Source organism: Drosophila biarmipes, chromosome 3L (genome assembly GCF_025231255.1).
Source record: "Drosophila biarmipes strain raj3 chromosome 3L, RU_DBia_V1.1, whole genome shotgun sequence".
In the NCBI taxonomy this organism is placed as follows: domain Eukaryota; kingdom Metazoa; phylum Arthropoda; class Insecta; order Diptera; family Drosophilidae; genus Drosophila; species Drosophila biarmipes.
The window spans coordinates 10,637,080-10,770,215 of NC_066613.1; the positions used below are offsets into that span (position 1 = coordinate 10,637,080).

The 133,136-nt window shown below is 42.5% G+C and overlaps 24 protein-coding genes, 3 long non-coding RNA genes and 5 other non-coding genes across 42 annotated transcripts; 21 read left to right on the plus strand and 11 right to left on the minus strand.

The window, feature by feature from the left end:
• The first annotated feature begins 7,743 nt into the window (after positions 1 to 7,743).
• LOC108028096 (P protein) lies at positions 7,744 to 10,072 on the plus strand. The gene has a single exon (XM_017099740.3). The coding sequence runs from the start codon at positions 7,756 to 7,758 to the stop codon at positions 9,865 to 9,867; it is 2,112 nt and encodes a 703-aa protein (XP_016955229.1). The 5' UTR covers positions 7,744 to 7,755; the 3' UTR covers positions 9,868 to 10,072.
• Positions 10,073 to 21,639: 11,567 nt separating this feature from the next.
• On the plus strand, positions 21,640 to 22,956 carry LOC108028099 (protein Exd1 homolog). 3 transcript variants are annotated; one of them, XM_017099746.3, is made up of 2 exons: positions 21,640 to 21,700; positions 21,763 to 22,956. In XM_017099746.3, the coding sequence occupies exon 2, from the start codon at positions 21,769 to 21,771 to the stop codon at positions 22,636 to 22,638; it is 870 nt and encodes a 289-aa protein (XP_016955235.1). In that variant the 5' UTR covers positions 21,640 to 21,700; positions 21,763 to 21,768; the 3' UTR covers positions 22,639 to 22,956. The 3 variants fall into 3 exon arrangements, with proteins under 3 accessions (XP_016955235.1, XP_016955233.1, XP_016955234.1); XM_017099744.3 differs by having other exon boundaries at positions 21,649 to 21,700; positions 21,760 to 22,956; XM_017099745.3 differs by having other exon boundaries at positions 21,659 to 21,700; positions 21,756 to 22,956.
• A 278-nt stretch (positions 22,957 to 23,234) lies between these two features.
• On the plus strand, positions 23,235 to 24,773 carry LOC108028129 (zinc finger protein 234). 2 transcript variants are annotated; one of them, XM_044095112.2, is made up of 4 exons: positions 23,235 to 23,499; positions 23,555 to 23,930; positions 24,136 to 24,496; positions 24,553 to 24,773. In XM_044095112.2, exons 1-3 carry the CDS (start codon positions 23,331 to 23,333, stop codon positions 24,485 to 24,487), a joined length of 897 nt encoding a protein of 298 aa, XP_043951047.1. In that variant the 5' UTR covers positions 23,235 to 23,330; the 3' UTR covers positions 24,488 to 24,496; positions 24,553 to 24,773. The 2 variants fall into 2 exon arrangements, with proteins under 2 accessions (XP_043951047.1, XP_016955271.1); XM_017099782.3 differs by having other exon boundaries at positions 24,136 to 24,773.
• On the minus strand, positions 24,745 to 27,249 carry LOC108028818 (cullin homolog 1). Its single transcript, XM_050886244.1, has 3 exons — positions 27,084 to 27,249; positions 25,345 to 27,016; positions 24,745 to 25,285 (listed from the first exon to the last, which is right to left on the minus strand). The coding sequence occupies exons 2-3, from the start codon at positions 26,992 to 26,994 to the stop codon at positions 24,911 to 24,913; spliced, it is 2,025 nt and encodes a 674-aa protein (XP_050742201.1). The 5' UTR covers positions 26,995 to 27,016; positions 27,084 to 27,249; the 3' UTR covers positions 24,745 to 24,910.
• A 411-nt stretch (positions 27,250 to 27,660) lies between these two features.
• Positions 27,661 to 30,895, minus strand: LOC108028705 (MICAL-like protein 1). Its single transcript, XM_017100654.3, has one exon. It carries the CDS (start codon positions 30,798 to 30,800, stop codon positions 27,810 to 27,812), a length of 2,991 nt encoding a protein of 996 aa, XP_016956143.1. The 5' UTR covers positions 30,801 to 30,895; the 3' UTR covers positions 27,661 to 27,809.
• A 37-nt stretch (positions 30,896 to 30,932) lies between these two features.
• On the plus strand, positions 30,933 to 39,036 carry LOC122819011 (zinc finger protein 624). Of its 4 annotated transcripts, none has more exons than XM_050886782.1 (3): positions 31,359 to 31,522; positions 37,074 to 37,216; positions 37,274 to 39,036. In XM_050886782.1, exon 3 carries the CDS (start codon positions 37,278 to 37,280, stop codon positions 38,742 to 38,744), a length of 1,467 nt encoding a protein of 488 aa, XP_050742739.1. In that variant the 5' UTR covers positions 31,359 to 31,522; positions 37,074 to 37,216; positions 37,274 to 37,277; the 3' UTR covers positions 38,745 to 39,036. The 4 variants fall into 4 exon arrangements, 3 of the variants coding, with proteins under 3 accessions (XP_050742741.1, XP_050742739.1, XP_050742740.1); XM_050886783.1 differs by having other exon boundaries at positions 31,375 to 31,396; XM_050886784.1 differs by lacking the exons at positions 31,359 to 31,522; positions 37,074 to 37,216 and adding an exon at positions 30,933 to 31,059.
• A 632-nt stretch (positions 39,037 to 39,668) lies between these two features.
• On the plus strand, positions 39,669 to 41,176 carry LOC108028835 (zinc finger protein 544). Its single transcript, XM_050886253.1, has 2 exons — positions 39,669 to 39,846; positions 39,917 to 41,176. Exon 2 carries the CDS (start codon positions 39,921 to 39,923, stop codon positions 40,890 to 40,892), a length of 972 nt encoding a protein of 323 aa, XP_050742210.1. The 5' UTR covers positions 39,669 to 39,846; positions 39,917 to 39,920; the 3' UTR covers positions 40,893 to 41,176.
• A 54-nt stretch (positions 41,177 to 41,230) lies between these two features.
• Positions 41,231 to 43,360, plus strand: LOC108027989 (oocyte zinc finger protein XlCOF6.1). Its single transcript, XM_017099615.3, has one exon. It carries the CDS (start codon positions 41,247 to 41,249, stop codon positions 42,564 to 42,566), a length of 1,320 nt encoding a protein of 439 aa, XP_016955104.1. The 5' UTR covers positions 41,231 to 41,246; the 3' UTR covers positions 42,567 to 43,360.
• Positions 43,361 to 43,680: 320 nt separating this feature from the next.
• On the plus strand, positions 43,681 to 44,577 carry LOC108028826 (10 kDa heat shock protein, mitochondrial). Its single transcript, XM_017100815.3, has 3 exons — positions 43,681 to 43,843; positions 44,029 to 44,190; positions 44,257 to 44,577. Exons 1-3 carry the CDS (start codon positions 43,841 to 43,843, stop codon positions 44,401 to 44,403), a joined length of 312 nt encoding a protein of 103 aa, XP_016956304.1. The 5' UTR covers positions 43,681 to 43,840; the 3' UTR covers positions 44,404 to 44,577.
• A 264-nt stretch (positions 44,578 to 44,841) lies between these two features.
• LOC108028825 (39S ribosomal protein L20, mitochondrial) lies at positions 44,842 to 45,615 on the minus strand. Of its 2 annotated transcripts, XM_017100814.3 has the most exons (4): positions 45,527 to 45,615; positions 45,376 to 45,464; positions 45,105 to 45,313; positions 44,842 to 45,051 (listed from the first exon to the last, which is right to left on the minus strand). In XM_017100814.3, exons 2-4 carry the CDS (start codon positions 45,460 to 45,462, stop codon positions 44,895 to 44,897), a joined length of 453 nt encoding a protein of 150 aa, XP_016956303.1. In that variant the 5' UTR covers positions 45,463 to 45,464; positions 45,527 to 45,615; the 3' UTR covers positions 44,842 to 44,894. The 2 variants fall into 2 exon arrangements, with proteins under 2 accessions (XP_016956303.1, XP_016956300.1); XM_017100811.3 differs by having other exon boundaries at positions 45,376 to 45,566.
• Positions 45,616 to 45,920: 305 nt separating this feature from the next.
• On the plus strand, positions 45,921 to 47,536 carry LOC108028638 (protein-S-isoprenylcysteine O-methyltransferase). The gene is made up of 3 exons (XM_017100563.3): positions 45,921 to 46,310; positions 46,378 to 46,749; positions 47,033 to 47,536. Exons 1-3 carry the CDS (start codon positions 46,056 to 46,058, stop codon positions 47,318 to 47,320), a joined length of 915 nt encoding a protein of 304 aa, XP_016956052.1. The 5' UTR covers positions 45,921 to 46,055; the 3' UTR covers positions 47,321 to 47,536.
• Positions 47,537 to 48,015: 479 nt separating this feature from the next.
• On the minus strand, positions 48,016 to 51,098 carry LOC108028637 (uncharacterized). Of its 2 annotated transcripts, none has more exons than XM_017100562.3 (3): positions 50,862 to 51,098; positions 49,379 to 49,862; positions 48,016 to 48,849 (listed from the first exon to the last, which is right to left on the minus strand). In XM_017100562.3, exons 1-3 carry the CDS (start codon positions 50,876 to 50,878, stop codon positions 48,313 to 48,315), a joined length of 1,038 nt encoding a protein of 345 aa, XP_016956051.1. In that variant the 5' UTR covers positions 50,879 to 51,098; the 3' UTR covers positions 48,016 to 48,312. The 2 variants fall into 2 exon arrangements, with proteins under 2 accessions (XP_016956051.1, XP_016956050.1); XM_017100561.3 differs by lacking the exon at positions 50,862 to 51,098 and adding an exon at positions 49,939 to 50,095.
• A 560-nt stretch (positions 51,099 to 51,658) lies between these two features.
• Positions 51,659 to 53,081, plus strand: LOC108028656 (40S ribosomal protein S12). Its single transcript, XM_050885948.1, has 3 exons — positions 51,659 to 51,773; positions 51,982 to 52,116; positions 52,690 to 53,081. The coding sequence occupies exons 1-3, from the start codon at positions 51,757 to 51,759 to the stop codon at positions 52,955 to 52,957; spliced, it is 420 nt and encodes a 139-aa protein (XP_050741905.1). The 5' UTR covers positions 51,659 to 51,756; the 3' UTR covers positions 52,958 to 53,081.
• LOC122819092 (small nucleolar RNA U18) lies at positions 51,830 to 51,900 on the plus strand. The gene has a single exon (XR_006368543.1). It is a non-coding gene; the product is annotated as a small nucleolar RNA U18 (small nucleolar RNA).
• Positions 52,537 to 52,607, plus strand: LOC122819090 (small nucleolar RNA U18). Its single transcript, XR_006368541.1, has one exon. It is a non-coding gene; the product is annotated as a small nucleolar RNA U18 (small nucleolar RNA).
• Positions 53,076 to 54,779, minus strand: LOC108028654 (zinc finger MYND domain-containing protein 10 homolog). The gene is made up of 4 exons (XM_017100580.3): positions 54,007 to 54,779; positions 53,755 to 53,944; positions 53,263 to 53,702; positions 53,076 to 53,197 (listed from the first exon to the last, which is right to left on the minus strand). Exons 1-4 carry the CDS (start codon positions 54,675 to 54,677, stop codon positions 53,143 to 53,145), a joined length of 1,356 nt encoding a protein of 451 aa, XP_016956069.1. The 5' UTR covers positions 54,678 to 54,779; the 3' UTR covers positions 53,076 to 53,142.
• A 1,435-nt stretch (positions 54,780 to 56,214) lies between these two features.
• On the minus strand, positions 56,215 to 57,559 carry LOC127010819 (uncharacterized). The gene is made up of 3 exons (XR_007763625.1): positions 57,279 to 57,559; positions 56,364 to 56,467; positions 56,215 to 56,307 (listed from the first exon to the last, which is right to left on the minus strand). It is a non-coding gene; the product is annotated as an uncharacterized LOC127010819 (long non-coding RNA).
• Positions 57,560 to 59,090: 1,531 nt separating this feature from the next.
• LOC127010818 (uncharacterized) lies at positions 59,091 to 60,484 on the minus strand. The gene is made up of 3 exons (XR_007763624.1): positions 60,204 to 60,484; positions 59,289 to 59,392; positions 59,091 to 59,232 (listed from the first exon to the last, which is right to left on the minus strand). It is a non-coding gene; the product is annotated as an uncharacterized LOC127010818 (long non-coding RNA).
• A 1,582-nt stretch (positions 60,485 to 62,066) lies between these two features.
• LOC108028655 (uncharacterized) lies at positions 62,067 to 69,949 on the plus strand. The gene is made up of 5 exons (XM_017100581.3): positions 62,067 to 62,413; positions 68,252 to 68,439; positions 68,510 to 68,667; positions 68,765 to 68,942; positions 69,369 to 69,949. Exons 1-5 carry the CDS (start codon positions 62,378 to 62,380, stop codon positions 69,550 to 69,552), a joined length of 744 nt encoding a protein of 247 aa, XP_016956070.1. The 5' UTR covers positions 62,067 to 62,377; the 3' UTR covers positions 69,553 to 69,949.
• A 429-nt stretch (positions 69,950 to 70,378) lies between these two features.
• On the plus strand, positions 70,379 to 74,573 carry LOC108028623 (serine/arginine repetitive matrix protein 1). Its single transcript, XM_017100543.3, has 4 exons — positions 70,379 to 70,827; positions 70,986 to 72,211; positions 72,281 to 72,882; positions 72,944 to 74,573. The coding sequence occupies exons 1-4, from the start codon at positions 70,816 to 70,818 to the stop codon at positions 74,032 to 74,034; spliced, it is 2,931 nt and encodes a 976-aa protein (XP_016956032.1). The 5' UTR covers positions 70,379 to 70,815; the 3' UTR covers positions 74,035 to 74,573.
• An 845-nt stretch (positions 74,574 to 75,418) lies between these two features.
• LOC108028598 (40S ribosomal protein S4) lies at positions 75,419 to 78,054 on the plus strand. The gene is made up of 6 exons (XM_017100515.3): positions 75,419 to 75,505; positions 75,915 to 75,947; positions 76,065 to 76,323; positions 76,388 to 76,485; positions 77,321 to 77,492; positions 77,720 to 78,054. Exons 2-6 carry the CDS (start codon positions 75,945 to 75,947, stop codon positions 77,971 to 77,973), a joined length of 786 nt encoding a protein of 261 aa, XP_016956004.1. The 5' UTR covers positions 75,419 to 75,505; positions 75,915 to 75,944; the 3' UTR covers positions 77,974 to 78,054.
• LOC122819087 (small nucleolar RNA psi28S-3327) lies at positions 76,885 to 77,027 on the plus strand. The gene has a single exon (XR_006368538.1). It is a non-coding gene; the product is annotated as a small nucleolar RNA psi28S-3327 (small nucleolar RNA).
• On the plus strand, positions 77,076 to 77,218 carry LOC122819086 (small nucleolar RNA psi28S-3327). The gene has a single exon (XR_006368537.1). It is a non-coding gene; the product is annotated as a small nucleolar RNA psi28S-3327 (small nucleolar RNA).
• Positions 77,521 to 77,661, plus strand: LOC122819088 (small nucleolar RNA psi28S-3327). The gene has a single exon (XR_006368539.1). It is a non-coding gene; the product is annotated as a small nucleolar RNA psi28S-3327 (small nucleolar RNA).
• A 562-nt stretch (positions 78,055 to 78,616) lies between the features above and the next one.
• Positions 78,617 to 80,861, plus strand: LOC108028596 (syntaxin-12). 3 transcript variants are annotated; one of them, XM_017100513.3, is made up of 3 exons: positions 78,617 to 78,762; positions 79,107 to 79,784; positions 80,420 to 80,861. In XM_017100513.3, the coding sequence occupies exons 2-3, from the start codon at positions 79,109 to 79,111 to the stop codon at positions 80,596 to 80,598; spliced, it is 855 nt and encodes a 284-aa protein (XP_016956002.1). In that variant the 5' UTR covers positions 78,617 to 78,762; positions 79,107 to 79,108; the 3' UTR covers positions 80,599 to 80,861. The 3 variants fall into 3 exon arrangements, with proteins under 3 accessions (XP_016956002.1, XP_016956000.1, XP_016956001.1); XM_017100511.3 differs by having other exon boundaries at positions 78,638 to 78,751; XM_017100512.3 differs by having other exon boundaries at positions 78,653 to 79,043.
• A 294-nt stretch (positions 80,862 to 81,155) lies between these two features.
• On the plus strand, positions 81,156 to 81,710 carry LOC108028599 (uncharacterized). The gene is made up of 2 exons (XM_017100517.3): positions 81,156 to 81,355; positions 81,419 to 81,710. Exons 1-2 carry the CDS (start codon positions 81,265 to 81,267, stop codon positions 81,634 to 81,636), a joined length of 309 nt encoding a protein of 102 aa, XP_016956006.1. The 5' UTR covers positions 81,156 to 81,264; the 3' UTR covers positions 81,637 to 81,710.
• Positions 81,711 to 89,923: 8,213 nt separating this feature from the next.
• On the minus strand, positions 89,924 to 91,432 carry LOC127010910 (uncharacterized). The gene is made up of 3 exons (XR_007763804.1): positions 91,317 to 91,432; positions 91,179 to 91,239; positions 89,924 to 91,126 (listed from the first exon to the last, which is right to left on the minus strand). It is a non-coding gene; the product is annotated as an uncharacterized LOC127010910 (long non-coding RNA).
• A 3,915-nt stretch (positions 91,433 to 95,347) lies between these two features.
• LOC108028195 (uncharacterized) lies at positions 95,348 to 96,534 on the minus strand. Its single transcript, XM_017099855.3, has 4 exons — positions 96,433 to 96,534; positions 96,256 to 96,375; positions 95,917 to 96,206; positions 95,348 to 95,843 (listed from the first exon to the last, which is right to left on the minus strand). Exons 1-4 carry the CDS (start codon positions 96,532 to 96,534, stop codon positions 95,696 to 95,698), a joined length of 660 nt encoding a protein of 219 aa, XP_016955344.1. The 3' UTR covers positions 95,348 to 95,695.
• A 425-nt stretch (positions 96,535 to 96,959) lies between these two features.
• Positions 96,960 to 97,828, plus strand: LOC108027990 (uncharacterized). Its single transcript, XM_017099616.3, has 3 exons — positions 96,960 to 97,106; positions 97,169 to 97,593; positions 97,657 to 97,828. Exons 1-3 carry the CDS (start codon positions 96,960 to 96,962, stop codon positions 97,826 to 97,828), a joined length of 744 nt encoding a protein of 247 aa, XP_016955105.1.
• A 366-nt stretch (positions 97,829 to 98,194) lies between these two features.
• LOC108028235 (uncharacterized) lies at positions 98,195 to 99,056 on the plus strand. The gene is made up of 3 exons (XM_017099900.1): positions 98,195 to 98,359; positions 98,416 to 98,819; positions 98,876 to 99,056. The coding sequence occupies exons 1-3, from the start codon at positions 98,195 to 98,197 to the stop codon at positions 99,054 to 99,056; spliced, it is 750 nt and encodes a 249-aa protein (XP_016955389.1).
• A 24,254-nt stretch (positions 99,057 to 123,310) lies between these two features.
• On the minus strand, positions 123,311 to 124,129 carry LOC108027991 (ATP synthase subunit b, mitochondrial). The gene is made up of 3 exons (XM_017099617.3): positions 123,984 to 124,129; positions 123,555 to 123,877; positions 123,311 to 123,476 (listed from the first exon to the last, which is right to left on the minus strand). Exons 1-3 carry the CDS (start codon positions 123,997 to 123,999, stop codon positions 123,381 to 123,383), a joined length of 435 nt encoding a protein of 144 aa, XP_016955106.1. The 5' UTR covers positions 124,000 to 124,129; the 3' UTR covers positions 123,311 to 123,380.
• Positions 124,130 to 125,981: 1,852 nt separating this feature from the next.
• Positions 125,982 to 127,214, minus strand: LOC108028155 (fumarylacetoacetate hydrolase domain-containing protein 2). Its single transcript, XM_050886660.1, has 2 exons — positions 127,133 to 127,214; positions 125,982 to 127,076 (listed from the first exon to the last, which is right to left on the minus strand). Exon 2 carries the CDS (start codon positions 127,054 to 127,056, stop codon positions 126,028 to 126,030), a length of 1,029 nt encoding a protein of 342 aa, XP_050742617.1. The 5' UTR covers positions 127,057 to 127,076; positions 127,133 to 127,214; the 3' UTR covers positions 125,982 to 126,027.
• Between the last annotated feature and the right edge of the window lie 5,922 nt (positions 127,215 to 133,136).

The window sequence follows — 133,136 nt, forward strand, 5'->3', positions numbered from 1 at the left end:
CAGTTTTAATTACAAACTTACCTTTTAACATGAAGATTAATTTTTAGAACCTATTCAGCAACATACTCGGACTTATAGTTGTGCATACAAAGACCTGCTTAAGAAAACTGAGATCAAAATCTGGAATTACTTTTAAGTAGCTTCCAAATGAGCCGAAAAATAGGAGAGAAAGTTCTGCTTTGTGCATTTCATTTTGCACTTTGAACTGGCACAAAGTTGTCAAGCTTTTTGTTCAGCAGCCAAATGAAAATGAAAGCAGCAGAAGCCGAATGAAAATTGGACCCAAAAATCATGGACACTCTGCGATGATTTTGTTGTAATATTTGCTGGGGGAGCACTGAGCTGGCGAGCAATTTGGGGGAAAAGTTTCGAACTGCGCCCAAGTACTTCAATTTAAACTTTTTAGCCAGCCCACAAGTTAATTTTTTGCTCTCCTCTTTGGCAGCTTTTATTTGGCTTCAAGGACACCGAGGATTTAGCATTAAATGAAGAAGGAAAATCCGTAAGGTTTTCGGATTAAGGGACGTTAGAAAAGGGTTGCAGCTAAAACTAAATGAATTGCTAATTAAGTTGGGCCGAACGAGGCTAAGTCAGGCTAAGCCTGGCAAATTGTTAATAATCCCGGCAGCATTTTTACCTCAGTTCCATAGGCGAATTTGCCTTCTTTTACTTCGGCTACTTGGCCAGCAACGCGTGTCGAACTTCATTTTGATATGGGTCCAGGTCACTGACATATCAATTTGACCACAAAAGCTCTCAGACAAAAGGCCAAAACCCAAGTTAGCCAAGTTGGCCGCAAAATTCAATTTGGCCACAATGAGACGAACATGAGAAATGCTCAAAAATATCTTTCTTGCCAATAGTTTGGGGGAATGTCTGCGTCTTTTATTTGGCACTGAGATCAAAAGGTGAACATCTAGCGAGAAATTCGGAGTGCAGAAGAAAATTCAAATGGGCTGGGGAATGTCCATTTCAGTTTTCCATATGGAAAATTCCGAGCGAGTCGAACGAAAACCATTTCAGCTGATAAAATATGCTTCAAGTATTTGCTGATGAAAAAGTTGGCCACCGAAGTCGAGCAATAAATATCCGAATAAGCATGTGAATTTACACCCAGAAAAATACGGAAATTCTCAAGACCTTAAAATGGTATAGCTAATGTTGAAGCGGATTTTAAGCGCATTATCAAGTATTTTTAAGATAAAAACCACAAAAAGAAGTAATATCATGTTACAAATATAGAAAATGTTTTAAATATTCTCTTTCTTTTTATTTCAAATTATTGTGATTTAAATTCTGGATTCTGTTCATTTTTGGCTTGTTTGTATGAGTTTGTCGCAAACTAAGAAAATACTTTCAACTTCTAGCTGAAATTAGCATCCTGTTCAGTGAACGATGAGCACTCAAATCATTCGACAGCGACTGCAAATTATGTGCACTGTTTCGAGGGTGACTGCGAGTGCCTCTGGAAATGAGAACACTCATGTCACGAGTCAATAACCCAATCACAAGTTCACCAAATCCGGCAAAACTTCATCAGCTTTGTAAGACTAATTGGTCGACCATTCGGCTACACTTTGTCCTCAATGCGCTTTTCAAATTCGCACTCATCAGGCTGTCAGAGAAGTTGCTCGTATGATGTGATATGTCAATCAATCAAGTTCATCTGATCGATCTCAGTGGGCGGCAGTCGTGTAGTTTGTCAAATCGAGAAAGTTGCGCTGGCTACTTTATCGCTGGGGAGAGATAAAAATACACAAGTCCCAATTTTAATGAGTAACTTTTGGTTTCCGTCCGGAACTTAAATCGCAAAGCCTTAGAAATCGATGACCTTAATTGGAAGCAAACAGAATTATGCTCCATCATGGCGCTTCACTTCATCGTGAGCGCACATTGGCCCGGAACCACTCGAGTCCGAACACATGTTGGCAATCGATGATAAATGATTACTTATAATGCCGTTAACGCACAAAGCCCGAGATCCTTAGGCTGGCAGAAAAGCAACCAAATCAACTGGCCATAAAAGCTCGAGGAATTTATGTCTATATCGATGACGTTGTTCAAGGCATAAAAATTCCACTCGGCCCCAGGCAATTTTTTGCCATTTGCATTACATTATTTGTTATTGATTTTATGGCGAAACATATTCTATGTGCTCTTTTTATGGGCTGCTCTTTAAATCCAAGGCAATTTAACTGCCTGCGATGTTAATTTTTCGCCATAAACGCGCTTAATTGGCCAAATTATGTGAGCAAGCAAAGTATAGGGGAAAAAATACCCCACAAAAAGTAAGCCACAAAGCCCGTAAAGCGAGTTGGAAAAAACTGAACGGAAATACGAAATTCCCACTTAAAAAATACCAAAACTATGGACACTCTTTGATATGGAAGGAAACCTTTTTGTTAGCACTAAAAATTATATAAAATATAAATTAGAAGGTTATAGGTAAGGTTGTGTATTTTGAAATGTTTTCATGCTGCTCGAATGCGTAATAGGTTAAATGCGTAATTAGTAATTCAAAAACACGGAGATAAAATATCTTATATTATAGCTTGGTACCTCTTAAAGCTTGGAACTAAAGTTATTAAATCGTATATCATTTTCTTCACTTGGCTCTAGCTCATACGTGAGCTAATTGGTATTCCATCACAATTTCAAAGGACTCTTCGCAACCGAATACCGCGTATGCAAACGAAAACTTCACTGAAAGGGGAAGGGCCCGCGAAACTGCTGCCAATTGCAGTTGGCTCGTGGTCGGAATACGGTGGCTCTATGTGGGCTGGGTAGCGGTGACGTTTAATTTAAAATGAAATACATCATGCTGGCCAATTATTTGAGCAATTTGGCAAATTAGTGGTCCAAGTCATTTCGCCTAGCCCCGAAAGGGCCAATTACCAGCCGGTATTCCACTCTTCTCGCCCTCTGTTTTCCATCCAAATTATTGTAGCCCACTTTCGTGCAGTTGCCGCTGCTAATTACCGCACAAAAGACAATTGGATGTGGAGAGTGAAAGTCTAAGCCCGAAGTGCACAAGCGTCGACTCCTGTTGGCAAGGTTAACAGCTTGACTTTTGTCAACGCCGTCTCAAGTGAGCCCTCAACCATATCGCACGCACACAGGAATTCTACTGCCGAGGGCCAAGTTAAAACGCATTTCTGCCAAAACAATGGCGCCAGCAAACGAAGGGTGAAATCTGAATGGGATTTAGACACAAGGCGAACCGGCTCAAAAATACGCAACAACATGAAATAACAGAAGCAGTCAAAGCGGGCCACACAATGAAATTTTAATTAAGTCTGAGCTGGGACTCGCTTTGTGCTGATGCAGCTGAATGAAATGCCACTGATTATGTTTGTGTGCCCGCTACCCATTCGTAAAATCGGGATAGAGGGGTATGTAGTTTAGGTATTTAGGTATTTAAAACCACTTTTTTACTATAGGTGCTTAAAAGTATGCCACTAACTGAATAAAATTCAGAAGTAAAATAAATTCATACAGTAAGACAAATATAGTTTTTTACTGCATACTTTTAGACGCCTAAAAAGACAAAAATATTATATTCAAAGCATTAGTAGTTTTCTGCGCCCTCTATTTTGAAATCATATTTTTAACTACTTTTAAAAACGTTTGCATATAGTGGTAATTTTTGGCGTCTAAAAGTATGCATTGAAAAGAAGTTATTCCTCTTTCTGTATGAGTACTAAGCAACCCTTCATCATATTATTAATCAGGATTTCATTTACCCTTAAATATTGATGTTTACTTTAAAACCATCGTATAGTCATACCAAATTATATGATTAGTATTAGTATTTTTGTCTGCATACCTTCTAAAGGTTCACAAATAGATGCACTGGCCCCCTTTTGAATACACAGATGTTTTCTAAAATGATTAATATAATTATATCTTCCATTAATGTTTTTAAATGGCAAATAACACTCAAGTGAGACCGGCTTTTAACCGGTACTTGCAAGTCTACCCCCTATCAACACCACGCTTGAATGGCTCTTAAACTGCTGAAATGCTGGCACACACACATATTTGTTTGCGATTTTTCTGTGTGTATAGCATGCATTTACTTTTCTACTTTTACTTGGCCCACCCCTCCCACCGACACCCAGCCGCTTTCTACTTTCTCCGCTGCCCCCCTTCGCCATGCATTCGTTTGTTTCTGTTTTGTTTTGCGTCTGAATGGCTGCACAAATACAAAACGTCTGCACATTGTATCTTGTTTAGTATGAAACATAAATGCATTTGTGTAATTACACAACATACATAACTGTATCTGGAGAGCCTTGTTTTGGGATGTCTGCTGGTCTAGGCCCACTGGGAGGGAGGGAGCGAGAGGGCGGCAGGGCGGAGCGAGACGGAACGAGCGCGGTGCAGGCTTCTCACTAATTGAAGTAAATGTGCTAAAGGCTTGCCAAAGTTATTCGCAATGGGAGTGTTCTTTGGCTAATGATTGTTAATGGATTCATTAGGAATCTCTATTTTTACGTCAGCTAACAGGGGTGATTTAATATTAAAGAGGCTGCTGGCTTAGAATTAAAAGAATTCCTATTTAAATTTGGTTTAATTATTATTATTACAAGTCTTAAATTCATCAACTGATCGAATTCAGAAGCAACAATGAAGAATGTATCTTATGAATTACAAAGGCAAGGTAGTTAGGCATAGAATTTCAAATCGCTAATGTTATATTTCTATACTTATATTGCTATTTCTGAATTGCCCACAAATGCCCTAGCATGAGACCCTTAGTTTCAATCGGGCCGTTTATCAAGAAGTTCTAAACAAATTACAATTTTTGAAAAAGTCGCTTTGCTACTTGCATATGTCCATCTCCCTTTTACCTTCCTTCCCAAAGTAAGGGGTATCCGTTTTTGTTTAATATCGAAAGTTATTTAGCAGGCTATCATTTTTCCACGAATGATTTGCTCATTTATGTTCGTTATTATTGTAATATTTTATTCATATCGTTCCCAAATTTGTAGTCAAATTGGAATACCTCTTATTGGAATACCTTTTGTTTCTGACAGCATTTCATCCATCTTTGATCTTCATAAGGCAATCAACACGGCAACAACTAATTGCAACAATTGGCTTCTTAATCGAATAGTTAATTACGCCCAGCGTGCAACAGGCCAGGTCAAACTCTGTGGCCTCCGCTCTCATTTAGTTTTCATTACGAATTTTGGCGTGGCACGTGATGGGCATGGATAAATGAAGACAAATAACTCTTTCGTCCACCTCTCAGCCGGGCATCCTTGCAATTTGTATGCACAGACTGACCACAGAGATGTAGCACGATGGAAAAACTACTTGCTTACCTCTGGATTGCTGCGTTTGGCTTGCCGCTCCCTATTTAATTAAGCACTTAATTATTTAATGCGCTGATTGTGCAATATTTCAAAGGGCCCACCCAGTACTTAGTACTGCTTAGCTCAGCTTAGCCACAGTCCTTCGAGTGTGTGTGCTCCAGGGTGGACCCTTAATCCGGAAGTTTCATTCACAGTACCTTAAGGTGGCTTTTGGACTTACCTTTTAAACTTAAAAAACACAATTAGTGGCTTTTAGTCTTTCCTACAAAATTAAAACTACATGAAATTAAATTAATTAAAATATTTTATTTTTCTTTCTCATTATGCATACCCCTATAAAACTTAAAAATATTATATTGTCAGGGGAGGTATAAGAAATAAGCTTTGAGATATAATTTATATATATTTATTTCATACTTACAAGGTCCACCCTAGAAAGGATAATTGTGTATTGGGGCTGTGGGTGTGTTGAGGTGTCATAATTATCGCATTGGGTAGCCGAAATTTAATCAGTCCAGCGCAGCACAGGTCAAGTCAAGGTGTGGCAATTGGTTTCCATTTGATTGCGCTTCTCCGGACTGAAATTAAATGAAGCGGGTAATGGATTACACTCGGCCAAAGCCACATTTGACTAAAACTAAAGTATTCCAGCCTGGTAAATTAATTGATCATATTATTTCTGCTTTTTAATTAAAATTCCCTGCCATATTTGACAGCACTTGCCTCCAGCATTTCCTTGACAACACATGGACCTTAATACCATTGTAAAATTTAATAAACTCCAGCATTGACTGCGTCGAGGCCGTTGCATTTTATTTCATTTCATTTCCATATGCCGGCTCTGTCAAGCGCCTGTCCCTCTAATTAAACTTTATGGAGAAGCCAACATTTGTTCCTCGCCAACGCCTTATTAAGCATTTTCATTATCCTGCACTTGACCAGCTCGGTCTCTTTTAATAATGGGTAGTTTTCCCCTCCTTAGTTCCAAAGGAAAAAGGACAAAATGGGGAAATGGCACAAAGCAAGTACTCGCAATGATTTAAGTGGATTGTAAAGCAAAAAATCAATAAACGCATGCAACTGAGGTGTTTATTGTTTTTAGCGGCACTGCTTATTTACATTAGGCCGGGCCTGTCCATGCATTCATTATTCAATCAGCAGTTTCAATTAATGGCTAAGACAACACGCTCCGCCCACCGAGTCGCAATTCCATTAAAACACGAATCAATTTAATAGAGTTCCCACTCCCGCGGCCAAACACCCGTCTCTAGAGATAGAGCAAATATTGGTTCTCCTCGCGTGGCATGTGCATAAAAAGCGGGAAAAACAAAAAACAAGAGGATACAAAATCAATCGAAAATGTTTGCTGCACTCAAATTAAAAACACAAACAGACCAATACACTAGTGTAAGAGCGAGTGTAAACAAAATGGCAAATAAATTTGATTTGTGTGCAACAAACGAGAGCAAAGCGAGGCAAATGCACTGGGAGTCGGCTGCGAAATTTATGCGTTTCATGCATTTTAAATGGTGAAACAAGCGCTCCTTTGGCCCTGGCACATATTCTCAGCCTTGTTGTGCGGCGCAAAATTTGCGCTATTAATATTTGCATTCAACTGGCAACGGCCCAAGCGTCCCAAGCAGCCCAGTCAGCCCAGGACCCATTACAATCCCCCGGCGGAGCTCCATTCCCCCACCAACACTCCTTGGAACTATCAACACATCTGCCAGCGGCATTGTCAGTTGACAATGGTCCTTCGGGGAGGTGGGGGAGGGTGCGGGAGGCAGGGCGCAGGATGCAGGAAGGGACTCGGAGGAGGAAGGGGCAGCCGCCTGGCAGTGGTGCGTATTATGGCTGCAGTTATGCGCGGGTTCTTGGGCACCCATATAGAGGGGGTTCTCTATATTTAAAAAGGCTCAAGCGGCACTTAACTTCTGCTCAAAGCACGTCCCACAAAGCGCGGCGCACAGTGGAAAGTTTGTAATGAAATATACGGTAAAAATATTTCTATAACTTCTGACATTACCTAAAATAATTTGATATTATAGCACTAAAAGAGACATACATTTTCACATCCCTATTTAAAGTTTTCTATTAAAAAGACTAATTCAGAAAAATGTGAAATAAAAGATAATCCTGATCATAATATTATTAAGATAATGGATAAGCAGCTTTCTAGTTCAATTACTATTCAATTTCTTTATCTTTATTATTAAGAGGTATAAATATCAGATATCCTCACCTTTTTTCTATAATGTAAAAAAGGGAGGGGGCCAATTTCTTCATAATCTGTATTTTTAAATGCTGTATCAATATTTTTCCTATTTATAATCTAATTAAGCAATTAGAACAAGTATCTTAAAGATGAACTGAATATGAAAGGATCTCAAATAAAATTATAATTTCTTTAGATTTACTTAGACCTATCCTTCAAATGAAATTCATGAGTGATATTTTTCGTGGAGCAAATTCTAGCCTCATAGACGGAGTGTTCCAGGCATGGCCCTCCTCCCACCAGTCGAGCGTCCGCCGAAGACTACGGATGCCGGAGCAGCTAGAGCCGAACTTCTTGGATGAGCCGGAGACGTTCTCTGTTTTGCGACTTGTCTTCAAGGTCATTAAGATCGGCGTACTCCTGCTGATCTGGGGCTTCTTCACCTACGTTCTGGTGCGGATCTCCACCGTGCCGGATGCTACAACGGTGGTCACCGTGTTGCCCAACGAAACCCACCTCCGCCGGGTGAAATTGCCAAACGATGCCACCAGGATAACTCTGAAAGGTCCCATAGATTTGGATTTGCAGAAGTACAAAGGAGATGCCAAGGATACGCCCTTTGTGGCTCTGCGAGTGGAGTGGCGGGATCGGGACTTGAATAAGACATTCCGCCGCTCCAGAATGTGGGCTATCTACCTGCTGAAAGACGAGGGTCGCTTCACGGAAGTCAGCGGCACCTTCAAGATTTCGCCGACGACAGACCGCAATGCGAAGGCCGTGATCTCACTGGAAGGCCGGAACGAGGAGCCGGTGTCCCTGCTCATGGAGGTCTCCTCCCACCCCATGGTCACCGATTACGGAGTCCTCTACGCCGCCCTGCTGTTACTAGGTCTGTATATCCTGATCGTCTTCGAGCTCACGGATCGCACCTTCGCCGCTCTCCTGATGGCCACCACTGGGATAGCGATCCTCACGGCGCTGGGGAATCGACCCACCCTGGAGAATATCATCGCCTGGATCGACTTCGAGACCCTGATGCTGCTGCTGGGAATGATGATTTTGGTGGCCATAATGTCGGAGACGGGAATCTTCGACTGGATGGCCGTGCTGGCCTACAGGATCTCCAAGGGTCATCCCTGGCCGCTGCTCGTTTTACTGAGTTCCATCACCGCCATCATGTCCTGTATCCTGGACAACGTGACCATGCTGCTTCTAATGGCGCCCATTGCCATCCGCTTGTGCGAGGCCATGGAAGTGCAAACACCTCTGGTCCTCATAGTAGTGGTAATGTACTCCAATATCGGAGGCACCCTCACTCCGGTGGGCGACCCGCCCAATGTGATCATAGCCACCAACCCGGAGGTGATTGCCCAGGGCGTGGACTTCCTGGTCTTCACTCTACACATGCTGCCCGGAGTTCTGGTGGCACTGATAGCGGGCTTCGGGGTCTTCTACCTGACCATGAGGAAATCCCTGTTCAAGCTGCAGGATCGACAAGTTGAGCTGGCTGCCGAGAGGGAGGCCAATAGACGAAGGATGAGCGCGGAAATCTCAGCCCGAGCGACGGAGATGCGGGATCGCCAGTCGGCAAGACAGTGTCTGAAACCCTCGTCGAACTATTTCGAGACCCTGGCCCATCTGGAGGCACATCATCGGATTCGCAACAAGACGCTGCTGATCAAGTGCATGTTCACCCTGGTCTTTGTGGTCATATGCTTCCTGCTGCACTCGCTGCCCTTCATGGCCGGCGCCACCTTGGGCTGGGTATCCATGCTGGCCGCCTTCCTGCTCCTTATTCTGGCCAAGATGAACGACATCGAGGAAATACTCGACCAGGTCGAGTGGTCGGCCCTGCTCTTCCTGGCCGCCCTGCTAGTGCTCACCGAGGCGGTGGCCCAGTTGGGTTTCATCCACTGGCTGAGTGAACACACGGTCAGGGTGATCATGAGCGTGGAGGAGAAGCACCAGACCACGGTGGGCGTTCTGGTGATCCTCTGGCTGACCACCCTGCTGGCGGCCTTCGTCGGCAACGTCCCGGTGACCACCATGATGCTCCGGCTGACCATCGAGCTGCACCACAACGACGCCATCAGTGTGCCCCACACGCCCCTCATCTGGGCCCTGTCCTACGGCGCCTGCTTCGGCGGCAACGGCACCCTGATTGGGGCCTCGGCCAATGTGGTCGCCGCCGCGATCGCCCACCAGTACGGCTATAAGATCTCCTTCGTCCAGTTCTTCATCTACGGCTTCCCCATGGTGCTGGCCACCGTTTCCCTGGCTACCGTCTACCTCCTCCTCGCCCACTCGGTGTTCACCTGGCACAAAACGTAGGCTCCCGGGCTCCGACTCCGACGGCAGGCCCTTCTCGGAGTTGCGATAGATGGGGTGTTCAGTCTATCTAGACGCCACTCCGACAAGAGTCTCAATGTGGGTTCTTGTGGTCCCGAGATACGTGTATCGATTTGGATCGCATGTACGCATCATGTACATTTAGTAAAGTATAAAGTGGAACTCTCGATTACTGTCGCCCAATAAAGTTGATTTTTCTATAAGAATTATGAAAAAAAGGTAGATAAATTAATAAGTAGATTAGTATTCCATTATAAATCTATTAGCTTTCTGATGGCTCTAATTTATTGTCAAAGGATAACTCGGATTTAAGAACATAAAAAAGAAAGAAAAGCTCAAGGAAAAGGCTTTATTGGCCAGTTAAGTTTTTAACAATTATGGGTGGATAAATAACAAATAGATAGGTGTTTCATAAATCTGTTATCTTTTCAAGCGGTTTCTCAATGTCATATTAAGGTTTGTGATAACTCGATGTGAAGAATATGAAAAAGAAAGAAAAGTTCAACTTTTTATTGTCAAACTTAAACAACTCGCAGTTTTTAGTCAGTTAAAAGCTAAGCTAGTATTGAGAAGCTACGACAAAACTTAACAAGACATTGGGAAATTGGTCGTAAATAAGTATGTTAAAGACTATAAGTTGCTTTGAACTTGTATTTAAATTAAAAGCAATCTCCAGCAATGACAATTATTTTGGAAAACCAACGTGCCACAAATTTGCAGATAATTTGTACTCCTCCGACCACTGTATTATTTGCTGTAGCATACTTTGTGCGCAACGACCCCGACAACTCCAGCTGCAATGACAATGCGTAGCTTGGCTAAATTCTTCCGCTTAATCGCGCAATAATAGCTCAAGGGTGTTAAATATGCATAAACAGCGGCAACAAAGGCAACAACTGCGATTACAACTGACTAGATCTGTGTGCAGCACCAACCTAACCACCACATGCTCCGGCGTCCTTGCGGATAAATATATAAATCCCACCCGAGGAACCGGCGGATGGGGAGATTTTAAATGTTGCAAAATAATTGGTGGCAATTACGCTCGCTCAAAAAGTTAATTGAGGAATTTAAATAAAACGCGCCTCGCCCGCGTTCGAAAGCCGAGGAAAACACTCAATCTAGCGAATTAAGACCTCTTTAATGTCGAGTGTACACGTGTACACTTCGAGTACGAATTCACTGGTGGCAATCAACGGAATTCTTGGGAAAAATACAAATAACGATTTTGGCGCGGGGGAAAACAAGGGCAAGCCCGAGAACAGCAACACATGCGATCCGCCAATATATCAACTAATTAAATATTCCGATTCGGAGCCAAAGTATTTGGTTTTTTGCAAATTTAAACAGCTCAACAAGGATCCAATCGGGGCCAACCCTTGGGTCCTTTGCATATTGACTCTGATTTGATGTCGCGACTTGAATCAACATCGGTAAATAACAGCAGCAACAGATATATGAAAGCACGCGACAGCTTGAAAAATGAGTGAAATAATATCAACTGAAATGAAATAAAATGAACCGTTGGCGTTCTGACTTTTCGAGGTTTGCTGCTCCCCCACCGCCAAACATGAAAGCGGCTTTGCATGTGAGCAGCGCGCCAAACAAAAGCAAAAAATGGAAATTAAAGCACGGCAACAATATGTGGCAACAACACTGGCAACGTAACACTAATTACCTTAATTGTGCAGGGCGTGCAGGAGCACTTGATGAAGGCGACGCGGACAAAACTTTAACTTGGCCTCTGGCCCCAGCGTTACTTGGCGGACTCTCTCAGCTCGGGATAGAGATGATGCATGAGTGGATTCTTTTTAAAGAAATCCGAAAGTATTTATAAAACTATAACATACATTAATGTTTAAATGAAACTCACATTAAAACCTAGAAATAACCAAAAATTTCCAAAGATTAATTAATGAAATCTATATAATTACAAATTCGAACTTTAAGAGGTGTACACTTGTTTTTTTTATATGAAGAACCTTCCACACTTTATTCCCAACACAAGAACACCAGCTTGCCAATCTTCATATTTAGTATCCCTCTATATAAGATATCATTTTTAGATGTATCACGACTACATATTTCTTGTGATACATAAAGAACCTCTATTAGAATCTATATTGAAACTTTAATAATTTAAATATATTTACTTATGGAAATTATCCAAAATATTTTAATTTCTATTTGTTAGGGGTTAGCACTTAGTACTGTTACCTAATTATAATACCCCTTACTTTTACAATAAAAGGATATAGTAGATTCGTCGGAAAGTATGTAACAGGCAGAAGGATGCTTTTCCGACCCCATAAAGTATATATATTCTTGATCAGGATCACTTGCTAAAATATCTCCATTTCCCTTTTGCTCTCTTAAGCAGATTAACGGGTATCTGATAGTCGAGGCACTCGGCTACGGCGTTCCTTCTTGTTTTTATAAATAGTAAAATAATTTTAAAATCAGCAAGAAAAGAATTTAAAAATATCAGATAGTATGGGAGAAGTATTCCCTGATCACTCTGCCAGCTCCGTTGAGGGAAAATAGCTCGTTACCGGGATACGCGAAAGCGTCACGTTGGCCTCGCGTGCGGGGCAACGTGTGTGGGGCAATGTAACGTATACGCCAGGGCGGCCAAATGTGTAGAAATGAAACATTAAATTACATTGGACTCCCTTTGAACCCCTTCGCACTGCCACCCCCTCCGCAGCTGGCTAGCCGCCCATTGTCTCTGGCCTCTGACCCCCTTTTCGAGGGGCAGGTGTGGCTTGCACGTAGATCGCGCACGTAGCTGAAATTTTAAGCACTCCGCAGGACAGAGGAGGATAGTCAGACAGACCGCCGGCGGTTTTGTTCTGAAGTGCGCTTTAATAGTTGGCCGTCTGCAGCTGCCGCAGCCGCAGCCCTAGATGGAAAATCGGAAAAGTGGGAAAGTGGCAGCGGACTGCCGCATTTATGAATGTGGCGTGCCGGCAGGCCAGAGTGCTGTTTAATAAAACGGCGAGGAAAACGGAAAACAGAACTCATGGCACTGCTGCAAACACGAACTGAAAGTGTAATTATGCAGATGTTTGAGGATCAGCCACAGCAATGATTTATGTATGTCTGCCACAAACGTCGACCCTAATTACATCTGCAGCGACTGGGACACCGAAGAACGCATAGAATTAACCCAGCTCACGGCTCTCAGCCCACGGCCCACACATGAAGAGCCCGAGAAAATCGCCTTTCACCTGGACAATCATGAATTAAATCAGAAATCCCAGACTTGAGGACACGAAAGTAATTAACTCGACCTCGGTCGTATGCCCAGGGCCATCATCAATTTCCCGAATTGCCACACTCCGCCGGGAGTTGGTGTTAATTCTCGTCTAATTTGTGATTCACCTGTCCGCCCTCACCTGTCCGTCCAGGCCAGCAGTTAAAAATCCTTTAGGCCAACATAAAAATGCCATTAAATCTGCCGGTGATTATCCTCGTTCTGTGGATGTTTGCTGGCAAAGGGACAAGCTTAGTTCTATCGGACCGTGTACGAAACTAGAAACATAATCAATTTTACTTAATTATATATTACGGAAGAATAATAGAATGAAACACATTAAGGGAAAGTATTAAATTAATACAAATTTGTATAAAAGGTTTTTAAAAAATTACTTTAAAAGTCATTTAAAAGCCGACCTTTTTAATTATTTTAGAATTAATAAGTAGTGTTTCTTATATATGAAATAATGAGACATAAAAAATAAAACTGTTCAATCTTTTTGAAAATACCCTTAGAATTCGGGAAATAAATAATGAATCAGATCATAGATAAAACTGACCAATCTATTACAAAGTACCTAAGAATACTGCACATGAGTTTATTGCCTTTCCCAGAATAAATAAGACCAAGAGTAAAGTCATATATTTATATTTTACATAATATTTCTGCTCTTTGATAAGACACAATAAAACCACTTCGGCTTCCTAGCAACAACTGTAGTTTGAACTAATCTCCCGCAATTGTGATAAATATTTGTCTTGAAACTCCGCCCTGGCCGCAAACCCATCACGATGCCATCTTCAGGGCCGACCAGATATCCTTTGGTCACGCACACCAGTGTCCGGACATAGTTTTCCGCACTAATACACAGACATGGGGGATGGGTCATGGACACACCATACATATCTCAGCCGAGCTGTCCCTGGTGTTATTGTTATTTTGATAGTCCCATTGCATTTTTTACATAGCTCTCCGAGGCTGGCGTACATTGTTTACTGATGGCCATAATGATTACTTATTTCGAGGATTACCAACTCGCTCCACAGAGAGCTGCCTCGTTTTATTGGCATTGTTAATATTTGCTTTGTTGGCATCCTTGGTTTATTTGCTCAGGATTTGCAAGAATACCAGAGAGTGCTCCTTACGCCCACTCCACTCCGGAGATACACGCTCATTTAGTTTTATTGCGCATTTTGGATTGTGGCATTCGGAAAATTTAGCCGGTTGCTTTAGTATTTTAAAGATGCCTTCCCCAAGCTACCAAAATATGCCAGCTATTCCTTTCCGTTTATTTACTTGAGGATTGCCCACCAAAAGCTGCAATTAAAATGTTGGGCTTTGTGCTGGGATTCCTGAGTATTCTTCCTCGTATATTTTATGAGTCAAATGAGTTCTGCGTAATAATTACATTATTTTTAATGCCTACGAAGCTGATGTGCTGTCTGAACCACAAATGAATTTCAAAGATACCGAAACGAGTAATATTTTCGCCGTATTTCAAGAACCGCGAAATTATTTTTCACTTTGATTAATGGTACGGAGAAAATCAAAATGAATGCCAAATAGGCCAACAAGGAAAGGCCGCGCGAAGAAAGTTCCTCGATTCATAAATCACAGAGATGTTCATTAATTCGCCGCTTGACAATTGGTCAATGCTCGCGATTTAAAATGCAGAACACGGGGCCACATACAAAAAAGCCGTGAAAATTGTACGAGCAAAAACACAACAAAAACAGCACTCAACTGCCTGTCCAGGCCACAGAAATGATTAATGACAAATTATTGTATGGGGCCAGGGAAAATCATGAGAAGCAGGCCCGTTGAGTACAAGGAATTAAATGTATTTAAATGATTATTACGAAGTTAAAGTAGGATGGAGAGCGCGAAGGACCATTTGATGTGCTTCTCAAATAAGAAAAGCAAATAAATCATGAATATTAAGTTGCCCGGCGGAGAACAAAAGTCAATTGGCCAAAGTTTACTGGGTGAAAGTGGTGGGGGAAACGGCCGGAATTGCTAGGCCACTTGAGAGCTCAACGGCTTAGAAAATAACCACCCCACCGTCCCGAAAACCCACATTGCCTTTCATTTGATTAGACGTCTGTCGTCCAATGTCCCCGAACTCAAACCCCCCGAGGGGCCAAAATGTTTATGCAATTTGATTCCATTTTTCGATCCAACTCCAAGCAATTGAACGATGCCAGTCCAACGCACACACACCCGCTCTCTCCCCAAGGATAAGTCGATTAGTGCGTCTGTGTGGGCTGGAAAACCTACTCTGAGGCTATTTTTGGTTTTCATTTATTGAATTCCGACCTAACTGGAAAATGCTCCCCGTGCCTCAAAAGGATTTTACAATATTTTTCATACTTCTCTGCCGCACTTATTGAATTCAGATTCGGTTCTCTTATGTGTGAAAAGGCTTAGGCATTTGGGCACTCAATTTTTCACCGGCAGAAAGTGCACAATTCCTGGGGGAACTAGGTATTTTTCTGATTGAAGTGGGTTTGACACTTAAGTGCTAGCTTTTTACCTGCCTATTTAATATATTTTGATTACCCTGTTAGAATTACCAAATCATTGCTAAAACACTGAAGTCAAAATGATTAAAACAACATAAAAACATTAGAGAGAACTTTTAAATTAAAATTGCTAACTTTTATTTGTCTTAAAGCTTTCCTTATAATATAAACAAAGTGATAAAATACAGGGTCATTTTATTAAATATATTGATACTAAAAAATTTTATTTCAAACATTCCCTAGTATATTAAAGAACTGTATAACAAATTATATAAATAAAAGACAATACGATTTTCTTTTTACAAGCCTTAGGATAACAGAGAATTAATTACATTAAATCCGAGGGCAGACTTTATTTCACTAAGGACCGGCTTATGCGATTCTTAAAGTAAGACCTTCTTGATGCCACCTGTTTGTCAAGTAAATGCAACGAAAATCTTATGGTTAGCATAAAACACACAATCCCCAAGCCGCAAATGAAAGGCACAAAATCCGGGCAATACAGGGGCTCAGCCGAAAAGAGGAAAAGTGGGGTGAAAATAAGAAACGGGCGGAAAATGAAGGGTGGCGGAGAGGCGTCTCAAGCTACGTAATTTCGACCAAGTGGGCGAAACAAATGTGGAGATTGCAGGCCCGAAAATTCCGCCAGGGAAAACCCACCGCCCCCTTTGCCACACCCCTTGACCCACTGCGACTTTTTCATATTTCCCGCTTCAGACAAAGTCGAGTGGGGCTTCAAAAACGCAGAAGAAAAGCGAAAAAAGATGCCGGCAAATGACAAGCCATAAAAATTGAGTATACGCATTGGTTGCTTAAAGGATCAAAGGATGAGCAAAGTTCCTCGAGCGTGTGTGTGCGTGTGTGCGTGTGTCCGTGCTTGTGTTTGATGGCATTCGATTGGCATTTTCAATGTATGTAAGTGGCTGCGTGTGTGGGGTAAAAAGTTATTGCATCATAATTTCCCCCACTAAGCATTTATATTGCACATAATTACATGCCCAACGATGCCGTCTATAAAATGGATAAGGATAAAGGATATTCCCACGCACACGCAAACAATGCAAATTGAGGGCCACATAAATGTAGGGACTATCTTCCAGCAGGATTCCTTAGCATAGATACACGGGAGTCCCTTTAACATCAACCGGGTCTGTCTCAAGAGGAAACAAACTAAGCTGCCAATACTTATTTAAGCTTCTAGACCTCCTATAAAATAATACTGTATAAACTAAGGGCCATTGCTTCTGAGTCTAGTAAGTATAACAATAATATTTTTATAATAAACATAAATTAAAGAAAAACACAGACACACGTTTGCAAAATATAAAATAGAATTTAATGCTGGTTATATTTTTAGAAATAATAAATAAAGAAAAAAAAAATAAATAATATTAAGTAAAAATTTAATAAATGGGACTATAATATTATTATCAAAGTGAATAACAATTATATAAAATAAACAGTATTGATTTTTATACTTTCAAAATTGTTTTGGTACACAATAATAATAGTTTTATTATAATTTTATAGATATACAAAATTATTTACACTAAAACCAACTACATATTTAGTAATTAAAATGGTAATACATATCCTTTAAAAAATACCAATGTATATAAATACTTTTAAGCCTCCGAAAGCCAACTAACCAACCGTAGAAACAGATTGTATGACTATTGGGGCAATACGAAACGCAATCGGATTTTTAATGGCGGTGGTTCCCCTCAGTAGGGCATTCAAATATCATTGCAGACGCGATTCGCGGGGGAGGAGAATGGGAGTGTCGGCGAGGCGATAAAAATGCGTGTTAATGTTTATGCCGCCGGCAAGCCAGGACAATTGTCCTGCGGGGCGCCGAGCCGAGCTTATGGCCCAAACCATTATGGACAACTGCAATGGTGACAATAACGCGTCGCTGATACTTCGCACCTGAGACCCATTCCCCGCCCCTCGCCTTTTCTTCTTCACAGGTGGTTGGCGCCGCGCCCAGAAGTATGCTATTAAGCAGGAAAAAATGCGACCGCCACACAGGACCTCCACCGAAAAGCTGCCAAAAAGGGGGAAAAAGGAATAATGGTTGCATGTGCGAGTGGCGACGGGGTGCAAGTTCGCATAGCACGAGCACAACAATTCGCTGACACAGCGGCCTGCAAATGTAACACAAATTTTGCGGTTTTGCGGCCATCCCATTTAAGCAGCCGGCCTGCAACAGCAATAATAGTAGCTTGTAAGCTTGTTAGGTGTGAAATATGCCTTGGCACAGCCCGTTTTTGCCATTTTGTTTGGCTGCATATTAAATAAATAGCATTTCCCCCTGCCGATTGGCAAATCGATTGTGGCGAAAGGCTTGCCGAGCATAAATCGCATTTATTGCCTGTGCATTTGGGGTGAAAATTTTAAAAATAATATTTTATTTTGAACGTTTTTGTTTTAATGGGAGTGCTGCGAAAGATAAGGATTGTGTTGCAAAACAACAGCCGAAAAACTTATTTTTTATTTATGTAAAAATAAAAGCGGAAGGAGGACTTTTTAAATAAATGTATTATTTAATACTTTTGTATATTATAAAATAAAACAAGGTTAATACCATTTAAAGATAGTATTGTTTAAAAAACAATTTTGTAAAACAAATAAACAAACATTGTGGTATTAATTTGTATAAAATTTTAAAACTCGTACGCAATTTTTTTAATGTTATCTGTCTTACCAACCCTACAATCTCCTTCTCATTTTATTTTTCCTCCCAATTTCTTCTCCACCTTAACTAAATAAGGAAGAAAATTGTAGCAAATTTGAACAAACATGTATTTTCCCTTTTAAACGACATGTACCTTTACAATTACATAGAAATAATCATCAAGTGGTTCCACACCCACTGCTAATTGTTCAGTTTTTGGCCCACAAGGCATTTTCCCAATTAAATTGAGCATAAATCCAAACAAATGCTAGACTCTGATTTCCCTGCCTCGGGCAGTGTTTAATTAAACGCGCGAAAAACGTTGGAATTTTAATCGTTTAATTGAAAAACTTTAACCGTTAAGCGCGTGGAGGGGGAATTGAATGGGCATGGCCTACAAAAGCATAGTTTTAATTGTATTATCCGACTGTTGGTCACCTCGTAATAAAGTTTGCTAGCTTTTCATTCTGGCAAGGACACTTTATTTTAACCCGAATATTTAATTGAAGTTAAGCAAAAATAAAAATATTTAAATCATACACGAAGCTAAATTTGATTTCTGATCATAAATAATAAAATTATATTATTATTATTACTGATCATATGGTAAGAACATAAATATATAATTCTAACATTCCTAAACTGTGTTTTTTCTCATAATAAAAGCTATTTATTTACCCAGATCGTTTTTAACTCATTAACAAACATTAGATTTAAAACTACAAAAATGATTACAAATATTTTTAAGGAAGCAATGCTTTCAGTAAAGTTTTGTTGATATACAACAGTATCACCGTAGAAAATCCACCGAATCCAGCCGTTGAAATCGAACTTGTGTCCCCATCCAAAAACTGGTTATAAAAACTATGAAAACTTTGACGCGAAATCGTCAAACGGATTTCAGAGCGACACTTTTTATCGCCTGGGGTTTTGTTGCTTTGTGGCGACTGCGAAAAGCGGGGAACGTTGGCCTATGAGAAATTGCGACAGCTGATGGTTGACAGGCGTCGCTCATACGCACCATGTGCCGAACCCGAGCCCGAAGCCGGAGCCTGTGCCTCTGATGAACGTCAAAGTGAATGGTTTTTCCGGCTGCGTTTCGCTGGGCCGGGCAACATTAATTGACACGTGATAATTTAATTAACGTGGCAACCCACGAGCCTGGCAACTAGAAAGATCCAACGGCGGGCACATCGAAGATTCGGAGCCACGGAGGAAGGATGGAGACCTGCTCGACTAATTGGGTCAGCATTTGGGCACGGAAAGGGGAGCGTGTGCTCATCCATTGTTTTCCCATCGGCCCAGGGCCACCGTCCCCGGTGCCCGGAATGGAGTAGAGTGTCTCTTAATTACGGTGTGCGCGTGTTGGCATAGAGGGCTTTTCTTGTTAGCCCCAACACCAGCGGAGACCCCTGGAAGCCCTGGCACCGCGAGAACCCCTAGAATCTGCGCCTTCGCCCTCATTAACCACTCGGCATTGTTCGCCACAAAGTATGCAACAATAATTGACAAGGCGCAAAGCGGAAGCAAAACGCAAACTAAACGAAAAGGGAGCTTGCCACCGGAAGCCTCCTCATTCGCTTCATTATTCAATGGAAAAATACTGTTTATGATTATTAATTATTATTAATTATGATAGGAAACGCTTTTTCTTCATTTTTTGTCGTAGTATTTTTATTAGTATTTTAATGATTATATATTAATATTAAAAAAAAAAATAAAATGCAACGAAAAATTAAAATAAAATTGTTCTTAAATAAATGAATAAATAAGTCAGAAAACATTCACAAATTTCCAGAAAATGTATTCCAAACAGAGTTCTTCTGGCTTTCCAAAATAACACTTAAAGAATAGAAGGGCAGCCCGATACCCTGCTTTGTTTGTACTCCAAGGTACAAGGCAGCAATATACCCATTCTGGCCGTGTCAAAGCCTGCGATTCCAATTTATTTTCAATTCCAGCAGCCAAAATAAGATGAGCCAATGCGATGTATTTGGCACACTCAATTTACTTAGCAAGCGCATTAAAATTAAACCTGATTTGCCCCTTGAACGGCTCGATTTCGTGATGTTGCAGTTGGCTGCCTTGGCCGGGATTGGGATTTAATTACAAGGGCCAGAGGGGCTCCTGCAGTGCCAGTGGCAATATAAATGGCAATGGTGATGGTGATGGCGATGGCGCTGGTGAAAGCGGTGCGCTTGGCCCGCATCTAAGCGCATTAAGTATGCGCCGCGTGCGCCAATTAGGTTGAGTCAGCTGGCCGGACTTACGGCCAGTATTGTGTGCACACTTCTTCGCGCTCGCCTTGGCTGTTTTTCGTCGCCTCCCAGCCAATGCGCTTACAAACCAATTAACCTTTTGCAGTGTAATCGCCTCGGGTTCCATTATTAGCCGGGCGAAAGGTGCGGATTTGCGAGCCACTTATTTGTCTCATTTTGCGGTGCGGACAGCCCCAGGCTGGCACTCGCCTTGGGCTGCCCATTAGCAAATCGATCGGAGCCTGCAAATCTTAGGGCCGCGTCGCCGATTAACTTGTGGTCAAATCAAATGCGATTCAATATCCCAGCAACGCGCACAGCTCCACTCGCAATCTGCTCAAAGTAAAGCTCCATTCAATTCGGCTAAATAATGGGTGCGGGGGCTGGGCCTCCTAAGACCCTAAACTGTTGCTAATTATGGCAATTTGGAAATTTCATCGACTTTTAACACTACTTTCCTGACGCAAAGGAAGACATAATTAGAGCAAATATAATTAGATTCTAGTAAGACAGACTAATACCTAGACTAGACCTACATAGACTATTCGTATTTTTTATAAAGCCTATTTTTGTCTCTTGTTTTACCTTTTTGTCATTTTCATTTTTACATAACTCATGCTCTAGAACAGCTTGTGAATTACCCTAAAATTTTATATAATTTTTGCAAACATTTAACTTACATTTTTTGGTTTTAGAATTTTTTAGACTTCAGCTGCCTTTGTTATTTTTCTGAATGTAATCTCCTTTTTCCCTATATTATTTTTTCAGTTCGCAAAAGTTCGCTTATGTCACAAAAGCACTTACCAGTGCATTAACCCGTAAATCTACGAACATCATTCTAAACTGTAACCTTTTGCGGCATTCCAATTTATTTCGCTCAGTGTGGTGGCTAACTCTGCTCAACGAAACTCAAGCGAGTGCACACTCCACACCTAGCTAGTGCACCCACCGCTGCCAGCGGGTACACACTTGTTGCTCACGAGGAGGAGGGTGTATCGGCTAGCAGATTATCAGTGATCTTGAACGTATTTTTTTAATGTACTCACACTGGTCACACTGTTATTGTCCTTTTTTCGAAGCTTTGCGTTTCTCATAAGAGGTTTGTTTTGTTTACTTTGTGAATTAAAATGCGATTTAAAGTACCTCAATACAAGCCAGCAGGCCAACATGAGCGACAGTGAGGGAAACGAGAGTTTCCGCTCGGCATTGGAAGCCCCTGCAGTGGATACTCGGTATCCACTCGGAAAAGGAGAGGTGGAAAGCCTGCGAAGGAAGTTGGATCGCATTGTTTTGATCCAGCAGACGGACTCGAAGTACTACAAAGCCGTGGAGGACATGAAGGATCAGACCAGCATATCCTTGCTGGTGGAGCCCAGTTTTTACGGGCGCCACCAGGCCACATCCGTTTTGGCGGTGGCCACGGCCAACGAAACGTACATTTTCGACATAAAGGCACTCGGCTGCATATTTCCGGAGCTGGCCAGGATCCTGGAGGCGGAACATCCGCGCAAGGTGATGCACTACAGCCATCGCATCGCCGATCATATGCACCACAAGCACCGGCTCACCTTGGGCGGAATCTGCGACACCTTTGTGGCCCTATGCTTGGCCCGGCAGGAAAGATCGCCCTGCTCCCTGCCGGAGGCTATATCCCTGGTCTTTGGCCTACCGATGGAGGACCTCGTCTGCGAGGAGGTGATCGGCGCCAGCGAATCGCGGCGAAACTTCACTGCTCGCCCCCTGAGCCGCAGTCAACTGAGGTACATTGCCAGGATGGTCCAGCTGCAACACTTAATGCACGACCGCTTGATCTACGGCAGCATTTGCGCCGAGGTGCAGCGCATGTCCTTGGCGTTCAGCCACAACTACTCGGGCTTCCGATCGTGCGATGTGGCCATCAACATGGGACCCAGCAGTCGCTTCGGATTCCACCTCATAGATCCCAGCTACAAGACGACCGCCGACCCAAGAATAACGCTGCCCACGCCCGACGAAATCGATCGGCAAGAGTTGGAGCACAAAAAAAGTCGCAACTAACTCCGGTCGATACAAAAGAGGCCAAGACTCTATAAGTCACCTCCAGAATATTGGTTTAAAATCACCTTATATAAATAAGTCCATCCCTTCGCATGCTGGCAAGCTCGCGGCTTTGCATGAACTGCTTTTTTATTTAGTTAAGTTATTTTTTATGTACAAGTAGTTCGGCATAGACAAGTTAAATGAAAAATGCATAGGGATCATAAAAAATGTATCATTTAAAAATATTAATGAACTAAAAGTTGCTACACGTTTACTTATTAACGTTTAAATATTGCAATAAGAAACGATAAGGATTATAACATTTTTTATAACAAATTTACCCTCTTTTATTATTTTGGGAACATCAAGCCTATGAAATATATTTGATTTTTATTTTAAAAGACCTTTGGTACGCTATACTGAGTACTTTTATTTGTTATATATATAAGCATTTGATGGATAATCCAATGAATTTAACAAGCTATTTTAGGAATATCTTACAAGGGATTCTATTAAGAAATGCACCCAGTTTATTTTCAAGTGTACGAGCAAAAAGCATCGATATCGATAGATTGACAGATGTGTATTATGTTGGTCACCCTAAAGAGAATTGCGAATCAGCTGGAAGTCAAGATAAAAGGTGGGAAAGAAGGCAATAACTTCAAAATCTTCGCGATCAATAAATAAAGTGGGTCTGGGTGAGCAAAAAGATGGGCAGGAAATCCAAGAAGGCAATCCCAAGAGATCCACAAACCCAGAAGGCCATCAAAAGCGAACCTTGTGAGTTCAATAAAAAACATAGCGACGGACAGTGCGCTGTTTTCATTAAATCAGAAGATCCCGCTGAAGACCCTTATCCGCAAACTGAGTTCTATGAAGGTAAGCTCGAAGACGGATGCAAACTATGCAATGCCTAACGATCACTCCCTTTTAGTGGTCATGCTGGATGCAGATTCGGTTAAGGAGGAGTATGCCCCGGAAGATCAGGATGAAAAGGACCACGAACCAGAGGAGCAGGAGATAAGCTATCATTTGGCAGGGCCCCCAAAACTCTGCTCAAAATGCTTGCAGGGATTTCCCATCGAAGAGTTCGCCAGCCATGACTGCCTAGCAGTGAATGATCCCCAATCGGAGGATGAGATCAGCTACCATTTGGTCGGCCCACCAAAAATGTGCTCTACATGCTTGGAGGCCTTCCCCATCGAAGAGTTTCCCAACCACAGCTGCAGGGACATCAACGCAGACAAATATCCCTGCAAAATATGCCCGAGGAAGTTTCGATACAAATCTCTGCTAGTTGTGCACCTAAAGTGAGTTGAATACACTAATATTTTCCTAATTTTTTGTAGCTCAGAACCTTACTTAAATCAGTAAAATTAATCAGTTTAAGTCTTGGCAATCTTATAGAAATTCTAATCATAGTTGAGCGTCCTAGGACCCTTCTAGTCAAGCATAATTTTTCTGTGAAACCTAGTTCTCAAAAACCAATCAACTAACTTTCGTTATTTTCCACAGAAGCCACCTTAGACTGCAAAAGGGAGAGAGAATCCCGGAACTGGAGGCAACTGAACCAGAGAAAACGAAAACTGAAAAGGCCAAACATAACTTGGAGTTCAACTACTCACCAACACCGCGGTGGAAGTTGTCTCGGCGGAGAGCAGAGATGATGAAGCGCAGCGAATTGCGCGTAAAGCAGAAACTATGCCACTATTGCCCCATAGCCTTCTCCAACGAATCCCACCTGGAGAAGCACCTGAGGGATCACCATGGTGATCTCAATAGCTCCACCGAGCTAATCATACCAGATGCGAATTTTGACAGCACAGATCTTACCTGCGTCAAGTTAGAGAATGAGGAAACGGCATAAAACAGAAAGGTATCTCTAATAGTCAATTATAAATGACTACATAAGCTATTAATTAACATTTATAGTTATCTATATCCTACTCTCCACTAGCTTTCATAGCTTTATATAAAAAACGGCTAGCCTTAAACTTTAGTTTTTATAGTAGTTCAAGATTTTTCACTTTTTTTATGTATTTCTAATTCATAAAAAGAAATAAAATAATGTCAGGTAAATTATATTTATAAGGTTTTAAGTTCCATAATAAGTTAAAACGTAAATTAAGCGGAAGGCAATTGAAGAAATGTATTTATTTACATCCTTACATTTAATTGTATTATTATTGCGATTACATTTATACCCGAAATAAATTTGGTAGATAAGGCAAGTTTTTCATCCAATAAATTTGTTTTTAATGGCATTAAAATAAATACTGACTATATGCTTTCATTGAATGTATCTGTATGTGGAACGACCACAACGCATCACATATTCCTTATTGATCAAATCAGCAATTCTTTCTTTAATAAATGCTACGTTTGGGATAAACAAATACCTCAGCTCCTCTACAACGTTTGAAATTAATTGCGGATGTTCCAGTTCCTTGTGCTTTTTCATTATGCGCACTATTGCAGCATCCGTTTGTTTTTTTCGCTTTAATTGTAAGACGGAATCTTCTTTCTCATCAATCCTTCTAGTTTTAGTCCCATTCGCAACCTTGTTAAAGTTAAGACGGCGCTTTTTGCTTGTGAAATTCGTGTTGACCGCCACAGAAGTCCCGGAACAAATCAGGAAGCTGGTACTTTTCCAAAACTCCAGTGCCTAAATGAAACAAAACTCATTAGAATTGGCCTCAACAGTGATATAAGATATGAACACACCGGTTGCAGAATGTCCATTGGTGTGCCCAACCTATCCTTCAACTCTTCCTCCGTGAAACTTTCCTTTTCGTTGAACAGCAGCAGAATCGACATTTGCAAAGTGCTTACCTCCAGGATTTTGGTCGACTGACCCAAATTACAAATTATCTCGCCGGAGGATAAGCCGTGGTGAAAGACAACCTTTCTTTTCGATTTCTCATACTCGGTGTGGAACATTTTAAACTGCTCCACCGCTATCCGTAGTTCCTCCGGCAATATGAGATTGAAATTCGCATCAAGACCTCTGTTTTTGAAGTACTTAAGGCGAAAATCAAAGCACAGCCGAACACCCATACTATCCATATAATTTTGAAACTGACCAACTTTTGTCCTCGACTTTTCTAAATCGTCCAACTGATTTTTTAAAGTATAAGTCAAATCAACACCAAACTTTTTGGTCAGCAGCGAAATCATTGTCGACTCATTTCCATCCCAGACTGATATCTCTTTGATTTGTCGAGCTCTAAGAGCTCTCCAATATTTTTGAATAAACTTATCCTTTTCGTTTATGAACTCCACAACTTCAACAATCTGTTTAAGCTCTTCAAGGATATCTCCCACGGACTTGTTCGTCATCAGTTCGTTTGAGTATATGACCAGCAGCCTGATAGGCTCAACTTTCTGATCCATTTTGTTTAAAGTATCTGAACACACCTCATCGATTACGGCCACCAGATTTTTGTGGTCCCGCATTGCCCGTGCCAACGGACTACGACGAAATTTCAAAATGGCTTCGACGTACTCTTTGCCTCCCAAGGATTTCGCAATAGCATTCTTCAGCTGCAAAGCAAGGTGTCTCTTCACGAACCCCCTAAACTGGACGCCGTCATTTATTTCTGGCATGGCTAAGCACCAGTATTTGAGGAAGTGTTTAAAATGGGTGTAGGTATTGGATAGGATGATCCTTTGGAACTCGGCCAGGGTCTCCGACTTGTAGAAACCCACTACCTCCTCAGTGAACACGTTGTTGAGCTTGGAAGGCACTGACACTTCCTGCCTTTCATCATTAGCATACAGCTCTACAATTGATTGAAGCACCTGGTACACCAGTAATTTGGATTGTTCCGTAGCCTTGTGCCTCAAGATCAGGGTAATGGCGGTGACCAGTGCCCTATCAATGGGACTAAACACGACCTCCTTCCATCGTATCATGGCCATGCGGTATATCTCATGGATATAGTCATGGCCCTCAAACCGCTCCCGCTTCACCCAATTTTGGTTGAGGTAACGACATCCTCGGTCCAATTCCTCGCAGGCTTTCCAGTACTTCTTCCAATGTCCCACGTACTCAACGACCAAGTCTTTGTCATCCGCAATGTTTTCCATTCCTTTAGATATTTCCTGTAGCCGTGAGTTAAGGTACAGGGTCAGGCCACCGTACAGATCTTTCCCGGGATCCTGGGAACGGACACTTGGATTGTGAACAAAGCTCGAGCAGTGGAGGTACACGTAGTCGTGAAACTTGATAAGATCCATGGGGGCAAGTGGAATGTTTTTATCGAAGAGCTGCTTCAGAAATACTAACTCCTTCTGCCAGAGGTGCTCTAAAGATTCGCGGTGACGATTCCGTCTTGCCGCTGAAGATTCTACGTAGTTGATTTCATCATTCATTTTTAGCGACTTGATTCACTTTCTATTACAGATAAGGCCGGAAAGGACTTTATTATTGAGGGGAATCACTAGAATTGATACCGGCTCACCTGCTTCCGGAGTTTTAAATATTCGAGGAAATCCGAGGAAAAATTTCTGCAGATTCTAGCCAGCTTTATATTTGTAATATTTTTATATTTTTAATAATTAAAAAATACAACAAAGACATCCAATTCTTCTATTCTTTATGCCAATGATTATAAATGTTAATTTGTGTAGTGATCGCAGCTATTATCAGTATAGAGATGTTCTAATTTCGATAGTTAAGCTATCGATAGGAAAAGCACACAAAAACAAAAACTTTTCCAAAATCTGTCTGCCAGCCACATAAAAGCCGGCAGGTGGCGCTTTAGAATATTGTTTTGCTGAATTTGTATAAATTCATTTTCATTTTGCTCCTCCTAGCTCAGTAAGGCGTATCTAAAGTCGAGGCACTCGAAAATGTCTGCTGGCTTAAGACTGCATTTACAAGAAAATATTGTTTTTATAGGTTCAGAACTCTGATACGATCTTTATATACGAAATATAAATTAATAAGTAAAAACTTGAACTTTTCTTGTGAAGCCGAGCTTTTTACCATCCTTAAAAGCAACCCTCTTTTCCATTTTAAGTTAAAAACCCGAAGTGTTGTTTTGTTTACCACTCTGGAAAATACATAAGGTGATTTTGTATTTATTGAAATGCTCATCTATGGCAATAGAAAAACTTAATAGGTTACAAATTTACAAAAAATAAAATTTAATTGTTCGACGCGTAGAATCTTGACTCCGACTTTTTTACATCTTCAAGAAAAACAAGTTTCGTTTCTTCTTAACCTTTTCCAAAGCTGGGGCTGCTTCAGACTCATCGACGTCCTTATCGAGGTCCGATTTTTTGCCCTTACCCAGTTTATTTTCTTCTTTAAGTTTCTTACGTTCCTTTTTCGACAGTTTTTTGGATGACTTGTCCGCGCTTTTTGGGTCTGCTGGTTCTTCGCGCTCAGAATTGTAAATATGTAGTCGGTTCTTAATGCTCATATCCTCTCGAGCCTCGCGAACTCTATCAGTCTCTAGGCTATCAATTACTTCGTTTCGCATCTCAACGACCTTCACAAGGCGATTGATTAATACTTCCTCATGGGCTTTATCTGAGTCAGTTTTGTTTTGCTCCGGCTGACCCATTAATACTCGAATTTCATGCTCAATGTCAGCTTGCTCCTGTTCCAAACGATGTTGTCGTCGAAGGTACATTAGCTCTGCTTGCCTCCGGAACAATTCGTTTTTTTCGTTGACCAGCTCGAATAGTTGCAATATAAGATCTTCTACTTCCTTGGAGTTGGTTATTTCAGATTCGACACCATCGGCTTCTGTTGCATCCAAAGACCGCTCACAACGATCCCTTATCATTTTCTCGAGAATAACGCCTTGCTTCTCGAGGCCCAGCTGTTGTACGGCAATAATTTCGAATTCATGGCGAATTTCTTGCAGCGGGAGTCGCTGTAAAACTTTTCGTGGTGGTATAGGAACCGCAGGAGCAGGTCCTTTCCGCCTCTTCCATTTGCCGTGGGTTGATTTATTGTATCCGAGGGGGCTTACGTTTCTATCAAAATCGTTATAAACGATTGGGTTCTTTTGATCCTCCTTGCTCCGTTCAACTACGTTTTCGGGCTGAGTTGGTGGAACCAAAATGCGTCGATATACTACGTTTACCTCTTCGTCTGCATTCGAAGTGTTTAGGCTATCGTCGTAGTTACTTGACTCTGTCGCTCCGTCGGACAGCAAGCTCTGGTCAAGAGGTATTAATCTTCTGACCTTTTGTTCGTCTGATAATTTGGAATACCCTGGGTCACTTTCCAAGTTGGCCTGCTTCGGAGGCAAAGGTGCTTGGCGCTTCTTCCGCATTGGAGATGTAATGGAGCTGAGACTGGTAGTGGGACTTAGGTCTTCGTCTTTTAACGGAGTCGCTCCTGAGGCCCGAAGGGGTTTTCGCGGCGCATTAGCAGACGGCAAAGAGACACTTGATCCACGGTCATCTGCCCCGCGGTCAAACGATCTCATGCTGTCCAAGTTTTCCGAGGACGAAGCGGAAATATTACAATTATTTTTCTGGTCTTGAGTTGTCCACTTTGCAGGAGTCTGGGGTTTCGATATAGTTATTCTAGGTGTAGGCATCGGCATTTTTTTTCCTTGCGAAGGAGTGGGACTGGAATGTTGATCCTCCGATGGTTTTTTAATGGCTAGGCCTATTTTAGGTGGAGGTGGACGGGGTGGCACGACCTTATCCCTTTTTGAAGCAATGTTATTGCTTTTTTGGGCTGGAATGTATTTAAGAAGCTCCACTTCGTCGTCGGAGCTGTCAAAGGGATTAGCACCTTTGCACGAGTCATCATCTTTAAAGGGATTCAGGTCCTCTGGATACTCAGTTTCAGCTACTTTTACCTCACTTGAATTCTCCTTCGGAAACTCGAGATTATTTGCTTGCGAGATATTGACATCACCTTCCTGCTTTGAGCTGCTTTCTGTTTTTGAGAAAATTACATTTTCTGTATTACAGCTTATATTGTCTTCAGGTTCAATGGCTTCTTGAGTGTTATTTTCTGGAGTAGGTGCTTTCGGTGGCACTGGAATGGGTATATCTGCAGTATTGATCGAGCTTATCACTTCTTGTTCATCAAGTTTCTTCAAGGGTGTTTCTACGAGAGGACGGCTATCTTCAGTGTCTAGTGAAAGGGTAGAGATCTTAGGTTCTTCTGGTAAAACAGGCTTTACAGGATCAACTGTTGGTTTAATATTTTCGTCAGGGATACCACCATCTTCCTCGCTTAAAGGAGCCGCAGAGATTTTAGGCACGACTGGTATAACAGGCTTTTCAGGATCAACTTCTAGTTGATCATTTTGCTCAACAGCTTTTTGTTTATCATCTTCATTTTGTTCATCTATGTTGGACGGCGTTTTAGAGATTGAATTCAATTCACTTGTACTTAAAGAGGCACTATTATTGTCTTCCTCATCTGCTTGATGATCGCTAAAGGTATCAGAACTTTCTGCAACCAATTTTTGATCGCCAGTAGTATCCATATTGGCTGTTTTCAGTTCAACATCGTCAGATTCATGTTCGCTTTCGTTTTGGGCTGTCTTCAGTTTAACAATGTCGGATTCAGGTTCGCTTTCCTCATCGGGGCACGTCTCACAACAGTATATATTATTGACCTCCGTCTCATAAAAACTCCCGGGAGTGAGTAACGAGGAACATCTGGCGCATTTCAGACAAGTGCGGTGATAAGCCCTTTTCCCGACGAGCACTCTCTCCGCCAGAAAAACGGGCAGCTCGCACTTTTGACACTTATCACGCCTGGGCATCCCCACAATATGCATCATCTTTTGCGGCGGCTCGCTTTCCTCACAAAATTTCTCCTCTGTCTTCGGCGGCTTGAGGCTCTTGCCGAGCACCTTGTAAAACTGGGATAGATACGTTAGAATGGATAGCCTGTCGGGCACTTCATACGAAACCATGTCAGCTGCATCGAGGAGCGCAGGAATGCCCAGGTACTTCTCGGCCGTAGTAAAGGCCAAGTCGTTGTTCTCATAAATATCGGTGGCCTTCAAACGGTCGAAATCTATAAGGTCTGGTCGAAAGTGATGGATGATGGCGCAGAAGGCGAGACCGTCCCGCCACGAAGTCGTCATATTCTCCACCTTAACTCCATTGTATCCCTGGGTTATAACTCGGCACCAGTACTCCAAAGCCTTTGTACCAGTTCCAACTTTTGTGCCACGACGATCCGACATCTTGGTGTGTCAATGGTTGTCTTATCGAATTACTAATCTTAAGGAAAACAACTTAGGCAAATTATAGGCTAAGTAGGCAACGGAATAACATTATGCCACTTGAGTTTAAAATGAAATCAATTCAGATTTTCTGGCAAAATTACATTACATGTAAACAAGGCAAAACGGTGACTCAAAAAATCTCAAGACAATCAGCCTTGGTGGTGGCAGTCTCAGGAGTGTATCGGTATATCGATGTGTTATCGATATAGTTTATATGGTATATGTAAATAGCGTTATTTTTGCAGCTACAAGTTATGATCCCCACATCATTTAATCTTAAATCCTAATGCTGACTTGAGTAAAACAACATGTATATTGAAAATAACTTTTAATTGTTTTAAATAAAATTTATTATTAAGATTAAATCGATTTATCTGATTTGACTTAAACTTGACTCAAGTGAACAATATTTCCCCTGCGCTGAATCGATAGTGGTTTCAGCTAGGTATCGATAATAACGCAAAATCGGTACATCTCTTTTACAATTTCGTTGAAGTAAACAAACCATAGCAGTCCGCGTGCTGACTGTTGCATGCAACGGAGGTGTTTGAGCAGTGTGTGATACCGATTTTTACTTATTCTGTTTTTTTTCAAAACAAAAATATAACGTAATATATACGTTTAATACCTTTTATAAATATTTGTCTGTTGTTATTGGTTAAATAAACAATCAATTACGGGTAAAGTTACTCCAAGAAAAATGGCCTCCTCCGAGGCCAAGGGTAAAAACCCTTATTCGGAGCTGAGCAACGTTAAAAGGCCGAAATTATCGCCCTTAAATAAAAAGAAAAAACCTACGGATAACAATTTAGTAGAATCGGAAAGCGAAGAAGTTGTGATGAAAGAAGTCATTGACCCTGTAAGTCATCCGAGTCCAACCAGCCAAGTAAGTGGTAAAGCTATAACGGATCCTGCTAGCAAAGAAGAGAAGAGAGAAAGTGGAAATTTGGAAAACAACGGATACTCGTACAGCAGCGCTCACAAGGGACCCTTTGTGGTCTACATAGACAAAATTGGTGAAACCAATGGCGAAAACCGACCTAGAAGAGTTCCTATAAATCCTCTTGAACTAAATGCTGTCCTGCTAAAATTAAATATTAAAGATATAATTTCAGTAAATAAGATTGGTTATGGGCGCTGCAAGGCTGAGTGCAAGTCAGCAACGGCAGCTAATAGCATCCTGTCCTCAAATCTTAAAAGTAATGGTTACGAACCTAAAATTCTTAAGCATTTCATTTTTAAAATGGGTATTATTTTTAATATTCCGACAAAATTTTCCGACTCTGAACTTAAGGAGTACATTTCTTCTCCAGTACCTATTCAAGAAATAATTCGTGTGAAGACTAAGGACCGAGACAATAAAGATATTTTTATTAACACTCCTAGGGTTAAGATTCTTTTTAAAGGTACTCAAATTCCCAACGAGATTGTCTTCCTGTACACCAAAATTAATGTTAGTCCATATGTTCCTTTTAGTCAATGTTTTCGTTGTTTTAGATTTAATCACTTTGCTCAGCATTGTAAACAAACTGAACAAAAATGCAGTAAATGTTCTCTTTCGCATTCAAGAGAACAACAATGTAATCAACTCGTTTGTGCCAACTGCAAACAAAATCACCCAGCCACCTCTCTTGAGTGCCCTGCTCGTAAGAGAGCGTACGCTATCCAGAAATGTATGACTATTGAGAATTTATCACGAAATGAAACGAAGATTAGGTACCCCTCTCTCTTCCAAATTTTAGATGAAGTCGACACCAACGACTTAACCCACTTCCCCCAGCCAACATGGCAAAGAAAATCTGCCAATCCAGTGTTACAAAATAATACCAAAATAGCTACCCAACAAATATTTGCACAAAACCCTTTTAATAAGGTTGTTAAGAACTCTCTTAACAAGAAAAACGAAGATAAAAATTCACGCGACACTATGATCAGCTGGAAAGCTGCTCTTTATGAACATGAGTACACTCCAAACGAAAAGTTTTCTCTCATTCATTCTAATCCACCTAGTTCCTCACCCTCTAGTCAACCTTTTTTAGACAATCCAGCTCTTGAAGCTGCGGAGAATAGCTTAAATCAATTAGCTTCTGAAATATCCTCATTTCTAGTCAACGAAACAACCAATTTAGTACCTGAATCAAGAAACTTTTTAGAGAATTTAAGAAACAGAATAGCACTTACAAACTCAAAAATTGATTTGTTCAAAATTAATCAACTTGTTTAATTTTGAATAATAACTTTTTTATTTATTTATTTATCTATTTACTTATTTTTCTGATTTTTTTTTTTTTTTTTTTTTTTTTTCTGTTAAATTAATTGTTTTTTATTTATTCGTTTTTCTTTTCTCTTTCATTTGTCTATCTGTTTTCATTTGAAAATAAAACATAAAGTTATATTATTTAAATGACAATAAAAATCCTACAGTATAATATTCAGAGCTTAACTGCTAATAATAACAAACAATTACTAGAATTATTCTTAGTAAACAATAACATAGACATAGCAATTTTATCAGAGATATGGATTTCCAATAATTCCATGTGTAGCTTGGCAAATTATAATTTTGTATGTAAGCCGCGTAACGATGGTTATGGAGGCGTTGGAATTTACTTAAAAAAACACATACGCTTTAAACAAATCAACTGTGATATTAGCTTAGAAGTCATTGGTATCCGTACAATTAACCTAAGAAATAATATTAATATTTTCAGTGTCTATGCTGCTCCCAGCACAGACATTAATTCTTTTCAACAAGGCTGCGATGATCTATTTACTATTGCTGCTCAATCGAGTGGTCTAACTGTCATAGGTGGTGACTTCAATGCCAAATCCAGCATTTGGGGTAATAATACTCAAGATGTCAGAGGCGGTATTTTAGAAAATTCCCTCTTACACTCCGGTTTCTTTTGCCTTAACAACGGCTCTCCAACTTACTCCCATAACCCATCCTATACTTCAACACTCGATCTCACTTTCATTAATAGTAGCAATCTTTGTTCTAACTGGTCCTCAATAAATTCTAAAATATCAAATAGCAATCATTTCCCAATCTTAATTGAAATAGACCAAATTTCTGCTTCGACTAATATTATTAAATTTAACCATAATAAAATAATCAAAGACTTTTCCAAAATTCAAATTACAACGTTAGATAGCATTTCCAACTTATCCCAAACAATACACTGTAATAATTCAATTAAAATAAATACAAACAATAGATATGTTCCAAAAAAGTATTGGGACGAGGTATGTGAAAAATTGTTTAGATTAAGAAACGCGTGCAGACAAAAATATTTTAAATCCAAACTACAATCTGATGCTATTGCCTATATTAACAGTAATAAAAAACTTAACAACTATTATTATAAAATGAGAAAAGAAAACCTCAATAAGCTAGCAGAAGACATTTCTAACCCCTCTTCTCTGAAAGATATGTGGAACAAAATCAAAAATCTTAAACTTTTTAAACAAATTAAACCGTCAAACAGTGCAATATCTGACTCAGAACATAGAGATTTTCTCAATCAAATAGCCACAGCTCCCAACACTGCGATGTGTCCTGACGTATCTTTTTCTCCTGATCTGCTTTATAGATATACCAACTCTAATTTCTCAGCGCGTGAACTTCTTGACTTCCTTAACTCTCGTAACCCAGACTCGGCTAAGGGTCTTGACAACATTTCATACAGAATGCTTCTATCTCTACCCTTAAGTCAAATAGAAAAACTGGTATCCCTGCTAAACATTACTTTAGACAATGGGTTTATTCCAGATCAGTGGCGGAAAATAAGGGTTATACCTGTTCCCAAAAAAAATCTAGACTCTTCAATTATTACCAACAACAGACCTATCTGCCTTCTAAGTGTGACTTTTAAGTGCTTAGAAGGTTTGATTAAATTGCGGATGGAAGAGTACATTAATAAAAATAAAATTCTGCCACCAAGATCCTATGCGTTCAGAAAAAACCATTCTACTGCCCAATGCATCAACGATGTAATAAATAACATAGCCAACCTAAAAGCTCGTGGTTTCCACGTTACCGCAGCGGTTTTAGACTTAAGTAAAGCCTTTGATGCCGTCAATATCCCTATTCTGGGTAGCAAATTAGTTAGTTTGGGTTTCGACCACAATCATATTTATTTCATTATAAACTTCCTTAGTAAAAGAGTTCTCACTATGGGTACTGCAGAGATAACTGTAAACAAAGGAGTTAGTCAAGGTAGTTGTCTGAGTCCAATCCTCTTTAATTTATATACAGCTGAGCTTCACAGCTTAAGTAATGACCATGACAGTATTCTGTTCCAGTACGCTGACGACTTCTTTCTAGTCTGTTATGACAAAGTCTTTTCGATGGCTGAAGAGAAATTAGAACAAAAAGTAAATAGGTTTATGGAACTGTGCAATATTAATAATCTTACTTTTAATCCAGACAAATCAGCCACCATTCATTTTAATCTAAGAAAAAAACCTTTAAGTATCTTGTGCAATAATATTATTTTAAAAAATGTAAATAGTATAAATTATTTAGGTAGAGTCATAAGTTCAAACAACTCGTCTGTTCAGCATGTAAATAAAACGATCTCTAAATCGAATCAAACGAATATGTTTATTCAAATGCTCAGTGGTTGCCGCTTCGGAGTACATCCAAGCAAGTCACTACTCTTTTATAAAGCATTTATTAGAACTAGATATGAATACGCCTGCTCCTCTTTTTCAAACATATCAAAATCAGTACAAAACAATATAAATAAGCATGCTAATTTCCACCTTAGAAAGGCCTTAGGACTTATTAAATCGACTCCAATTAATATTATTTATAATCTTGCAGCTGAACTTCCTCCAGCTTATAGGATTAAATTCGCTACAGCGAAGGAGTTGGCCAAAACGTTCGCTCATGGACTACCATCTGCGTCGCTTCTGTCAAACTCCTTTGTAGCCAAAAATACTAGTTACAGTAGAATTTATGCTGAATTTAAAAATATCCTGGATAGTATTGCTCCTATTTGTCCTTACTCTCTGTCCACACGCAAGATTTCAGTTGACACAAATTTCTTTAAAGGTACTTGTACAAATAAAAAAATGGCAAACGAGACTATAATTCTCTCTTTATTTAAAGAAAAAATAAGAAGTTTAACCTCAAAAAATATGGAAATCATCTTCACGGATGGTTCTGTGTCGGAAAATTTTACAGGAGGTGCCTTTGTCCACTTAAATTCCAATTCGATAAAAAGTTTCTACACCGACAAAAAACTATCGTCGCTGACTGCTGAACTCACAGCCCTAGAAAAAGCCATTGACTTCGGTATTTCAAAAAAGTTCTCCAAAATAGCAATTTTAACTGACAGTCTTGGTGCCATCCAGACAATAAAGAACACGAACTCCAAAAACTGCATCTCTCAATGCATTCTGAAAAAAGTCATAAACAACCCAACCCTGCTATCCATAGAATTTCACCACATTCCAAGCCATTCCAATATTTGGGAAAACGATCTCGCAGATACAGCGGCTAAAAATGCTAAAATTAACGGCTCTTTCGCACCCGTCAGATGGACCCTTAAGGACGCAATCAATCATATGTTCGCGCAAATAAAACAAGACTGGGAGCGTGAATACAGTCTGTTCTCATTAGAGCGTAACAAGGGTTACTCTCTCCTCTCACCATATACCACTTCCAAGCCTTGGTTTAAAAACAAAGAACACCTATTCAACCGTATAGAAACGAAGACTCTAAACAGAATCTTAAGCGGACATGCTTTTGACAAATACACACTTTCCAAAATGAAAGTCTACGATAACGCCCTATGCGATTCGTGTAACGTTAATGAAGACATTTCGCATATTTTGTTAAATTGCTCAAAATATACACCAACAAGACAAAATTATCCAACACTACTTAAATATAACGATATCTATCGTTTACTTGGAAATGAACCAATTGAAAATTGGACATCGATTACCAGTTTCATTCGAGCTGCTAATATTAATATCTAATACAACACACTCCACACTGCTCATTTAACACACTATAACACCATCCACGCTTATACCAACTCACAAAATCTCAAAATTAAAATTTCTCACACATATTGATAACATTTTCATCGCTTATCGTTCATCGTCATCGCTCATCGTTCATTGTCATCATAACATCACCAGAAACTACTGCACGATATTTACATAGCTGTCCATTAAATTTTGTTTTTCTTGAAATTTAATTTCATACATTGGCAGTGGCGTTAACCCGTTCCAACGGGGCGGCCAAATAATTCTTCCCTCTTCACGGAAGGAAGTAACTTAATATTTAAAAAAAAAAAAAACAAACCATAGAACCCAAAAACATTTATATCGTGTCATAATATTACTCAAATATAAATGTAAATTCATCCACTTCCTCTATAGTTCAGATATAAAACATCGGTTTTCAATTTCAGACCAATGGAGTCTTCAATTTGCCGTGTTTGCCTGGAAAATGGTGACAACTTGGTCAATATATTTGAAGAGACCCATCAAACGGAAGTTTCCGTTGCGGATATGATTTCTGAGTGGGCGGGCTTCAAAATTGAAAGAGGAGATACATTTCCCGAAACCATCTGCCCTTCCTGCCTGCAGGATGCTCAAAACGCATATGAGATGAACTCAACTTACAGGAGAGGCCACAGACTCCACTGTCGCCTGAAGAAGGACCCATTGGAGGATTCACTCAAGGAAGAAGTGTACAAAGAGCCGGACATCGATTGTCACATAACAAACAACAATGACTCTCATCCGCCTGTTCCTAAAATTAAGGAAGAAGATGAAGAGGAACTACTTGGAGGCCAGTTTCAAGAAAAAAAAGAATCAAGCAAAGAAGAGGGATTTGAGGAGGAATACAATCCCAAGTCCGAGTGCAAGATCAAGAGTGTGGAAGAGGATAAGCTGCAAGATGTGGAGGACCGATTCACAAGCCCAATAAGGAAGCAACCAACCAAAAAAGACTTCCAGAGGGAATACAAGGGAGATGATAATCTGAAAGATATGGGGGAACAACTTAAAAAACGAGTCCAAAGCCAAAAAAGCCAGGAACCACTCGAAGAAGAGGTATTTGAGGAGGAATACAATCCTAGATCTGACTGCGATACCAGGACTGTGGAAGATGATGTCCAGGAAAATGAAGTTGATTGGCAAGCTGGTAGGGAGGATGGTAAAATAAATAGCCGTAATAAATGCACTTACTGTTCAAAGATTTTCATATCGAAGTCAGCTCTAGCGGAGCACTGGCGAAAACACATAGAAGAACTACCGAAGTGTATCATTTGCTCAAAGACTTTTCAAAACAGCATATATCTTCAACGACACATGAAAAGGCACAGGGACACTTTGCCTGGCAAGTGTCACCACTGCTCGATAACCTTCTCAAGTAGAGCCGCGCTTCATGGCCATCTCCGCATACATAGAGAAAAACAACAGTGTATCCATTGCTTGCGCACCTTTCAATTTGGATCATCGCTCCAAAAGCATCTTGGAACTTACGCAGAAGAAAGAAAGTTAAAGTGTACCCATTGCTCTCAAACTTTTCCTTGCAATACACATCTTCAGCAACACCTGAACGAAATGCAGCCGCTTAGGTGTCCACACTGCCCAAAAATCTTAAAATGTAGACCAGCGCTCCAAAACCATATTAGATTGCACGCAAAAGAACGAACATATAAGTGTACCCCCTGCGCAATGATTTTTTTGAACCTCGCAGACCTCAATTCACACCTACAAACCCACTCTGAACTCGGAAGACCGTATAAGTGTCCCAAGTGCCCAAGGAGGTTCACCACGAGTAAAGGTGTTCATCTACACGAACGATTACACACAGTACAACAATGGCCAGTAGGTCGGAAAAACTATGGCAAATCGATCGTACCAATACTTTAAAGATATGAGCTCTTTAAGTTGAGTTATTCTAATTATTTTCCCCAGAGCGTTTTTAACAAAACCATGCATTCCTAAACTGTTTATTTCCACTATTTTCCAACTTTTTCAAAACTTGGTGCAAATTTATATTTACCTTTTAGTTCCAATTTAGCGCTATGCGGATTGGGGGGCGTTATAATGGATGGGGCACCTCGTTAAAATAAAATTTTTGCTTCATAAGAAAATCTTGCATTTTTCAACTTTGCTGATTAATACAAAATATGTTTTTTACGTAATAAATAAACTATATAAACGTCTTTGTTTCAAATGTTGCATTATTGTTAAAAATTAAGTCTTACTTAATTATAACTAATCAAATAGTGGGAGTCTAGTAACACCATGTTCAATTTCTAATGATTGTTACTAGCTTCAGTAATATTAAAAAGTTGTATATTTTTTCATTATTTCCCTGAACGTTATTGAAAGATATATGTTAGAGACGTTTAATTTTTATTTATTTTAATTCAATATTCTTAAAATTACAAAAAATGATATTCCCAAAACACCGAAGTTACAATTGGTTTCATATTAATTTCCCACCAATTTTCGATCGTTCCTAGCAGCTATATGACATACTCGTCAGAATTTTGTAAAATTAAATTCAGAACTAATTAAAATATGCCGTTTAAAGCGTAGGAGGCTATATGTTAAAAAACACCAATATAATATTTTTAACTTTTTTCCCGCTTATATAATATAGTTTTCCAACCCGGCTGGTTCCGACTTATATACTACCCCATAGCTTAAAAACTGAGAGACTAGTTTGCGTAGAAACGGACGGACAGACGACATCGACTCGTCTGGTGATGCTGATCCAGAATATATATACTTTATGGGTCGGATACGTCTCCTACACAACTTCTCACTGAAATCATAATCAAATCAACCCTCTACAAAGGTATAAAAAGTGTATTTCGATTTTCAATGCATCGATAGCCTAACGATAGTGACCTCACGAAATGATCGATGACAACACTGAAATGTATCGTTCCTAATAGAATTTTGAGGATGTAAACAAAACATTTGGGCTGATATCTGGCGCAAATACCTGCTAAATAAACCCGTGAGAATTCCAGTTTTCGTTTTTAACATAGTCATACACTCATATTCATCGCAATATAATCGATTTTCAGAGTGATGGAGTCGCCAGCGTGCCGTGTTTGTCTGCGAACTGGCGAAGACCTGGTGAACATTTTTGAGGAGACTGTTGGATTTGGACTTTCCATCGCGGGTATGCTTTCGAAGTGCACCGGCCTAAAAATTGAGAGGGGTGATCTGTTGCCCGATAGCATTTGCCCTTCATGCCTGCAGGATGCCAAAAATGCCTTTAAGGTAAAGCAAAGTTACGACAGGCGCCGCCAACTCCACTGTCATCAAAAGAAGGCACCCCTGCCAGATATCAAGAGTCGTGAACCAGTCCCGAATGCTACGGAAATTAATGACGAACTGGTCGACGGCCTGCGGGAGAGTGACCTTCCGTTTGGAGACGAGTTCCAGGGTCAAGTATTGAACGAACCACTGGAAGAAGACGTATTCGAGCAAGAGCATGATCCTGAGTCAGAGTGCGAGATCGGTTCATGCGATGGCGAAGTGGAGAGCAAGGTGGAGAAAGACGATTTCCAGCGAAACGAAGACTACGACGAGGATGTAGGTTGTGAGCCAAGCAATAGTGATGATGAGGATAATAGCTTTCTGTATAAATGCTACTACTGTCCAAAAACGTTTACTTCAAAACCAGCACTCGAGATGCACTCGCGGATACACACTGGAGATCGACCGTTCAAGTGCACCCATTGCTGGAAGACCTTTTCCCACAACACGTACCTTCAGCGACACTTGGAAACGCATTCAAACAAGCCGTTCAAGTGCTCCATCTGTGCGAAGACCTTTGCATATAACTCAACTCTCGTTAAGCATTTTCAGAAACACTCAGAAAAAGAACCTTTCAACTGTACGCGCTGCTCAAAGCCTTGTCCAAGCCTTGGACATCTTCAGGCGCATATTCGAAAACACCATGGAGGAGAACAAGACTTCAAGTGTACTTACTGCCCAAAGTCTTATTCCACGCTTAACAATCTTCAGGTGCACCTGAAAAGGCACACAAAATAGATTTATACTGTCGCAAAGACTACTCCAAGAAAAAAATCATCGGGATTGTGCATAACAAATTTTTGTCTGCAAAGGACTTTCGGGCAAAACATCTTAATAATTAATAAAATATAGTATAGGGATTTTATTATTTGCTTGTATCGTTTTCAACGATAGTTACATCACGAATGTATCGATAAGAACACTGAAATTTTGCATCCCTAATATAATTTCGAGTATGTAAACAAACCATTTGAGCGGGTTTTCTGGCCTAAATATTTTTTAAATAAAGCCGTGAAAGTTCATACTTTTGTTTTACATTATATATACAATATATTATAAATATTTATCACAATATCATTACTTTTTAGAGTGATGGATTCGTCGGTGTGCCGCATTTGCCTGGGCACTGGCGAAGACCAAGTCAACATTTATGAACGTACTGTTGGACATGGAGTTTCCGTTGCGGCTATGATTTCGAAGTGCACCGGCCTTGAAGTTGAGAAGGGTGATCGGTTGCCAGAGAACGTTTGCCCTCCCTGCCTGCATGGACTTAAGGATGCTTTTCAGCATTTACTCGAAAAGGAAGTGCATAGGGAGTCGGGTATAGAGAGCCGTATTATAAACCTGGATGCTACCGAAATTAAGAAAGAAGTAGTCGTCGACTTGCGGCCGAAGGAGGTTCCATTTGGAGACGAGTTTCAGTGCCAGGTGAAAAACGAGCCCCTCGTAGAAGACGTGATCGAGGAAGAATCCTGTCCAGCTCCAGAGAGCGCCATCGATGCATGCGACATCCCAATGAAGATCGAGATTGAGGAAAATGATTGGCAGAAACATAAGGATTGTGACGATGATGAAGATTACGAGTCCGCCAATGATAATGATGAGAATAATAGCATGCATAAATGCTCTTCTTGTCTGAAGAATTACACATCGAAATCAGCTCTTAGAAACCATTTCAAAAAACACTCTCGAGCTCGACCGTTTAAGTGTAGCCTGTGCTCGAAGACATTTACACACAATTGTTATCTTAAGCGACACTTACTTAAGCACACAGGAGCAGGTGAAATGCCCTTTAAGTGTTTCCTCTGCCCGCAAACCTTTCCATACAAGTCAGGTCTTCAAAGCCATATTCGAAAACACTCAGAAGAACGATCATTCAATTGTACGTACTGCTCGAAGCACTTTCAAACTCTAGGAAATCTTCAGGCACACGTGCTAAGCCATACAGGAGAAAGAAAGTACCAGTGTACCCACTGCGTGAAGACTTTTGCCCGGAAAGAAATTCTTCAGCTGCACTTGCGAACGCACACAGGAGAAAGACCGTTCGAGTGCTCGCTCTGCCCAAAGACTTTTGTACAGAAGACAGCGCTTAATAACCATCTGCGGACCCACACAGGCGAAAAACCGTTTAAGTGCTCCCACTGTTCAAGGACCTTTGCCAGGAATTCAAGTCTGGAGCTACACCGCCGAACACACACTGGCGAACAACCCTACAAATGTACCCAATGCTCAAAGAGTTTTGCACAACTCACTCACCTAAATGTGCACTTGCGAACCCACACAGGAGAAAAACCGTACAAGTGTTCTATCTGCCCGAAGAGCTATTCTCACCATGTCAGGCTTAAGGGTCACTTGCTAAGCCACAATAGCTTCCTTAAGAACGGACCGTCTGCCCACTCCTTAGAAGTATAAATTATGAGAGGATTTAAACCTATTTTGTATGTAGAGTGGTCGTGAATTCCCATTCCTTGGGATGAAACATAAGAATGGCATCTAAGGAGTACAAACAGGGTCAATGTGTTTACTTCTGTTCCATCCTAGTACAATTTAACTTATAAAAAGGACACTAGTCAAGCATCACATACCTATTGAGTAATTTATTAGATAGGATCAGACTGAATATTATGATAACTATTTGGAAAAAATTTAAACGAGTGCGCTAAGATTATACAAAGATTATTATTTATTTATTATATTTGAATTAGTGGCAACGAATTTAGAATTATTTCTATAGCACCTCTCAATATTTTCCAATATTCATACAGGTACCAATCCATAAACGGCAACCACCTGAATATAAGCGACTACACAACAGCTAGATAAATAACCAAACTAAAAAGAAAAGATTCAGCCCGAATAATCTACAGACAGCCCCTGTAACAGAAAGTCAATGTCAATGCACCATATCCCTTACGAATGCACTGCATTTAATAACAACCGAATCCATATACCCAATAAAACTCTTACTCCACTCCTTTCCCGTCCTACGACCACCAAACTTCCTCAACTTCTCGATTTCGTTGAGAAATCGAACTTATTAAATTATTATCAATTATTAAGATCAATATTAACTAAGAAGCGAAAATCAAAATGAATGAATTTTACCCTTACAAATGAAGAACCGAATAGTAAACTGAAACTGTTGCTTTATTTTTTAACTTTAAGGTAGCAGTATATAAACAAATAAATATTCATTTATTATTTAATCATTGTGTTTGTAGTGTATATATGAGCGGAGTTGTTTAGCAGAGTAATTTTGAATTTCCTTTCCATGTGAAATATATGTCTAGCATTTTGGCTAAAGGAAAGAAAGTTTTATTCCAAACCTATTTTATTTTTACTCCCTTGGATGTGAAATGTAATTTGTTGGTTGCACAATGAAAAAAGCATTTTTGCCTTTTATTTCATTTATGCTGGTTTCAATTTTTATCTTACATTGCTATTTGTCCCTGCATAAAATTAATAATTAAGAGAAATAAGATTTAAAAAACATCGATGAACCGCGGCCAAAAGCATCGATAGCCCTGGCAATCATCGATGTTACCGATGTTTCGATAACATCGTTGCTCCACCTCTGCTAGCAGTCCCTCATCTATCGAAGTTACGCCGGCACGTGTGGTAAAGTAAAAAGTTCACTTGACTTTTTCCAAGCGCTCCAGTTTGCATTTAAGAACTCAAGAACAAAAATGGTGAGTTAATGTTGTGTTGCCCAGCATGCCTCAAAAAAAAGAGCCGAGGATCGCTATGACCCTCGACTTTCCAGAAGGTTCCACAGCTTGCGGGACCTGCTCTCCTTTGCCGGGCTGTTGTGTAATCAGTGAGAGAAACATGAAACATGGGTTAATGGTGTATTTGCTTCTCTGATTCCATCCAGTCCGCCGCTATCAAGAAGATCATCCCCATGCTGGACCGCATCCTGATCCAGCGGGCCGAGGCGCTGACCAAGACGAAAGGCGGCATCGTTCTGCCGGAGAAGTCGGTGGGCAAAGTTCTCGAAGGCACCGTTCTGGCCGTGGGCCCGGGTACCCGCAACGCCGTGAGTATTTCGTCACTATCCGTGGCCAGGCAGTCATCTTAATTGATCGTCCAACCAAATCCGCAGACCACCGGCAGTCACATTCCCATTGGCGTGAAGGAGGGCGACCGCGTCCTGCTGCCCGAGTTCGGAGGCACCAAGGTCAACCTGGAGGGTGACCAGAAAGAGCTGTTCCTCTTCCGCGAATCCGACATCCTGGCCAAACTTGAGTAGATCTCGCCGCCGGAAAGTGTCTCACAATTCTATGAATTCTATGTTTTCTATTAGTACGTAACACACCCACAAACCCGAAACCAGACCTACAATAAACGCTGATGCAATATTTTTGTTTGCATTGCGCATGGACCGCCATTCAATAAATTTCGAGTTACTTGTTAAAATCTAGAACTACCTAGTGTTGGTCGCATTTGGGAACAGCTTATTGTTAAATGGTATCACATTTAACTTATGTGAATTAACAAATATCAAATTGGAAATGGCAAGTTCTTACTTTCTTTCGTAGTATAAAGTTTTGAGTGCCCGTATTATGAATTATGTAAGTCAAGTACAAATTGAGTTTAAAAGGACTTCAAAGAAAAGAGATTGTCTAATATTCAAAAAGATACCACGTTATTCGGATAGAGATTGTCTAATATCCAAAAAGATACCACGTTATTCGGTAAAATATACAAAAATCTATATTTGAACTCCTACTTAAGGCTAAGTTAATCCAACTTTAAATTGCTCAGGCCGTAGACCTGGTTGAAGGCCGACCTCCGCTTGATGTCCGGCATGCCCTCGACGGCGGCCCGTTCCCGAGAGATCTTGACCAGAGCCTCGAAGGAACGCGGCTCCCAAATGGCCAGGTCCGAGAGGACTTTCCTGCAAAGCATGATGGTGATTAACAGATATATGAATCTTTGGGTGCCACCTACTTGTTGAGCAGGATATCAGAGCGCGCCAGGCCCTCCTTGAAGGTTTCCAGACCCACTCCATACTGCTGGCAGCCCGCCTCAACGCGTGTGCTCCACAGTTGCGCCATGTCCAGCTTCTTCAGCTTACGTCCCTTGGTGGCGTAGGCCAGTGCCCTGTGGACACTCCTTATAGCGAGGGAGTAGACATTGCGGGTGCGACTCCTGTAGTGCTGCGGAGTGAAATTTGTATTTGTTTTATTGTTATTTTGAGTGGCAAGATGGGAAAACGTACCGCTGCCAGTTTAAAGATGCGCCTCTTCCGCCAGAATTCATCCGGACCGCGGGCTCGCACCAAGAGTGGCAGATTCAGGAAGACCATGGCTAGATATTAACAGAGGTTTCTTTCAATTCTTTGGTTCTTTAATTGAACTCTAAAAATCTACTTTTTATTTTACATAACCTGCACGGCGCTGTTAACAGCCGCTTATCGGGCTATCGATAAGATATCGGTCGGATGTAGTTGACTGAATACATTCTATTAAACTTATTTGGGTTTATAAATATTAAAAAATGTTATTCATTCAATTTTGGAACCGTTATTTTACTTAATTTACAGAAATCAAATCTATGAAATATCGATATTTTTCAGGTGTCGTTTGTAGCTACAGTGTGAATTCGCTAAAATGTATACTTCAATAAATAACTTCATTCTGTTGAATTTTGTGAGCAAGTAGACTACTATGAATAAGAAGCTTTAAGTTTATTTTTTTAAAAATTAATTACCATAATAAGAAATTATAGACTTCCTTGCTTTCTTTTCAACGGCAGCTCACTGTGTTGCCTATCGTTATCGGAAGCTTTGCCGGTTTATTTACGTTTTGGAGCATTGAACCGAGCAAATGTTTTAAAAACTAGCATTTTCCGTGTTTTGGCGCACACTTGCAGCACAAATAGAGTCCCGATCCCTCGACCATGTGTGCAAATAGCCCCCGCGTCCCCGTCGCGGGGAATGGAGGCTCCACCCGCTGCTCCAGCCTGTGTTCCGAGGGCCGCTTGAGTTTGTATTGCTTTGTGATCACCGCAGCCCTGATCCTCATCCCCTCGGTGCCCCAGATCCACTATGGAATGGTGCCCCAGGTGTGGGGCGCCGTGCTCTGGGGTCCTGTCCTATACTACGCTCTGATCAACATGATTATCCGGTTCGTGTTGCGGAACCACGACTACCAGGTGAGTCACTCCGTAAAATACACATATGTGTATGAGCCTTATCAATATCTTTATTTTACCCCCACAGGTTGCCATTAGGGCCTCCTTCCTGGGCTTTACTATGGCCGTAAGCACGCTGGTAATCTGTTTTGCCCCCACCGAATGGCAGCAATTTGGGGTCTACGGCTGCTTCATGTCCTTTTTCCACTATTCGGAGTTCCTGGTGATCGCCTGTGCAAATCCCCGCACCCTAAGTCTCGATTCCTTCATGCTGAACCACTCGGTGCACTATGGACTGGCTGCCGCAGCCAGCTGGATCGAGTTCTCCCTGGAGGTGTACTTCCTGCCGGAGTTCAAGAGATTCGGCCACATATGGCTGGTGGGCGTGGTCCTGTGCTCCTTTGGCGAGGTGGTTCGCAAGGCGGCTATCATCACAGCAGGACGAAGCTTTACACATTTGGTTAGTTAACTTATGCTTAATTCTTGAATGATTTTAGGAGGATTTAGTATGTAGGATTTATAGGTATACCACATCGTCCTAAGTTTTACGTGGGGTAGTCTAATATAAATTTACATTTTTCATTTCGCGGTCTTGTAACTAAATTTAATTTGTTTTATGATTAATTGCATCCATATCATATCAAGTTAAATTTTGTTCAATTAGACTTACTATTATAAAAAATTCCATCCTAATACACAATTGTAATATTGAACATTACTATCTTCTTTTTACGGATCTTTAGGTCCAGGATGAGAAGCACTCGGATCACAAACTAATTACGAGTGGGATCTACTCCTACTGCCGGCACCCCTCCTACGTCGGCTGGTTCTGGTGGTCCATTGGAACGCAGATCGTGCTGCTCAATCCCATCTGCATATGCATCTATACGCTGGTCAGCTGGCTCTTCTTCCACGATCGCGTCTACGTCGAGGAGTACTCCCTGCTCAACTTCTTCCAGTCGGACTATGTGCGCTATCAGAAGCGGGTGCCAACGGGCCTGCCCTTCATCCGGGGCTATCTGATCGAGTAGTGTCACGGAGCTCGGGTTCAATGTCACAAGCCGCCGTGGAGAACAACAAGTTCTGTTTTAGATGTAGGTAAACAACGTACACGGTAGTCGTCTTTTGTATAGCAAAAAAAGAAATATTTCAAAAGCACATTGTATTTTAAAAAAATAAGTTTTTCTAATATTTAGCTTGTTGGTTTGTATTCATAAACTAGTCAAAGCATGTTGCTGATAATCTAATCTGCTGTTGGGTCAATTGATTGTGAATTTATGGGGTCTTTAATGTAACAGCTGTGCGGTTTCATCTCGCCTCTACTGATATATAACATTTGTATCTTTATGACGCAGCGAATCAGTCAGGTTGCTGATAATAATCTTATCTGCTGATGAGCCTTAGTTATCAGATACTTTCGACATTGTTAGAACGTGTTACACATGTGTACTCCTGATTCAAGCATTTTGTTGGACATACCAAATTTACAGAGTCTATAAATCTGCCTAGATTATCTACATCTGTGTACAATGTACGCAGTACATTTTTGAGACTAATAATCCTGAATAATGACTCAAAACTAATTGATAATCTAAATATAAATATGCCATGCATATCTGTTGTGAAACCCGATACACAAAGGATTGGGCAACACAAATCGGTTGTGTATTTACACCACTTATCTGAAAGACCAAAACAAAGACCTCAAGTTGTGCAAACTGTTAACTTTCGTGTTTCTGTCGCGTGTGTCACTTTCGTTTATTATCAATTTAAATTCGAATATTGCTCTATCTATAAGACACAAGCCTCACTCTCGCTATTTGTTCATGTCATTCCACATGTGTATGCTTTTGTAAGTGTCTGAGTGTGTGGGTTATATGTACAAACAATTATCAGTGTTAACAAAATGTCTTAGTCACTCTCAATTACTTAATTAACAATTGCAAATCTTGCTGCGCTTTGCCCGCCTCCTCCTCTGTCTTCGTGTGTGTGTATAAGGTTTCTGTAGCCTCCGTATCCGGATTTACTCGACAAACTCCGGCTCGCCGGAGTATGTGCATCCAGGATTCTTGATGATGTGCCCGGCCGCATAGTTGCCACACCGGATGCAGACGTCCAGCGACTTGCCCTGCACAAACTGCGACAGGAAACCTCCAACGAATGCGTCCCCAGCGCCATTGGTATCGACAATCTCATGCACCGCCAATTTCGTGACCGGGAACTCCTGCACCGAATCCTGCTGGAAGAGCAGCACGGGGTCGCAGCCCTGCGTGAGAATGGCAATGCGCGGCCGCGCCGGATTCAGTTTGTCGAACGCCACCAGCCGCTTGCCAATCTCGCGCAGATCCCCGCTGGGCCAACTCTGGGCCTCGGCGAAGGCCTGTGCCTCCGCCTCGTTGCCGAAGATGATGTCCACGTAGGGCAGGACGGCCAGCAGCGGTGCCATGTAGAATTGCGATATGAATGGTGCGCTGAGGTTCATTAGGAACGGTCGCTGCTTGGCATGGGCGGTGGCCGCCACCTGCATGATGCTCGGCGGGTTCACGGTGAGGAAGAAGCCCTGTGGAAGTGGATCACAGATTAATAACTCGTATTTCTATTGTTGTTTATTAATATTTACGCAGTAGGTAAGAAAACAAAAAAAAAATAAATTCCAAAATTGTTATTTTGGGAACCTATTAAAAGTGAACAAAATCATTTAACCTTCGTAACTAAAGGTAAATACAATCCGTAGTGAAGGTAAACTAACTTCCTTTTTCCAGGGCAAGGTAATTGTTACATAAGAATGTTAGGAACACAGCAAAAATTATTAATCTATTGACATGAAATGAAAACTAGGCTTATATTGGTTAGTTTTAAGCGTCTAGAAGGTGTCTAAATTTTATAAACGACTTAAAAAATACCTAAGAGTTAAAATTAGATACCTTTCTAATTTCTATTGTTGATAAACAAGTTAGTTTGCAATCAAAAAACACATCTAATCGAGGTGGTATGCGATCGCTTTATAACTTACTTCCCGTTGGGTCGTTTAGCTATGGCTTCCCGCATCGATTCTACGGTTTATCTCAAAAAAGAAGCTCTGCACTCACCGATATGTAGTAGTACTGGGCATTCTCCACCAGAGCCTTGTTGCTAGGCTCTTCCAGGTGATCGATGGTGAAGTTGTTCGCCGCCGCCAGATTGGCGCAGAGCGAGCGGTGAGTGCCGGTGATGAGAACCGCGCAGGTACCCGTGGGCACGTCCTTCTTCACCTGGTAGTGGACGTCCAGGCCGGCGGATTGAGCTTTCTCCTTCAGGATCTCGGCGTACCTATCCTCGCCCACGCAGCCAAAGAACACAGCCACCCTGGGCTGCCGCAGGATCCACTGGGCGATCCTCAGCGAGTTCTGCACGGATCCGCCTGCCAGGAACTCCGCCCGGTAGCCCTCGACCAGCTCCCCATAAATGGGCATGTGTCGGTCCTCGGCCAGGATCGCATCGTCCTCGTTCATCGAGTACTTTTGCAGGAAGTCCAGGGGGACGACGGCGGAGATGTCCAGCAGCGGGTTGCCGCAGCCCACCAGGATTCCTTCTCTGCGAAAGGAAAATCGTAGGAGCTATTAGTGTTATTTCCCCTATTTTAGTAGGTTTATGTGTAGAAGCCCCGAACCTAACGTTGCTGCTGATACGATCGCACATGTTGCTCGTCTGAGGGCCTGATGCTAATGCGCCCAATTAACGATTCCGTCCAACATCGAGCACAGCAAGAGCTTTCAGCGCAATCAGCAGGCGATGAACCTCAGAGATAGCCCTACCCCAGAAGACTAGCAGTTGGAGTATTAGGTATACGTCAGTACACAGAAAAAAGTGTGAATAGGGTCTCTTACAAAGTGGCTCATTCAATATACATAAAATAAATGTGACCACAAAAACCTAAACATTGATGTTAAGGGAAATGAGATATTCAAAGATTCTTTATTATATAATATCAGCAGCCAGCTAGAATTGCTTTTGAGATCATAACACCCGTTCGAATGATATGAAAATTGGGATGTGGTTGGCTCTTGATAAGAATAAGAAAGGTATAAAAAACAGAGTTAACATAAATATCATGTCCTAATGATATCATGATCATCACCCACCCTCATAATGCAATCACAGGCATGATCAATTTTTGGGACGACAGTGTGGTCTTGTTTACGATTATATTTGTATTTGTGGGCAAGAATTCGCCCTCCTTATCAGTCACATATTTCTAATTCGAGAGCTTGAGGCGCCGAAGAACACGGGCGGATATATGTATATGGTAATTCATTCATATGCCGCCGGGCGGACCTCCACACCCCCTGAGCCCGCATTCTTCCCGTATCTTACGGGTCAACATCGGGAGACCCTAGAATCTGGATCTAAATTCCAGATAGCGAAGGCAAACACGCGCACGCAGACAGGCGGAGCACACGATTTTCACATGCCGCCGTAAATTTTCGGCAATTATACGGTCGTGTGTATGTGCGCCACGAGAATCGGGAGCACATGGTGGGTTTTCTCCTTCTTTTTCGGTAATAATAAAACCCCACCACAGATGCAACTCACTGTAGCGTGCTCGTCATTCTGCTCGTCGTTGTTGCTGCTGCTGGGCTGCCTTCTTATGTAAACATAAACAAGTTGTTGCACTTCAGATCTCCAGCGTGGGCCTCAGCTCGGTGGAATCGCTCTCCGGGGGATAATCAGATGCAGTCGCGGGTATTTATGGCGAATTGGTTCACCAGCGGTTGAAGACGGAAGCGCGAGTTGCGGCCGTTGGGAATTTTGGGATTGTTTATCTCAGAGTTACCAGGTGCCGGGGTCAGGTACCTTTCCCTAACGCCTGCGCCCACTCGTACACCGCGAAAAGATTCTACCGATTCACTGGAAATGACCATGTGCCGGGGTAAAAGTTTTCTGTCCGATTTTCTGCTTGTCGGATCAAGTCATTAAAAAAAGAAAAACACAGGTTTTATAGTAAATAAACCTTTTTTTAACTTAAAAATTTAATGGAATTGATCAAAATAATCAAGGAATTAACATACAAAATGAACTCATGTTTAATTTGTAAAAATTTCTAAAGCTGACATAATTTATTTTTTGATAATTAAATTCTTTAGAATTTTTACCTACCTAGATAGATGTAAGTCTTAAATAACTAGGTGGGTTTCTAAAATGTACAATTTTAAATTAAAATAAAATAGGATGCGCGTTCCAAAACGGTCTGCAGTGCGAACGGTCGTTCAAATGTCCCCAGCTATCGATAGCCTTTAAATACCACCCTGCGCCATAATCGATAGATCGTATTAGCCGAAAACACACATCGCCATCGCCCAGCGCTTCCTTTCTCTTTCTTTCCGGTTGTCAAAAGGTACAGAAGTGATTTTTTTAGCTCCGCGTGGACCCGCTATTATTAACCATTTTTCGTTTATTTTCAGTGCAGTGCATCCCGAACCGCTAAACAATGGCCGACGTTGATGTGTGAGTGCATGTTTCATTTACGAAAAACTATATTTTCGCCTTGCTTGGCGCGCCGCTTGTTGATGAAATTAATTGGTCCGTGTTTATGAATTTCCATTGATTATAAATTCTCCAATTACTGAACAAGCAAGGCTGAATGGAGTTCATTGTTGTCTTAATTGTTGTTAAGGATGACTTAATGCTAATATACTCTGTTCTCCCGCCGTAGTGATGTTCCCTCCGCTGCCCCCGTGCTCGATGGCGCCATGGACATTAACACCGCCCTGCAGGAGGTCCTGAAGAAGTCCCTGATCGCCGATGGACTCGTCCACGGCATCCACCAGGCCTGCAAGGCCCTGGACAAGTGAGTAGTCCAACAGTCCCGAGATGAAGATGGTGATTCACTTCTTGGGCTTCTGATTTGGTTGCATCAGCCTAGAAATGCTAATGTTGTAGTTCAGATCAGTCCATCTTTCTAAGTCCTATAATTTGATATATGAAGAATAATGAAAGATGGGAATACCTGTATCCTTAAGGCGAGATCTTCTACAAACCACGTTTTCCAACTTGCCGGTGTTAGTTCTACGTAACATATTTCCATGCAATCCAACTTATTTCTAATAGAAAGCCTAATCCATATTAGATAAAAGATACAAAGAGCCTAAGTCTTAGCTTCTTGTCTTCATATTTTCGGTAAACTAGCGTTCATGTTGCCCCAAAATAAGCGTAAATCATTCAGCCCGAGAAGAGTCACCATCTTATGCAGTTTACACTTGCTGATGTGCCTATGATGAAATTAATTGGTCCGTGTTTATGAATTTATATTGATTAAAAACCCTCCAATTACTGAGCAAGAGTCAGCAAAACAAACTGCATTAAATTATATACCAATGAAAGAGCAATCCCCTACCCATTGCCATTTTATTCACCTCCCCAGGCGTCAGGCTGTCCTCTGCATCCTGGCCGAGTCCTTCGACGAGCCCAACTACAAGAAGCTGGTCACCGCCCTGTGCAACGAGCACCAGATCCCCCTGATCCGCGTGGACTCGCACAAGAAGCTGGGCGAGTGGTCCGGCCTGTGCAAGATCGACAAGGAGGGCAAGCCCCGCAAGGTGTGCGGCTGCTCCGTGGTCGTGATCAAGGATTTCGGTGAGGAGACACCCGCTTTGGACGTGGTTAAGGACCATCTCAGGCAGAACAGCTAAACTGCTGTCCCCTGTCTGCTGAATGAGAGACTACGTGAAAGTTTTTTTTAAGCTATTCGCTAATTGAAAATAAAACGTAATGCACCTGAATCCAGATGAAAATAAAAGAAAGTTGACCTTTTTACATTTTTGGAATGTTCTATTCTAATTAGGCGTTACTTTTTTTTGATTAAAGCTGGGCTATATTATTCTTTAAGGCAGACCAGCTTGTGCTGTGGCCAATCCTTGAGCTGGCAGTCTCTAAAGGGAGAAAAATGCACTGGTTATTAAGAGACTTGAATATTAAGTTCTGTGATCCAACCCACCGGGAGCAGTAGTGCACTTGCTTGCAGCTTGCGCACTTCTTTTTGGCCTTCTCCTGGCAGGTGGCACAGCTGTGCTCCACCCCGCCATCGCCACCAGCTCCGGAATCCTTAGTCTCATCCACTTTCAGGGCCTCCATGTTCTTCTCCAGCTCGCAAAGTAAATCCGTGCCGTAGGCTTTGCTCAGTCGACTAGCCATAGCGCAGATGTCGTCCTTGTTTTTGTTGAGGAAAACCGCGTCCTGTTCCTGGGCTATCTGGTAAAAGCCGCCGTTCTGCTCCACGTCCTTCATCAGCTCCTCTTGGATCTGCGGAATGTCCTCCAGCAAGAGGGACTGCGACTTGCCCGTATTGCCGCTGAGCGTCAGGCGGCTGAGGAACGCCTTGAGTTCTATGAGCGGTGGCAGTTGGTCCAGCAAAGTCTCGTGCATCAGGCCCAAAAGCTAAGTATTCATGGTAGGTATAGGGTCTGGAAGAAGTTGAGTCACAACTAACCTTGCTTAACTGCTTGCAGCGTGCCTCGTTGAGCGTATAGTTCTCCATGATTTGGGCGTTTAGGAGAAGCTGACGCACACAGAACCAGGCCTGAGCCTCCGGCTTTACAATCTTGGCCACATCATCCACATTGGTCCACTTCTCGTCGATGAATTTCTGCAGCCCCTTGCTAGTCTTCCGTAGCCAGGGACTAAAATTATAGGAAATTCAAATATTCAGTTAGAGAAAAATTCCAAAAATCCTAGAGCTCACCGAAAACAAAGAACATCAACCATGAGCCAGGGGATGTCGTGGGTCACCAACAAACGTCGTGCCGCGCTCAGATGAAACAAACCCACATTATCCGCCAGATAATTTAACACGGAGATGCAGCGCAAGCCAATCTTATAGATAAAGTCGCGTTTCTGGCGCTCCAGCTCCGTGAGCACTGCCTCATCCACATCCAGCTTGGACTCATTCTCGTGGTAGCCCATGCTGACCAAGCCAATGACCTGGGAAACCGCTTGGGCGCAGTAGTCAATCAAATCCAGCACCGACTCCTGCAGCGTCTCGCAGCCACTGGGATGGTAGAGGCATACGTCCAGGAGAGCCACCAGCGAAGCCTCGTGATACAGCACCGTGTAGATGAGGAACGTGGCCTGGGGATTGGGATCTATCTCCAGCAGGTGCGGCAGAACCCGGGTCTTCCAGAGGGTCACGCAATAGGCCTCGTGGATCAGCACCCGCAGCTTGTCGCGCGAGATGAGGAACTCCTTGACCTCCTCCTCGCGGTTCTGGGTCAGTTCCAGGGAGGCCTGCTGGCTCAGCTTGATGATCATCTCGTGCACCTCCAGCCACTTGGTGCTGCCCACCTCACGCACCTCGAACGGTCGGATGCTCTCCACAAAGAGATACATCTCCTCCGGATACACAAAGTTCAGCATTTTTGCTAGGTATTGATTTCGATTTCTTAAGAATTTTCAGAACCCGGCTGTTAGGACGTTAGGGTTTTGTTAATGACAAATTAAGAGTCGTCTAGGGGTTAAGAAAAACATTTTGGGTTGCCATGGCAAGCAGCGGTTGCTAGGATTCTGGAATGTTATATGGAGGTACGACCTGAATATACATATGTATTTTCAATTTCTAAATATATTATAAGAATACCTTTTTCCACGGCAATGATCGAATTTTAGGGATTACAAATATGAGGAATTACAAGTTAATTTAGAATTTTTATAGATAAACTTAAGCACTCCGAAATAATTCAGGGCTGTGAAATGGTAATATTTTTTTAACATATATATTTTAAAGATTACTATTTGGTAATTCATTTACAATACATAAATAATAAATCCATCTATTTTTTTACATCTACCTTTTTAAGATCCCAAAAAACGAAAGTAATATTCGTAAATAATATCCATATAAATGTTTTATTTTTTCATAGACGGAAATGTAAAAAAAATGTATATTATAAAATTAAGATAATTTACTGATTATCCAACAATCCTTTTCCATTTATCCTAAACTTCAATTAAGTCGAATTTGTGTAAATACTCGTAAAAGGTAATTTATTTTTGAAAGCATTTGAATTCCCAATTATATAGTGGGAATTATTGCCATAGGAATGTTAAGTCTAGACGCATACAGTTTGTTGCCTCTTAGAAAACAAAGGCGGTTTCTGTTGGCAGTGCGCAGGCTTTTCGTTTTCATTTATTTTGGCAACTATTACGCCAGGCCGGTTAATTGTTGGCCCCCGATAAAGGCGTTTGAGCGTCGGCCGTGCACAATCGGAACTCGTTCAGTCACTTTCGCTGAAAAGTTGCGTTGACACTGCGCATGCGTGTCGTGTCATGGGGAAAGAAATGGGGGACTGGATGGGGGGCGCACTCTCATGTTTCATTTCGGACACTGTTTCTTTCGCTCCATTGTGGCACTGCGTTTGTTTCAATTGTTACTATTAATTTTACTTTATTTATACACCGGGCGAGCGCTTTTTCTGCACGACGCGACGACAATTGACTTCAAATGTCGCCTGAGATGGCCCAGGGGAAAGAGTTACAACCACTATGAAAGTTTTTGTGGCCTTTCGGCGTTTTCTTCATTTTTCGATAATAACCAGAGCGAATTGAAACTAATATAGCTTGATAACTTTCCCAAAAGAAAATGAAAAGCGCCTTTTAATTGCCGCCGGTGAGGAAATGCAGAGAAGAGTGGAGCGTTTACAGAATACGCGGTTGCGTAATGCCATTAATCGATAACCAATTAACGCAGCCCTTCAGATAAGTCAGTTCGCAATGCTTTCTGATTCGTTCGAAGGTGAAACCCTTCCCGCCAGTTATCACATCAACCAGAGCTTTTCCCACCGTCATTATAGATTACAGCATTTTTTTAAATCCTAAAAACTTAAAATTAGTAAAATCTTTCAAAAAAAAAGTTGGCTAAAAGTTTTTTGCCAACCCAAACCAATTTATACGATTCGTTGACTTATATTAAAGATCAGAAACTACTGATTGAGTACTCTATTTAAAGCAGGTCAATTCCGACTTATCAGTCATAATCTATAGTTATTCCCTGATGAAAAATAACCAAAGTTATTTAAAACCATGACTCTCAGTGGGCAAAACAACCATTACGATCCTTTTTATCAGATTGGTCCTGTGCTAACTTTGGTCGCCTTTTTAGTGCTGTTGTTGATAGTATTCGGCTTTCTCTTTTGCATTGGATATTGCTGCTGTTTCAGATGTTACGACAAAGAGGTCTATTAAAATCAGTTTTTTGTTCTAAGTATGTTCAATAAACATTAGCAATTTTTACTTCCAAGTGCAATATCTACATTTTTTATTGTGCTAATGCATAAGGAACACAAAACTATTGTAAACACTATATTATATGGTCTATACAAACATATATTTTGTATATTTCATCAATTATAATAACATTTATCCTTCCAAAGAAAAGCGAGCACCTAATTCACATTGTACATATTAGAAAAATTCGAAAAAATGTTTCGAGGCATCGGACTTATTTTGTTTCCGATCTTGATAGTTACCGTGGTTATTTGCTGCTGCGGCCTTTATATTTGCCTCATAAAAAAAAAAAAAAAAAAAATAACCAAAGTTATATAAAACCATGATTCTCAGTGGGCAAAACAACCATTACGATCCTTTTTATCAGATTCGTCCTGTGCTAAGTTTGGTTGCCTTTTTAGTGCTGTTGTTGATAGTATTCGGCTTTCTCTTTTGCATTGGATACTGCTGCTGTTTCAGATGTTACGACAAAGAGGGCTATTAAAATCAGTTATTTGTTCTAAGTATGTTCAATAAACATTAGCAATTTTTACTTCCAATGCAATATCTACATTTTTTATTGTGCTAATGCATAAGGAACACAAAACTATTGAAAATACTATATTTTATGGTCTATAGATAACATTTATGCTTCCAAAGAAAAACGAGCACCTAATTTACATTGTACATATTAGAAAAATTCGAAAAAATGTTTCGAGGCATCGGACTTATTTTGTTTCCGATCTTGATAGTTACCGTGGTTATTTGCTGCTGCGGCCTTTGTATTTGCCTCATATGTACCGGATGCTGTGCAATTATAACGAAACTCTTCATCTTCAACCGCGAATTCCGCAAGAACCCCCTCAACAGCAGCCTCGACAACTAGTGGAGCGGACACCTTCCCCTGCTGTGGAGCACATAGATGATATGATAGTGCCGGGAGACAACTTAGAGCCAGGTGCAGTCCAACCCAAAATCAGTTATGCGTAGTACGAATATGTACAACTTTGAGTAAAATAAATTCAAAAGTGGCTGCCTCCTTGATTATCTTTTCTATATTATTTCAGTATTACAGCTACTATTATTATTCAAAGTATTATCAGTATAAGTTTTAAGGTACGCAATAGTTCCACAAAAAAATTAATAAAAAAACCCTATAGATAAATAAGGTTAGATTGCTTTAATCCATGATTGATTACAAAGTTTTTCTGAACGGAAAATGAACAAAATATAGTTTTATATTTTTATTTTCAGAAAATAATTATAATTCTCACTAAGAACTTCTTAGTTCTACACCAACGACGTTCGACCTTTATTATTTAAAACTATTTACTACCCGTCACGAGTAATATGTCAAAACTAAAAATAAAAAACAGTTTGGAATATTTATGTTGTTCCTGCTTACTTTGGAAGAAAATAGGAGCCTCTAAATTCACCTTGTGTTTAAGCTTCCGCCCTCTAAAAAACAAGGAAAATGTCCCTAGTAACGATTATAGTACTGGTAGTGATAATCCTCGTGATTATTGTGAGTGTCATTGGTTGCGCCCTGTGTTGTTGTACCGGATGCTGTAAGGGCTGCTGTGGGTGCGGCGGAATAATAATGAGGACCCTTCGACTGACACGGCTTTTCCGGGAGGAGGGTCCTCCACAGCAGCCTCCGGAACCGCGCTCCATTGACACAGCGCAGTCTGTGGTGCTGAACATAGATGATACAGTGGAGCCAAGATGTCCAGCACTAGTCCAAACCTAAATCACCGATGTGTAGCAGTTTCAAATATTTCATTTTTACATTTTGCGACAATAAATTCAACAATGGCAGCCTCCCTTAAATCTCTTTTCTTTGACAGTTGGAAATATGAAATGATCCTATTGAGGATAAATCATTGTAGACAGTAAGACAAATATTTTTAAAGCCTATAATAGGATTTTCCTAATCCTCTGTAATCAAATAATGAGATTGATTGACTTGCATTACTTAGATAAAAATTGTATTTTTCCTAACAAGATCTTCAATTTATAGGATAGTCCAGAGCATCCAGCTTCTTCAAACAGTTTACACAGAGGCAACATTTCAGGAACTAATTTTATTCACATTCTGTGTGCTTTTATTATTAAGATAGAGGGCCAATATTTATAACAAAAGATTTAAAGGGCATGGTATAAATTTTCCAATAATCTCATAATGACACTGGCTCATAAATCCAACTTTGGGAACGCGATCTTGTGGGTTCGGCCGGGCAAGATTCGTCAGCACTTGTCAAAGTGAAATTCGAAGTAATCAATATGGCTCAGAATGAGTCTGCTGCTGACTATAATCCTGTCAGTTCTGGTCGGCTTTGTGCTCTTCGTGTGCCTGTGCTACTGCCTGGTGTTCCTGGCTTGCTTTTGCAGCGACTGCTTCTTGCGGAGCATTCACATGTATCCAGATCGGCACCCACTATGCCAGCGGGCAGCCCCTTCTGCAGCAGCAGCGGCAGCAGCAGCAACATCGGCGACGGCAGCAGCAGCAACATCTGCAGCAGCAACACTTGGCACGACGGCAACAGGTTACGAGTGCGATACTGCCGAAAAAGTTGGCTAAAAGTTTTTTGCCAACCCAAACCAATTTATACGATTCGTTGACTTATATTAAAGATCAGAAACTACTGATTGAGTACTCTATTTAAAGCAGGTCAATTCCGACTTATCAGTCATAATCTATAGTTATTCCCTGATGAAAAATAACCAAAGTTATTTAAAACCATGACTCTCAGTGGGCAAAACAACCATTACGATCCTTTTTATCAGATTGGTCCTGTGCTAACTTTGGTCGCCTTTTTAGTGCTGTTGTTGATAGTATTCGGCTTTCTCTTTTGCATTGGATATTGCTGCTGTTTCAGATGTTACGACAAAGAGGTCTATTAAAATCAGTTTTTTGTTCTAAGTATGTTCAATAAACATTAGCAATTTTTACTTCCAAGTGCAATATCTACATTTTTTATTGTGCTAATGCATAAGGAACACAAAACTATTGTAAACACTATATTATATGGTCTATACAAACATATATTTTGTATATTTCATCAATTATAATAACATTTATCCTTCCAAAGAAAAGCGAGCACCTAATTCACATTGTACATATTAGAAAAATTCGAAAAAATGTTTCGAGGCATCGGACTTATTTTGTTTCCGATCTTGATAGTTACCGTGGTTATTTGCTGCTGCGGCCTTTATATTTGCCTCATAAAAAAAAAAAAAAAAAAAATAACCAAAGTTATATAAAACCATGATTCTCAGTGGGCAAAACAACCATTACGATCCTTTTTATCAGATTCGTCCTGTGCTAAGTTTGGTTGCCTTTTTAGTGCTGTTGTTGATAGTATTCGGCTTTCTCTTTTGCATTGGATACTGCTGCTGTTTCAGATGTTACGACAAAGAGGGCTATTAAAATCAGTTATTTGTTCTAAGTATGTTCAATAAACATTAGCAATTTTTACTTCCAATGCAATATCTACATTTTTTATTGTGCTAATGCATAAGGAACACAAAACTATTGAAAATACTATATTTTATGGTCTATAGATAACATTTATGCTTCCAAAGAAAAACGAGCACCTAATTTACATTGTACATATTAGAAAAATTCGAAAAAATGTTTCGAGGCATCGGACTTATTTTGTTTCCGATCTTGATAGTTACCGTGGTTATTTGCTGCTGCGGCCTTTGTATTTGCCTCATATGTACCGGATGCTGTGCAATTATAACGAAACTCTTCATCTTCAACCGCGAATTCCGCAAGAACCCCCTCAACAGCAGCCTCGACAACTAGTGGAGCGGACACCTTCCCCTGCTGTGGAGCACATAGATGATATGATAGTGCCGGGAGACAACTTAGAGCCAGGTGCAGTCCAACCCAAAATCAGTTATGCGTAGTACGAATATGTACAACTTTGAGTAAAATAAATTCAAAAGTGGCTGCCTCCTTGATTATCTTTTCTATATTATTTCAGTATTACAGCTACTATTATTATTCAAAGTATTATCAGTATAAGTTTTAAGGTACGCAATAGTTCCACAAAAAAATTAATAAAAAAACCCTATAGATAAATAAGGTTAGATTGCTTTAATCCATGATTGATTACAAAGTTTTTCTGAACGGAAAATGAACAAAATATAGTTTTATATTTTTATTTTCAGAAAATAATTATAATTCTCACTAAGAACTTCTTAGTTCTACACCAACGACGTTCGACCTTTATTATTTAAAACTATTTACTACCCGTCACGAGTAATATGTCAAAACTAAAAATAAAAAACAGTTTGGAATATTTATGTTGTTCCTGCTTACTTTGGAAGAAAATAGGAGCCTCTAAATTCACCTTGTGTTTAAGCTTCCGCCCTCTAAAAAACAAGGAAAATGTCCCTAGTAACGATTATAGTACTGGTAGTGATAATCCTCGTGATTATTGTGAGTGTCATTGGTTGCGCCCTGTGTTGTTGTACCGGATGCTGTAAGGGCTGCTGTGGGTGCGGCGGAATAATAATGAGGACCCTTCGACTGACACGGCTTTTCCGGGAGGAGGGTCCTCCACAGCAGCCTCCGGAACCGCGCTCCATTGACACAGCGCAGTCTGTGGTGCTGAACATAGATGATACAGTGGAGCCAAGATGTCCAGCACTAGTCCAAACCTAAATCACCGATGTGTAGCAGTTTCAAATATTTCATTTTTACATTTTGCGACAATAAATTCAACAATGGCAGCCTCCCTTAAATCTCTTTTCTTTGACAGTTGGAAATATGAAATGATCCTATTGAGGATAAATCATTGTAGACAGTAAGACAAATATTTTTAAAGCCTATAATAGGATTTTCCTAATCCTCTGTAATCAAATAATGAGATTGATTGACTTGCATTACTTAGATAAAAATTGTATTTTTCCTAACAAGATCTTCAATTTATAGGATAGTCCAGAGCATCCAGCTTCTTCAAACAGTTTACACAGAGGCAACATTTCAGGAACTAATTTTATTCACATTCTGTGTGCTTTTATTATTAAGATAGAGGGCCAATATTTATAACAAAAGATTTAAAGGGCATGGTATAAATTTTCCAATAATCTCATAATGACACTGGCTCATAAATCCAACTTTGGGAACGCGATCTTGTGGGTTCGGCCGGGCAAGATTCGTCAGCACTTGTCAAAGTGAAATTCGAAGTAATCAATATGGCTCAGAATGAGTCTGCTGCTGACTATAATCCTGTCAGTTCTGGTCGGCTTTGTGCTCTTCGTGTGCCTGTGCTACTGCCTGGTGTTCCTGGCTTGCTTTTGCAGCGACTGCTTCTTGCGGAGCATTCACATGTATCCAGATCGGCACCCACTATGCCAGCGGGCAGCCCCTTCTGCAGCAGCAGCGGCAGCAGCAGCAACATCGGCGACGGCAGCAGCAGCAACATCTGCAGCAGCAACACTTGGCACGACGGCAACAGGTTACGAGTGCGATACTGCCGAAGATCCCATTAGCAGCGGCGACACACCAAGTGCTTAAGGAATGGTAAACGTTACCTGGTCCGTCAGTTCAGGTTGAGCGCTCGAGCTGGTCGGTTGTCAGGCGCGCGTACCCCAAAGAGCTACAAAGAGGGCTTCCAGTGAAATCAGCGGCCCAGGCGATCCGTTCCGTGTGATACCCGTCGTTTCGTGAAGTGTAGTGAAAAGCCAATTCGAATCGGACGAGGCCAGACAGCAGACACGATACACGAGACGTTCGACAGAACACACCTCAAGTGCCCAAGTACAGCCAATAACCCAACGATCCAACGATCCAACCATCCAACGACCAAGCAGCCCCTCCAGCCAACACACGCAGCTACAAAATGGAATACCGGTGCTTAAGAAGAAGTTCTGTCAAAGTAAGTGACCCCAATAAGCACAAAAAATAAAGACACTAAAGCCGTAGCGCCCACAAGGAGAGGCAGCTGCAAGATCTCTTACACTTCTCTCCGCTTTACACGTCTTTTTATATTTTTGCCTGGCCTGAACTTGGCATTGTTCTCGTCTCCGCGTCGTCGTCGTCGTCGTCGCCGCCGTCTTCCTTTTGGAAACCAGTATGATGGTGTGGCCTGGCTCTGGCATAAAGAACACACATAACATGGCTATATGTGCGGCTATAAGTGAGCACACATGCAGCCCGGGCAGCCCGTGCAGCAGGCAACACCTTCGGTGGTGGTCCACTAAGTGCCTGGCGTGGAGCGATGGCATGGGTTGGGTTCCGATGGGCTGGGACATTCGGACTCTGGGATGTGGATGCGGGGAGTGCTCCAACTGGGCCCCGGCGTAGCGCCCACCTCGACCCATTTCCCCGGCCCGATCGGGCGATGGCATGAATTAGCACCTTTCTTGGACTTTCTTTTCGCCGGTCTTGACGAATTTTTAATGAATTTGCCTTGGCCAAATAACTTTTACTAGGCTACATATGTGTGTATACACAGGTATGCGGCTCACGTCTAGGCCCTGGCACTCGAATTGGCAAAAGCCGCGTGGAGTGTGGGCTAGAGAGCGGTCGCGGCTGTGGTGACCAGTGATATATGGCTCTGTCAGGAGGTCGAGGAATGCGGCAGGAGATGGAGGAGATCTGACCCTGCGATTGGGCACAGCGGTTGCGGAAAGCAGCTGCATTCCTCTGGGCATTACCCGACGTTTTTATGAGGTATCCGAGTCTGCAAGCCCTTAAATTCTGGGCTAAGAACCCTTGGGTACCACCGAAACCTCTGTGAACTTGACCGACTTCGGACTCACGAAAATGTTAATCGGGCTCGCTGGCGAGAAAGCAAAAACACGCCCACGATCGAATCGCTTAGTCAGCGATTTCCCTTGACTGGGGCTTGGATTTCTTTCGGCAGTTCGATTCGATCGGTTGTTTTCACTGCTTTGAAATTTGAGCATCCTACCCGCATTCCACACGGGGGAAAAAACGCTAGATCTAAATATTAGACGGGTCTACTAAAAGATCTTGTACCCATGGTGATGTTTTAATGATATGTTTGCCGATTTAATCCCTATTATGAGCTGTGATAATTAAGCTGGGTTCAGGTTCTTATAACTGATCAGTAATTCATTCTGCAAGTGAATTCTTGATTATTGGGTTCATCCTAAAGTGAACAATATTATATCGATCGCCAGAACTTTTTGTCCCATAGCGAAGATTCAAAGCTGATCACTGATCAGTTTTACATTCTGCCAGTGAATACTTGACTACCAGGTTCATTTTGAAATGAACCATATTTATATGTATATCAATGTTACAAACCTGATTTTGTTTTCACTGTAGCGATGATTCAAAGCTGATTCCCAAAGCGTCGCCTAAATGCTCGAGAGCCGACCGTGCCCAGAGCAAAAGCGAAATAAAAATTTTATAAAAAGTAGGCTAAATATATTCATACTTTGATTTTATGGGTTGCGGCCGTCTGGTTCTGGATATGCCCCACAGGCAGAAGATTCTCGTTCGAGCGTCTCGCACTCTGATATTCATGCTCCAGGTCTGACAAACAGGCCCTAGGTGCCTATACTATTTGCAAACGGAGTTATGAACTGTTAGCCACAGCGTTCTGGGTCAAATATTTCCAGTTCCGATTGTCAGAATATTGTCATACATTTGTGTTAATTGCCGGCTTTAGGGTAGCGCCAACAGGTAACAGTACTCGGATGCCCGGAAAATAATGATGCAAATTATCCAGTGAAACCTCTGCCCAGATATGTATCTAGACTAAAACCGAGAGCGTAATGAGTAAAAGTGTTGCTTGCAGGCAGTTCGCTGCCATTGTCTTTAAAATACCTCGGTTCTAGTCTTGGTCAGCCGAGCCGCACTCTCAGCCCCGTTTCCACGGATTCTTCGGATTCGATTCGAGTCCCACCATCCCAGCTGGACAATGGACGCGGTCCAAAAATGAAAGCGCCGCTGTCGACGACCGCAGCCGAGTGCGGGGGAGTGAAAGGGGCGGCGATAGCCGCGGGCGAAATAAGCCAGGTCCATTGCACCTGTCCCGCTCTAGCTCTGTGGTCTGCTCTTTTCTGGTCTGGGAAAACGTGATCTGCATAGCGGACGCTTCTTCGGGGAAAAAACCCATTGAAAGTTTTGTCGCTTCGGGGTTATCACGGCATCGGGCTTTGTTGTCTGTCGCGGAACGAAAAAAATAATGGAAAACACAGCATAAAAAAAACGGTCTAATGCGCAACGGTGCTGAGAACAGGCAAAAAATGTTTCAGAGTTGCGTTGCATACACTACAGTTCTGGGGTCGATAGCATAATCGATAAATGGAAACAGCAACTCTAGAGGTTCAAGTCAGTACACAATCGATCATAACCTCCGATCTATAGCAGTGTATAAATATTTGGGTATAGATTTTACGATCAGAGTCTCTCCCTCAATTAACACAGTTCGAAAATAACCTCATAAATGAATAACACACTCCTTTTAAAGCCCAAGTTTAGCATCTTTTTGTTACCAGTTCTTCGACGCACTCCGCGTTGACAGGTTCGCCCAAACAATTGGCCTCTGCTTTTCATCGGCTTTTCCTGACCAACTGATCCACAATCGACGAACAAAAGCCTTTGGGAAATTGTGTCAGTCAAGCGAAGCCAACGGCCAAGCACAATTCTCTCTCGATTCGTTTCAATCACAATGCATTATCACTGACATCCATTGAGAATGTGGAACTCTTGGGAGCGCGATTACCAAGGTGGGGCGGTGGGGCCTCCGATGGAATACCCGGGGCTATGGGCTACGCCACGGCTGCGCTTATCAATAAACCAGTTCCTAGCCACCAGCAGCGTCGCGTGCAGCGGGCGCAATCGAAATCGCAGAGTCAAAGTCAAAGTCACAGCCAAAGTCGCAGGCACTGGCGGCTATTTGTAAGCTGTCAATAATCTGTCGACGCAGCCGTGCTTTCCCGAAACCAATTTTCACCCGTCCAGCTGAGCTGTTAGAATCTAATTTCATTTGTTATTAAACGCCAATGTTTGTTTATGCCAGCGAGAAAGAGCGAAGGAGATGGCGATGTGGGTCGTTAACCTCGTTATAACGGCACCTGATCCACGAACGGAGCCGCTGCTCTTGACAGTTTTGCTCGTCGCTTTGTCTCTTTTTGCCGTTTGTTGCTGTTGTGCTGTATCTTTGCCTTCGGTTCTTTATAGAGATGGTCCCAAGCCGTGCTTTTCGCGGCACTATCTTTAAGAATTGCTCAGATTTTTTTACTTTATCCAATACATAATTGTATGGCATTCAAAAATCAAATGCAGATTACTCTAATACTTTAGTGAGAATGCTTTTTTACAAAATATTAGGAAGCTTAAAGAACATTTAACTAAAATGCTCAGATATGGCCTGACACACATTTTCACTTGTAGTCTGTGCTGTAATAACTATTATGTTTATGAGTCATTCAATAAATGAGGATAATTTTAAATGCCTGTTTTTTCGCTTGAACAAAAAAATCACGCTCCCATCTCCAAATTCTTCTAAGCCTGGCTTGGTTCTTCTGTCTCCTTCCCTCGCTGGCAAATACAAAGCAAGGCAGGGAAAAAGCATGTAGTGCACTTTGTTGCTTTTGTTGTTATGTAAGCCAAATGACGAGGCAGGCTGAAATTGTCAACGGATCGTCAATGGCTTTTTGATTAATGCGTGATTTGCTGATTTCCAAAGCCCAATTATGTGCTGGCGGTTCGAAATTATTTGCATTCGGTACAGTCATGCCGCAATCACTTCAATAAACCCTCGCAGACCTAAGAAAGTCGCCTCATTAGGAGACGAAGGCCCAATCAAGAGGGCAATTACCAGGTAGAAATACGTCTTGTGACAGGTTCAAATGGCAATGGCTTCTCCGGGTCCCAAGGGGTACTACCCCGTACCGTCTGCTTTAATGTCGAATTAAGAGGGGACCGCGAGCATTTATTAAACGAAATTGCTGAAGAGTCATAAAAACGGAAAGTCGGACCAACGAAATGACAATGTCGAGAAAAGCGCGTTTAATGAGCCCGAAGCCCACAGAAGAATTCGACAAAAGGCACGGTGAGAGTGCTGTGGCCGCCGTTGCACTATCCAACATTAGGGCTCTCTGCACGTGTGTAAGCGCCTTTCCCGCTCCCAAAGGCCCATTAAATACGGGTAATGAATGTGAAAAGAATTAAATAATAGAATTTCGCTTTCGTTTTTCCCACCAGCGCAGCGCACACGCAATGACCATTATGGCCTCTTCGTTTTTCCTACTTTTTTTTTGTCAAATGAGTCGTACTGAAAAGAAAGTTGGCTAACAAACTTACCAAATGTGCGAACCAAACTGCCGCCAGACAAAACAATAATAGAAAGAAAATATTTATATCAATTAAGAAATATTTGCGGTATTCCGCCATTGACAGTCGGACAAAGGCTGCAAGAAACGCTACGATTATCGCTTCGCATGTTCGTACGTGCAGCGATTTTCTCAGCAGAAAGTCAAATGCGATGAAAAAAAGGTAAAAATGGCAAATTTTGTGCTGCAATTTTAATTCAATCGAAACGGGTTTTTCGGCTCGGATCGGGCACTTGATCAGCAGCCAAATCTGCACAGAGAAAGTGAAAGAAAATACAGGCGAGCGGATAAGTAAAAACCACGAGAAGAGGCAATAAAAAGTTCAGACCATATTAGAAGTCAGCTTTGCATGCCGTGCCACTGAAAAATGTTGTACGAATGTATGCATGTAGGTATAAACATTTCTTCTCAACGTGGGCTTCGTTTCTTCTCTGTTTTTACTTTCACGTGCGATGCCCCGCAAGATGGTTATTTATGAGCTTAATTAATTTGTTTATGGATTTCGGGGCTAAGCGGGTCAAGCATGTGAAAATAGAAACTTTTCATCGGCTGGGCCCCCAAGGAAATAAAACCCTTCGTCATCGTCTGCAGTGGCGTACTTTTAAGCCCTTTCCTGGAACTGAGTGGAGTCCCCCAGACAGACGCTTGACAAGAACACACATCTCCATCTAGCCAGGGCCAGGGTCAGGGTCGTCGGTTCAACGACAGTCCATAAAACACGTTACCACTCTTACGGAACAGCAGTACAGACTAGTTGTACTTTCTGCAAAGCACAGCACTTCCCTCGACCGACTGCCCGTTAGAACTTAGCCCAAGATTCTATCAAGACTACCGCATTTAGTTTTGCGGCCGTTGCGCATCTTGTGTTTATAGCCTTTTATCAGTAGCCTTCGAAACAGACGTTTTCTTTACATTTCTTATTGAACTAATTTTATGAAAATATTGTAATTTTTCAATTGGTTATTAAGACATTTTGCCATTTTGATTATTGTAAAGTTGATTTACTGGCAATCGAAGTGATATAGAAAGCAGGAAAAAAATTTACAAAACTATTATTAAATTTGTTATGATACTGAGTCATTTCATGGGAATCTCTTTTGACTCATGCAGGAGTGTCTATATAAATTTCTGTCTTTTTGTTTCTTAATTCTTAAACTATGTTTGAACTATGTCCCATTATAAAATATTGTTAAGGTTTTAATATACTATTTAAGTATAGTTTATTTGTTATTGTAATAAAGTTATAGTAATATTATTACAATAAACATCACAGTGCATCTGATAATCTTTTTAAAACTGAAACAACTTCCCTCAACAAACTCTCCACTCTCGAGAGCCCGGTAACCCCGCAAACAATCTTTTCCGACCGTTTCGTAACCCATATCCGTATCGCTTGCTTGCAGCACCTAACGGCTCTCTGCGTCATCAGCATCGCACTCACCTGCGCAAACGCGGCGCTGTGGCCGAGCTACAGCAGCGATGATGCGCCGCCCAGCCGCTGCAGCGGTGGGCGGGGCCTGAAGTACCTGTCCGGCGACGCGCTCACGGACTCACTCGATTGCCTGGGGCCCAACAATGCGCCGTATCCAAGGTGGGTCAGTGGCATAAGTCGGTAACTTTCTTTTCTAACGCCCATAACCCCCTAATTGGGATCTCTGCAGCGCGGCCGTGGCGCGCACCTTCTCCAACTGGAACGGAAACTCGCGACGTGGCCGCCAGAGCAAATTGCCCAGCACACTGGACCCCGCCATAACCACCAGTGCTCTACTGAGGGCCTACGACGAGGTGAACAACGAGGCCGTCGGAAGCAGTCGCTATGGTAAGTCGGTCACCACCGAGCGGTCGATCGACGGATCGATCGATTGAGTGATGGATTGATTGACTAATCTCACCTCATCGCCGCTGATCTGTCGCAGGTCGATCGCTGAAGAACGCCACGCCGCAGTGCAAGAGCGACACGCCGGCGCGTCTCTGCAAGACTCGCTACAACACCACGGCGCCCATGTACGGGGTTAGCCTGACCTCCGGTCAGCCGGTGACCATCGTCCAGAAGTTCCCCGACCTCCTCCAGCAGGTGGTCTTCGAAGTGTGCGAGTAAGTAGGACCAAGAAGGCAAAGGCTAAAGGGTATCGCATCCCCAATGGAACCGTTCCTAGTGATCTATCTATTTTAAACTAAATAAATGAAGTCTAAAAGTTAAGAACAAGGTTGATTTCTCATCTCAACATTCTCATCTGAACGTTAAGTTAAAACAATGAGGAATCCAACGTAAAAAAATTTTTAAATTTCCAAAACCTGTTTAGCTTCAAAAACTTAAAAAAAGCCTTCCTTATTATATATACATATACACTTTATTATATGAACCACTAAAATTGCCATGTTTCATCCGAACTTGAAGTGAAATCATTAAAATTATACATTTTTTATAAACATAAAAAAAACTTTGATAATTCAGAAAAGAATTCATTTAAAAGTACCTTTATCAAAACAAATAGATCTAAATAACATGGTTTATTCCAGGTCCTCCGAGTGCGACGTGGTTCGGGGCGAGTGTACGCAAACCTATGTGCCCTACCTTTTCCTGGTCATCCCCCTCGGCCCGGTGACGCTGACTGGCCAGGATTACGTGCTGGTGGAGAGCGGATGCGTCTGCAAGCCCAAGTACTCGACGGGCGCCGCCCAGGAGCCCAACATGATACCCTAGGAGCGGGCAGAGGAGGCGGTAACCACCAGGAACACCAACAGCAACCAAAAGAACTGAGCGAGTTTTGGGTCGGAGCAGAGCGGAGCGGAGCTGGGCCAAGCTGGCTGGCTGGCTAAATTAATGTGTACTTAAAAAGAGGAATTATTTTTTGTAGCGAAATCAATTTTGCAATGTTATTTAATGTTTTCCCCCATCTCTCATCCTTCTTTCATTCCCCCTCAGCTGTATAAAATTGAAATGCAATTTTGCTCAAAAAATAATCAAATCCTAATGTTAAGTCTAAATTTAAACAAAATTGAATTGATGCCGCCGTGCATTTGTAGTGTGTATTTATTAGAACCCCTAACTACGGCATTCGAAAATGCTAAATAAAAACATTCGTTTCGAAATGTGACAAGGTTTGTTTTATTCTAGAAATTATAAATTTCATTCAGTTCATTTTTTTTTACAACATATTACATGTTCTTCTCAATTTTTTAAGAAATTTTATGATCCATCCATATTTAAGTTGCTATGGTCACTTAATTTTTCAAGTCACAATCAACCCAAATTTTTTAACATTTAAATAAGGAAGGAAGGAAAGGAAAGAAACAACCCAGAAATACAGCTTACAATTCCAAAACACTAGAAGATAACGGTTTTATAAGGGCAAATATCAAAAGAGATCAATTATAATTTAGAAACGCTTCCACTTATAACTAATTCTCACCAATAAGAGAAAAATAACGATCATTTTCAAATCCGATAAGAGGTTTGCCATCCGACTGGCTTTTCGCGGCGTTGCCAGACCACTGCCGATACGCGCACTCGATAGTTTTCCGCCCGTGCCGATACTCGTGTTTTGGGCCGCTGCTGCCATCACTGGCGCAGACCGTTTTCACGAATATATTTTGTGTTTTGCGAGGAAAAATTGCAGCGAGATTGCGCGCTAATTGGCAGAAAAGGTGTTTTCCGCGACACGGCAGGTGCAAGCGAGTGAAAAACGCGACAGGAGAGAGTTAGGATTGCGTTCCAAGCGAGGCAAAAGCATCGCATCCCCGGCCATCACACATACGCACGGCGAAAAGACGCTGCGCGAGTGTGTGTGTGTTTCCCGTAGACAATCGACTTGCGTGGTGCCGGGTTACATATTTTTATTGGATTTCGGATTTTTAAGTCGACTTCGTGCCCCGAGAAAACCAATGTGCCTGGCCTGAAGTGGGGCCACGAATTGGCGGCAGTGCACCGAATTTCCCGCAGCAGACTCACGAAAACGCAGCCAAGATGATGTTCACGGTAAGCCCATGCGAACGGGGGGCACCCCCCGCACAACCAATCGATAAACGGTTTTCTCACATCACATATTCGCCTCTCTCTCTCCCCCCCTGGGCACATCCATGCCCGTGTCCTACAAACGCTCGCTTTTCCCCCCAAAAATCGTAAATCGTAAATAGGGCACCAACCAGCAGCAGGACACCCGCTTTAGCGACAAGGAGAAGAAGCTGATGAAGCAGATGAAGTTCGGCGATTGCCTCAACAAGCGGGTGGACATGTCCAAGGTGAAGCTGGACGTGCTGCGTCCGTGGATCAGCAAGAAGATCACCGACATCCTGCACATCGAGGACGACGTGGTCGTCGAGTTCGTTTACAATCAGCTGGAGGAGGAGAAGTACCCGTGCCCCAAGAAGATGCAGATCAACATGACGGGCTTCTTGAACGGCAGGAATGCCCGCCAGTTCATGGGCGAGCTCTGGGCCCTGCTCCTCTCCGCCCAGGAGAGCGACTCGGGGATTCCGGCGGAGTTCATACAGCAGAAGAAGGACGAGATACTCAAACGGGAGGAGGAGCAGCGGCAGCGGGACCGCTCGAGATCCCGTTCCCGCTCCCAGCGCGCCAGTTCTAGGCGAGATCGCCCGCGTGACCGATCCAATTCAAAGTCCCGCTCAAGATCCCGCTCGTTGAAGCCGGCCAACAACAACGGTTCGGTTCCCAGTGCAGCTCGGGAGGCGGCCGCCAATGCGGCGGCCAAGATCCGCAAGCGGGGCTCCTCCTCGGCCGCTCGACCCGCCTCCAGGGAGCGGCGCCCCAGCCGGCGGCCGCGTTCGCGCTCTAACCAGCGTTCCCGCTCGCGTACATCCGGCAAAAAGGCGGGCTCGAGGGAGCCCACACCCGCCAAGACTGTTAACGGACGCCACTCGGTGGACAAGTCGCCGGTGCCGCCGGCGTCCAAGGGAAAGTCGCGCTCACGATCGCGGTCTCGATCCCGCTCGCCTCGCAGCCGATCCCGTTCGCCCAGCGCCAAGCGGTCGCGTTCCCGCAGCTCCTCGCGTCGCAGTCGTCGACGAGGACGCTCCAGCAGCATCTCCCTGTCGCCGGAGCGCAACCAGGACCATTTCGAGCATCGGCGCAACAAGAACAGTGTGCAGAACAAGCGCCAGTATCGCAACAATCGCGGGGACTCGGCCAGTTCTATGGAGCGCGGAAACGATCGAGGCAGGCAGTTTGGCGGTGGAGGGGGCAATCGCAGAGGAGGTGGCAGACGCTTCTCTCCCCGCGGACGCAGCCCTATGCGACAGGATAATGGCGGTGGCAATCGATTCCAGCGCTCCAACTCACGACGTAGGTCGAGATCGCGGCGACTGTCACGCTCGCCCATGCGGTACTCTCGCTCCCCAAGACGGTTAGTGGCTTTTGTAGTCCAATAACCTAAGTATTATCTAATGTTATATTGCTCATTTTCTCCAATTAGCTTCAACAATCGTCGCCGCTCGCCCATGATGAATTTTAGAGGCGGTGGACGTGGTGGTGGACGCGGTGGCGGCGGCCACCGCCAGATGTGGCAGCACCGCGGTGGATCTCCGAACTTCCGCGGTGGCGGACGCATCCACTGGCAGGCTAGACATAGTCCTGGAGGCGGTGGACGTGGAGGCGGTGGTGGAATGGGTCGTTTCGACAGACGTCAGTCACCGCAGCAGAATCGCTATAATCGCGACCACCGCCAGTCGCCGATGCAGCACAACCAACCGTTCCGCAAGCAATTCTCGCCGCATCAGGGACCAGGGCGTCGCTTCTCGTCGCCGCAGCAGCGTCGAAATTCGCGAGACCGTCGCCCCAACTCGAGGGAACGGCGCAGCTCGCCCGGTGGCGGTCACATGAATCGGTGGGATAATCCGCCGCCTGCTAGAAATCGGCGATCGTCATCGGGTAGCTCACCAGGTGGCCGCCAGCAGCGTCAGCGCAGCCCCAGTCCGCCAGAGAAGCGCGGTCGCAGCCGCAGTCGCAGCCTGAGTCGTCAAAGAAGCCGCAGCCGCTCAAGTTCACGGCGCAGTCGCAAACGTTATAGCCCAGTTGGTAAGTGATAAAATATCACCTTTAAGATGGGCAATATATAAGTGGTATCCACTCATTTCAGGCCGCTCTTCGGTGGAGTACACTGGCCCGGCAGTAAACACTATTGATCTCTGTCGCGAGGAGCAGCAGCGCAAAGCAGCCAAGCCGGAAACCATCATTGTGCTGTCCCGCACGCCATCTCCGTTCCTTAAGTCCCACGAGCGACAAGCTAAAGTGGCGGCGACGGCACAAAAGTCAGAAACCATCATTGTGCTGGACGAGCCTGCAGCCGTGCGCAGCAGCTACGCCAGTCTGTCCCGCACGCCCTCGCCGTTCCTTAAGCGCCACGAGCGACTAGCTGCTACTAAAGCGGCGCCAAAGAAAACCCGCGACCAGAGTCAGAGCAGCAGCTCGGACAGCAGCGCCGACAGCGATGACAGCGAGGAACCGCCGCGTCGCAAGAAGCAGCCACCGGGAGCAGTGGCGGCCAAGAGAAAGTCGAAGGAGAAGTCGCGTCGCAGCTCGGAGAGTTCATCGAGCAGCGAACAGAGTGACGACGAGGACAACTCCAGTGGGGATGAGAGGCTCAAGAAGAAGCTGCAGCAGCAGAAGGAAAAGGAGAAGGAGGCGGCGGCTCTAAAGGAAAAGGAGAAGGAGCGCGAGAAGGACAAGCGGCGCTCGGACAAGAAAGCCAAGCGGGCGGGAACGTCCAGCGGCGATGAGGAGTCGACGAGCAGCCGCAAGCGTAGCCATAAGAAGACACGTCGCGACGAGGTCGGAGAGGCAGGCAACGGAAACAGCGACTCGGAGGACGAGCATGTGCCCAAGAAGAAGCGCAAGAAGGCCAAGAAGGCGGTGGACTCGAGCGACAGCGACTCCGAGGCATCATCCAAGCGCAAGAAGCATAAGAAACACAAGAAGCACAGCAAGAAGAGCAAGAAGCATAAGAAGCACAAGCGGAAGAGCAGTGCCGGAAAATCGCGGGCGGACAGCAGCTCCCAGGGCAGCAGCGATGATGAGGAGCAGCCGTCGTCGGGGGCGGCCAAGAGGAATGGCAACACAGGCAAGCTGCCGCTACTGCTGCCGGGCGCTTCCGTACCGGGGGTCATCAACGAGGACCTCGAGAAGCAGTTGCGGGAACGAGCCCTCAAGTCGATGAAGAAACTGGACTGAACGACAGACTAAACGCGAGAATGATTGCCCACTTCACTCCCAAAATACTGACCCCCAACTCATCCCCTCATCGAGAATCCCTCGCCCCCAGACAGACGTACGTAGCCATTAAAATAGAAATATACATTTAAACCAACTATACATTCATTAACTGCATACATTGTATTTCTTAAAATGTATTTCACATAACGTTAAGTTCTTTCGCCTAAACAGAAAAGTAGCGACTAAATTAGCGAGCCAACACTAAGCGAATGAATACAGTTTGTATTATGTACAAAAAAATTAAAAACTGAATTAACCATTACAACTATTTAGCCCCGAGTGGTTTTAAATGCATAGATCCCCGTATAAAAGCATTGAAAACACAAAAAGAAAGCAAGGATGACATAAACAAGCGTAATACAGTTTGGCAAATTGTATTGTTGCTGCAGTTTAATTTATAAGTAGGTTTTACAGAATGTAATTAATAATGCCTGAAGCGCGAACTGTGTGTTTGAGGGGCATAACTAAATGAGAAAATAAACACAATTGTAAAATTACCGAAACAACTTATATTTTCAAATCCCGATAAGTTCGACATTTTTTCGTGGCTCGATTGTTCGCCCTCAATGCAGCCGTGTGAAATCTAGTATTTTTTAGTGTGACCAGAAAGCGGGACTACGATAATGTCTTTTGGCATGATTTCAGTTGGGGCATTCATTCAGTATTCAGTATTTTTAAAAATTTTGCAATGCGACGCGTTTGCAATCACCAATTGGATTGAAAGATTTAACTATTTTTTATTATCAAACCAAACTCCAACTCAGCGTAAACATATTTAGAAGCATTTCCATAAGTTTGTATTTGTTGCAGGAGCAACTCATGTACTTACATATGAAAAATAAAACAAAAAAATGTTTATCAATTTGAAAAGGACTTTTTGGAAGAGTGAGGCACAACAAATCTTTAATTTATTTTTCTTTCAATTTCGAATTTAAGAAAGAAGAGTAAAACTCTTTGCGCTTCGTAGAAAATTTATATTGTTCTTTATTCCTGTGAGTTCTTACTTGAAATACAGAACAATTGATATTTATTTGGGACATTAAACTTTAGATAATAGTCGTTTTATAATTTTGGTTCATGGCGATCAATGTTCTAAAACGGAAATTCCAAATTTACAAGGAGTCATCATGTTCCTCATGTGAGAATAAATTAAATAAATTAGTGGTGGATTGGCTCTAATGATAACTTATGTTGTTAAAAATTCATATAAATGCAATTAAAACATTTTTAACGTTATGTTTGCCAAGATGGAATACTTGAGATACAACATAACAGAGCGAAGGATGCAGTAAGAAGTGGAAACATCGATGTTCGCAATCATGCTCAACGTTTTGCTTGAGATCTAGTATTTTATGGTTTCGCCCGGCTAGGTGGCTGGCCACACTGCGCTGGAATAACTTCCTTTTCCTGTTGTATTGCTCGACGGACGGTACGTGTTATTCTTTTTTGAGTTAATTTTCGTGAATTTATTGGGTTTTTATCATGGCAAACCAACGCAGCCACAATTTTTCTGACCACCTCCGGAATCTCCTTTTCCTCCCTTACCCTTTTCGCTGAGTTTCCGCGTTGATGAAACACGTGCCCCTGTGCTAGAAAATTGGGTACCAGTGTAATTTTCACCTCAATCTTCACACTTTTCCGGCTGTATTGCTCGACGGACGGCACGTGTTGTTTCTGAAGATACATTTTTGTCCATTTTCATCATGTTTATAAACATTTGTTGTGAAAGGAAGATGAGAATGGTTATCCGGCATGCAGAAAAAATCATCGGCATTATTTGGGGGGACCGTCTCAGAAAGTTATCCGAAACTGATATTTTATTGTTTCTTTACTTGCAGTGATCGCCCGTACAATATTGTGAATCAAACATGGTGAGTATTTTGAGGAAGAGAAAAGCTGAATAAGTTGGAACCCTGGATGTTCAACTTATTTGCTGGCCATAATCTGCAGTATGGAGAACACTACTAAACCCTAAACTCCTTTTACAGGCGCGTGGCCCCAAGAAGCATTTGAAGCGTTTAGCCGCTCCCAAGGCATGGATGTTGGACAAGCTGGGAGGCGTCTTCGCCCCACGTCCCTCGACCGGTCCCCACAAGCTGCGTGAGTCGCTGCCCCTGCTCATCTTCCTGAGAAACCGCTTGAAGTACGCCCTCAACGGCGCCGAGGTGACCAAAATCGTCATGCAGCGCTTGGTCAAGGTCGACGGAAAGGTCCGCACCGACCCCACCTACCCCGCTGGCTTCATGGGTGAGTTCTGCAGAGGGTTGTCCAAGGCATGGCCTGACCTAATGCTTCTCTTAACCCGTTGTAGATGTCATCACCCTCGAGAAGACCGGTGAGTTCTTCCGTCTGGTCTACGACGTGAAGGGCCGCTTCACCATCCACCGCATCTCCGCCGAGGAGGCCAAGGTGAGTTATTGATGCCCTCTTAGGGAAACTCCTCCAAAAGTGATCTATTTGTTATCGGGAGTGCGTGGTATCCAGCTAAAACTTTGTTTTGTTATGAAAACTTATTAAGTTATCTTACTTTGGGTTATTGATAACTCAGGATTAACCAGAGTTCGTTGCTTATCTCAAAATTAGTTTTATTTCAAAACCAATTATTTGAAACAGAAAGAACTATTCCTTTTTCGTCAGAAAAACAGTGACTTGAATTTATTCATCAAGTGTTTATAGTTCGAGCACTTTAATGTTTAATATTTATAACAAATACATTTCCTGCCAATTTTTAAAATGCTGTTTTTGAAAACCTATACTTAGCTTGGTAAATACAAAGTAATTTATATTAAAGCTTTAGCGAGATGGCTTGAAAGGGCTTTGTCGAAGACTGTTTTGCGTGTAGGATAGTGCGTAAAATGGTTCAAAACGAAGCCCAAAGCAATTTTTGATACGACGGTCTCTGTCTCGGCATTCCACAGTCGTTTCAGTAACTTTTACGTGCAATTACAATAGAATCAATGTGTACAGAATAAGTAAACCAAATTAATAAGGATAGATGTGAGTGGGCTTTGTCGAAGACCGATTTTCGCCTGTTGCCATGTGTTAACTGGTTCAAATCAAAGCCCAAAGCAATTTTTGATACGACGGTCTCTGTCTCGGCATTCCACAGTCGTTTCAGTAACTTTTACGTGCAATTACAAATGGATCAATGTATAAACATATAGGGATATAGGGACATCGACTATTACACCTAAATATTCGTAACATTTTTAAGTAACCCCAACTTTCGTATTCTCCCTTGCAGTACAAGCTGTGCAAGGTCAAGAAGAACCAGCTGGGCGCCAAGGGAGTGCCATTCCTGGTGACACACGACGGTCGCACCATCCGCTACCCGGATCCCCTGATCCACGCCAACGACACCGTGCAGGTCGACATTGCCACCGGCAAGATCACCGACTACATCAAGTTCGATTCCGGTAAGGAAAAGCTATCCATGAGCGATTTTCATTGGCTGGTTCGAAGACCACAAAACGTTTGTCAAAGTTGCGTGGTTCAAAAACAAAAAGCCAAGAGCATTTTTTGTCACGACGGTCTCTGATTCGGCAATCCACAGTCGTTCCAGTAACTTTACGTGCAATGACAGTCGTTTAAAATCAATTTATTAGTTTGATGACAACTAACAAACGTTTTTTTCGCTCCACAGGCAACCTCTGCATGATCACCGGAGGCAGGAATTTGGGACGTGTCGGCACCGTTGTCAACCGCGAGCGTCACCCCGGATCCTTCGACATTGTGCACATTAAGGACTCCCAGGGCCATGTGTTCGCCACCCGTTTGACCAACGTGTTCATCATTGGCAAGGGCAACAAGCCCTACATCTCCCTGCCCAAGGGCAAGGGTGTCAAGCTGAGCATCTCGGAGGAGCGCGACAAGCGTCTGGCCGCCAAGACCCACTAAGAACCCAGGAGTTTAAGGATTTTTACCTTTTAGCATAACACTCTGTACGTTAAGCTACGGAATTACAAGCCAAGAACGTAACGCATGTGTTTTCCTTTGCAAGAGGTAGACTGAATCTGGGATTAACTGACAGTAGGTAATATTAGTGTTTGCAAATGATTGAAGAGCAAAAGAAAAACATGGTTTTGTGATATAAAAAGAACTTGATTTTTGTTTTAAGCACCTTGGAAAGGCGTGAATTAATTTAAGGTTTGAATAGATTATTTTATTTTCAGTTTAGCTAAAAGAGCTACAGGCTACACGTCGAAGTGATTTTAAAAAATTATTTTTGGAAAGCCTAAAAATGGATTTTTTAAGTTCGGCATTTAAAATGAATGGGATTTTGACGAGAAAAGGGACTTTGAATTTCTATCTAGGATGGCTAATTCAATTTTAGTAAGGTTAATTTTTCTTCACCCTATTTTTCTATAAACCTATAAAACCTTGATATGTATTATTTTAAATACTAATTTAAATTGCTAAAAAAAAGTAATCTAAATTTCCAATAAGAAAGGTTACTCCACCACAAGGTAGGGGTTAAGCTAACCCCCTTGCGGTGCATGGGGGCCAGAGTTGGCGCCCAATTAATCGATAGCCCGCCCCCAGCATCGATAGAACGCGCGCCACGAAAGCTCCGGTCACACTGCTCCCTGCTGCTGCAGAATTATCATTGTATTTTGTGTGGTGAAAGGCTTTGTGCGCTGACATTGTGCGTCCACGGAACCGAACTCGCTGCGAAGTAAGTACCAGGTAATCCCGGTTTTGCATTCCTTGGTCGGGCGGAAGCCCTAGAGGAGCCCCCGCCCCCCGGGGCAAATCATATGCGAAGAAGAAAACACGTAAATGTTGCCCACCCATACACCGATGCACCGCGCACTGACACACACGGATGGTACACACACACGCGCGAACATCATATGTTGATAAGTTGGCGACAACAACAACAACCACAGCGACGGCGACGACGGGGAAAACAAAAACAACACTGCTTGTGAATCATTTGTAGGGATTTGTCTGTTTGCTCGAGAGTGGTATTAAATGTCGGCCTATTTTCCAAGCGCCCGCTTTGAGCTCACAGAGATATGCACTTACAGATATGTCCCAGGCCTTGAACAACCCAGGAGGAGGAGGCGGCGGCGGAGGCCCCCACCGGGACTATGGAGCCATGGCGGATTCCACGCCCGAGGTGAGCTTTGCGGCAGCCGGCGGGTCGTCTGGGTTCAGCCCCACGGAGTTCATGTCCCTCAGCGAGGACATCGGGCACAACATCACTGCGATCCACAGCAGCACCAAGCAGCTGGAGAAGCAGCTGAAGCTCATCGGCACACCAAAGGACTTGCCTAATCTGCGCGAGAAGGTGCACGCCATCAACACGAAGTGCAATGCCCGGGTGCAGACCACCAGCCAGGACCTACAGCGGATGCAGGCGGTCGTGCGCCACGGAGATCGCCAGCAGAAGCTGCAGCTGGAGAAGCTCACGCGCGAGTTCCACGGCGTCGTCGAGAAGTACTCCAACCTGCAGCGCCGCATCTCTTCGGCCATGCGACAGACCCTGCAGCAGGCCCAGCACTTCGCCGACCAGGATGTGGAGGCCAACGCCCGTTCGGAGCTGCTGCAGCAACAGCGCCTGGAGCAGGCAAATCTGCAGCAGGAGCACGACATGCTCGACGAGCGCCGGCGACAGGTCGAGCAGATTGAGTCGGACATCATCGATGTCAACCAGATCATGACCAAGCTGAGTGGCCTGGTGCACGATCAGGGCCAGCAGATGGGTGAGTAACCTCTGAAAGCATGCGAAACCCTTCCTCTAAGGGGGTCTCGCAAAACCACAGGTTGAAAACCACAAACCGTAATTAAAGTTCTCAATTTACGATACTTCATGGAGCCACAGTAATGCAACAAGGTGAAAATGGAGAAATCCGTTGGCGCAACAGAATATCCAGAGCTTATCAGTTGTTTCTAACTTACTTTTATCAGGCTTTACTTGCAATCCACAATGACTTGTCGCAGATAGAAATTATGACTCATTATCTGTGATTTTATATGAATACTTTGCTACTAATGATACGAATAATTCCCTTCTTTATGAAATATTCATTAATACAATTTGTATTATAAAAATCATGCCACAACCCTTATCTTTATTGATACTCGAAAAGTTTAACTTCGTTTCCTGTTTATTGGCTTCTCTTGAACTTTTTTTCCAGCCGTCAATATGTTGTGGCTAACAATTACTTCGTTTGTTTCATAAATAAGCACAGGCTGATAAGCACTGATAAGCATTAAAGAAAGAAGACACAAATTGGGTTATTTGAAAACAAGATAGTAGACTGGCTTGGCTTTAATTAATATAAATATTGAGGAATGTTTGTTTATCATTTTCTAATCGGATCCTATTTCTCCGCAGACTTCATCGAGAACAGTATTGAGCAGACGGCCGCCAACGTGGAGGATGGCACCTCGCAGCTGGCCAAGGCGGCCAGGAGTCGCCAGAGCTACCGGCGCAAGATCTTGATACTCCTGGTGATCGCTGTGATAATAGGTTTAATCGTAACTGGCGTTATCGTTGCCAAACTGAACAGTTAATTGTTTTATTTGTACACCCACATTCTACACACGCAAACATACACACCCACACACAACACATGCTAGGTTTTTGTAAAACGATTTTTATAAGAAACAAAATATTCGATCGTTGAGAACTCTGTTTAATCACCAAGTGAGCAAAGACAACAAAATGTAGAGGAAAATCTAAACAACAAAAAATAAACAAATACCATATTTATAAATAAATATATACATACGTAAACAAGGATACTGCATCCCACTTAACTTGCATATAAACAATATTCAACGCTTTTAAATGTTAATGATTTCTTGTTAAATCGATTATCGCGAACAATTTAAGTTTTGCATTGAGATTTGTAAAATTTTTGTGTTTAGTTTAAAGCAAGCGAGGGGGGAGCGCTGAAGCAGAATATGACTTCAGAAATCCCTTAAATATATGTTGAATACTTCAAGTTACAAATAAGTGAGCCAGCAATCGAAAATAAAACTAAACCGAACCAAAGAAGTCTTTTGAAAAGCGCGCCCATTGGCGGAGCAGGTTGGCAGCCCACCACAGCCGATAGGTAAGCTATCGATGGGTATAGTCGGAAGAGGGTCACACTCAGCCAAAACCAAAACAACGTGCTGCTGCGGAATATAGAATATATTATTATTTATTTTCCTGATTAGCAAAGGACTTTAAAGATGCCGCAAGGAAAGTTCAAGAAGGCAAAGCTGCCCGCTTCCATACAGAAAAAGAAAAACCAAAAGCAAGCCGCCTTCACCCGCCGTTCCAGTGAGTCTCAACAAGTTGTTTTATTAGACCATGAACCTAGTAATTATTATGCATATCTTTTAGATGCCCCCATTCAGGCGAAGAAGGCCAAGTTCAACGAGACCCAGAAGATCAAGTCCGTCATCTCCAAGTCGGTGAACAAGAGTGTCGAAAGCGAGCTGCGATCCCGCGCCCACGAGGGCTACATCCAGCTGAGCAAGGCGCAGGAGGCGGTGGCCAAGCACCACGCCTCCCAGGCGAAGGCGGCTGCGGCGGCCAGCACCTCCAAGTCCACAGAATAGTTTACTTTACGCCTAAGCCCATTGTTGATAACCCAAGGACCTGCATATTTGATAGTAAAACCATTTTAAACCGACTACAATGTTGCAGTTCATATGGAAGTAGGAGAAAGAGAGGTTTGATATCCAAAAGACTGTTAGAAACCTTTAAAACTATATCCACCAACGTATGAGGGCTTGTTATTCTTAACTTGTAGCCTTGTCAATGGATCAGGACCTTAACACACAAGTGCCATTTTGTGTTCTTATAACTAACTACTATACATTCATAATTTGTGCTGCATCAGAACATTTTAAATTGTAGCTCTATATAAAAGGTTGATTCGGGTAATACTGAAAGATCTATACGTTTCATCGTAAAATTGTTTTAAATTAATTAGATTAGATAGCCAAAGGACTATTTTAAAGTGATAGATCTATGTGTCCATAGCAATAATACATAGAAGGTTCACAAGGAAATGTTTATTCTCTATTGAAACCAGAAGCAATTATTATGTCTTGTCAAAAATATAACAGTCAAACCCTTGACATTTAAAAAACGTTTCTTGGTGAAAAATATATATTAAATTACTACCTTCACCTTCAAGGAAAAGTTGACATTTTCATCAAGACTCTGCCTAACCAGCGAAAAATATTTAACATCATTAAGTTTTCTTGTTGGCCGCTTTGAATTTGCCCCTGTGTTGTCTCAAGGGCTCGTTGAACAAGCCCTACACTGCTAACTTTGACGTTTGCCCAATTTATGACCGGACCTTTGGCCGCGCTCTTGGCACAACTTCGACATTCAGCTTCCTACTTATCACAATCAGTTTGTTTAATTATAAAAATAGTTGGCGAACAAAGTTTGCTGCGCTGACATTTATTGGACCATTCGCTGCGGCTCCGCCCGCCCAGAATTCCGTAATTCCGCTCCTTTAACGACAGCTATTCATGACAAACTTTTTTGGCATTGGCAGCTTTGACGAAGTGAAAAGGAAAAAGTGCAACTAACAATTTCTATTTAATTTTCGCAACGTTTCGTTTCGTTTGCTATGCAAATTCTGCCCGCTTTTGATGTGCTTTTAATTAGCCAGCACATCCCGCACTCACATGCAGCCGGAAAAATCCACAGCCAATTGCTTGTTTTTGTTCTGTTTTTTTCCTTTGTGCCCCCTCACCTTTTCATATCAAGCACTTTGATTCCGCGCTTTTCAATCGCATGCAAATGAGCCGCGCCCCCGCCCTCGCCCGTCCAGGTGAAGAGCAGGTGACAGGATCCCCGGGTGCTGGCTCGTTAGTCGTTTTTTGAGCGTTTTGCGTTTTTAGTTTAGCACCAGAATTGAAGTGCTCCCAGCATGCAAATGCATTTTGGCACTCAGCCTGCAATTGGGAGGATAGACCTTTTCGGATATGCAGTTTTAGCAACGGAAGGAAGCAGTTGATAGCAGGCATTCGGAACTTTTTGACACCTATCCCGGCACACTTTCCACTTTTGGGGAGTTTAGAATGTGCTATGGAACTGGTCTGTCTTGTGTTAAAGTTTTTAATGAATCGGTAATTTATAAAACATATACATTAAGACATTATCGTTGGAATCACTTTTCAGACTGTACGTTCTAAAAATATATATTTTTGAATTTATAGGAATTCTTTATGAACAAAAATAGTACAAGAAATATACATATTTGAAAATATCAAAAAATGGTCCTAATTATTTCGGTTAGACAAATTTAATTTTTTTTAAATATTAGTTATTAAAATTATTATTCAAAGTTTTAATTATATATATGTATATCTGTACATATATCTATTTTATTTTCTAAAACCCTTTATAAATAGTGATAAAAATAAGAAATTGTTTTAAGAACATAAAGAAAATCTCGAAAAGTTTTACCATGTCTCACTCACATAAGGTTTTAATTTGAAAACATACCTTAACTTATATTTTTCTGTATCTTAGAGCATTCAAATAAATACCTAACATGCTATCTCAGAAATGCCACAAACTTTTTTGGCTCTTAGCCCGGCGTTTCACTTGATTAACAGTCAATCTTTTCGCACACCCCAATTAGAAAATGAATTGCCAATGGCAGGGACACTTGGAAATTCATACGAGCCAAAAAGCTTTTAAAAACGCAACCATTTCAACTTTAAGCCTGTCCTGTAGTCCGTGCTACCCACATCAAAGTGATTGTTTTATGCACCCTCGTTGGCATTTCATTTTATGGCTTACTTAATTGAGCATTGCATTTTGACCGCATTTGGCAGAAATTGATTGATTTGCCTCTGCACTCATCCATCCGACCATTCGACCCCCCAATCACCCGCCGTTTCCCCAGCCCACGGGGCTTAACTCAGTCCATTTAATTAAAATATTTCGAACAAAAGGATCGGACACCTTTCACACACTCCCGCACTCACAAAGGATAAAAAGCAGTGTCCAGAGCGGAAATCACACGGCCCAGCATCCTTTTTCCATTTTCCATCATTTAAATGATGCGTTGCTGTTTGCCTTTGCGTTTGCTGGCTGCCTTCAGTCGGTCGGCGACCTATTTGAATAGCGACGTGTGTCCCACTGTCGGACATTCCAGGTAGCCGCTGCAACGGCCGGCAGTTTTCTATGCACTCGGAAAAATATTTACTTCTTTTCTATGATTTTAATATAAATCAAGTACTTGTTGATGCTATTTTAAGGATTTGTATATCTTTCTTAAGCCAGATTTTCCAGAAATCGCTGCCAAATGAATGTTAATAATTAGCTAGTTTTTATTGTCTTGAATCCAAAACTGGATATATTTTTATATATTTTTAAGTTCTAGTTTAAATAAAAATCCAGTAAAATAAATTATTTAAAAATAAATGTTGGTTGGAAGATTTGTTTCGGTATCTGTCATTAAAGCTGTCATTATACTTTTTAATTTATTTTAAATTGCATTCTTCAAGAAAAAATAGATTTTGTTCAACCGTTCAATATAAAAAAGTAAAAATTAATACAAATGGAAAATTGAATTTTGAAAATATTTTTATTAGTTCTGAAAGAGATCAGCCCCTTTTTTAGAGTGCACGGAGCGTGGACCGCGGCTACCTGGTTACCTGGTCAGCCCATCCGCCGTCTCATTGTGTGCGGGGCGCGCATGTAAATTTGTCCAACTGCAATGGCAAACACTTGAAAAGCGAGCGACGGAGGCCCACTGCTGGCGGCCACCTGCGGCATTCCACACCAGACCCTGTCCATGCCAAAGACCCATTCCGCTCGAATCCGCTTTCATGATTTTTGTTTTTGCATACAATCGAACGCTTTGGTTCCTGGTTCGAGTCTATGTCCTGTCCGTCCCTCGGCGAATTCTGATTTATATGATGAATGACAATGAGCAGGGTTTTGTCTATTATTTCGTTGGGGTGTATTAAGTATTCCGCTTTTTGGTTTTTTACACCTTTCAAAGAGGGATTATTCCTATAAAGAATAGGCCAGGATTAAGGGGAAGTTTTGGCCACATTTTTGGTAGTTAATCCAGAGGACATTTTCACATTTCATATACTTTTTTTAAAAAGGGACCCTAAATAGTGGGCTTAAAGGAATATATAATCTATTTCTTATAAATACAATATAGAGTGTAAAATAGAGAAGGAAGTTCTCTAAAAATAACGATTTAAATGATGTAATATATATCCTTAAAATAATGGATTGATTAAAAATATATCTCATAAACACTATAAAATATCTTAAATGAAAAGGATTGCCTAAGGATTTGCCTAGTACCACGACTAATCTTGAGCTACAAGTAATTCGCTTCGGCACATGATTTCATTCAGATTCTTCTCCATTGCTCTATCTTCCCTATCATTTGTGCCGCTCCTACAAATTCCATTGCTCACATATACCTGTTCCTTCGATATCGCACCGCATTATTAATGAACCACTTCCAATACCTTTACCAAATTACACACCTCTGCCCTTGGGAGAGCCCGGAGGAGAAGGGCAGGCAACGAAATTCACCTGTCCACACGGATTTCTAACTTTTAATACATAAATTAAGGCTTAAGGCCGAAATGCAGGGGCAGCAGGCACAAAAACACAAAGCCATCCACGGCATTAAAAAGATAAAGACCTGCCCAGCCATTGAGATATTCCACCTGCAGTCGCGTCGCATATCCCCAGTCCCAGATCAACAACGTATAATAATCCCATCAGCATTTTTGGATACGCTTTGCAAATGAATTGTAGAGCGGTGGCCCGGCATTCCCGGCCAAACCGGACTGGGAGCGTGGATAATAATAATGTGGAACCGAAAATGAGCTCGGACCGCTGACGACTGCGAAGGTTCTGCATTTGCACCTGCATCGGATCGGAACTTTGATGGGCCTGGCGCGGCTATAATTAAATTGGACTTGTGGATACAATTTGATATCCTCGCCGATGTGCTCCATAAAGCATATGAGCTCACGAAGATTGCATAATGGTTTCGTTATTAAATGACTTTCATTTCCATTTTGAAGGGTTTTGGGCGGAGGGAGCTGTGGTGAGAATTTCCCTGTTAAGAGCAGCAATTTCGGCGGAATACCCTAAAAAGAGAGTCGCATGGGCTGACTATCTTTCAGTTTTTGGGGAAATGCTTGTTTATCTGGTTGTATTATGCCCCTAATATGCTTGGAATGACTATGTGTAAATATAATTAAATGCAAAAGTATAGAGATAAACCGTTCTTAAGGGCTGCTTAACGAACCAAATCTAACGAAGCTACTCTACTCTCCTCTTAACAATATAGAAAAATTAAATAAAAATGTTGAGTACCAATAATTCGCCCTTTTTTTATTTAAGACATACGTTAATCAAAACTTTATAAATTTCAAACTTAATATATAATTACATTCAACACCTTTTTAGTTTACTATTTTGATTATAAGAAATGCCATTAAAACAAAATCTGTATAAATCAAAAGCCTTTAGCTATATTCAAATTCATTTAAGTCTGTCCTACGTTTTTAACACGGATTTAATAAAACACGACCTGGGGCCACTTTTTTCATCAAATTCAGTTATCATTTTCCAAATCATTTCCCCCGAACATTATTCGCCAACTAAAAAATTAATGCACCGGGAAGCATTTCACTTCCGCTTAACGCAAATGAAAAAGGAATATTCCCAAAAAAAGGAACCCAAAACCTTTATCAAAAAGAAAAGACAGCAAGGAAAGCCGGAGCGAAAAAATCTGTTTTTAAAAGGCGCACCAGCAAGCGGATGTAAATGCGCCCAGCTGCATGCCAAAAACTGCAATTGTCATCAATACGGCCGGCATTCGGGCGGTGCACAAAGCCAATTCATAAAACAAAGGCGAGAGCGAAAAGTGAATTTCAATAACGGATGTAAATAAACCACATGAGATCGATTACCTCCCCAGCGTGCGGGTGAGGTGAGTCCTGCTGTCAGGATAACAGATGCAGGACGCAGGAAGGCACCGACTGCAGGTACGGCTCCCTCCTCCGCACAGCAAAAAGCTTCCTCCATATCGGCGGACTGTGAGCGGGAGGATGACACAAAGAATCATAGCGCTCGAAAAAAGCACAAGCCAGAAACATCTGTCCCTTCCTCGGAGGATAAGAAAAAACCCAGCAGTTTTAAATTTACTTACGTCGGCACGAGGAGAAGGCGACGACACATAAGATGCACAGCCAAGGAAGTAAGGCAGCAGACCTGGTTATTAAAATAAAAAATATATATATCAAAAGTATATTAATTCTACTAGAAAAATCACGTTGATGTAATTGCTTGTCCGTGTACATTGGCAACAATTTTATTTTATTCTGCCATTAGCCTTAAAAATATTTTCATACCTAAAATTATTTTTTTAAATTCTAACAGCATAGACATTAACAGACATTAACAGACATAAACAGAAACATTAACACTACCTGTGAAGAGAACTTGTAAATTATAAAAGAAGATAATATTTTATTTCGACAAAACGCATATATCCAGTAACTTACTGTTTTATTTTTTTGTCCCCAAATGGACATAAAATGTATATAAAATACTTTTGTTATTTTTAAAAAAATACCCAAAATGTATGTACACTATTTCTTCCATTCATTCCTCTTTTTAGTAAGATAATATCCATAGTAACATTTCGATGTGAGGAAAAGACATTAATATTTAACTGCGATTTACTTCATCCGAATCCAGTAAAGGGTAATACATTTTGTAGTTATGCAAAAACATCTGTCTGCCTTCCAAGGAATACGAAAAAATGCGAAGTTTAAAGTTTAAAATATGCTGCAGTCGGCAGGCGATGAAGGAGGCAGAGGAGCAGATACACTCGCGACGAGGAAGGAGCCGCAGGCCGCGGTCATCAGAAACAAAAGCCCATTAAGGTGTAGCACCTGGACCGAAGATCACCTTGGCTGGCGAGTCCCTCGAGGGGGTCGGGGATTTCGGACAGGCGTGGAGCCGGGCTGAGAGTCCCTTAAATGTGTCGATATTATTACGGTAAACAGTCTGATGCATTTTAAATTCAATTTTAAACTCATCCTGCACTCTCTAATTGGACCCTTTGCGAAAGCGGATCCCGGCGAGTAACAATAATGAGGCTTGTCATCAGGCCAAGCGATTCCCGGCTGAATGGGGCTTATTGAAAATCCATCAAAATGTTAAATCTTCCCTCGCCAGGGGTAAGTGCTTAAACGGATGCTTATTACAGGGTAGGCAGCGGTGACCCACAAAGTGTGCGATATTACTAAGCAAATATACTTTGGTGGGGGTAGGGATTAAAGATGAAAATCCATTAAGGAAATGAAAGCTGTGGGGGAAAACACTCGCGGGCTTTTATTAGGGTTAAATAAGACAGGAAAAGATATTAATTCTGTGGGAAAAAGTTAACTTATACATATAAAGATGAAAGAAGCCTTTCGTAATGCAATTTATAACAGGGCTGAATGTTGTATTGTTATCCTTCCTGTATCTTGTAATCCATCTAGTTAGGTTATATGTATGTGGTAATTGGTGTTCTAAGATAATTCATATATTCTGCACTTAAATGGTTTCCCTATTAGAATACGTATCATAAAAATGCCATGTAATGTGTGAAAAAATGCAGCCCTATAAAGGACCTTGAAAATAAGAATAGTCCAATCAAAATAGGTCCTTTGATCTCCTCTTTGGATCACTGCAAGCCAATTTCAGCTGCTGGCAAACAAACAATTCCAAAGTCATCCGAGGGTCATTGTAATGGAATTACCCGGTTCCAAAGAGTTTGCCGCCTCGGAGGTGTAAAGAAAAGGTGCTGACCCAAGGACAAAGGACCAGAAAGGAGCCCAACGCCTTCAGGATCACAATGCGTCAATAGAAACAGACGCAGACTGGCAAGGAATTTGCCAGAAATGGTTTTCCAATGGGGAGGACCAACATTAATCATCGGCCACCAATTCCAGGGCCAATCAGGCAACCAACAAAAAGCCGAAGTGCTGTACGGATCAAGGCCATAAATGTCGCTGCAGTTTTAATAGAGCAAGCTGATTTTCACAGGACCTCTCACACTTGCAGCTGGGCAAACCACAGGAGTCTGGTCAACAATGGCCAAGGCGGCGGGACAAAGGTCGCAAAGTCATTTGAGATGCGTTAAGGAAAAATTACATGAAGTTTTTGCGGAGCAATTACCAGGTGTAAGAAGTCGAAGAGTTCCAGAGTTCCACAGCTCGGGGGCGTGGACTAATTGTCCGACTCTTGGCCCGCTTGCGAAATGCTCATGACAAATGCCTCGGCCAACACCCCTCTCGGAGCTCATGGCCCTGCAATCGAAGTGCGCTGTAATTTCGACCTCCTTTTGCTGGCCAATTGTTCGGCCCGGCCTTTGTCGGCACCCATTTGGGGCCGCTTTTATTGAAAAGCATTCGACGATGGGCCTGCAGTACTGGGTATGGTGATGCGCAGGCACCGAACCAGTGTCCTAGGACCATTGTCGGCGCACTACTGAGGCGTAATTAATGTCCGCTGTCCACCGCAATCGTCGTTTGATTCGGGAGCTCTGTACCTTCGAGAAACAGCAATACTTGGGAGAGTCTATCATAAGAAAATAGGCCTTAGAAAAACCAGGCTATACTGTGGAACAATAATAAGAATCTCAATTGGTGATGCCATACACTTAAACAGGGATCTCAAGAATAATACATTTGTTTTGTAATGCTTAAACTAACTGGCCCATATGGTACTAAAAAAACAAGATATTTATCCAGAGATATAATAAATACAATTTTAGTTATAGTTAAAAATAACATTTTCTTTACAGAAAATCGACAAAACAAGTTACTCACTTACGGAGAAATGGTTAATACTTTAAATCAAAATCAAGATAGCCTTCTTTACAGTTTGTCTCGAAGATCAATCTTCACTTAACGTCCCGGCCAAACCGCTTTGTACTTCAATTTGCGTTTTGGCTTCGTCCAAATCGTATCTGCAGCTTGTAGTTATCGGCAATCCACCGCCTTCCAGGGGCACTTAACATACTTTTTATCTGTATCTTCGATCTGGCCGCATTTCCTCTCCTCCGGTTTTGGCCCGGTTCCTGTTCAGGCCGCAACTTCCTTGGCATTGTGGAGGGTTTTTTGTCTTTTTGGCAAACTTCTCGGGTGTCAGGGAGGAAGTAGGTGTACATGTTGTGGTTGATTCGAGGCATGAAGCATACCTGCTGCTTGCGAGGGGGATGCTGCTGCCTGAAACCCGAATTCGGGGTCCTGAAAGGCGATACGGGAGTGTGCGATCCCGGTTTGGCATTTGTCTAAAATGCGGTTTTCCCCGGCATTTAATTTCTATTTCAACATTGCATTCGTAATTCGAGCCCTTCCCACAGGTGTGGGCCGGGGAATTGGAATTGGAGCAGGTTGGCAATCTCCCGGCTGTGTGTTTTAGCGCTCGAGTCCATCGTTTATATATTCATGTTACCTTGGAGAGCATTTTCCCTGCTTTTTGTTTGGCTTTCCCTCAAATTGTGCGTGCTAAAAACAGTTGACATATCCATGGGCGAGGCTCTGTGTCTGGGGGCTTTTACCGTGGCAGTTTACCTGAGCTACCTGCTCGGCAACTCACTTGGCGCTCCTTAAAATGTCAAATGTTCTCGGGGACCATCCATCCGCTCCGTTCTGTTCGTCCGTGCCCACATATGATGTTCCCATACCATCCGAGCTGCTAATGGAAATTGCGCTTGGCGGAGGCGTTTGGCGACGACTTCCTGTCGTGCTCTGCCTGGAGAAATTTATGCTAAAAGGTTGCCAGTTTGACTTGGGGACGAGCTGCGCTTTCTCCCCGAGATGTCTAGCAATTTAAGGCCTCCGATTCCCCGGGTTATCTATTAGAATATGAGGTATTTCTGCGGCGTCGGTCGCAGCAAAAACGAATATTTCCCTCATTCATATTCCGCAGCAATTTGCCCGTGCGGCGATCCCGGCCCATCCCAAAGAGTTGTCCGTCCGGATTCTAGTCCCTGTCCGTTGTCCGCCGCCGGTTGTCCGTGAGTGCGTGCGGCGCCTGGAAAAGCATTTTGTATAAATGCGGCGCAAACAAGCTCGAGACTAATTACGACAGGGAGATAACAGCAAGCAGAGGCAGCCATGCCAGGATTCGGGATCCAGGATAATAATCTAAGCAAATTTATCAACACGGACATATGTGAAAAAATATGAAGGGAAAAAAGCGGCAGACAGCAAGGGATACGCACCAAACAAGCGAGTGAAAAATTATGCGATGCGGACTCCAACAAAAGACGCATGGGAAACGGAGAGGGTTACACAATTGTGGAGGTTTTCATCTAGGGGCTCCCAGTGCTGCCAGTTTGGATTTTGAAATTCATTAAAAATAAGAAGAATTTTTGCTAAAAAGAAAATGAAAAGAGTTTTTCTTGAAGCCCTCTAAGAATATAATGTAATGTTTAACAACAGCCTTACTAAGTGTTGAGCCGAAGATATGTTTTAACAGTTTTTTCTATGATATTTGTATTTTATAAAAGTCGAAATGAAGTTCATACCTTTATATATATAATGCTTTCAAATTTATTTTTTATAGTACTGTCATTGAGCTAAATAGTTCTTTAATACTTTTTAGGTAAAAGTAATATTATTTATTAAAAATGTTTTAAATAAATAACATTCATACATTAATATTGCTAAGCTCAAATATAAACATTTGTTTTAAAGCCGAAACTGTTGTAAAATGACGTAAGCAAAGCCTTAAAAAGCCAGCCGAATGCTGCCGGGCCTGTAAAAGAAAGATGGTCTTAGCCCGGCCTATTCAGACAAAAGGATATTTGGGTGAGCCGCCTACTTTCCCAGGAACTGGAAAATCTGATTTCCTTTTGGCAAAGATCATTAGGGGAACACCGCCTACAAGCAAATCCCGTGCAAATATTTGCCCAAGCATAATGGCCAAATCTGCGCTGGCGAAGATGTTGCAACATGGCCTAATCCCAGATCGTAATGTTCTAAGCCGGCTCGGGATTAAATTGGCTTAAATGCGAGCTAGAGCACAAAGGTGAAATGGATAGAGTTCATCAAGGATTGATCCCTCGCATAATTTTGCGCAGTCTGCGGCTGGCGGGAAACCTCAAGCCCGGAAAATTCGAGGCGGGAAACGGAACTTTCCTCCGGCGGAGGCGACCATCAATCATCGTCAGGCTGCGGGCCACATTAGCATTTATGAACTTTTGGCCGAGTTGATTTTTCACGACTTGCAGAGGGCTGGGACTTGGGCCAGGATGGGTTGACTTTAATAGGATTCCCCGTAATTTCATGCGCTTGTGCATACTTGGCAGTCAATTAATGTCAAACTAGTCTCAGCTCTCGCCGGCAATCGATCAAAATTTCAATGCAGCCACCTCAGGGTTGGTGCAATGAAATAATTTGACAATATTCATATGACCCGAATGCTTTTATGAGCGATGACAATGTGGTAACCTTATTAAAGGAAGGGCTAGGGGAAGGCACGTTTGAGGTGTTGATGTGGCGCGATAAAGAATTTGTGGGAACACCTACTAATGATTCCGTTTTTATTACACTCGCCATCAATTTGATATGGTGGTTAGGATACAGTGGTTCAGACAGTTGAAACTAATCAAAAATTCATGGGAGAACCTCTTAAGATACTGCCCTGAGAAGTTCTTAATTAAGATTTGGGTTTGATAAGAACGGGAAACTTAAGTCTTAATGTTCCGGAAAACTTTGATCGTTACCTCAGAATCACGAATAGATCAGTTATACTCCGACTCACCTGTTAAATTAGAAGAACAATATAAGCCTGGGAAGGCGACCCATTAGGCCCATCGTCCCCAAAATCTATCAAAGTAAAAAATATTAAAACACATCAACATTAGCAATAAACCAAATCTGGCACATAATCCCATTGTGCCACATCGATTTCACCCCAATCCCTATTTGGCAATTTATAAACCCCTCAAAAAGCATTTTATTAAGTTAATTAAAACAAACCGAAAATCCCCAACCAGTCAAATGCAATTTTGCAACTTCGTTTTCCAGATTTTTTACGCTTTGGCATTATTAAAAGCGGAATTTTAAATGCCATTTCGCATTATGAATTTAATCCAATTGTTGATGGCGGAAAAAAGAGGAGGCAACAAAAACACAGAGACAACAATCGAATGATACGGTAATTAGATAATTTATAAATATCATATAAACTGCTCATTTATGAATTCAATTAATGTTCGCAGACGCGTGACCGAAGTGGATTAAACTCTAATTTAATAACTCAGCTGGTGCGTGCAAAAAAGAGCAGGGACACAAAGTGTTTGAAAGTTATTAAATGGAAACCTCAAAATGGGTGACAGTTGCCGCACAATGATTTACACCACGAACTGTCAACGGTTACGGATACCCAGTACGATGTGAGCAGCCTGCCGACACATGGCGGGGGATCGGTTGTCCGCAATCCACGAATCCTGCCCACAGATGCGTTTACAACTCACCAGAACGCCCTCGGAAAAGCCTCATATGTCATGGCTAGATGACTACTTAAGGGAGCTGTCAATTCCCTAGGATAATGTTTGGCTCTGCCAGTAATTTATGCATATCCCGAACTCAAGTGGATCCGCTTCTCGGGACCCGTCTGGGCACATCTGTGTAACCCTAGATCGCACAACGCCCCCAGCTCCCGATGCTCCTCTTGCTCCTCCGCCTCCGATATGTATCCCTTGTGGTTAGGCCCATGCCAAATCCAGGGATAATCACATTGTTGACTGCAACTGCAACTAATTACAAATCAATTCGAACCAGCCCCCAAAGGCAAATGAATTCCGGGGAGAGTTACCCAGGGCTAACCGCAGCACAGGAAGCGGGATCGCGGGGAGAACCTCCTTAGCACCTGCCCGCACCCCATTAAAATGTTATACGGCCAGTGTCAATGCCAAGTTTAAAAACAGAACACAAAAATAAATTGACATCTCAGGCTGGCCGTAAATCAAAGGAGACAACTTAGACATCCAGCCATGTTGAAGTGACGAAATGAGCAGCAGAAGAGTCGTAAAAACACTGCAGTCTCGAGGAGACGGATCACATTCGATGGTTGTCTTTTACGATCCCACAATTGAGAATATAGGAGAAGATGGGGATGGCTCTGTGGAAGATATATTTAAGGAGGAAATGATGGATCACAAGAGATGGATGTTATTCTTAGTCATTTGAGATGGGAGCCTAGGATATGATAAGTCACTGATAAGATGAGTAACGTACAAGATCCTTTCGGTCTAATAAAAACTCTTTCAAACAAGATGTATGGATGGGAAAAGAGAGCTGTATGTAAAGTCGAGTTCTTATCATTCATGGCTAATAATGGATCATATAACTTACCATTAACCAAAAAACGAAATAAATAATGGGATTGCTAATAAAAAATGGTATTTGTACAAACAATTAGGGATCGGCTTGGCAAATATGATTTAGGGATCCTACCCCAATCACGATTCTTTTTTTACCCAAACTCTTTACTCTAAGCTTATTAGTACTCAAGTTTCTGTGTGTTTTTCGTGAACCTTTCTCAAACTGTGGCGTACATAAGCACTTCAGCCCCGATGCCCGGCCATTGTTCGCGGATCTCGAGGAGAACAGAAGAATCATTTGTCTTCTAATTATGATTTCAATGGCTTGGCAAAATCAAAGAAGGCGTAATTCGCTCTCACCATCGCCAGGACTCGTTCGGGGCTCCTTTAAGGCGGCAAATCGAATCAAAGAGAAATAGCAAACAAACAAACAAAAAACACTCAGGACAACGGAAAAGGAGACTCCTCTATGGGATTGTTGACAGGCCGCCGAAAAGAAGGAGACCCCAGAACGCACTCAGACAAAGGACGAGGAGCCGGGGCGACTCCATTCGCACAAAAGAAGCGGAAAAAGCGATCAAAGAGCTAACAAAAAGCGGGGCAGCAGCCCGGGAACATAAAGCAGGGGCATCATCACATGTCCGACGTGAGGTAAGCCCAGCTGAAAACCCCTAAGCAAGCCAAAATCCCAACCAGATCCGTGCGGCCGGCTTAGGACTCCTTTTTGGCCTCATCTGCGCCGTTGCCACCGCATTGCGTCGTCGTCTTTAAGCTCTTTAAGCGAAATTAAAACATTTCACGCCGCAGCAGGAGGCCGCTTGAATATTCCGAGGCCCTCAAAACCGTTCAAGTGGAATATCAATTTAGCCCGTAAATTAATGAAAGAATAATATAACCTCGCCTTAGGTATATAAAGTGTAGTTTTATATTCGTTAATTGGAGATTAGGTTTATAAATTATATTTAATGACCAAGTGGGGTGTTTAAAGTGTAGTAATTTTAAAATTAAGTCCTTTTTTGTCCAAATGTTCTACCAAAAGTGGGTTTCAAACTACAACTTCTGGTTTAACTTTACATTGAACGCCTTGATAAATAGTAAATATATTTGAATTTATAATGTGTAATTTTGATACTTTAATATTTTTAACGTTAAGAAAGTAAATACCAGCAGTAAATTTTAAGTTAATGCAATTCAGGATGCAGGACCAAAGACAGCTGCTCTCTATTTGTGTTTCTAATTTAAAATTTAAAAATTGTCGCCACCCCAGCTATTCAGAGCACAATGCTTATCAGGTCCAGAGCACTGTGCTCGCAGTGGTCCACGTAATCGGAGCAGCCCAGGCCACGCGTGCCCGCATCGGAGGCTTCGTAAAGTCCGTCCACGTGCTGCAGTTCCCGCTCCGCGGCACTCGTAGTTGGCCTGCGAGGAAATGGGGGAAAGGATTCCATAATTAGTGGCGACCCCTAAAAAGAACCGCGCTGGGGAGACCCACATGAATAGAATCTGAAACAGGCTGCCCACCAGGCCGTTTTGGGCGTCCAGGGGCGATTCGCTGACCTCGCAGATGGTTCGCAGCAGGCAGGCGGAGCCGTTGAATCCATAGTGGGTCAGAAAGTTGACAATGCTGCGGTAGAAGTCGTGGCGCCTGAAAGGAGGTGGAGATCCCACCGAACGACGCCTCACCTCGTTGTCCTCGTCCTCTAAGAACTCGCCTCCATCCTGGCGGGCATTGATCGGGGTGACGTTGCCCCCAACGCCCATGAAGTGATCATCCAGATCCCACTAAAAATTACAAATATAAATAATATTATCTTGTTAAGCCCGAACTTACCCTATCGATCCACTGGTTGTAGGAATCATTGGATGGCAGTGCATAGTTGGACTCAAAGTTGAAGGCCATGTATACATTTTTGGGACCCAGATCCAGAGGTATAGCCACGGCAGCCAGCAACTAAAAACAAATAGCATAGGTTATCTCTCCCTCGAGAAATGCACTAACAATACTCACGCCAAAGGATCCCTGACGTGGGAACACCAGAAAGCAGTGCACCAGGTGGAGTCCCAAGACCAAGACCACACCCAAGGAAAGCCCCCAGTAAAAGGCAACCATCTTAACCCGAGCTCTGGGCCAACTGAATGCAGTTTGCGAAGATTGCGGGTTGCACAAACGATGGGCGTCAGAATTGGCAGCTCCACTAATAGATGGGTGAGAAGTGGCTTACGGTACTGCCGCAGTTAGGTGAAAGAAACCGGAATGTGCAAGATTTACACGGTTACCACTTGACCCCGTCTCCATCCGAGCTCCGTTGTCCATGCCCAAGGTGCTAATTGCTAGAATGTGTAACATTCTCGGCCGAGAAAGTCTTCTTGGCTCGATTGATGGAGTCGTTTTTATTGAGAAATCAAAATTGAAAATTCGTGAGCCACAAAAAGAACACCCAGAACATGGATTAGTATCTTAAGGCCAGAGCTGGCATAAACACGCACTGAGATTCGCTCGGGCGTGGAGTAAAATAAAAACATAGAAAAACAGAAATGAAATTTAGTATAGTCGTCATATGGGCCAGTTGCCTGGTGTACCAGGCGACGGCCTCCCTGGGCAGTCTCTCCAAGCATCAGAGGAGCAAGAGAGCTCCCATTCCCTGGCTTATATTCCCCACCACATCTCCCACTCGTGTCATGGTAACATGAATGGATTCCTTGAGCTCGAGAACTATTGCTAATGGATTACTTACGTCTCCCAGTTCATTGGTGGTATAGGTATACCGCTGGAGGACCTTAACTACGAGGCAGTGACCACCGGATACGTCTTGAAGGTGGAGTACTGGCTGCCCATCACGCCGGATGACCTGAGAACGCCCACATCAATGCCCCTCAACCAAGTGGCCACGCCTGGTGTGACGGGAGCCAGAAAGCAGAGGAAGCCCATGTTCGAGAACTTCCTGGTGGGAGTGGACGAGCTGGGCAAGAACACCAGGAAGCTGCTGACCAGGACCAACAAGGTTCTCAGCAGCTATCGCTGGACAGTCTACAAGGGGCTGGAGGGACTGGCCGATCGACTGGGCTACCAGGGAAGGATCTGCGTGCTGAAAAGCATCTGCGAGGCCGCCGAGGAGCCCTTCCATTACACTAATGGGCTCTTTGCGGACCTCTTGCACATACTGCTCACGTAAGTGTGAAAAGGAAGGTCCCTTAAGTCGCTAAACCATATAGTAATAACCCTCATCCTCAGGCCCTCCTCCTCAGTGGACAAGTTGTCGGAGCACGCGGATAACGAGTATTATTATGCGGAGAAGGTGGGTCAGTCGGGAGCGGGATGTGACCGCGTCTTCAAGGAGTGTCGACTTAGTCTCCTCCAACACTTCAGTGAAATGCATCACAACCTGGACAAGATCTTATTTTGAGGCAATAAAGGAAGACGAAAATGATACCAAAACTTCGGCTCAGTGTTCTTTGTGGTAAATGGGACTTGGTGAGAGAAGCAAAACTCTGGTCTGCATTGTGGAGTGCTAATTAAGAGAACGTGAACTTCTTATGGAGCCCGAAAGCTCACAGTGTCGTATAAAATAATGGTCCCAATTCTGATCGTGACTCCAGTGTGCCGAATTGCCTGCAGCTAATGACACTTTCGGTTTCCTAATCGAAGAAAGTAAAGCTTGAATCCGTTGGATACTAAAGTGAAATGATTTGGCGTTTGCCAATTTAGTCATCGGTCTTCCCTTGAGCGGCGAGGTGGTTGTGCATTTGAAAATAATATTAAGGACTTAATAATGATTATTGGAATATCAGTGATTTTAGCCATCAGTTTTTTACAAGTTTTTGCTACTTATGCTTTTAATAGTACTCAGTACTTGCATAATGAGGGCGATGTTTTAGTGCGAAAGGCCCGATGGCTGCCCTTGATTTACCCTAGATCTAACCCTACTCGATTACAGGTAAGTGACTTGAAATATTATTAATTTAGGTTGCATTTATAAATACTACTTCGCAGATGATCGGTGGCTTTGGTATACCTGCAGAGGATCTCAAGTTGGAATCTGTGATCACGGGTTATGTTCTCAAAGCCCAATATTACTTGCCCTATTCCGTCAAGCAATTGAGAACCAAGAACGTGCATGAAATCTCTGAGGGAAAACTTTTGGGCAATGCCACAATTTTCGAAAGGGTCATGCAGATGTCCGAGCAAAAACTGGGCCTCGATCCCGATATCCTTCAGCAGGATCTCCAGGCCCTGGGCAGTTATCGCTGGTCGGTCTACGAGGCTTTCTGTGCCCTGGCCATCCGCATGAAGCTCAACGGCAGAGTCTGCGTCCTGAAGAGCATCTGCGAAAGTGCCGCTGCTCCCTTCGACGACCGAAATGGTTTGCTGGGCGAAGTGCTTCATATCCTGCTCACGTGAGTTTATGACCGTGGGATCGACTTTAAGTAAGGCCTCTTCTTCGCCCTTTTAGGCCCTCCAGCTCGGTGGATCCCCTGTCGGAGCAGTCGGACAACGATTACCTGCAGGCGGAGCGACTGGGAGCAGCTGGTGGCGATTGCGATCAGATGTATCCGAGGTGTCCCAAGAGCCTGCTGGAGCATTTCAGTGATGTTCATCATCTGGGCAGCGAGTTCCTCAGCATGCTGGGTTGAGATAGGATCCACCTTCAGCACATCAATTGTGATATTTATGTTATTTTTATTGAAGAAATATGTTTTTTTTTGGATTATTGAAACCAACATTCAATATTTATGACTGGATTATATTTTAATATTATTTTATTTAATATTTCTAATATTAAAATGAAATTTTTATATTTTGAGAGCTGTTGCCCCAACATGTTTTATAGGGAAATTGGATGATTGCCGTCTTCCGCATAGGCCTGCTGGACCCTGAGAACAGTCGCGGCCCTCGGCACTTCCTCTCCGGTTGATTTCACCGGCAAGGGCGTGAAATTTATGCAAATATCCACATAATAACTCTTTTTGTTCTCCTGTCCTGGCTCATCATCATCTTCGGATATCTCTCCACGCTCGGGTGGTCTTTTCTCCTCTCCGGCTATCAAAGCGTACGCATCTCCCGACCGGCTCTGGGCCTCTTTAGGGCCTATTGTCTTCTAATTCAATAATTACAGCCCGAGCTTTGGCTACCGGGGAATGTTTTGGGACTGGGACCCACCACCGTCTTGGGATCCGCGCTGCCTGGGACAAATAGGCGTTTAAATGCAAATGTCTGCGCTGTAATTAATACGCATAATACGCGTATTATGCTAATGCCAATGTCATAATGACTCGAGGAAACCCGAAAAGAAAGACCAAAATATGCATTTCACACTCGGCCCGGGGACCGGGCTCAGTCATATATTCATCACTGGCGGGCTGCATAGTTATTGCCCCTACGTACTAATTAGCTTTGACAAAATACACAACAGAAGACGAAGCTACTAAAAATTAGTAGCCACGTCGGTGGAGGGAGGGGACTTTCTCTAATGAAGCCCCAGTTCCCAGACGGAGACAGAGGCACTTGTCTGCGATGACAAGGTTCCGATAAGAGCTGGAATATATTTTGACAGGAGTCAGCAGTCGTCTGGGTCCAGGGTTACCCAGATCGAGATCAGGGGGATCCTAAGCATAAACTAGAGGCGAGATGCACCTTTCACAATTTTCATGTTGTGTTGTGATTACCTTTAACCCCTTTACGGTCTACAGATCCCCAGTATTTTTTGTCAGTTGGTCGGGGGAAGGGCAATAATTTTCATTTCATGGCCTTTCTTTGGAAACAATTTGTAGGAACATGCAACTTAACGAAGTAATCAGGGGCCAGCTCGGGGAGATGGGGGCCAGATGCTTATCCGAGGCCAGGGCAGCCAGCCATCCAGCCAGCGACAACTATTTTATGGCCTTATGTGCGAGGAGGATGCTGGGGCACTCGGTCGCTTTATATGGCTGGGATTGCTATTTTTGGTAACCCTTCTGGTGCCTCCGGGCGCAAAGTGGGTTACTGTCGGTCCCCTCGGTCTGGAATTTATGCTGCGCAATAATTCTTGGCCCACAACTAAGTTGGTAAAAACAATGTAACAAATTGTTGTGCTCGTACCTGGAGGAGCTGCGTATGCAAATTCCCCGACTGCAAATGCCAGCTATGTCAGGGTTGCCACAAATGGGGTGGTGAACACTGGTGACCCCCGCCACCGAGCTCCAGCCGCCGACCTCTAACTAACCCACTGCACCCATTAATTTCCCATCAAGGGGTTTTTACGGGGCTTTATCTCTCAATTTGAAATGACTTTCGATGGCATTTCCACTTGATCTATATCGCTACTCGAGTTTAACGGCCACGAGGTCCGCCTGAGGGGCCCATAAAATTACCCAGATCCTCTCGGAGATTTCGTATATTTCATGCTAATTAAAACGCCCAGATATTTGTTTAGCGATAAGCAATAATTAATTGTGCTTATTTCTTTTTCTGCTCTCCACCTGCTTCCTCCCATTCAGAGGTCCACTGATTGAGTTGTATCTATGTGGAATCAGTTTCAGTTGGTTTGGGGCGCAATAAACCAAATCAAATCGTGGGATGGAGCCCTTCGGCCACTCGACTCCCCCGCCGCCGCCATGACGTATGCACATTGTCATCATAACTCTGGCCATTGTCTCTGATTCCGACTCCCAGATAGATGGGTACTTCTCCTCGCCTCGCATAATGCCGTCTGGGGAGGAGTGAGTTTTTGCGAGGGCGTGTGTGTGAACTGCAGTTTATTATTTAAACAACGTGACTAAATTTACGTAGTGCCGGAGGAGCGAGACTCTGGGAGGGAGAAAAACCCGCAGGTGGCAAAACAATAATAGTAAACGTTGCACAATGGGAGCCAGCCATATGGGGGAAATAATGAGGTAAATACTGGTTGCTTAAAATTTCATTTTGGGGCAGCGAAATTAGTGGGATCAGAAATAATAATAAGGAAATCAGGGGCAGTCACATAAGTGGGATTAAAAAAATATTAAGGAAATGATGTTCGGATTTTATGGGTTGTTAAAACACATTTTTTAAAGGCTATCGAAATTAAGGATAAATGGCTTAACTCTTAAGGAATGTCTTTCAAAAAGGTACGTATCTATTTTTTTGCAATCGATCTTTTATTTTATTGCAGTTTTTATTTATTTAAAAAAGGGTATTTGAATTTTTTTCTGTAGTATAGAAAGCCCGAGTTATTGATTCTTAAACTTTTTTAATTAAATTAAATTTTCAGAGCAGGATTTAAATATTAATTTTAAGACAAGATCAAAACATTATTTCCATACATGAGAGAAAACTGTATTTCGGTCATTTTCGCTATGATTGATACGAATATTTGGAATTTGCTCCACACTTACTTGTTTTGCCCCACTGTGCATAGCTGCGGCTTGGCATATGCAAAGTGAGCGAGGCTTTGGCCCCAGACAATTTTCGCATGATAAATCGTTAAAGGAGTATGAAAAAACCCGCGAATTGTAACTGAAATAACATACAAAAAGCGAACGGGGGCTGGCGCAAAGTGCGATGAAGGAGAGAAGATAGCAAGGGGCCGCAGTGGTAGGGCCTCACCTGACCCCTGACCCCGCCCCTGTCTTTTGTTTATGCAAAAAGCTTCGCGGAATTGGCGCTACGTACGTGCCAAAGCATTTCATGGTCTGGCAACTTAATTCACCAGGATGTCCCCCGACCCCCCAACCATAAGCATATGCCAGGGGCCCCTCCTGGTCGCCACCCATGCTCCAGTTCCATGCGGGTTCCAGTTCCATTCACCTTCTGTTTGCCGGTGTCTGTGCCAGTGCTTGTTTTCCGCGGAGCCCATCCTCCAGCCTCAGCTTTTCTCCGGCGCTCACGTGTAAATTTTCTCAAATAAATCATTAAAAGCTGCGCAGCAGCCGCAGCACATTGACATTGTCAGAAGCTTTGCACCCACTCGCGGGACAAGGCCCCTTTGGAGACCCTGTCTTCCTATCTTCCGGCCTCCATCTCTCGGAGGGCCGCTCTTTTGATAGCAATCAACGGGGGAGGGCTCATTGTGAGTGCTCGAGCCGCCGACTCATCCTCACCCGAAGCTCAGGTGCATCTATTCATAGATCCTTTGGATTCCTTCATAAAGCCCGTGCCATTGCACTCAGCTTTTATCAACGGGCGGGTGTGTGTGGAGAGGTTAGTTAGTGGCACTTTAGCGCTAAAGTTTATACATAAATTTGTCATTGGCATTCAGTTGCCTCGCATCTCTTCCACCGGCCCCCACGTCAGTGTGTGCACTTCCCTGCACCGAGGAAAATGCCAACCTAGATGCGAATAAGGTCAGCAAGAGGTCAACTTAAATATAATGCGAGCTCTATTTTTATAATGAGCAAGCATTAGATTGATGTTTTTTATAGGAAATTGCCATAGAAATACCGACTCTTAGATTACCAATCAAATATTGTTAGAAATCGTACATTAAAAAGATTTGATTAAGCTCCAAACATATAAGCCCTGTTTAACTTTGGGTCCTATAAACCTTTTTTTTTATTTAAAGGAATTTCCTAAAAATGTCTCCCTTTTATAAAAAAGCCTTATACCAAATAATAATGTTATTAAATTTCTATAGCTCTTTTTCCCTGTGTACACCTTGGGCAAACATATGTCTGGGCCTTTCTTCGTGCAGCTTTTCATGGCTATGCATTCAGGTTGTGTTTTCCTTTGATATTATTTTAGACTTCCTTTTTGGGGTGGCGCCTTTTAATTAAATCGAAAGACTTCCCTGGTAAGCCCTGTGCACCCGTGCTGCCACCTTAACAACTCATTTTTCATGCGCGGTGCCACCCTTGTTCGCATGATAATTTACAAGAAATCTGTTATTGTCTTGTTAAGAGCGAAACTCAGCCCGGGCGCCATATGGCGTCAGATGCTTGGCAAATTGAGCGATCGTCGATGACTTGGCACCTTCCCAAAAATCCAGAAATCCAGAAACCGCATCGCGACACGAACATAAATAAATAATCGAAATGGAAAAGCGTGGCGAATGGCCCGCAGCTGTGGCCGGGAAAATTCAAGGGCGGGGAGGCGAGCAATTTGCAATGCCCTTGCTCATCCAGTTTTATTGCACAATCAAGTGCTGCAGTTGCGGAGAGGGCGCCGCCACGCCCCCTTCACGCATCGGGCCCACACACACCTTTGAACCTAAATGTGCCGCACTTCACACCCATCTCCTGGAATCTAGAGCTGTTTGCACTGAGGGAAAACGATGGGTGGTGTTTGAAACTATCATTTTAGGATTTTTTATGAGTACTACTTTTTTAATAAATGATGGTGCTAGTGAGGATATATTTCTGAGGACTAATCGTAATATTGGGAAACTATAAAATTTAAAAAAAAATCTTGGATGTATAGGATATCTTATCGTATATTTCTGGGCATAGCTCTAGCATACTTTTTTGGAGATGTCCTACAAATTGTTTTAATTTCTGAAAATACTTTGTAATTCCTAACCATTACACATTACCATATCTTCCCTAGAAATAAGAAGAATAATTTCCCTCTTAAGCTTTATATTTTTTAAGAATGGTAAAAGAGTGTAAAGTTCGAGTGCGATTATACTATTTTACTGGATTTTTTTCGAGTGTCGAAGGAGATTCACAAATAGATACTGTGAGCATGATTCGGGGAATGGTTTTCGACGGACTGAAGGGCAGGGCGATGAGAATGAGAATGACTGTGCCTAATGCGCGGCCTGCACTTGAGTGCCGTTTGCTCAAGTTCAGCCGCTGTTCATCTCATCATCGCGCCATCGATGCTGGCTGAAATAAATTAAGAATTTTAATGCGGAAAAAACAAAGGGCATAGACATAGAGAGAGTTCCAGGGACCGGAGACCCACGGCCGAGACACGACTTCATGCTTAATCAGAATGTGTTGTAGGGCAGCGCCTCTCTCTCGCCCGATGCACCGCGGGTCCTTTGAACTGCCGACAGCCACCGTAATATTTAAACCAGATCAGATGAGATCGGTTCCATTCGCCGACTCTAGCCCTTTCCTCGGTTCTTCTTTGCCTTTGTTCTGGGCAGAATTATCACAGCTCCGCTAATGAAAGGGCAAACGAATGAAATATTAACGAGCCCTCGAAGGAGGGCGAGAGTCCTGCGGCAGGACCTCCTGGGTTGATTGTCCCTAAAAGGTGATAACGCCGCCATCAGTCCGCCCTGCGAGCCCCTTCCCAGGGTTGCGTAACGAATGGGATCAGGAGTTTATGTGCCTTTGTCGATTATTAACGTCTTTTTAGCGTTTGGGCCTGGGAAATATATCCTAATAAATCCCTCTGCCTGGCGAAGGCTATACAAAGGAAGAGTCTTTAGAAAGCTGGTAATTTATGCATTACTTCCTGTAAAAATATGAAATTATAAAAAATATCATGGAATTGTTTATTTAATCATGTATTAGAGGATAGTAAAAAATTTTGATTAAAAATATTTACTATATTTTCACTGAATGTCTTAATAAGTCAAATTGAACACATTTTTTTTATATACGAAATATTTTGAAAGTTATCAATAGGTATTTCAATCAAAAAAATACAGGAATTACTTTTATACCATTTTATTCTCACAGTTCCTACTTAAGTTCCTCTTATTATGCACTTCAGTCAAAATAACGAGATAGATTAGAAATGATTTGAGCCTAAAAGGATAGTGTTCCTTACGCACAGCGGCTCCCGTTAATGTGTTTTGTCATTGATACCAAGCTAGACTCATAGCTGATTCAGGGCAGGTCGCAACCAGCCCCTTAGGAACCTGACTCCCACAACAAAACTTCGACTATCTAGCCGCACAATGTGAGGTAACCCACACCAGTCACCAGGCATTAGCAACTTCTCCAGCTCATTATCATAGCCCGTCCCGCAGGTTGGCTTCCCCGTCATCGCGACATCCATCAGCTTCAGCGGAATCATTACCGACATGTGTTACTGGAAACTTATCTCCCGCCTCGCACTGGAAATTATCACACTCGGGATTAGCTGGAAGAGCGTTTAGCATGTAGCACCGGCTCGAAGAGGGAAAACTTCCGCCCGGCGGCGTAAATCTTCGGCAAACATTTGCCCAACACCTACGCAACAAAGGAGCGTATGCAGATGTCGCCGTCTTGAATGCGTATTTATTTATAAGCGAGGCCCGTGATAAGGATGCTGCTCCGGAGTCCTGATCCCGACAATTTGTTTCCAGCCAGATAAGGGGATGCGCGGCGAGGTGTTAGTTCCTTCGCCCTGCGGTTGCTTTGCGGCATCGCCGGGTGTGATATTTGACAGTCCAAAATGATAAGAATTATTTACATTTTTTTCGGGGCTCTGGTATGTGCCGCTCGTTCTTCACGCGGTAATTTTTCTCATTAAAAGTTGCGGCCGCCAGTGGAAATTGTTGTCATTTAAGGCTTTTTTTTCGGGTTCCCGGGTCCCAATGTGTGTGTGTGGGGGCCGGCGGCAAATAATTACCAGGACGTTTAAGCCACTCAGCCGAGCGTTGTGAAAATTCATAATATCCAGCACTCAGCCTGAGAGAGGGATTTTTTTTGGTTGCTGAATGGCTGTTCCGGGCACTTGCGGGTGGCATTTTGCGCATAAATCCTTTCATTCCGTTGGGTTCAGACTCAGACACAAAAAAATGGTGGAATATATACGTATAATGGGCGAAAGGATGTGTTTGCTCGTGGGTTATTGTTTGGCATACTCACACTGGGATAGAGAGGAGCGTACATAATTAAGCTGTCGAGGATTATTTTGATGTGTCACAGGACGACAGCAGCGGGCGGCGGCAGCTGATGATAGCCGGAGGTCCTCTGGGGGCCCCTCCAACCTCATTTAAGCCAACTTTTGTTTGCTGAGAAGTCCAACAGCTGAACAATTCCAAACGAAATGAAGTTCTAGGGAAATGGAGACGGGGGTTGGAAATTCTCGCGATCATTTCATGGAATTTAATCTTTCTTTTCCCCGTTGAGGTGTTAGGTGCTGGGGCTGCTCTAAGGCAAGTTCCTAAGACCGTCAGCCGAAACAGTCGTAAAGATCGGGCTCAGACAAAGCTTACCAAATCAATAACAATTTTTCACAACTTCTCTGCTTCGCAGCCAAATAACAAATTTCCCCCTTTGTTACAACAAACAAAGGGTTCTCCCGATGAGCCAAAGAATGATATTTATGTTGTCGTTTATGTAAAAACCACAAATGGAGAAGACGAGCGCCCTAACATGCGTGTAAATTATAATGCGAATCAAGCGAAGTGACTGAGAAGTTGGCTGCGGAGCGTAAATTAAATAATTCCTTTGTTGGCACCCGTGCGGCATTTGCATAAGACCCATAAAAGACGAATTCTGTCAGCGGGAAGCCCAAAACCAGCCCGAAGACCCAGCCTTAGACTCTCTGACGACGACCCATTGAACCCGCCCGGGGTCGGGCGAAAGACTTGGGCTCAGCACAGCTCAGAGCTGTTTAAATTTCATTAGCTGCAGGAAAGAAAGAGCCCAGCCGAGCCCATTGGAAATGCTAATGAAGGAGTGTCTTTGGGGAGCCAACTACTACCTGGTCACCTGCCAAATGCAAAGGCACCACTTTTGTCACCTTCCGCCGACAAAGAATCTCTGTTCTTTTCCAACCGGTCAGGATCGAAGTGCACACGCATCCGTAATGAGCTTGGCCCGGGGCCAAGTCAGCAGTACTTTGATTTCGAATTAAATGTTAATAAGTTCAACTCTTTGGCACTCTTGGGATCGCACTCGACCCGATTGTTTGGCTTTCCCCGAGGGCGGAAATGTGGCCACCATTTAAATGCTAAGCAGGCGGGCGAAGGGCACCGCTCTGTCTCGGAATGTTACGAGTTTATGCTCGTAAAGTCGGATAAATTATTCCTTTGCCCGGAATGTGCACTCTATAGTTTCCGGCTTGCGAGCGGATGAAAAGCCCATATAGATAAGGGCTATGAAAAATCGAAGATCTCTCTTCTGCTGTCCAAATATTTGTGGAGCAGCTTGGATTTCATTCGAAGTTTTAATTTCTCTTCATTTTTAAGGCTGTAAAGATCGGTTTTTGATGGGTAAAAAGTCGTTAAATTGAAAGCCATCGGGAGCTTACCCGAAGAAATCTGACTTCCAAGGAAGTTTAAGGTACCACTGAACCACTGTTGTAATAAAAGCGGTTGGTCTTCATTCTGAGAAAGATACAATAAACATATATATTGAGTGTTAAAAGAATGAGTCATAGAGGCATTCGTTTATTGGAAAGTCATCTATTTTATTAAAAATAGAATTGAAAAACAGATTTTACTTTACAATATCGAGGAATCTTTAGTTAAACTTGTGACTGATTACTTTTAATAAAATGATATATGAAATAATAAACAATATAAATTTAATGTAGTAATATACAAGTTTATGTATTGTTCTTGGTTTATTAGTGCTTGTCAAAGTAATTTATATATTTTTTTAAATTTTCCTACATGTTTAACCTTTTTCAGACCCACTTCACCTTGAACTCCAGACTGGGCCAACAATCCCCCTGAGTTATGATGGATCTAAGACAGTTCCGAGAGCCCCGTCCTAACTGTTCTGCATGCCAATCTAAATGGTCTGCCATTTTTTCAGCAACAACCAACTCGGACACCAGGTCGGGCAGATAATCACCGCTCTCGGGAGGCGATTCCAACTCCAATTACATTTAAATGCCATGAAATGGTATTTGATTTGGTTTATTTCGTCTTGTTTGTGCACAACCCATAATTACCCACAATTGTCAGTTGCCTGTGTACTTCTCACCGGCGATTATATATATACAGCACATCCAGAGGATGAGCGGTGGATGCGTGCTGGGAAATTATACCTTGCCCCATTAGGGCGCCGAAATCCAAAGTTTAGACTCGATTTGGTGGCATTTGAAGGAATTCAAAGTCAAATGACATTTGTCACGCAAGCCACCAGCCTTTTCTTGCGACTCAAGTGCAGACGAGGCCGATTAACTTTGATTTGGTATTGAACTTCTTGCGAGGAGGACTTAATTATACGTCCAAGGACCGGAGGAGCCTGCTTCGTTGATTTTAATAACTTTTGGCCGCTGCGCAAAAACTCACAGGGCCAAAGCGGAAAGTTCAAAGTTTCTGAGCTGCGTTTTATGCCCGGGCTAAAGGTAGATTTTAATTTTTTTTCGGTCTTAGCTCATTAATCACAGGGCACAAAGGAGGACCAGGTCCCGATAAATGGAACTTTCTGAACCGAACCGAGGAAGGCAGGCAAATATCGGCGCACCGGAGGAAGTCGTCGCCAGCATTCAAGTCTAACAAATCAACGTGCAATTTGCTCATTGAACTATGATCGCTTCGCCGCCAGCGAGAAGTAAAAAATTTAAGTTGAAAGTATTTCCCTCCTTTCGCCACCAAATTTTTCCAGGGGGCGTGTGGGTGGGTGCGGCTTGCCAAACTTGATGACATAAAACTTCTGCCAGTGCTGCGTAAAGTTCGCTTTTCTGGGAAACTTCTGCGTGATTTATAACGCATGCAGGGCTCGAGGGGCGAGCAGTCGAAGTGAAAAGCCGGCCGGGTGTGAGCCATGGCCACGGGTACCGAAGACACGTTTTCAATAAACTTTTCGCCTAGACATATTCATATTTTATGCATAAATTCACACAAACGACATTCGAAATGGCCAAAGAAAGCTGCAATTGAAAAGGGAACTTCTCCCAGGCGCCGAGTGTCAGACAATTAGTGATCAAAGTGGCCAGAAGGCCAATTGCGGGCTGTTCTGGAGTGTGTGGCAAAGTTGCACAGTTATAGAAAGAAGTAGGGGATTATAGAGTCAACGAATTTATTTCAATTATAAACATTATAAACCAATCAGTTGCATTATTTTTAACGGAGTTTTAACTAAGCGGCTATAAAGTTTAAGATGATGCATTATGAAGGAAAATATCAAGCATTAAACAATAATACCTACTATACTATAAGAAACAATTTCATTATTTTACAATGTCATGTTTCTTAAAATTTTAATTTTTTTTTAATAATATTTTTTTTGATTATTTAATAAACTACATTTATTATAATTTCATATTATGGTTCCTAAAAGGATTGCTAATTTTGAGTGTGAGTCGGCTGCGGAAACAAAGTTCATATGAGGTCAGTGGTTCTATGGATGTTTCCACGTTGGAATCTTATCAGCCTGGCTCAATCGCGATGCGAACCATTTCTGATAGGGGCAGAACTCAAGAAGTCGATATATGGTCAGGGCTGGCGGCGCCCTTAATTCGCAGCCACACACGCCCTGGACAAACAAAAGACCCTTTTTTCATGTGCTGGCCCAGAAATCAGTTTCCACCTGCATCCTTTCGGGGGAATCGACCGGCAACAGTATCGGTATTCTGTATCTCGAACCTTTTCGGCGACGAGGCAGGTATAAAACACGTGCCCCGTCTGCCTCGATTAGCATTTGAAATCATTAGCCGGGCTCGGTGCTGTACTGGTTTTTCAGTTCTGGGTTCTGGGGTCTGGGTTCTGGGTTCTGGGATCTGAGCCTGGTTTTCGGTTCTGGTTGGCAAGGTGCATTCTGCATTATGGAACCGCAGCCGCGGTCGACCGACCAACATCATCATCGCTCACATCGTGGCATTTATCTGGCATTGTGCATCTTCTTTTCACTCGGCTCTGTTCTTCGCACTCGGTCGTTTTTGGTTTTAGCTGAAAGCCAGCGGCGTCAAATTTGTAAATGCACCTGGATTTCCTCGTTTGTTCCTGCCTTTGTCTGGGCCCTTTTCTTCTGTTGTGTTCTGCTTTCTACTGTTCCGAGGCCCAGACAGCCCGAACGGGCCGATATTTGTTTTTTTGATATATGTTTGTGGGCATTAGTCTGCCTCTCGTTGGAAATCCTTTGACATTGCAGCCGTTCGTCGGGATCATCATCCATCAAAAATGATTGCCGAAAGATGCGCTCCTTGTGATTTGAATTTCAGATGCGGGCACTCAATTAGTTTAATTGCACTCCGTGCACATTGTCCATCTCAGCAGGTGAAACTCTATTCGACATTGGTGTCCAGGGTTTTATTTTTCGCAATGGTTTTCAGTTGTGGGTGTTTTTCGGTAAATACTACGTTGTAATTAGCAGGCTTTTAGAAGTAATTTAATAAGGCAATGGTTTGTGGTGATGTTTGGTAATTTTTTGTACCTTAGAGGAATTTAAGGAAAGAATACATCAATTTTTATTGGAAAGAAAGAGTTTCTTTCTACAATTTTTTATATATTTTATCAAGTTTGTCTCATTAAATTCTGTAAGAACAAAAGCTTGATTTTTATTGACTATCTGCCAACCGTTACCAACTTTCAGAACATGTTAGACAATAGTGTATAATATCAACGACATAGTAAGCTATCTCCCACATTTACCACTTCTCTGACTTTCTATTAATACCCCTAAATAGCCTAAAAAATATAACTGCACGTGTTTTCACTCGATGGCTACCAGTCGATCTTCAAGACACAAACTTAATTTGGAAAGCTCATGTTTAGCGGCAGATAGGACAACCTGTTCGGACTATCAAGAATCACATTAATAATGTCTCCTGCCGGTGAAAATTGAACTCTTCGGATCGGACCCCTTGCTCGTATTTCAATGATAACGCTTATTAAATATTCCCCAACCGAAAAGAACGCGATAATGTCAATCGGGCACTCTGCTTCATTTGGGGGCCTATCTACGCGGCCTTATCTAAGCCAAAGTTTCTTTTAATTAAAAGCCGGGCAGCCCAAAACAAAGCCCCACGTAGGTCTGCGAGCCAATGACCCGCATGTGTCTTGGCCAGCATCCAAGCCAAGTGGAGACCAAGTCCAGGCCAAGTCCGAACCGAGCTGCCGTTGGCAGAGACAAATGCAGCAGTGCACCGACACATTATTCATGCCGTTATCAGCGGAATGGTCGCTGTCTTGGATTCGGATTGGGATTGAGAACCATTGGACCTCGAGCAACACTTGCGAGTGCAGCGAGATATGTGTGCCACGTCTCAGCCCAATTCGATACCCAAATAATTGAGTATTCCTTTTAGATTTGAGTCTATAATAAATGCCTCACTTTTAAAATAAGAAACGAAGGCGTTTATCGCAGCTATCACAGTTTGAAAACAGTTGAAATTAAGTTTTCTGGCTATAAACATTTTTAGTAGGGCTATGTGAAATTATTACTTTCCTTATTTAACCAGAATTTATCATATTTTCTAATTCTAATTTTAATTATTTTAAATTTCTTGTTTAATTTGTCATCCCAAATAGAATGGTCATGTATGCAATATATATAAACAATAAAATGTTAAATATCCATTCTAATAAAAATATTAATTATATATAGGGATGATAATATACTGCAGGACTTAAGTTAAGTTTATGCCATTTTTAAAAAGTATTTTAAAATACGACACTTTGTTAAACTCATGTTTCGGAAATCATTTTTCTAAGTGCATTTAGCTTGGCAACGGGCAAGTGGCTGTTGGCCAGGCTATCGGCGGATCAGCTCGCATGGTGGAAATATTTTCCAGCTTGCCACCGCGCTGGAATCGTGCACTATTTTGGCAATTTTAATTACCGCAGCGTGGCGGGAGCGGAGGGAAAACACTTTCCCATTCGGGGGAATGCACCTGCACACGTCAGAAACCCAGTTGATAAGGATCGGGATCGGAATCGGGAGGAAATGCCTTCACGCATTGTCCTGGCTCTGACCCCATAATTTCCGTAATCGCTTGCGTGTGCTCTGCGCCTGCACTAAAACCTGTTTTCCCTTCTAACCTTATTTAATAACGGACTTCAACTCTGGATTTCGAGGCGTTTCTTATCCTGAAAGGTAGCGGGTCCAGGCTCCTTCGCTTACCTGTCGCCTAGCCATCATCATCATCATCGTGGTACACTGTCCCTTTCTGATCTTGGCCTTGTCTTCCCCCTCCAAAAAATGTATTAATTAAGGCAAAATATGACTTTCAAACTGGTTCCTCCGCCGCTCTGGTCCCCACATAATTGTTTCTCTTCGGAAAATCGTTCCACGTAATTGCAGTGATTTTTTCTTTCATTGTTACAATTTGGCTCATTCTGATGAGTGGCTGTCAATGGGGATCTTCTCGAGATGATTGCCTGGCTGTTAAGTGCTCCCGATTAGAGGGTCTTGGCCAAGGTCTAAAGATTGCGGTTAGGCGTAATCTAGGTTTAATGAATTCTCAAATAATAAACAGCCCATCATCGAATTGACGAAGTTGGTTTTACTTGTGGTTGGCTCATAATTTATTTGGGATTCACTTGCTGACCTTAATTACTACCTTAACATGCCGTTTTCGGTGAAATGCATAAAGTAAGTGTTGAACTTAACTAAGACAGCAAATTGGACAATCAAAATAAAACTATGTAAATTTAAAAGTGCAAGACAACGATATTAATCAATATTAATCTTAATTTTTTACAAGGAAACAATGGAGTTTTTTAATAGTTCATAAATCAAAACCGGAACCATTTAAAATTCTTTATATAAAGAAACAATATCTTAGATTGTTCCTGGGGGATTCTTCGAATTTGTCTCGACCAACTTCCTGTGTCATCCTCGTCCTCACCACATAAGTCTTCCGCAAAACATTAGATGCGCTTATTAGAGCCGTGACACAATGCTACCGGATGGAAATCAGCCGTTGACTACCTGTGCTGGAAATCGAACCCCGATCCAATGCCGCAGAAATACAATCGGATTCCCCAGATGACAGGGCATTCGTTGCTCATTGTTGGCCAATTTCATGACAATTTTTCAGCAGCCATGTCTCCAGGGGCTTCTTCCGCTATGAGAACACCTAGCCCGGAGGCCAAAGTCAGAAATTGTGCATTTGTTTCATATTTACTGGGGCAAGGCAGCTGTGCAATTGGATTTGGCAGCGGAGGACCGTCAATGTCATGCATACACATAGGGATTCGGGCCAGGATATATGTAAGCATTGTTGTCCTGGCCATTGGAGAATCTTGCGACACATCCGCTTCCTTTGGGCCAATAGCAATATTTGTCTTTCGAGTGAGTGACACTTTGGCCAGGACTCTCACTGTCTCACTGTCGGTGGAACACAAAGGCTAATCCTCATGTTTACGAGGCTATTTACGGGTAGCGCGCCCATGACAATTTTTACAATAACCCACAATGCACCGCAAGGAAAAAGGAAAATATTGAATGGGAGCGGCGAGCTGTTTGCTTATCTTCCTGCCGAAAGGAAAACTATTTTGGCAAATTGCTTTAGAATAAAATTTAATTGGGGATTACGGGGCACTGCGACCGGGAAACTCCTCTCCATCGGTGTCTGTGTCGCCTGTAATGCCCTGTGTTATCCCGGCCTTAGGGCTACTTAGGGGCCTGTCTCACATATTACCCGTATTACGTTAAATGGCTTCCACAGCAGCCAACGGCCAGGAGCCGAGGCCAAAGTCTGGAGTCTGCAGCTGGCCGCCTTGGAACATGTGTAATCATCGTACGTGTTGGCAATTGACAATTATTATTACGTAGTTTGTTGCCATTAACAGGATGTGCTGCTGCTTCTGCTGCTGCTGCTACTGCTGCCCATTCCCTGCCGCCCCCTTTCCTGATGCCAGGCCAAGCGCCTTGACATTGGCCAGCCGGAATTTATGGAGTTTCCTCCGCAGCTCGATTGAAACTTGATTGGCGTGGCGTAGGTTGTGGCAATGGCCACAATTTGCTCTACGAGCTACAAATTGTCTTACAGGATGATTGCCAATGAGTTATTGGGTCAACTATGCTTTTGGAGTGGTGGTATTTCCACATTGGCAGATCACTAGTCCTAGCTAGTTATTTATTCCCCCCACTAATCAACCAGTTTAACTTTGATTAACTGAATATCTTTCTTTAAATTTAGTAATTTTCTTGAAAAGTATTTTTAGAGTCAATTGAAATTATACAAAACTTAGGATAGATGGAAACATTTTAAATTGGTAATATCTATTCTACTTCAAAGTCAATTATATGTCCTTCTTTCTCACTTAGAAAGCTTCCACCTTACAAAATGGATTTGCCTTCCCCAATCCTGAAGCATATAAAGGTATTACGGTATGTAGAGATTTAAAACTTCCTTTACAGGGAAAAATTAAATGTTTTTTGGGCCTGCCTTAAAATCTTCCCACACCAATCTGCACATCTCCCTAGGAACCCTTAGCGATTCGCAGTTTAAAAAACCCATTTCCTCTGCATGGTATCCTCGCACTAACAAGGAGGGCAATTAATCATTGCGTAAAATGTTCAGCGCAAAGTGCGCAAGTACTTCCGACTAACTGCGATTGATTTTTGCCAGCCAAGGAAAGGCGATTTCGGTTCCCACACCTAAGCAGCATCCTGGAAAGCAGCTGCTTTTCCCACTGCCACCGACCGTCCTGTGAAAAATTCGCAGTGAAATGAAATTTTAGCAGCGGCAAAAGGCAACAAAAAAGGAACAATCCGGGAGGGAACAACAAACAGAGGAGGAGAAAAGGGTGCCAGACGCTGCAGTAAACTTCCGGCTGGCCAAAAATGCAACAGGACCTGGTCCGAGGAGCAGGGATCCAGGATTCGAAAACTGGACAGGACAGTGGCGAACAGGTTCGAGGTCCGAGGTCCCAGCTCCGTTGGCCAGTCCTTCTTTGCTGCTTTTGTTTGTTTATTGCCACGCCATGGCATGCCATACAATGTCCTTCCGGTCATTTATTAACGTCAATGAAATGCTATTGCCTGCCCTCGCTCACTCTTCGCCCTCCGCTGCAGTTGAGATTTTACTGCTCTGATTTGCTTTGCTTTTTGGCCGGGACGCTCGAGTTGGCAACGATTTGTCGCCGAGTCAACACAACTCAGTCGAAGGTTGCGACGCGTCCTTCCTGCTCCTGCCCGCATATACATCCTTGATGCACTCATAAAGCAAAAATATTGCCAAATAGTAAATTCCGCTCCTCGATGGGGGGAGAAGCCACTGCGCGTTACGTGTCACTGCACAGAGGAAAATGCACAAAATGTCTCCAAGGATTGAAACTTCAGCAGCCACTTCATGTTTTGAAAAGGGGAAGAATTTATAGAATTATTCCACTAATTTAGCAGAGTGCATTTCTCTTAGTCTGCTCCTTATGGAAATGATAATAAAATAATTATTTTAAAATAATAATATTTTTGGGCTATCTTTGGGTCTTAAGTTATCACACTTGTTTATTGACTAACTGGATTTTTTTTAAAGTAAATATAAGCTTTTGAACTGAGCTGTAATCAAGGGTTTTTTAAAAACCCTATAAATAAAATTTAGGGAAGATTATAATAAGTCTTAAGTGGTCTGACTTATTTTATAATACAGCACCGATTTCCATTTACGTCATTTCAAGTTACTTTGTGGGAAAATGCCTTGATGGCGCATTGAGCTGAGATTTCTCTGCAGGTCTCTGCACCCGACTACTTACCATAATTCTGATTGATTCTCCCGGAGATCTTCCCAAAAGTTGTCTCTGCCTTGGGGCAGCCAGCTACCGTCTTACTGGCTTATAGCTCCGGACCAGTTCAAGACCCTCATAATTTATATTTAATGATCCGCAGCTAGACTAGCCCTACCTCTAATTGACATTTAAACTGTCTACTCAGGCCGAGTGATATGATAAGCTGATTGATGTGCCCTCTGGATGGACGGACGAAGTCCCAAAAGAAGAGGAATTAGAGGAATTTTATTAATTGATGATGGCAGTCCGGGCGATGGCATCTCCACCGATGACAACATTTGCTGCAGGTCAGGCCCAGACAGCATCCCAAAACGCTAAACCCTAAAGGCTTTTAATTTCTGTGTTGTTGAAATCATAAATCAAAAGCGGGGATCGCATTCAGGTGGAGCCCGAGAGAGGAAGACAAGTGGTTTTGGCTCTGCATCTGCGATAGCGGAACATTTTGTATCTGCCAGATCGCCTGGCTAATCGGAGGCACACACACACTCGGACTCACTGAGTATCTGAGTATCTGGTTGCGTTCGCTGAGCATCGGCATAAATTACACAAATTGCATTTCCATGTCCAGAACTCTGATGGATCATCGCCCGCGTCGCCATCGCAGGCCATCGCTGCTCATCAGCATAATCGTTAAAATAACAGCGCAATGCACTTCGACGGCGATACTCGTGAGTGGCTACCGCGTTTGGTTTCGAGTGGTCCAATCTGCCCCATCCCACCGCGTCCCATCCGAGCCCATCCATCCATCGGATCGAAGTCTATGCCCCAGAGGTTCCAGCGCAAACGGAATAAAAAACACACTCCGAAATGTTTGGGGCGCCGCGGCCGCGGCCGATGGCATCTCGCATCCAGTTGGCTTGTTTATTGTGTCGGGCTGAATTCGGAGGCATGTTTAAACAGCGAAATGAACTTGTGGATAAACACCATTATGGTTATTTGGCATCCACTTTGGGTCGCCGCAGCCTCCGATGTTTGTCGCCCTAAAGGGCATGCGGCCCCATTCCACTGCCACCGCCTTTGCTGCATCTTGGCGGGACAATCTCGTGGCGAAGTCCATGTTTGAGCTTGATTTAGTTATTTAATGCGGCATTGACGTAAGTGCACTCCCCGACTCAAGTTCGAGGCTCAAGATCAATCTGCCATGCTATTCCGTGGGCGACTGGCAAGGACAATGCCAAGATGCACTCCACGACTTGGGACTTGTGCTGATGGGATGGTAATTGACAGAGGAACTCAGTGATTTTCTATGGGGAGGAAGGGGCTTTGCTTCTTCACTACTGAAGCTTATAATGTTTTTTCGAATGGTCAGATATATTTTTAAATATAATTTATGACTAATTCTATTTTTAATGTATATCATACACCTATATAATATAATATAATAATACTACAAGTTAAATCAAGAATTTTAGATTACTATATATAATGATGTATGTAATATACATAATATTGTGCCATAAAGTTAATCCTCAATAAACAAAAACTTATGTTGGTCCTTTAAATATTTATAAAAAGTAATAATGTTGTATAAACCTTAAATATAGAAAGCATAATTTCTTTAATTTTTGTACTGAAAATATTTTTCACATATTAAAGTTTTGAAAGCGAAGGTTACTTTAAGAAAAAAAGAAAAACCGTGTGAAAAATTTCTAAGCCGGTAATCTCAACGGGAATATCTCAAACTGTAAAATGTCTGCGATTTTCCTAGAAACTTTTAACGATTTCAATAGCACGTGGGCTTGATGTATTATGGCCATAATAAAACGACTCCCTTTGAATGGACATATCATCCATCGCTTATGTCCTTCAAGTGTCACTCAATGAATATATTTATCTTACAGATACTTCTTAATGGATCTCAAAACTCGGAAGGCTTTTGACCTTAGGGAAAAAACGCATTACGGCTCAATTTAAACATAATGGCCTGGCATTAAGAATATTCAGGGACCTGCTAGGTCCTTCGGCCGACCTTGGGGATAAGCGAAATGAGTTTATTATCTGCGCACGCCTTGCGTTCGCCTTCGGCCTCGATTCTGCGCATGCGCGGCGCGTGGTAAGAACACTCATTATCCTGCAGGACCTCAATTATGACTCAAGGTTGCTGCGCCCCCTGCGCGTCCGGACGGCATTGTGCAACTGGACCTTGACTTGGCACGAAGGACGTGCAACCCATTCGGAGTGCAGGCTAATTATGCACTAGGTCCTTGGATTTGGCTCCCGGATCGTGGCTAATGGTCTGTGTATCCTTGGCCGTTCGCGTGTGTGTCCATAGCTGACAAAAGTCGCCATTGTTTGACGTTAATTGCACTTTTCCAAGCGAGTGCGTGTCCTTGCTGCTGCCCCGTTGTCCCGGGAATAAGTCAAATTAATGTGCCACCCAAGGACATTGGCCCGGACTGTGTGCATCCTCCGGGAGTTGGTGTGAAAACTGACAGCGTGTGTGTGCGCCTTGTTGATTCCTGGAATGTCCTTGAGCCATAACGCTCACAATGCTGTGCAAAAAAGGGATCCAGGAACAACAGAGCGAAAAGGGACGAGTGCCTGCTGCGAGTTTATATTAGATAAAAATTTAATTTTGCCTCGCTTCGTGTGTTTGTGTTGGGTGCTTAGGACTCAATGCGTGTCCTTGGTGTGAACTGTCAATATCCGAAGAGTTGGCAGTCCGGAGTGCGGCACATTCTCCCCGGGTTGTTGTAAAAATGCAATTATGATTGCATTATGGTCGTCTTTGTGTTTACTCTAAACACTCGTCCTTTGTCCGTTTGTTTGGCATCCTATACTCCCATATCCCATATCGCAGGCAAATCTCCCATTCCCAAACAGCCCGCATCCGCACATGCGTTCCTCTATCTGGGCAATCTGGCTTCAGCTTTGCAGTTGACATCCAACATTCAACATGCATCCATCCGATACTTCATGCTGGTCGATGGCTAATAAATTGTCCACCTATTATCCTTGCAGAGCAAATTTCCCCTTTGTCCAAGAAATTGGCTTCGTGTGTGTCTTGTTTTTGGGCAAACCTGCATTTCGATGACTTTTCTGATTCCCCAACTCCAGGTGCGAAAATCACCTTTGGTGCATTATAAGTGGGAATGGCAAAGTGCATTGCAATGACTTTCGAAAAACTGGTTATATTTATGCTGGCATACAATTTCAAGAAATAGCGTCACTTTTGAAAAAGGTGTTTAAATTTCATAAGAGGTTTACCAACAGGAAGAAAAGAGTACTTCAAAGTACAAAACCAGCAGATACTAGTTTTGTAAGTGGTACAAATATTTAATTTCAAAGGTTAATTCAAATGATTAACATAGAACAACAGTGTTATAAACTCTAACAAATGCCTTTATTTATTTGTAAAGCACATCTTGACTCTTTTTTAATTCCGAACTACTTATCCTTCTGTGCATTATTGGCCTTCCTCCCCTGATTACAGGAATAGCACCCCAACCCTTTTGGTTAACCACGCTCAATGCAACCACAAATTCTCCGGAAAACACCTACTAACTTGACCTGCACAACTGCGAGTGCGACAGTTCCGCAGTGAATCAACCCTCTGGGCAAACAAAAAACCTCGATACATCGATAGTGATACTGGGCAAATATACCAGGATATATCACCGTGGTCACCCCTCAACTGTACACGAAGTGTGCGCAAACAAACTCAACCCCTCGGCCTCGTCGGCACCCTCGTAGCCCCCATTTCCCACCCCCAGAAGCTCTCGACTGCACTTGAACTGTGTGCAACATATGCAGTTGATGTTTTTTACCAGACTGCAATATTTTATTATTCCCTTTTTGCACTCCGCTTTGTTCAACCCCTCTGGAAACAAAAATATCTAAATTATGAACTATGACAAATATTATATTACCAACAGGATGGAAGCGGGCACGCCTCCTTTTGGGTGATTAATCATTGTGGTAAACTGTGAAAAAAATAAACGAAAATCGGAGAGCCCAAGGAAGGATGACAAAAACGCTGCATTTTGTTGGCCATTTTGTTAGACTTTTATAGGGAGGGAGAGGAGGAGGCGAAACTGCAGCCGGGCCATGAACAATTTATTGCTTTAAGCCGATTACGGAGTGGTCCTCCCAGCGCTGTCACTCCCTTTCCGCGCTCTATAGTACAGCATTTTCCCCGATGTCCGCTAAGTAGGCAACTCTCGCTGCCGTCGACACCGCTCAAAGTGGTCACATTAAGTAAGCTTAGGTCTTAGCACTATTTTTCCAACCAGCTCTGCGCACCGAGGCTTCTGGTGCGAATGATGAAGGGTTAAGGCAATTAAAATTGAAATCACTCGGTCAGCTTTACTTTGATTTGTTGACTGGAGTTAATTACTGCTTAAATGGGCTCAGTCGCACTCAACTGGTTGCCCTGATTTGCTGGGGAGCGGACATGGTTTGGAGTATTGGGTTTCAGCGGGGTTGTGGTCATTTACACGAAATGTAAAGAACTTGAATTTAAAATAGAAAAAAACTTGAATTTTCGTATGTATTTAAAAGAAGAATATATTCATATATATATGACTTTCATTAGAAACCATCCATACAACGCATCCTTTGTATTAATATGGAAGTTCAAGATGGTATGGAAAAAGTATTTATATGAAGGGAAAAATGTCAGTTCTCATACGATTACGATACGATAATTTTAAGATCGGATTTTATAAAACTGATGTAAGATAATGAAATAAATAGTTTTTTTTTTTGTAACCTAGCAGCGTTAGATATTTTACATTCCATTTATTTCAATGAAATAACTTCGGACTCCTTTTGATGGTATTTCCCACAGCAGTTGAAAGCGGGCCCACTGCACATTAGTTTCTCAAATTATTGCTACCCATAAAGTCTCTAATCTCTATGACACACATTATGCGACAGAAGCGGTCCAATTTATGTACAGGAAATGCTGGACAAATCGAAATCGAGCTGGCTCATTGAGCGCAACTGGCCAGCTGACATTGCAGGACAGTCCACCCTCATGAGGTAGCTTGATAATGATCTGTTATTGGAAAATTTCTTTGGCAGAATAATTGCCAATGCTCTAGAATTGACAGGGTCAATGCATTTCGTACTTGATGCACTTGAAAATGTAGGCCAACTGGACTTTTCAGTCCATGCGGGACACAAAGCGGCACAATCGTCGATGGCGAGTGGAAAATTATTAAAGTGCATCCGAACATAAATCTAGTGTGACGCATGCGTTGAGGGAAATGGGTTTTCCATAACTGCGCAACGGCAGCTGCCACTGTACGGCACACCCTGTGGAAAACTCAGGAGGGGAGGGGGAAAACCACCCTGATCCCGGCTTAGGGTTATGGTTAGCACCCCAGCATCATCATTATCCCGATCGAACGCAAATGTGTTAATTCTCCCCCTGCAGACTCTGCAGTCTCTGCCCCTTGCCGCAACTCTTATCAATCTGCCACTCGACTCCGGGCTGTATGCAACATTTGTTCACCACATGCCAGCCGTGGAAAGAGCTGTCCTTCCCCCTTGCATCGTGTAATTTATGCCCGAAAGCATCCATTATGAAAACATCAACACACATTGTGCAAATCAAGCAATTATCGCAGGAAATATTCTACATAATTATCGGGCGTTAGAGGATTTCCATAGGATGGTCGTCCTACCGGGGCTTGTTATAGGGAAAAGGCACGCGATGGGCTTAGGTTGCTTGGGTTACAATGTGAAAATGCACTTTCTGAAATGGCTGTCACAGAGGGGTATCTGGTGTGCCTAAATCCATTACAGATCACTTAGGCCCTTCGAAAAGTTATTCATATCAAGATGGGACAAACAGGAGTCACACTGTACGTAAATATTATAGTTGGCCAAATTCAAGTTCGTTAAAAATTCAGGGGTGGATTTGATAATACAATAATAAATCTTCCTTAAATTGAAAACCAAAATATTTTGGAAGAGGGTTTGGTACTATATATAAAAGGGTTTCTTTAATCTAAAGGTACATAGAACCTTGCACTTCCCAATGAAAGATAATAAAATTCTCATATTTTAGAATTTAAATGGAACACAAAAGCTTTGAAAATGAGACCTCTTAACATTAAGTTTCTCCCAATTTAAACTTCGAAGCCAAATGACCACTCAATTTGTTTTCATTCACAAAAACAGCTCTTTACGGGCGTCACAAAATTCAATTTCGCATCGTCTCAATGTGCTCATTTGAATACCCACAAAGGTGTGATTAATGTCCCCTAAAAAGAGCATAAAAATAAGCAAGATTTTCTTTTGATGTTTCGCAGACGGCGGCGGTCAAATGTCACAACACCTACGCCAGAAAATGCAGAGTAAACAAAGCAGGTTGTGTTTCTCTTTGGGGGCATTCAATTTGGCACCGACAGGAGCTGGCTTTTGTGTATGCAAAATACATGACAGTTAAATGAAAAGAAAATAACATTTTGCCAGCACACACACACCAGCAATCCTGTGCTGATTTTGACAACTTAAGTGCGGAGGAGTCGGAGGAGCGAAACTCGAGGAGTCCTACCACAGATCCTCGAGCACACGAAACGTGGCCACATTTTTCTGTGGGACTCGTTTGCTTTCCGTTTTCCGTTTTCTGTTTCTGGTTTTGTGTGCATATTTGTGTTTATTTAGATTTCGTGCCTGGCAATTGGCTTTGGCCACCCGAAGGTTATCCTTTGCGGATCAAAGTTGAAATTTATACACACAAATGTCACACCTCTCAAGGATTATGTATAACAAAGCAGGAAAAAGGAGCCGAAAAAACAAAACAAATTTCTGCATACTCCGCCATTGACTTTTCTCGGGATATGTGTCATATCCACACCGCCAGCACTCCCCAAATACAAATTGTTAAAAAGATTATGTCGTGCCGGAGGGAAAACGAGAGGAAAATTTGTTTTCTTTTTGCGCTCTTTGCCATCCGTTCATTGTGGCCGCCTCTTCCTGGTCCTTAAGGTTCCCTTATTTTGTTTGGCAACAGCTTTCAATGCCATGTTCCCTGGCATGTGTTGGCTTCGGGTTCGCCTCTGTTGTTGGCGTTGCTTGTGGTGAATATTACGACATGTAACATTTTATGTGTTTGTCCCCCTTCCAGCCGAGCTTTCATCTAAAAGAAGTGGGCTTCAACGGACGATATCATGCCTGGGTTAAGATGTGGCAAACATACGAGACGGGCTACATCATCTAATCTTACTTTCTTCCTCGGAAATACTAGACTTTTTTGTAAGGTTAAGGAGTTCCCTTTTTTAAGGTATGACATTTTAGGTTAAACCTTCTTTAGGTTTACCAAAGATACAAATTTTTGTGCGATTTTTTAGCGATTTATTTTGTTCTGTAGTGTGAAATCAGTAAATAAATAATTATCAACTTTTTAGTTATTGCACCTTATAATTGTACATATTTCAAGATTTCTGATTAACCCAAATTTAAAAACAGCTCTGCACACACCGACATTTTGAGTTATATTACGTAGATAGCTTTAAAAACGAAATACAAAAATTAAAACCTATTATGAACTTTTAATGACATTTTCCTGCTTCAAGATCTCTTGTGGGGGGGATAATAACAGGACCTTTGACTCGGACACGTTGCCAGATTCGACTCTCTGTAATTTAGAAAACATTTTTGGGTTATAATTTATAAGTATTCTTCAGTCGGATAGCCTATTAAGGCTCGCATGGACCTTGCCATCAGCCCACTTGGCGATCACTGGAAGCAGCTTTACGACGGCAAAGGCGGCAAAGATGCCAAGTGTCAGTCCACTGCTGTAGTAATCGTCTTCCATGATTCCAAGAGATAGTCCGCTGTGCTCGTGCCCTCTGGCGCAGAAGTCCCCGGAGCAGATGTAGGCCAACACTCCGATGCCCACGGGTCCTTTGAGCCAATCCGCGGGAAGCAAGCAGAGGTGATCCTTTCCAGGATGTCCAGGTCTTGCGTGCTGGATGGCTCCTCGGGCGGAATGGGTGGAGGTCGAACGAAGGGCGGCCACAGTCAAAGGACGAAGAGCTGCAGGAGCAGGAATCTCAATTAATCTTACTCATATTTGGTTTTCATTTGCGGCAAGTTTGTTTATTAAGGACTGCCCTTTGACTTTACGCCGTTTTTACTTTACCTGATCTTGAGAACATCTTTCAAAAAGTTGCAACGAATTTATTTTTTTAAATTTCCCTAAAGCTGCAGTATAGTTCTGTGTGAATTGCTGAATACCAATTTTGTAAATGAAAGTTAAGGAAGGAGTGACTTGACCTCTTGTCTTGGCACACTTACTTATTTTGTTTGGCTTCTTAAAACTTAAATGGTTAATAAAAACATAGACACTTTTAAACTTCCCGTCTACATTATATCTTAATTTACTTAATTTCGTTAATATTTTCCTTTAATTAAGCGAGGCCTTTGTCAGCGTCGTTGTCCATGCCAAACTAAACACCAAGTTTCGGAAAGAAACTGGCCTAGTTTTTTGTCCCGAGAGTGGAGGGGAACCAAGGCGAACTAAGCCCAAAAGATATCCCAAAGATACACACTCCACACAATGAGAGAGGGTGGCGAAATTTTGTCGCTGAGCAAACGGGGCTGGCAATAAAACTATCCCCAGTACTATGGCTAATTATGTGTATTTTAAGTTTTTGGCCAGCTCACTAGTTGGAATAAGCGAAACGCGACTCACTTCGCACACAATGCGACAACGTTGAGTTGCATAATTAAAAACTTTACATTCTTCTATTTAAGTTGCCGTGCGCAAAGAAAAGATACAAAATTATGTACCCCCACTACATTTTCCGCCGATTCCATCTTCCTTTTTGCTAAGCAAATAATTGCGAGGGGCGGATGCTGGAGGGGAGAAGTTGGCTCGGTGGGGAAAACATCTTTAAGTTGGCCAAGGCAAATAATGGCGAACGGAGGCTGGGCGGAGGCCACAAAGGACCTTTTAACGCTGCTGCAGAGCGCAAATGCAGGAAACAGGATATTGGATCATTTAGCATTAAGGCGGCGTCGCCTACCGACCCAGTCACACCCCCGTTTTCGTGCTTCCCCGACTCCATCCCCTGGCTCTGTTCCAATGCGAAACAAGTTAAGCGCAGCGCGAACAATAAAAAGGGAGCAGGATCCAAGGATCCGAGCAGCAGCGGCGAAAGGACATGGACGAAACGCGTTACGCTTTAATAACTTGCCGCAGGATTAAGTCCTGTGCAATGAGATGATAATGCGCCGTGGCTTTCGCAGCGGGCATTCCCCCCGCCGCCTTTGTAGGCGCCTTGTTTGCGGCTTGTGACTCTCTGAGGATAATGTTGATTATGCTTGGGCGTATCATAAAAGTGTAGCCATCACCCAATCTGCGCGGCAGCTCCTCTTGCAAAACCATCGGGCAAAACAAATTATATTACAAAATGATTCTCCCGCTACCATCACTCCCGCATTGCATATTGGGATCCCCACAGAAGCTTCCTCCTGACTTGGTTACTTGGTTATCTGGGCTCTCGCTTCAACGCGAATTTATTGCCCAATAATGGGGATTCTGGAATTTTTTCTTGCAAATTCGGAACATGTGTGAATTTTATGAGGTTGTATTGGATTTAATCTTTGATGACACATGCAAAGTCCTGACATTTTATATGGTACAGTTGGTTTTAAAACCATTTCGGTTGCTGTCTCTTTATATAGACATACGCGCTCACGTGTTCAATTCATCCGAAGTCTATTGTCCATTTAATATTACATTCAGTAACAAATCTTTACTTTGAAATAGCTTCATAAAACCTTAAAAACACTTTCTTCTTCATTTCAAGAACACGTTCTTCTTGATTTCAAAAATACTTTCTTCTTGATTTCAAAAACACTTTCTTATTGATTTCAAGAACACTCTCTTCTTGATTTCAAAAACAATTTCTGCTTTATTCAAGAACACTTTCTTCTTGATTTCTATAACAGTTATTCTCAAATAGGTAGGAAGACGAGTATTAGTCCAGGAACTTTTGTCTTTTAAAAACCGAGTGTGTGCTTTAAAAAGCTTTGTTTTAAGAATAGGTATTTACGACTTTATTTCTTCTTGATTTTAAGAACGGTTTTTCTCAAATAAGTAGGAAATTGACTTTTAGGCCAGGAACTAACGTGTTTTTTAAGCTGGATGTATGTATGTATGAATTATAAAAAGCGGTGTCTTAAGAATAGGGATTTACGACTTTATTGCACATTCTGCCTAAATTTTGAATTTCGCTCTCGATAAGATCGCCGGGCTTCAGGAAGCACGACGGCTGGCGATAGGCGCCCGCTCCGGCAGGCGTGCCCGTGAGTATGATGTCGCCCGGACAGAGAGTCAAGTAGTGGGACAGGCGGTGTATGAGGAAGTCGACCTTGAATATCATATTGCGGGTGTTGCCCGTCTGGCGCTCCTCCCCATTGATGATCGTCTTGATCCACAGGTTATTGATGTCGGGCACATGACAGCGGTGAACGATAGTGGGTCCCAGGGGAAGGAAAGTATCCATCGAGTGACCGCCGAGCAGGGCGTTCCAGTCCCGGGCCACGATGTCCTGGACCACCATGAACCCGAACACGTGATTTAGGGCCTCTTTGGCCGATACCTCGCGACACTTTTTGCCCATGACCACGGCCAACTGGCAGCCATAGTCGATGTGCTTGACCAGACTGTGGGCCTTGATGTTGTCCAAGGCGCCGGTGATCGAGGTGGCAAACTTGACGTGGAAGCTCGGTTCCCTGGGAATGGAGATGTGCTGCTCATCGCAGTTGTCCACGTAGTTGCAGTCGACGCCGATGATCTTGCCGGGTGAGTCGATGGGCGGCAGCAGGCGCAGATCCACGGCGTCCACGTCCTCGACCGTCATGTACTGCACGCTGTCCAGCAGGCTGACCATGCAGTAGCGCTGCTGGATGAAGTCCATCATGTTGGCAGCCGCGCAGGTGACGCTCGATAGCTCCACCATCTTGCTGCCGTCCTCGGAGACCATGCCCAGCCGCTTCAGGTGCTCATTGGCCCGCCGGTACTGCATGAACCTGCACTTGGGCAGCACCTGTTCGCAGGGTTTGATGGCCACCAGGGCGGTGGTTGGGTGGTTTGTCTGGAGCTGCCGAAAAATGTGGTGCTGTAGGTGCGTCTGGGAGTGGCGATCGGCACGCGGAAGGCACCACTTGGGGAAGTAAGTGCGAAGGAGGTGCATCAAGGCACTCATCTTTGCGTTGACGGATCCTCCTGTAATTGGTTGAATGTTGCGTTATTTGGATAATTTTGAGGGAATCCGACTCTACAGAATTTTTACGTTGCTCTTTTTAAATATAAAATTCGTAAGCTATAAACGTGTTGTACAAAACGTTGCAGTGAACATGGATATTTGAAGTTTTTTGGCACTAGATCAGCCTACTTAATCTTTAGGTTCAGGGTTAGTTCTTTCTAAATTTTTAAAAAATTTACAAAAACTTCCAAACACTAATATACTAATTAAAGTATTTTATTTTTAGACGAATTCTCAAATTTTTATTATTTAATCTTTACTTTCCATTCGTAATGCTGGCTAAAACAATTTTTATCTCGTTTCAGAGTAGCAATTTTCTAAAACTATACCGTTTGATGTCGAATGGTAAATTTAAAATAAAAGTGGAAGCAACAAAGATGACATTTCCACCGACACATCCTTAAAGAGAACCATCCCCACACCCAAATGTCATCAACGCATCATGAAAATAATAAACATACAAGCTCGCATTTTACGCGGGCCTTTGTCTCTGGATCCGTGTGAGCTTATTATTTCTTTTATTTACATAATGTATCCATCCAGGCCTGTTTTTCCTCTTGTGTGCAATTTACATAACACGCAAACAAATTTCCCGGCGCTGATCATCTCGGGGGCGTCGGGGGCGTGGTTTATGTGTGCCTTGTCTTATTTGTTTTTATACGCCAAACATTTGGCGGCTTTTATGCGCGGAGGAGGTCATGAGGTTTGATTGGCCTGGTGTAGTTCAGATCGGGGTGTTCATGGCTTTGCTTGATGGGCGAGCCATAAAATTAGTTGGAGGAGGAAGGCATTATTCTTGGCGGCGGAAATGGGGGAAGATGTGTTTATTAATGGCTTAAGGGCTTTGGGGGACTTCGTGGCTTATGTGGCGCCAGATCAAGACTCCTTGGAAATTTAAAGGTAGTTTAAAGGTGGAAGGGAAGCCAGACAAATGAAATCGATCAAAAAACAAAGTCTTTTTTTAAATATTGTATACATACTACAATTTAAAAAAATGTCGTTGTCATTTTAAATAAATGTTAAATACATCCATAATGAAATTCTGAATTTGTGGTGAAAGTTTACATTAAATTCCAAAAATACAATACTGAAAACTGAGCATATGAAACTTATTGATTGCATATACAATATTTAAATGAAGCTTAAATATTGAAGATGTTAGTCATAATTTAATGAAATTTTAGAATACTTATATTAGCATTAATAAATGAATATATCATACCTAAACTTACAAAAAGTGTATTGAATTCAAATTAAATATTTTTATTTGAAAATAAAACTATGTTTTTTATCAGTGTGCCTGTCATATTTTCGTGGCCCTTTGAAATGTCCTATCCCAACCAAAATAATGGTTAACCGATATCTCCTGCGGTTCTTGCCTCATCTCTGATCAAGATCCGCAAGTACCAGTCCTAAGTGGAGAATTCAATTTAAATAAATACTTATCGGCTGTGTGTGTTTTCTTTTCTCGGCTTTAATAATGCCTCCAGATCGGGGCAGAGGTAGGCGAAAACAAAAACAGGATTTATCTGTTGTGCCCGGACTTGGATTAGGTCAGGGGTACTTTCACCAGGGGTGGATGCCGCACGCTCCACTGCGCCGAGTTGCCTGCGTGGAGATTGTAACTGCAACTGCAACCGAGAGTGGAACTGGGATGGCTGCAGCCTTGAAAGGATTCTGCCCAGGATTCGGGCGGCAATTGTCATGCTCTATGTATGGGCCAGTAGTATCTCTATCTGTATCGCTTACATGTCTCCTTGACAAGGTCCTTGTTGGCTTGTTTAGTTGGTTTCTGTGTGTGCGAGTTTGATTATTTGCCAGGATAACATCAACACACCGAGCCGAAGCTTACAGCTGCCCGGGACAATGGGAGGTTGTGCCCCCGCCTTGATCCTTGTTTTCATTGCGTTTTGATTGGATTTTTGTACGGCCTTCTGTTGCCTCAATTAAGCCACAGTCGTTGCCACACAGCCCACCTCCGAGCCCGCTGCTCTTGGCTTGTTTTGATATTTTATTGCCGTCGCAATGTTTGTTTACTTTCGACGCCGCCATCAAACTGCAGTGCGGCATCCGCATCCGCATCCGCAACCGCAGACCGAGCCCCGAGCCCCGAGCCCCGAGCCCACCCCCTTTTTGGGGTGGACCTTTTGTCTGGCTGTCAATATGTCAATTTTCCTGCCACTCTGGCCGCTGCTCCTTTTCATGTTTTCTATGACAGAAATTAAGTTCGCATTGTCGTCGTGAGTTTTGCGTTTCGCATTCATTTCTGCCTCGATTTGATTCCATTTTGATGTCCATTCGAACGCCATTTCCTCCTCTGTATATTTCATTTTTTTTGCCTCTGCCCCGATCGGTGGTGGATATTCGTGGTTCTATGTTCGGTTCGGCTGCGGCAACATTATATTTTTATTAAATGCAATCAGCAATTTTCCTCCTTTTGTGTCCTTTTGATGGCTTTGATGGCCGCACAGCTTGATTAGAATTTTTTAGGCAATTAAACTCATATGCTTGATTTTCTTTCCCAATTTTTCTATGATTTCCGCGGCGTTTTCGGTTTTTTTGCGATTGGCTTGTGCGGGCTCTAAATTGCTTCGATTATGGGGGTACAGTTTCCCATTTGGCCATCAGTGTTTTACACTAGAGAAAATTACGCAAAAGGGTTGTTAAATAAGTACAGTATGTTGCATTACTATCCATAGAATAATTGATTTTTCATAATATTAGGAAAGGAAAAAAATCACTGACATAAAATAGAACTAAAAATATTTAATGTAAAATTTAAATAATTTAATTCTTATCAAGCTATAAACTTTTCGATTGCATAGAGACATACACCTAATTAAAAGTCAAAATCTGCAAAAATAAATGTTTATAAAGAATCTGGTTTATTGCAAATGAAAAATGTAAAAATTAATGTGTTTCCATTTGAAATTAAATATGAGATACAAAAACCAAAACTACGAAATAAGTTTGTTCAGAGCCGCACTCCAAAACCGCAGATGCCACACTTTCAAGGGAACAGCGGTTAGCATCAGTTGGGCTTAGTTGTCGCTGTTTTTTTCCGGCAACGAGAGCCTGGAAAATTTGCAAATAGAAAGCATTTAATTGCAAATTGTTTTGTTTGGGCGCGACTTGCATGCGATTTGCATGCGACAAAAACCGCCAGCGAGAGAGTGTATTAAAATGAAGGCAAGTCGGCAGATTGGCGCGACTTAAACGGCGGCCCGATCATAAATCCTTGAGAGCGCTGGGAGCTGTGTGGTTTTCCTGGATTGAGGAAGCTATCGAGGGGGAGGAGGGGGAACTGGCCACAATTTCCGTTTTCCGGTTGCAGCTGAAGCAGCAGCGTCTGCAGCTCAGATTCACTTTTTTGCGCGCACCCAACAATTGCAACAACAAGGCGAAACATTTTGCGGTTTCTGGGGTGCATATCCCCCTTTAACCCCTCAATCCCCTCCACCATCATCGCCATCGAGCTACCGCAACGCATGCATAAATTATTATTTCCTCGACTCGCCCTCCACTTGCTGCCAAATGTTGCTGCAACATTTCTTGTTGGCTGCGCTCGCTCTTTGCAGCGTTTTGCATACAACACTGCTAGGAAGTCGGGCATGTGGAGTATGTGATTGCAGTGGAAAGATAATCAAAAGTTGGTGGAGCACTTGAAGCGAAATAGGAGAGCTGCCTTCTACTCGAAAAATTAGGTCTGGCATTTCTTGAACTCAGCAGAAACTTGTAACGATCTGATTTCTGACAACCGTTGGAAAAACTTAAAAAGATAAAATTTGTGTTAAAAAACCCGTTCTTTAGGTGTTCAAAAAATAAGTTATGTAGGATAAAGATCAAATCTTATTCAAGACAATTCTTGGAAATCATTTTTTGTTTGTTCTAAGAGATGTCTTATAACAATTGCTTAATTCCCCTTTTTAGTGTTAAAAATACTTAATGAAATGGAAAAAATATATTTAATATAATTAAGAAAAAAAATACATTTTATGAAGTCAAAATTTTAGATGGCGTCCTAATGAAACCTACTTAGACTTTAAAAATAAAGCTTTCTTATATAAATGTCAGTATTTACTAATAAATGTAATTTGTATTAGAATATAATTTTTATATTTCACCAAAAACACCAACTTGGGTCTAAATTCCTACAAAACCTTCGACAGAGATTAATAACCGGTTAAGATATTAAAAAGGTCAAGGTCAAGTATTCGATTATCTCATTAGAGTGTAACCCCACTTCGGATACTGATCCCCAAAGAGCTTTGTCTCTGTCCGCTCCACTCTTCCTGTAGTCCCGTCCTGCGTTTTCTCATCGGTACGTCATTGCTTCGCCTGCGAATGACATTTGGAAGTGGTTTGGCTGTCCCAGTTCCCGCCACTCCCACAGCCGCCCACCGCCCCTCTTAGCGCTGCAAGTGCCACGCCCACGCTGGCAACCCTTGGGAGTGCGCATCGAAAAAATGGAAGACTACAAACATATTTGAGCGCTTTTGTTTTGCATTTTTATTGCACACACACTGGCTCACACATAAACAAAAATTCGTTTTGTGGTTTTTATCACGCACAGACAACGGAGCAGCTTTTTCCCTCCCATACCATCCATGCTACCATCCCTACCAGCCATCCTGATCCACCCACACCGCTCGGCCCATCGAGCAAACTGCTTTAATTGGAGTCGATGGTGTTATTTATATAAATGTTTGCCATTTCTCTTCGTTCGCCCAGTTTGCATTTCATTTTTTTGGCAGTTTAAATTGTAGGCGTCATGTGATATATTGGCCATCGGTCCTCGGGTTTTCGGCTTGGCTTGTGCTTCTGGCCCTGGAGTTCCAGCTCCTCTGCTGACCTTGTTCTGCATGTCATTTTCCCTTTTTACTGCTTTCTGTTGTTCGGCCGAAAGTGCTTTATGTGATGTTTAAAGTTGAAAGTATGGCTGGCAGGACATTAAAGTGTGTTTACGAGGTGGTGACCCATATACGGGGTGTCGGGTTCTTATCCCAGCGGCTTTCAAGGGGTTAAAGTACCAATAAATATTTATTTTATATTAAAGTTGCATACACATTTTATTCTTTTTTATTTTTGCGAGGCTTATGCATTTTCTGATTCAATAATTATATAACAATAAATTATATTTCAATTACTTTTTTATAGTTATAAGAACACTTATTCTATGTATCGTACGCCCTTTAATCCAAAAGTATCACCCTTATCAGGCGTGCATGTTCTATCCACCACCTGCCCAGGCGAAACCAATCTTAGTTTCCTTCCTACAGCGGCGAGTCCTCCAGCAGATTGCCTGCAATGACCTCCAAGGAGGCTGGTCCAATGTCAAGGGTACCTGGGGCCGTCGTCTCCCATGTGCTCCCCCGACCCATTAGCCAGCTCCCTTCGAAGGGGAACGCAGGAGAAGCCAGCCATAAAACCGTGAAATCACATACAAAGTGCATTTAACGCCCCACATCAAAAAAAGAAAAGAAATGCGCGCGGAGGAAAAAACATTTTGGTTTTAATTAAAGAATAGGAAGGAATAAGAAAGAAATGTGTGGGGCACATATTTTAATTTAATGTTAGCTGGAGACCCAGTAAGTACTTCCGTTTACAGCTAGACGTGCCACACACACATGTGTGTGGATCTCCAATGTCATTGCCACAAGCAGCGGCAACAAATTCTCGACTCAATTTCGGAAAATGATTTAACGACTCCGTTTGAGCATGAAATTGCAAGGAAGTACATGAGGCTCCCCCAGTCCCATGTCCTTAGGCTTATTTCGAGACGAGTGTTTTAAATGGGGAGCTGGAAATAAAAAGAGGAGAAGAGAATTAAGCGAATGTCCTCTAGGTCCTAGGACAAAAGCCATTCAGTGGCGGCAGGAACTTTATCACTAAGTGGGAAAATCTGTAGGATTTTTTAAGTGCTGCATGTATGGAGTCGCGGGGCCAAAGGGGGGCGACACGGCTCTATTGTCCTGCCACAACTCCCCGGGTTTCAAGTTCGTGTTGTCTAGGGACGACCC

What these genes read in the sequence shown, in the direction of transcription:
- LOC108028096 (XM_017099740.3), top strand. Translation starts at nt 7,756, where the DNA reads ATGAAATTCATGAGTGATATTTTTCGTGGAGCAAATTCTAGCCTCATA.
- LOC122819011 (XM_050886784.1), top strand. Translation starts at nt 37,278, where the DNA reads ATGGAGTCTTCAATTTGCCGTGTTTGCCTGGAAAATGGTGACAACTTG.
- LOC108028826 (XM_017100815.3), top strand. An exon ending in GCCCGGGTACCCGCAACGCC is followed by an intron (nt 44,191 to 44,256) that starts GTGAGTATTTCG and finishes CCAAATCCGCAG; the next exon opens with ACCACCGGCAGTCACATTCC.
- LOC108028596 (XM_017100513.3), top strand. Translation starts at nt 79,109, where the DNA reads ATGTCCCAGGCCTTGAACAACCCAGGAGGAGGAGGCGGCGGCGGAGGC. An exon ending in CGATCAGGGCCAGCAGATGG is followed by an intron (nt 79,785 to 80,419) that starts GTGAGTAACCTC and finishes ATTTCTCCGCAG; the next exon opens with ACTTCATCGAGAACAGTATT.
- LOC108028623 (XM_017100543.3), top strand. An exon ending in TACTCTCGCTCCCCAAGACG is followed by an intron (nt 72,212 to 72,280) that starts GTTAGTGGCTTT and finishes TTCTCCAATTAG; the next exon opens with CTTCAACAATCGTCGCCGCT. An exon ending in CAAACGTTATAGCCCAGTTG is followed by an intron (nt 72,883 to 72,943) that starts GTAAGTGATAAA and finishes CACTCATTTCAG; the next exon opens with GCCGCTCTTCGGTGGAGTAC.
- LOC108028099 (XM_017099746.3), top strand. Translation starts at nt 21,769, where the DNA reads ATGAGCGACAGTGAGGGAAACGAGAGTTTCCGCTCGGCATTGGAAGCC.
- LOC108028835 (XM_050886253.1), top strand. Translation starts at nt 39,921, where the DNA reads ATGGAGTCGCCAGCGTGCCGTGTTTGTCTGCGAACTGGCGAAGACCTG.
- LOC108028195 (XM_017099855.3), bottom strand. Translation starts at nt 96,534, where the DNA reads ATGGTTGCCTTTTACTGGGGGCTTTCCTTGGGTGTGGTCTTGGTCTTG. An exon ending in CACGTCAGGGATCCTTTGGC is followed by an intron (nt 96,376 to 96,432) that starts GTGAGTATTGTT and finishes ATTTGTTTTTAG; the next exon opens with TTGCTGGCTGCCGTGGCTAT. An exon ending in CTGTTTCAGATTCTATTCAT is followed by an intron (nt 95,844 to 95,916) that starts GTGGGTCTCCCC and finishes ATTTCCTCGCAG; the next exon opens with GCCAACTACGAGTGCCGCGG.
- LOC108028599 (XM_017100517.3), top strand. Translation starts at nt 81,265, where the DNA reads ATGCCGCAAGGAAAGTTCAAGAAGGCAAAGCTGCCCGCTTCCATACAG. An exon ending in CGCCTTCACCCGCCGTTCCA is followed by an intron (nt 81,356 to 81,418) that starts GTGAGTCTCAAC and finishes CATATCTTTTAG; the next exon opens with ATGCCCCCATTCAGGCGAAG.
- LOC108028598 (XM_017100515.3), top strand. An exon ending in TCTCCGCCGAGGAGGCCAAG is followed by an intron (nt 76,486 to 77,320) that starts GTGAGTTATTGA and finishes TCTCCCTTGCAG; the next exon opens with TACAAGCTGTGCAAGGTCAA. An exon ending in CTACATCAAGTTCGATTCCG is followed by an intron (nt 77,493 to 77,719) that starts GTAAGGAAAAGC and finishes TTCGCTCCACAG; the next exon opens with GCAACCTCTGCATGATCACC.
- LOC108028654 (XM_017100580.3), bottom strand. Translation starts at nt 54,677, where the DNA reads ATGCTGAACTTTGTGTATCCGGAGGAGATGTATCTCTTTGTGGAGAGC. An exon ending in GCTGCAAGCAGTTAAGCAAG is followed by an intron (nt 53,703 to 53,754) that starts GTTAGTTGTGAC and finishes ATGAATACTTAG; the next exon opens with CTTTTGGGCCTGATGCACGA. An exon ending in CAAGTGCACTACTGCTCCCG is followed by an intron (nt 53,198 to 53,262) that starts GTGGGTTGGATC and finishes TTCTCCCTTTAG; the next exon opens with AGACTGCCAGCTCAAGGATT.
- LOC108028638 (XM_017100563.3), top strand. Translation starts at nt 46,056, where the DNA reads ATGTGTGCAAATAGCCCCCGCGTCCCCGTCGCGGGGAATGGAGGCTCC. An exon ending in TGCGGAACCACGACTACCAG is followed by an intron (nt 46,311 to 46,377) that starts GTGAGTCACTCC and finishes TTACCCCCACAG; the next exon opens with GTTGCCATTAGGGCCTCCTT. An exon ending in GACGAAGCTTTACACATTTG is followed by an intron (nt 46,750 to 47,032) that starts GTTAGTTAACTT and finishes ACGGATCTTTAG; the next exon opens with GTCCAGGATGAGAAGCACTC.
- LOC108028637 (XM_017100561.3), bottom strand. Translation starts at nt 49,967, where the DNA reads ATGTGCGATCGTATCAGCAGCAACGTTAG. An exon ending in CGTATCAGCAGCAACGTTAG is followed by an intron (nt 49,863 to 49,938) that starts GTTCGGGGCTTC and finishes TTCCTTTCGCAG; the next exon opens with AGAAGGAATCCTGGTGGGCT. An exon ending in CCCAGTACTACTACATATCG is followed by an intron (nt 48,850 to 49,378) that starts GTGAGTGCAGAG and finishes CCACTTCCACAG; the next exon opens with GGCTTCTTCCTCACCGTGAA.
- LOC108027990 (XM_017099616.3), top strand. Translation starts at nt 96,960, where the DNA reads ATGAAATTTAGTATAGTCGTCATATGGGCCAGTTGCCTGGTGTACCAG. An exon ending in CATCTCCCACTCGTGTCATG is followed by an intron (nt 97,107 to 97,168) that starts GTAACATGAATG and finishes TACGTCTCCCAG; the next exon opens with TTCATTGGTGGTATAGGTAT. An exon ending in CTCTTGCACATACTGCTCAC is followed by an intron (nt 97,594 to 97,656) that starts GTAAGTGTGAAA and finishes CCTCATCCTCAG; the next exon opens with GCCCTCCTCCTCAGTGGACA.
- LOC108028655 (XM_017100581.3), top strand. Translation starts at nt 62,378, where the DNA reads ATGGAATACCGGTGCTTAAGAAGAAGTTCTGTCAAA. An exon ending in TAAGAAGAAGTTCTGTCAAA is followed by an intron (nt 62,414 to 68,251) that starts GTAAGTGACCCC and finishes GCTTGCTTGCAG; the next exon opens with CACCTAACGGCTCTCTGCGT. An exon ending in GTGGTCTTCGAAGTGTGCGA is followed by an intron (nt 68,943 to 69,368) that starts GTAAGTAGGACC and finishes GGTTTATTCCAG; the next exon opens with GTCCTCCGAGTGCGACGTGG.
- LOC108028818 (XM_050886244.1), bottom strand. Translation starts at nt 26,994, where the DNA reads ATGAATGATGAAATCAACTACGTAGAATCTTCAGCGGCAAGACGGAAT. An exon ending in CAATGGACATTCTGCAACCG is followed by an intron (nt 25,286 to 25,344) that starts GTGTGTTCATAT and finishes TGTTTCATTTAG; the next exon opens with GCACTGGAGTTTTGGAAAAG.
- LOC108027991 (XM_017099617.3), bottom strand. An exon ending in CCAAGTGGGCTGATGGCAAG is followed by an intron (nt 123,477 to 123,554) that starts GTCCATGCGAGC and finishes TCTAAATTACAG; the next exon opens with AGAGTCGAATCTGGCAACGT.
- LOC108028825 (XM_017100814.3), bottom strand. Translation starts at nt 45,462, where the DNA reads ATGGTCTTCCTGAATCTGCCACTCTTGGTGCGAGCCCGCGGTCCGGAT. An exon ending in GCATCTTTAAACTGGCAGCG is followed by an intron (nt 45,314 to 45,375) that starts GTACGTTTTCCC and finishes TTCACTCCGCAG; the next exon opens with CACTACAGGAGTCGCACCCG. An exon ending in TCTGATATCCTGCTCAACAA is followed by an intron (nt 45,052 to 45,104) that starts GTAGGTGGCACC and finishes CATGCTTTGCAG; the next exon opens with GAAAGTCCTCTCGGACCTGG.
- LOC108028129 (XM_017099782.3), top strand. Translation starts at nt 23,331, where the DNA reads ATGGGCAGGAAATCCAAGAAGGCAATCCCAAGAGATCCACAAACCCAG. An exon ending in GCAAACTGAGTTCTATGAAG is followed by an intron (nt 23,500 to 23,554) that starts GTAAGCTCGAAG and finishes ACTCCCTTTTAG; the next exon opens with TGGTCATGCTGGATGCAGAT. An exon ending in CTGCTAGTTGTGCACCTAAA is followed by an intron (nt 23,931 to 24,135) that starts GTGAGTTGAATA and finishes TATTTTCCACAG; the next exon opens with AAGCCACCTTAGACTGCAAA.
- LOC108028656 (XM_050885948.1), top strand. An exon ending in GCCTGCAAGGCCCTGGACAA is followed by an intron (nt 52,117 to 52,689) that starts GTGAGTAGTCCA and finishes TCACCTCCCCAG; the next exon opens with GCGTCAGGCTGTCCTCTGCA.
- LOC108028235 (XM_017099900.1), top strand. Translation starts at nt 98,195, where the DNA reads ATGATTATTGGAATATCAGTGATTTTAGCCATCAGTTTTTTACAAGTT. An exon ending in CTAACCCTACTCGATTACAG is followed by an intron (nt 98,360 to 98,415) that starts GTAAGTGACTTG and finishes ACTACTTCGCAG; the next exon opens with ATGATCGGTGGCTTTGGTAT. An exon ending in GTGCTTCATATCCTGCTCAC is followed by an intron (nt 98,820 to 98,875) that starts GTGAGTTTATGA and finishes TCGCCCTTTTAG; the next exon opens with GCCCTCCAGCTCGGTGGATC.
- LOC108028705 (XM_017100654.3), bottom strand. Translation starts at nt 30,800, where the DNA reads ATGTCGGATCGTCGTGGCACAAAAGTTGGAACTGGTACAAAGGCTTTG.
- LOC108027989 (XM_017099615.3), top strand. Translation starts at nt 41,247, where the DNA reads ATGGATTCGTCGGTGTGCCGCATTTGCCTGGGCACTGGCGAAGACCAA.
- LOC108028155 (XM_050886660.1), bottom strand. Translation starts at nt 127,056, where the DNA reads ATGAGTGCCTTGATGCACCTCCTTCGCACTTACTTCCCCAAGTGGTGC.